Raw genomic sequence first — 144179 nt, 5'->3', positions numbered from 1 at the left:
CTTTTTATTTCGCCATTTCTTGTGTGCTTGCTGTTCCTGAGGTCTTCCGATGCCATTCTAGGCAGAAACAACCTCAGTGGCTGTTTTCTCTTCGGCAGGAATCTTGTGGTTTCCCCACCCAGGCTCCAAAGTGTCTGCAAAGGCAGGAAGCGATGGAGGAGCCCAACACTCTGCAGCCTTTGTTTTCCACCTTGCCTGAAAAGGACAAACTCCCAGTGGGGGGCTGACTGTCTTGACTGAACAGACTGACCACCCCTTTCTGTAAAATGCTGGGAGAGAGTGCAAAGGTTGTGCTGTAGTTCCTGATAAAAAAACTCCAAACCTCGAAGCTGCAGACCTATTCTGCACAGGCTAACAGCAAGTCATGGGTAGCAAGAACCAAATTGGGGACACTCATAAAATTATCCTAACAGGAATACCAAAGTGAAACCAACAGAATTACTTTTGGGAAGAGGGAACCCAATTCATAGGTCAGTAAGTTCACCTTCTATCTACTCTCCGTTAGAATGGTGAGACAGTTTCTAAGGAGAGTAAGGCTTTAAAAATACTTATTTAAGAAGGCATGCAGCTTATTCAAGGTAAGTAAATCCTATATATACTTTTCAGAATGGCAGAACAAATCTAAGGTAAGTAATCACTTTTTGTACTATTCACTCTGATAGTTTGATGTTACAGACTAACTGTTTTACAAGCAAGTACACTTTTCAACACGAGTTCAACTTTTCAAGGCAGACCCTTCACATTATCTAGCCCTTCCCAATGCTAGTACATGAGTTCTCTCAGAGGCAGAAGAGGGACCCTAGTGGTCTAGGGGCCATCTGTCATGCACTTACTGCGGGCCTTGAGGAAGGCTCCTCTTCAGCTCCCGCCACTCCATCCAGGGCCGTCTTGTCTTCTTGCCACTTTGCCCACAGGGGTCGCTGGGACACTGCAGGACTTCCGCTCGGCCTCCCTGAAGCCATGGTACTCCCTGCAGCATGTCTGGGGCTGCGCCTGCACGGCGCTTAGTACAACGTGATTGTAGGTTGCCATGGTGCCTCCTGGATGCTCGACAAGCACGACACCTTCCTGCTCATGTGACCTGCACCAAGTCAAGTGATATCCCAATCAGAAAGTAGCCCATAAAAGGCCCAACAATCTTTTCCTCAGTGCTTCTCAGCTTTCCTTTGAGTAACGTTTGGGTGTGTTTTCCTTGAATCCTGTTTGTGTGGCTTTTTTGACCTTCGCTCTGTTTTCTGGATTTGTCTATTGGATTTTCCCCTGGATTTGGCTGACCTGTGATTCTTTCTTCTGGTTTTTGACCCTGTTTTTTTCCCTTGGATTGCTACTGGATTTTCTCTTGTGCTCTACAAGAAGGTACTTTGAAGGCTACAGAAGGTACTTTGGACTTTGGTTTTCTCTTCTGGATTGCTTCCCTGGAACTTGCTATTTTGGATCCGTGACTGTGAATATTCTTCATTCTGTGCACGCACATTCCGAGGGAAGGTTTTCCTGCGCCTGGCTTTTTCCCTTCCCTCCTTCGATCGACAGCTGGTGCCCCATTAGGTAGGTTACAATACCTGTTTCAAATGCATTGTTGTTCTGCATGTTATTGTCCTAAAAGTACCCTTTCCTTTCTAGCTACCTGGGGATCCAGTGCTGCAGTTCCAGTCCACCTGTGGCCCCAATAACTGGTTAGGGAGTTGTTATATCTTCTCTGACTGGTGCTTGGGGGCAGAGGCATTAGTCCACTCGAGAGACCACGTCTTGACACCATCAGTAGGCAAGGCGAGATAGGGCTCAGTGGCAGGCAAAGTTAGAGTTCCTGACGAAGACTGGGCAAACTAGTAAGTAGTTCACTTTGAAAGTTAGTTAGGGTCCAGGGACTTCAGAGAAGACACCCTAGGAGGATTCCAGCAGTGGGTCTGGGTGAACTGGACGAGAGACTTCCCAATCACAGTAGCACCCCAAGGATACACAGGAATCACAAAACTGAAGGTAAATTAATACCCCAGCACAGAACAAGTGTTGCAGCAGGAAGACTTCAGGATATGCAGCCAAAAACCCGGTCGATGGATTCCTTTGTCTAGAAGATGAAAGAAAGGACTTTGGAAGGACCTTTGTAGTAGGGGTCATGGAGGAAGGCCCCAGGCAAAATTTTCCACACAGTTGGATGCAGCTCTGTGGATTTGGCCCCATTTTCAGGAGTACAAAAGAAGACAGAATATCACTGGTTGGATTCTTGTCTTTTGCAAGGTACAGCACTCTGATGATGGGACTTTCTGGACTCAATTCAAGTCTTTTGAGGTTCAGCAGGATGCCCACAAAGATTTAGCAAGATTCACAATTTGGAAGACTGTGCACCGCACAATGGCTCGAGGTCCAAGGGTATTTGGGTATTCCAACCCTGCATGACGTGGGATGGCTAAAAAGGCAGGTGTTCCTGAGTCTAGTTGGTCTTACTACGCTCTGGGTCAGGGTAGTCGTCTTCGGAGTCCCCAGGTTGATTGGATGGAAGGGTAACAGCAGGCTGCGGTTACACAGCAGGCTTTGTGGTCTCTGGAAATCGTCTCAGTTGCGTTTTCTTCATCATCCTCTTCGATTTTGGATCCAGTGGTTGACTTGTCACAGATAGAATATAACATCAAAAGGTTTTACTTACCTTGAGTATAGCTGTGTTATCCTAAAAAAAGTTAGAGTTATTGCTTCCCTTAGTCTGTGAACTGGAAGGCAACTGTAATTGAATATTACACCCTAAGGTCCAACTCCCATAGAATAACTGTGTTATCCTGCATCAGAGTTAAAGGTTTATACTATTCCTGGAATAAGTGTTCCACTATTCTGAAAAGTATATTGTCCAGTTGACTTACTATGTGATTTGTTGCTGAGCGTCACGGTACTACTGTTAGGGTCTACTACCCTTGTGTTACTGTAAGTAATCCATAAGTAACTATTGGTTTTGACGTCGCTAGAACTACTGTTAGGTGTTTCAAATAAGGTTATATGCTTTGGTCTGTGCACCTTCAGGCATAGTGTTGTTTGTTTTATAATTGTGGTTATATATAATGTGATAGTATTTATTCCCTCCTAGATGTATCTGGGCCTACTTGTATTTCAATAAACTATAGTGTTTCAGTGTCTCATTGCACAATTTGCATTACAATTCCTTTGTACTGATTCTACAGCCCTCTCTCCCTCCTACGATAAGCCTGGCTGCTCTGTTTAGTAGGTACAGCCTTATACTAAGAGTGGAGCCTTGTACTGGTTCAGTTGAATGGTTTTACTAAGCTCTTAGTTAGACTTCAGAAAAACTGTCCTAACCCTGTTGGCATGCACTGGGATAAATGTAGATTGCATTACATTGATTATTGAGATACTTTGTGTCCACAGGAAATCATCCAGTCACTTTGGTTTAGCAAAAGTGAAGTGTACCTATTGTATTTAACACAGGAACTAACACCATTGGGTAGGAACATGCTTCTGCTTGGTCCCTGTGGCAGCGGTGAAGGAGACAACACCCTCACAGTGTCTTTGGCCCTTCAAGATGGCAGCGACTTGCCTCGTGGCGTAGAAGTTGAAGTAGCATTTCAGCCTTTTTCAAGATGGCCGCCGGGAACGCTACGGGTTCCTGTTCAGAACATCATCATCCGGCTTAAGAATATCCCCAAAGGTAAGCGCCTTGCCTTGGGTTCCAACTTTCTTAGCAATTGACGCTATGTTTGACTTCTAATTTCTAATTTCGTGCTCTCTTGCCTCTTCATTGCCTCTATGCGTGCAAATCTCTTGTTTTCCTTCCTTGCATCCTTCAACACCCCCTTTTTGCTTACTGTTTGCCTTGGGTCTTTCTTTCATCTCTCGTGCTCCAGTTTTCCTGGAGCACACCTGCCTCTGGATACCCTGTCAGTAGTTGTTCTACCACGCAGCAGCACAGAGTTCATCAGGGATAGGGATATATTTCATTGTTTCTACTGGGTTTTTCCCCTACAGGTTTTTTTTTTTTAACTTGGGCTTGACCCATATGGTGCACACTTCTGCCCACTACCATCTGGCTAAGTCGATGCCCTTTGGGCTTGCCCTCGCTCCACCACACAGGACAGACTCTCTGGACTCCTGGACAAGTCTAAGGTTAGTCGCAAAGAAGTAAAGCCTGAAACTAAACTAAGCGATGCCCACTCCATAAACATGGATCCGATGCAACAAGTGATCGCAGCCCTGCAGGATCTTACACAGGAGGTAAAGCAATTAAAGAATGAGAATTCAACATTAAAACAGATTGTCGCGGCAACCCCTGCAAGATCAGAACTACCCCCAGCACCTCCCATGTCGGGGAAGTTTGATGGCAACCCTAAGAAACTCAAAGAGCTTTTGGAGGCCTGTGTGGTGCAATTTATCTTTAAACCCTCTCTTTTCTCTTCGGACCGTTAAAAAGTCAGCCATGTGGTCTCAAATCTGGCCAGAGGCGCCTTGGCTTGGCTAACACCCTTGGTCTTTACTTACAATCAAATCTTGGATTCATACCCCGCCTTTCCCAATAGTATTCAGGCAATGTTTAGCTGTCAAGAGCTCACAATTATGGCGCAAGAGAATCTCCTAGATATAAAACAGGGCTATTCAGATATTTTAACCTATTTTACCAACTTTAAACAGATGGCAGCTTAAACAGCCTGGCCGGATGATGCCTTAATCATGCTCTTTCGCCGTGGACTTTCAGAAGAACTTAAGGATGAAGTTTCTCCAGTGCCAAGACCTCGTAACCTAAAAGAAATGATTGCACTTGTTCCTCAAATACAGTTTAGGTTACAATAACGCCACTCTGAGAAACAACAAGATTCTCTCACCATGGCTCTCTGAAAACCTACGTGTAATCCAGAATAGGCGTCCCCAACAACATGAACCCAGGGGAAGAACAGAGCGGAGCACACCAAAAAAGGAAGGGGGTTCACGTGAATTAAACCATAGAACAGATCAATGGAATAAACTGCTCACTGTAAAGGAGCTAAATGTGGGGATAGATCAGGTCAAGGGGCATAGAAAGTTATTCAATCAATCTTTAAGAAACACATATTCAATTGCATTACACATGATAAAAACAGCATAAAACCATACAATCAATGCTGAGCATATCCGATTAAATTGCATATTATTTTAGTGGCCATCCTAAGATGTAAAAATGAATACACTGTGCATAAAGTAGTTCAAAAACACATAGCATCAGAGGACAGCTTAAATCTCAAATTGGTGCCCAATCTGTATTCAAAAAAGTTTTTTTTATAATAACCAAAATTAAGACAGAAAAAAGAGAAGGAAAATTAGAAAGGTATACAAAAGGTTTTTTTAGAAAAAAAGAGAAAGAAATATGGAGGGCACCAACCCACGCAGGACAAGGCAATCAATATTTTCTGCGGGGTAAAAGAGGTTGTCCCCTAATCAAACCAATCAATTGTTATTGTAAACAGACAAGTAGGATTGCATCAATACATACTAAAGCAGAAGCAATACTTGTCTCCAATCTGACCATAATAGTCAACGACCAGTACCTAGTACAGCTCCTAAACGTCTCATGCGTTGTACTGGTATCTAACACAGGTAGTTTTGACGACTGATTAACAATGTCTAAACTATCTGTCTCTTAACCTAGCAAGAGAGAGAAGGTTTGACAGTCGTCTTCCTCAGGACAGGACAGATTAGATAATCAATTAGATAATCATTTATAAAATATAGACAGGCTTACTTCACGTCAACTCTCTGATGAGGAGCCCATGCAAATTGGGATTGCCCCAGGACCATAATCAGTGGAAGAACGGAACTGTCTCCGAACACTTGGAATCAGCATGTATTGTGGATCAAACATTTGTTGAAGGAGTGTCCAATAGCTCCTCCACGCCAGACGGGAACAGCTAAACCCAGTCCGTAGTGGGAACCACAGATGGGGGAGAAGCTATGTGTTCCCATGCTCTAAAACCTCAAGATACCCTGCCGATGGTTCTTAAAGTGGATCTACAATTGCAGGACACCATTTTACGGGAGGTTCCAGCCCTTATCGACTGTGGTGCTGCTGGTAACTTCCGCAACGACCAGTGGGCTAAGGAACATCATATCAATCGGGTATCAACCCCTATTCCTATCCCAGTGGAAGGGGTTGATGGTTCACCTTTATCTTCTGGTCCCATTTTGGAGCAAACCTCTGACCTGTTGATGCGACTATCTTTGCACCTCAGAAATCATTAGGTTTGACCTGATAAAAGCAGCCTTTTACCCTATTATATTAGGCCTTCCTTGGTTTAGACTGCACAACCTCTTTGTGAACTGGTCTACTGGCACAATGTATATGGGCTCTGAATACTGCATCTCGCATTGCTTTCACAATGGGGCCATCGGTTTTCATACTTCCCTGCAGTTAAGTTGGCATACATTTTCTATGTTGTTTTCTATAATGCTAAATAAAGAGTTAAAAAAAAATAAAAAATAAATAAATTAGCATAAATCCATTTCACATTTACTAAAGTTGCGCAGGGAGTATCAGGATTATCAGCGCACCTTCACTGAAGACTAATTCAAGGGACTACCTCCTCATAGACTGGAAGATTGCTCAATAGAGCTCTTACCTGACACACAAGTACCTTTTGTAGAATGTATACTTTTTCTGTACCTGAAAAGGTGGCTTTACATTCCTATCTACAGACCAATCTTCTAAACGTTTTGATTACCGAATCAAAGTCACCCGCTGGTGCCTCAATGTTCTTTATACCCAAAAAGGACACCTCAGAATTACGGCCTAAATAAGATCACTGTGAAGAATAAATACCCCCTTCCCCTGATTCTGGACATTCTGGAGGCTGTCCAAAGGGCATCTATCTTCAATAAAATGGACCTTAGAGGGGCATACCATCTCCTCCAGATTCGTAGTGTCGATGAATGGAAAACATCATTTCACACACCCTTTGGCCATTAGGAATACCGTATCATTCCCTTTGGATTGGCCTATGCCCCCACCATTTTCCAACAGTTTTTGGATCACCTTTTTGCTGACCTTATCATACATTCGGTAGTCGTGTACTTGGATGACATATTGATTTTCTCCAACAACCTTCAAGAACATCGAGCCCATGTGACAGAAGACTTGGCAAGACTCTTAAACAACAACTTGTATGCCAAACTGGATAAATGTCATTTTCATCAATCCTCCATTGCCTATTTGTGCTTTATTCTCTCTTCGCAGGCGGCATCTATGGATCTCTCTAAGGTCCAGGCTATCTTACAATGGAAAGAGCGCAAATCGCCTAAGGACCGAAGAGGTTTATAGGTTTTGGGAATTTTTATAGGAAGTTTATCCCAAACTTCTCATTGTTGATATTGCCTCTAACGGCGCTATTGAAGAAGGGTGTACGTTTTCTTTGGACCATTTGTCTCCCAGATTAAGGCAGGCCCTTCATCTTGGAAACAGATGCATCAAATGCAGCAATAAGAGCTGTCTTAAAACAGTTATTCAAAGACAATTGTGAGCATCTCATTGCCTACCTATCCAAAACTTTAACCTCTTCGGAACAGAATTATACTGTTCTGGAAAAATAAGTTCTTAATGGAATGGCAACACTTGATTCTAGGTTCAAAGCATCAGGTTATGGTGAGAACAGACCATTGTAATCTAATGGTGTTACAACAACATGAGTGCCATAATAGCAGGCAGGCCCACTGGGCTTATTTCTTTTCCATTTATGACCTTCTGGTCACAATTCTGCCAGGGATAGATAATCAAATGGCGAATGCTCTCTCCCGCACAGATTCCGGGAACGAAATTCAAGTCCCTAAAGAGAGATTACTACCCAAAGCTGCCTTTCCCTTTGTGGTTTCTTCCTTTCTGCAATGAGTAAGACAAGCTACTAACCCTTTTGATCCGAAGACGGTTGCAACCATAAAAAGATACGCATTGCTTGAGGAACAAGGTCTGCTGTTTTCTGATCAAGCCCTCTATACACCCACCACTGGCTTGCAAAAAGAAGTACTTTGTGTAAGCCATAATAGCAAGATCGCAGGACATAGAGGAATTAGGGTTACCCTGGAAAACATCAACAGGCTTTCTTGGTGGCCTAAACTCCTTAATGATGTTTGAGATTACGTTTCTGCTTGTGCCCGAGCAGCCAATATTTGTAGGTGCTGAAGCCGTTGGATCAGTCCTTTAGGCTGCGAAAGATATAGCGAATTGCAGTAATCCACCCGGCTGACCACCAGGGCGGCAACAACCGGTGGGTGAAGAGTAGTCGGCAGGAATGGAAGAACCCTCTTCACTGTCTTAAGATGGAAGTGACCCACTTTGCATACAGTGGAGACTTGATCACTCATAGAAAGGGAAGCCGAGAGTGTCACACCGATATTCTTCACCTTCCTCACTGGGAGAGGTAGAGGACCCAGGAAAGAGGGCCAGAAAGAAGACACCCACAGTGAAGGATCAGGGGGAGCACCTACCACCAACACTTCTGTCTTGTCCCCATTCAACTTCAACCAATTTTGACCTATCCACTCACCTACCGCAGCCAGGCACTGACGGAAGCACAACGCCACCTCAGCAGGATCCAGATCAAGGCGGATCAAACACTGGGTGTCGTTGGCATAAGAGTAGCACCTGACGCCAAAGGGAGTGGATGAGGCAAAATAAGGGCCAGATGTATTTGTTGAAGGGAATGGGGGACAAGGCAGAACCCTGCGGAACACCACAGGTGAGGTGGGAGGAGTGTGAAAAGAAAGAGGTTAGAGAGAGCACCTGAGTGCGATCAGCCAGGAATGGCTCATTTTATAGCCCTTCCTCAAGTCCAAACTGCCCAACACATGGCAGATGTCTTTCTCCAGACAATTCTTCATCTCCACGGCTTACCTACCACCATTTTATCCGATCAGAGAGCTCAGTATACCACCACCTACTGGAAGTTACTATGCAAGAAACTTGGCATAAAAATAGCACTAACATACTACCATCCACAATCAAATGGTCAGACATAAAGATTGAATTAGTCACTCGAACAGTACCTGCAGTGTTTTTCATCAGCCTCACATGATAACTGGTCGGCTCTACTTCCATTTGCTGAATACGTCTATTACAACTCAGTCCATACCACCACTGGTCTCAGTCCCTACTTCTGTACTTACGGATTTCATCCTACCTTTGTGCCCATGATCATTCCATCTGACACTTAATTACCATCTTTAAACAAACTTGCTGACAACATCAAGGCAGGCCATTCCACTGCCCTGCAGGCCTTATCAGACTCTAGAGCATTCAGCAAAAGAGACGCTGATCGCAAACGCTTACAGTCACCTACTTTGGCTGCCAGTGATCTTGTTTGGCTGTCTTCCCACTATCTGCCAAGACACCTGGTTCCTTCTAAGTTAGCTCCACGCTTTTTTGTACCCTTCAAAATCATCCAACTCATAGGTCCAATTTGCTTAAAATTCAAATTACCTGTTTCCGGGGCTCGCATCCATTCAGTTTTTCCCGTATCCCAGCTGAAACCTCATGTACAGTACGAATTTCATAGAGGATGCTGCAAACCACCTACACCGGGTACCACCACTTCTTATCCTGAATTCGAAGTACAATCCATATGTGATTCTAGGTTCTGCAGAACTTCAATATTTATTGGATTGGAATGGATACGGTCCCTCGGATCGTTCTTGGGAGCCCACTTCTGCTCTGAATTCACCCTGTCTTCTATGAAGCTTCCACAGACTTCATCCCTGGATGCCCAATCCATTGCCACCTCAGAGGGGGCATACTGTTAGGAACATCACTTCTGCTTTGTTCCTGTGGGAGCGGTGGAGCAGACAACACCCTCACAGTGTCTTTGGCCCTTCAAGATGGCAGCGACTTGCCTCGCGTCTTAGAAGCTGAAGTAGCCTTTCAGCCTTTTTCAAGATGGCCGCCGGAAATGCTACGGATTCCTGCTCAGAACATCATCATCCGGCTTAAGTAGATCCCGAAAGGTGAGTGCCTAGCGTCGCTTCAAACTTTCTTAGCAATTGATGCTGTGTTTTCTTGTTCTCTCTCTCGCCTCTTCGCTGCCTCCATGCGTGCAAATCTCTTGTTTTCCTTCCTTGCATTCTTCAAACCTCCCCTTTTTGATTACCGTTTGTCTGGAGGCTTTCTGTCATCCCACGTGCTCCCGTTTTCCTGGAGCACTCCTGCCTCTGCATACCCTGTTAATATTTGTTCTATCATGCTGCAGCACACAGTTCATCTGGGATATATTTAATCTTTTGTACTGGGTTTTTTCCCTACAGGTCTTTTTCCCTTGGGCTTGACCCATAAGGTGCACACCTCTGCCCAGTACCATCAGGCTAAGTGGATGCCTTGTGGGCTTGGCTTCACTCCACTACGCAGGACCGACTCTCTGGACTCCTGGACAAGTCTAAGGTTAGTCGCAAAGAAGTAAAGTCTCATACCATGGCCTGCTTTAGGCCTGAGGACTACTCTTATGTTGCAATGGACAGATTTATACCAATGTGTAAAGAGGAGGGCCTCAACTGTGAAGGGAGTAAGAATGATTTTGTACAAAGGTTGTGGGACCATAAGAATGGCTCCCCAGACCCTATGTCTCTTTTTAACTATATTGCTGAAAGTTAGAATGGTGAGGGTTCAGACAACTGTCCAAACTCCTCTGAGGAGGAATATGAGGGTCCTAATGAGGAGGATGTTAGTTCACCCCCTCTCCTTCTGCCTTTACCTTACCCTCCAACATGACTTCTGCAATTTCTATGGAAGTTTATAAAAGACAACTCCTGTGGAAACACAAATTAAAGATCTGGCAAAGTGAGAAAAAGTGTAACCAATCTGTAGGACACAGGTTTCTCAACACTTCTTTTTCTGCGTCTGAAGCTTCCAGTATTCCAGGATTGGTGAGTCAGTATGACAGGAAGGATGACATTGTTGTATCGCTGAAAACCTTTGACCTCTGTAGGTGCCTTTCCCCGGCTTACTACGTGTAAGAGAAAATATAATAACCAACACAACCCCTGTCGGGGAAGGAGGCACTGAGACCCGGCTGCAAGAGTTCAAAGGATGGTTTATTTCTCCAGCTAGGAAATAACCCAAAAAACCTTCCCAACAACATTTACATCATCACTCATATATATATATGAATTAGAGTAACTCTAACAAAAAATACTAAATAGACCCGATTGGCCAGGCGGTGTGGTGCTGTAGGTGTGGGTGGCATCTCTTCCTTCTGGTTGGCTGAGTGGCTGACAGGATGATGAACGTCAGATATCTTGTGCTCCACGCAGGTCAGGGCCCGGTCACTGTGGTCACTACCTAAGCTAATATGTTGCACTCGAAAAAAACTAAATAACAAATTATCTAAACATTGTATACTTCTTTTCATATTTCTACACAAATCACACATAGTATTTATTGTCAGTACAATTGGGTCATTCGTGGCTTTAATTGGAGGCCTTGACCATTATTGAGCATGTAAAAAGAGTCAAGCTGTGTTTCACATATCTCCTAAGGTTTAGACCTATTAGTATAAGTAAAAACATATATTGTGGCAAAGTTCTTAAGGTTAGTAGCGGGTGTGTTGGGTGGGTTTCGCAGTGCAGGCAAGGGTCTGGCACTTGAAAGAAATACCTTACAGTGAGCGCACGGTCAGGATGGCAGTAAATTACTCTAAAATGGGGGTGGGTGGCTTGCACATTTATGGGAACGAACAAACAAAAAGTGCTTAGCTCATCCTGGTTCACATGCTGGTTCTCATGCTGGCAGTGATCTCAGAAGAAGAAAACTGTATCATATTGGTTGTTGCAACTTTCTCCAGCTTCAGCGTGAGAATGGGAGCACAGAGCTTTCCTTCGCAGGGGGAGTGCAAGGGTGGGGGCCAGCCAGCTGCCTGCGCACCTTGTGTGTGTCTCTGTCCTTGGCTGTTGCGGTGGAAGGGGGAGCTGAGCCTTGCTGTACTATCGCAGTGAGGCCTATTTACCCAAGATGGAGTCGAAAAGGGGCACAAAAGATGGATGCCCCATGTCCTGCTCAGTAGTCCCATCTATGTAGCGGTCAACCGTGGTTAACTTTACATAAGGGCAAGGGGCAAACCGACTACCGGAGGCACGTGGTCCAAGTCTTGTACTGAGGAGTGTACGGTGCGAGGGGGCCTGGGGTCCCCTCACTCCGATACATTCCCCACTTTCGTCACATCTAAAGTAACAAACTACTTATCTCGTTCTTTCCGTTCTCCCTTCGGTAGCGCTCAGCTTCAGCCACAGCCTCATCCCAAGCAGGTGAACCCTTTATTGGCATCCATGCTTTGCACACACTTCTTAAGCTGTTACCCCTTCTTGCGTATTCTTCTGGGGTGACCATTAAGTATATCCCACCATCCCCATCCAAATCTATCCAAACCTTGCTATACCACAGCAAGTCCTTTGGTTCTTTAATGGTAGTGTGATGTAGATTATCAACCACGTCCCCATGCTGCCTATAGATGGCAGTCATTCTATACTGCGGTGTGGTGTATTCTCCAGTTTGTACTTGGGCATCTATCAGAGTAGCCACCGTTGTCTGTCGGCCCACTGTTACCATCATCATCGCTGAATTAGGCATATTATTCTCACAGCATCTTAGTCCCAGTTGGCACACACAAAATATTAGGAGAGAAAGACAATAATGGGAATGACTATCTTTGCTGCTATGTTCACCCATGTGCTGTTGTCTGCTCCACCTTCCGTTCTCATTCTTTCTCCTAAATTATGCACTGCTGTTATCACGTGTGACAGTGTCCCGTTATCAGCATCTGAAGTTGGCACGAACGTGCAGCACGCCCCCCAATTTGTTTGCAAACACTGCCCTCCATCGCCGTGATAAGATCTAAGACATATCTGTTTTGCATCGTCATCAGGCGCAGTGCACGGAGCTCTATTTTTATGATGTTGAATCCTTCTTCAGTGTCGTTAGCCAGCTGGATGAGCTCCCAGCATGTTATCTGCAGCCATTTCGCGTTTGTGCTGGCTTGAACGCCTGGTGCTAGAAATGATGCAAAAAATGTCTCTGCAGATGAGAAAAGCTTGTACTGCTGCGGGATTTCAGCAAGGAGTTCTGACGATTTGGACAAAATATAATTGTATCTTTTGCTGCGTGACAACTTGGTTCTCAATGTTTCTTCTGACAATAGTTCGTATGCTGGGGGCTCGGTGATTGTCTCATCGGGCGCTGTCGATGGTTCAGCCGATTGTCCTGCTGCCGATATGTCAGCCGATTGGCCTGCTGTCGAACTGTCAGCCGAAGGCCTTGCTGTAAACTGAACGTGGCTCTCTGATATCACCATTAGTGCTGAGTGAAGTGTGGCTAGGGCAAAAGTGCCCCTCCAGGATGCTGGGAGATGCAGGTAAGCTTGTTTGCCACAGATCCAGTATATGTCCATTAATGCGGCAGTGCCTTTTTCATATCTGGTATTATTAAAGTCTTATTGCACTGCTGTGCATTTCCCATATTCCCCTTCCCTTCTCCATGGAAGCAAAGTTCGTGCGGTATTTCCCTTTGAATCTTTATGGGTCTCTCCAATGGTGTGACCCATGTCAGCTTGGTGATATGCTGTGACCAGATGGGGATTCACGTTTCTTCTACCCACTCGTATGTTTCGTCTGGCAGCCCTCGAAGCCCCTCAGCTTTGCATTCAATCGTTTCATCATGCCACTTGTCGTCTGCATACCTTGTCCCTTTTATGATGAAAAATGGCACTTGGAGGCAAATTACTCCTTGTCGTCTGCTGGTGCATGTTTGTTAGTTTTCCAATTTTTCCATGGTGACTGTGTGTGCCTGAAATGTCTTTTTTATTCTACTGAGCATCAGATGAATCAAACATTGGGCCTCAGACAAGGGTACTTTCTGTGGAATTAACATTTTTGGGGTTCCAGTTGCATGAGGATTAAGTGAGCACACGTAGCACTTTCATTACTTGCTTGCTTTGCTGCGGTGCTCATGTCTGAATACCATTTATTTGATTGGGCAGGGTGTCGGGGGTCTTCTATTTCATGTAACCCCAGGTTGTGATAAATGTCATATCTGTTTTTTCACGCCCCCCTTTTTCTCCTTCCTCTTTTGTTTTTTAATTGTGTATCAACTCGTTTATATTGCAGCGGGAATATTCTGGACCATACATCATCAATGTTGTTCATAGTGACATGTGTGTATTCAGTAGTGGTTTCTGGTGCCGTGTGTATGTGCATGCTTGTATTCCTGGAGTTAGTCAACCAATAGTAATCGTCATTTACATCCCATCCAGGCTATATTTCCTTGGCCATAGTATTACTCAACAATGGGATAGCAGTTTTGTTTACATGCAATTGTTCATAGGGTGTCATTGTATTTATACTGTTCGATTCAACGTTATAAGTGTCCTTCCAAATGGTTGTTACTCCAGTCCATATTAGTTTAGACCCTGGTTTTATCATGTTAGCCCCGCTCCCCCCTTTGTTCATTTCATTTGCCACAAATAAAACGACGTTATACCAAATAAAATAAAACATCATTATTGCAAAAAGTGTGGCAGCATATTTTATAACGCATTCCACATTGCTTAATCTACTGGCCCTAGTGGCATCCCTATTTCTATCTAACATTTCTGCTTGCTCAGCCGTTTCATCGCATTGGCTCATGTTGAGCCTATGTGGGCGAGACAAATTCGTTAAGTCATCATGAAAAGAAACATATTTGCAATTGTTCATTCTTTTTCATCTTTTTGCTCAGTTAGGCATTAACAATTTCTTTTCATTTATCATAAAAACAATGAAGAAAAATAGGAAAAATAACACAATTCATATGAGAGTAAGAGAGAAAAAAGAGAGAGAGAGAGAGAGAGAGAGAGAGAGACAGAATATAAAAAAGACATTTTGCTTTTCTACTATACTTTTCCTCTCTTAGTTGCAGTTTTCGTCATGTCAGACTGTGTTAGTAATGCCATCCACACAGTCCGTTTCATTTTGGGGGAGTGCGAGGCTGCGCGCCCTTCTCAAGTCCGAGAGGTGCACCCAGTATTTCAGTCCCTTCACCTTAACTGCAGTTGGTGTGCTGTATACCACTGTGTATGAACAATGAAATATTGGTGAATTTCACCTTCTTACAAAGCTTCTAACATAGATGTGTTCCCCTGACGTTAATGGCCCCTCCGAGCTATCTGCTGCTGGCATGGAGGTGTCTGTTGCTACATCTTCAGTAAATGGCAGAGCAATTTGTTTTGCTATGCTGCGTACTGCGCGCGTTAGCTGTGCTAGGTATTCCTTAAACTCTTCCCCCAGCACTGTGGCAGCCCTGTGTGCATCAGACGCCCTCCTAACAGGAGAGAGCGGCGTGTGCATTCTTCTACCCATCACGATTTCGTGGGGGCTCAAATGGTGATCCTTGCATGCTTGATTTCTGAGTTGGAACATTGCTAGGGGCAGACATTATATCCCATTTTATTTCAACGTGCTGCATAATTACGATAAATTGCTTTTGAGCAGCCCGTTGATCCTCTCCACAACTCCATTGGCCATTGGATGATAAATAGAACATAATTTATGTTTCACCCCCAGAAGGGAGGTTACTTCTTTGAAAAGATCATTCACAAAGTGCGTGCCGTTGTCTGAACGGATCACGTCACAGATTCCCCACCGCGAGAATACTTCTTGCACAAGGAATTTGGCAGCACATTTTGCATCCGGATGGGGGTAGGGGCCCACTTCCACCCACCGTGAAAAAGGGCATACCACCACAATCAAGTATCTCGCTCCATTACATCTTTCTCCCATATTGGCGTAGTCGATATGTAGTTCTCTGAATGGACCTGTAGGGCGTGGCAAAGTGCCACGCAGAGTTCGTAATGTCATTCCTGAATTGTAAGTTTGGCATGTAGTACATTCAATCACAAATTTAGACAAGTATTCGTGCAGATTGGGAACAAACCAATCCTCCTGAATGTCTGAGGCGATGTGTTGTTTTGCAACGTGAGCTGGGAAGTGCAGTTGTTGGAACGCTACTTCTAATAATTCTACAGGCATCACTACCTTGCCTGTCGTTTCCTGTCTCCAAATGAGATCTGTGGCTGATTGTTTACACCCTCGTTTGCCCCACAACTCCTGCTCTTCCGGTGGGGCCCTTCTCTGGAGTTCTATCAATTGTGCTATGGGCGTGTTACTGTATGCTTCTGCTGGTTGTTCTGCTGTGGCTGTTTTTACAACGTACTTTCATGTTGGTGTCTCATTGAAGTACGAGGCCTCCTTCGCTGCTGTGTCGGCTGCCGCGCTCCCCAATGAGACAGCGTCTGTTTTATTGGTATGGGCTTGGCATTTAACCACTGCCACTACCGATGGCTCTGCTAAAGCTTCTATTAGTTCATTTAGCAAAGTGGCATGTTGTACGGGGGACCCGTCTGCTCTTCTGAACCCTCTCCTTCGCCAACGTGATAGCCCTGAGTGAACTGTGGTGGTGGCGTAAACTGAGTCTGAATATATTGTTACTGCACAATCTTTGGCTGTGTGTAACGCGCTGATTAGTGCAGTTAGTTCAGCTGCTTGTGCAGAGTACTGTGAGGGGAGGCGCTTTTGAACAATCACTTCGTATGTGTCTTCTTCCATGCGCACTACTGCCATCCCCACATGTTTCTCTCCTGTCTCTGAGTTTATGGATGCTGACCCGTCTATGAAATAGATTTCTCCTTCTGTAAGGGCATTTTCTCTTGCTTTGGGAATGCCATCGCCTTCTCCCTCATACGTGCTACAATCGTGTTCCTGTAAATCTTCAGTTGTACATGGCTCTGTAATGAATGTGGCTGGGTTCACTGGCTTGCATCTGACCACGTGTACATTTGGACTGGATATTATTATTTCATAAGCAGATGCTCTCTGTGTTGTGAGAGTAGATTTTGATCTTTCCAGGATAGCAAATAATGAGTGTTCCGCATATAGCATCACTGAACATCCCATTACGATCGTGGCACTTTTCTCAATGGCGAAGGCCGCTGCAGCGAGGGCTTGTTCGCAAGCGAAATGTCCCTGCATTACTGGGTCTAATATTCCACTGTAGTACGCTAAAGGTTTGTGGCCTAGCGATGTCTTTTGTGTCAATACTGCTGTCATCAATGTTCCATTGCTGTGTGAAAACAGAAAAAATTCCCTTTCATAATCTGGATTTGCAAGGACTGGGGCGTCTGCAATAAGGTCTTTTAATCGGGAGAATTGGGCAATTGTCTCATGTGTCCATTTTATTGGGGCCCTGTTCTTCTGTGCTTCGTTCAGTGCTTGTAGCATTGGCCGTGTGTATGCTGCATAGTCGAGGATCCATGCTCGGCAATAGTTACATATGCCACGAAATTTCTGCATGTCCTTCACTGTTTTTGGTATGATAATGTGTCGAATGGCAGCTGCTCTGTCTGGTAGTATTCTTTTTCCATCTTTAGATATTTGCTGGCCGAGATATACAACGTCTGCAAGGCAGTATTGTAACTTTCCTTTGTCCACCTTGTATCCCTTGGCAGCCAATACTTTAAGCAGTGTTATCGAGTCTTCTCTACACTCTTCTTCTGTTTTGCTGCAGATGAGTAAATTGTCTACGTACTGTATAATGGTGCTCCCTACATCTATGTTGCCGATGTCTTCTCGTAGTACTCTGTTAAAAATGCTTGGGCTCTCTCGATACCCCTGTGGGAGTCTGCGGTGTTCATACCTGTTGTTTCCTAATGTAAAGGCTGTAAGGTACTGTGACTCTGGTGCGAGTGGCACAGAGAAAAAAGCATTTTTCAAATCAATGACAGTGAAGCAAGTTGCCTCTTTTGGTATACTGCACAATATTGATGCCGGGTTAGGCACTAATGGGAACTCTTTTTGGATGACGTCATTAAGTGGCAGAGATCCTGGACCATTCTCCACGCCCCTCCTTTCGCTTTTTTGATCGGAAAAATCGCTGTGTTGCATGGGGAAGTTGATGGCACTAAGATACCTTGGCTTAGGAGTGCATTCACTGTTTCTCTAATACCTTCCTCTGCTTCTTTGGATATTGGGTATTGTTTCACTCTGGGTGGGAGGGCACCTGGTTTCAGTTTTATCTTTATGGGAGTCACCTCATGCAACAATCCCACATCGTGTGGCCCTGTAGTACAAATTTCAGGTGCTACCCTGGCCATGTCTTCCTCAAATATTGTCAGTGGGGCCTTTATGTTAGCCATGAGTGGGTTGTGTATTTCTCTGTATTGGATCATAATGTCACATGGTATGCTTATTTCCATTATTATTTCTCCATCCCTCTTGTAATCGGTAAACAATTCTTCATCAGTTATATCTTTTAGCATTATGTTCGGCTCTATGCATAGCACACTTCTCCACTCGCGTCCCTGCGTGTCCAGGCCTATGACCACAATGCGTCTGTTGGAAACTTGAACTGCATCAATGTCTATAGATATAATTGTGCCTGGCACTACATCTGTTGGTGTGATTGGGCGGAATATGAAGTCTGATGGTATTCTCCACTCTTTTTGTGTTATTGCAGGCACTACTCGGGCTAATACCTGTATTCCATAGACAAACATGTCCATGTCAATGGGGATCCCTCTTACTGCAACTTCCTTTGTAATCATGCTTATTATTAGGAGTGCTCGTACTGGGCATACCCCTGGCATCGAGCACACTATCCCTCTTTCAGTAAAAGCTATGGTCATGTTTAACTTACTGAGCAAGTCTCGTCCCATCAAATTGATTGGTTCGTCTTCATAATACAATAAGGGTGCGCGCACTGTTTTTCCCCCTACTGTTACATCAAGATATTTTGTGTAAGGAACTTTTAAAATAGCCCCAGAGAGCCCCCTGTGTCTCCAAATTTCTTCCCGAGAGCTGAAACCGCCCTTCTGTGAGACATGATTTTTCTGCTCCAGAGTCTACCATAAAGATAAACTGCTTGTTTCCTATCTCTGCCGCCACTAGTGGTTCCTCATTTGCACTTTGTGTGGTGGATAGGACTGGACATGCAAGTACTCCCTGTGGGCTGTCCTAGTCATGGTATCTTTGCTGGCCTGGCACTGATAAAACGTTGTCACCTACGACCGTTACGCCACGGAATGGTGCAAGGGCACCATTTGCAGCCGCTGCAAAAGGGTTATTGTTTATGTTCCCTACTGAGTTTTGTCTTGCCATGGGCTGTAGTGCGTTTTGATCTTGTGGCTGCTGCTGTTGTGGGACTGGCTGTCTTTGTTGCATTTGGGGGTCACAGCAGTACTGATCTTGTTGTCCCCCCTCCCCATTGGAGCTCCACAAGGGCTACCGGGGTGTGGGCAGCCCCACCCCTGTTCATTGGTCATGGGCTGCTGCTGCCCCTGAAAATACCCTGATGGTTGCATCCTACAATCTCGTGAATAATGTCCCCACCTTCCACAATTCCAACATGACCCCTGTTGTCCTCCTCTTGGTCCTTGCCCACCATGCCCTCTGTTTCCCATTCCTCCATATCCTCCCCTCTGCCCACGGTACCCACCTCTTCCTTGGGCCGGCCTGTTCTGCCACTATGATCCTTGGCATGGCTGTTCCTCTCCGTTCCACTGTCCTTGGTCCTCTCCAACCCACTGTGCTGCTATCCCAACGGGCCTTCCTCCCGTGTTTTCCCCTCCTTCGTTTTCTCTGTCTGCGGTTACACTGGCAGTAATGGCGGCGACCTTCACTAATTTTGTCTGCACTAGTTTTGCTTCGTCGGCCAGCCTCTTTTCCTTCTCTTTGATCCTCCTCTAATGGTGTACAATTATGCTCTGAATTTCAGGCCACCCTTTGGCTTCGATCACAGCTATTTTGTCCAAGGCCTTCTGCACCTCTTTTGGCAACCCCTTTTTAATGATAAAATAAAATAAGGCTGTTGATTGATTCCATGCCGTACCAGTTTCACTTCTCCATAAGTCTTGCACTCGCAAAATGAATTGCGCAGGATCCTCGCTCTCCTCCATCGTGCACTGCATCACTGCATGTAAATCTGGAACGTCTAGAAATGCACGCCACAATGCATCCCACACTTGTGCTCGAACATTGTTGAATGGTGATCCATCGTGGCGATCACAGCTCATTGTTACTCCCGGGAACCCTGCCCTTTCCCAGATTGTGTCTGCTTGGTCCCCGATTGCTGATACTAATAGGCTTTTCACATCACCTATAGCTAACGGCACGCTTGCCGTGTTCTTCTCAAATACATGTATCCACTAGCCTTCTCCTCCTGTCAGTGGGGGGAGTAGTTTTAACACGTTGTTTTTGTCCATTTGGACCCACGGGATATAGTTTGGCCTACCTGCTCCTTTATGTATAAGTGGCATTTGTAGTTTCTGTTTCTTTCCTGTTTTGCTCATTCTCCCTTTTTTCGTTTTACTTACCATTATGTTACCTGTCCTCCCTGTTCGTTGTCTTAATCTACCCTGCCATAATGGTGGTGATAGTGTGTCTGGGTAATGGCAGTTTGGCAGTGGGGAACCCTCTGCGGCAGCTGCCTCTTCGTATTCATCTAAATCATCCCATACTTCTTCTATTTCTGACTCTGACTCGTTATTATCCTCCCAGTTTTCCTTGGGTTCACATCTTTGTCTTTCACCCTGATCTCCACTTTGTTGACTCTCTGTTGTTTCTGGGTGTATAATTCTCACTGGCTTGTTATTCAATTGGAACAGGAACTGTCCTGACTACCACTCTTGTTCTTGTCTTTGCTGTGATGACGTCCCTTGTGATGCTATAGATTGTCCTGATACTGAGACTGCTGGGGTTGCATTGCTTGCTGCCCCTATCGGAGGTGTGAGATCTGCCAGTGACAGCGGGGGTACCTCCCCTCCCCCTGGCAGCATTTTCCCCTTGTCGCATAGAGCTCTTAACCGTGTTATTTCCATTTGTGCGTGTGCTAGCTGGCGATTTAAATTACCTGTTAAACGTGCCAGGTTTATAGGAGGCGCACTTGTGGGGCCGTACAGGCCTCCTTTGTCATATGGTGGGGGTTCATGGGCTGTTGCCCCGCACGGAGCAGTGGGGCTGGGTGGTATATACATGGGCTCACTAAACCTTACTGCTGGCCTGGTCATTAAGGGATAGATTTTTGTTACTTCGTTCTCGGTTGTAGTTGTTGAGCACTCCCCTTTTGGTGTCCCGCTTACCTCTTCAGGTATTTTCTGCTTTTCTATCATTCGGCTTGTACCTACCTCTGCCGTGGGGGTAACTTCCTCGAACATTCGCCATAAATCTAACACTTCTCTCCGGTTCTGTAACTGTTTCCCTTTGTATTGTGCTAGCAAATGTGTTGATACTAGGTCCAACACTCTTTTGTCGAATGACCCTCCTTCTGGCCAAATTGGTATAACCCCATCTCCTTTTATCTCAGTGATCCACTGATCGCGATACTTCTGTATCCTGTCGCTATATAGTGGAAGGTGCTGGAAAATATGTGCTAGTGGCGTTACTCCCCCCATGGCAATGCTTCTTTTCCTTTCTTGTGTGTTCTGGTACCCTTGAGTCCCTTCCCACCTCTCACTTGGTATGCCAGTTACAATATGTGAAAATATGTTCTTTATCAATGCTCGCAATTATGGTAGATCACATTAGTTGTTCTTTCTGAGAGGTGCTACCTGGTCACCTCTCACAATTTATTTCTTTGCCTATTATTCATTAATCAACAAGTTACTTGTACTGAAATACTTTGACGTGTTCAACAGGACATATACACAAAGCAGACCAACAAACATATAATCATGCAACATGCACATGCACTGCCTGCGCGCGTTTGTTCTTTCCCTATTCCCATTACTGTCCCTGGTTTTTCTTCTTCCCTATTCTACCTACTATTTCGCATTCACTCCGCACCTCTTTCACCTTTATTATCTCTCAAGATTTCTTACCTTCACGGAAAAAGAATATTCTAAAACTACTCCGAGTCTACTCAATATACGAGACCCCTACTATTTTCTCTTTATCTCTATTCTGCACTTGGTCGGGACAAATGCTATGCAGCGCCGCCTTCTACCCCGTACGGGCTAGGATACCACTTCTCTTCTTCTCACTTCTTACAACACCTAATGGCCATATAAAGGATAGATCAGAAAAGCCTCGCCGTCACTCACACAGACCCTATTCTTAACTACCTTCCCTTTGTTTGCCAATTCCCTTCTTCCCGTATTTCCCCTTACCTTCCTTTGGGGTCTTTGCAACCGGGACTCCACGTGTTCAGTCAGGTACTCCGAGGGTCGCCACTCACGGCGGGACCTCGCTCAGGTCCGTCCCCCAAACAAGCCGTGGCCTGCCTTGGCAAGCAGCCTTTTCGATCGGGTATTCGTCAACCGGGAACCCTTGACCCTTTCTTTTTGGTGTGCACAGTCTGGTCAACCGCGGAGGCGATGGTCTTGCTGGGGGCGTCCTGGATCTCGCTGCCGGGCAGTGCAGGCCTCGAGGCACCTCTCTAAATCACGTTGCGGGGGTCACCAAAAATGTAGGTGCCTTTCCCCGGCTTACTACGTGTAAGAGAAAATATAATAACCAACACAACCCCTGTCGGGGAAGGAGGCACTGAGACCCGGCTGCAAGAGTTCAAAGGATGGTTTATTTCTCCAGCTAGGATATAACCCAAAGAACCCTCCCAACAACATTTACATCATCACTCATATATATATATATTCAGTAAAAAAACTTTGTTAAAGGGATGTTATGGTTAAGTTGCGCTACTAAAAACCTATGAAATTCAGTGAAAAAACTTTGTTAAAGGGACGTTATGGTTCCAAGTAAAACCGAAAAACCCTTGAAATTCGCCAGTTATGGTAAGCTAAGCAACCATAACTCGCACCACCACCGTGCACTGCTAAGACTAACACCCAGGACATCAAAGATGACATCACAAATGTCTTAGCAGTGCACGGTGGTGGCGCTAGTTATGGTTGCTTAGCTTACCATAACTGGCGAATTTCAAGGGTTTTTCGGTTTTACTTGGAACCATAACGTCCCTTTAACAAAGTTTTTTCACTGAATTTCATAGGTTTTTAGTAGCGCAACTTAACCATAACGTCCCTTCAACAAAGTTTTTTTACTGAATTTCATAGGTTTTTAGTAGCACAACTTAACCATAACGTCCCTTTAACAAAGTTTTTTTACTGAATTTCATAGGTTTTTATTAGCGCAACTTAACCATAACGTCCCTTTAACAAAGTTTTTTTACTGAATTTCATAGTTTTTTAGTAGCACAACTTAACAATAATAACTTTGACTTTATGTACATATAATATGGAACATACTGAACCCTTTCTACTGAATTTGACTGTCCGCAAACATGTTTGGACAACAGTACCACCACCTAAAAACTCTGGGGAGGTATGTGTAATAGTTATATCATAACATAGAAACATTTAACAAATTCACAAAGCAGCACACATACAAAGTATATGTAGTAATACTTAAAAAATGTTACCCATATATGTAACACACTAACCATTCATGTAAATACAATATGTTTTAAAATGGAATATACCAAAAGAAGATAAAGTGGCTTCCACCATAATTACCTCACAGACGCTCCACAACCAACAGCAAGACCAGACGTATAAACTACTGATTACATATCTCACCAGACATAGTAAGTGCACTTCTTTTTACTCATATATTTATAAACTTTCTATATTAGAAAAAAAAAACATTACTTTTTTGTTTTCTCACAGAAATGTGTAGTACTCTCGACTGGCTAGAGGAGCATTTCCCACGAGAGGAAATGTTAGAAAATAGTCCACCTAATGGTACACACTTTACTATATAAACCAATTAATAAATATTATTTTGTATACATTTAACATATACATTTTTTTTAATTACAGACCATACAAAAATTCCAAGCATCTCACTACAACAATCAGAGGATATCACTCTACAGCAGATTAATCAAAAAATGGAAGACCTTATGCAAAATTTTATGGATTTGAAAAACTTTGTGGAAAATGTTGTGAAACCCCCAACAGCACACCATTGTCCAACCTGCACTTGTCCCCCCTCACCCTATCCCACGCAGTTAACCCCAAACCCTGTCTATGGACCAAAGCGTTTCGATGAGATTTCCTTCCCTTCTTCACCTGATCCCAGTTATCTAGAAATCCCTAATTCTCCTGTTTTTGTTTCCGTTTCTGCCCCACCTTCCCAGTCATAATTGTATATATATATGAAATAAAGTTACTTTTCTTATATTGTGTTGTAATTACTTTCAGTTCCTTGTGATAAAACCAATTTAGGTGTCCACGGACACCGCGGTTGTTCGGAAATGTTCGTAAAGAAACGAAAATGTAACTGTCCTGAGGACACTACATCTGTCCGTAATGTTCTCATGCAAGTTCAAAATGTTCTAAGAACACTCGTAGTGTCCTGAAATATTCGTAAAGAAACAAAAATTAAAGTGTTCTAAAGAACACTATATCTGTCCGTAATGTTCGCTATCAACTTAAAACTGTCCTAAGAACACAATTGGTGTCCTGAAATGTTCGTAAATAAACGAAAATGATGTGTCCTGAACAACAGTACAACTGTTCATAGTGTTCGCTACCCAATTGAAAGTGTTCTAAGAACACAATGGGTGTCCTGAAATGTTGGTAGATAAACTAAATTACACGTGTCCTGAAGAACACTATATCTGTCCTTACTGTCCGCTACCAAGTTTAAACTGTTCTGAAATGTTTGTGTCACGTGTGACGCACTTTTAATTACTTCAGAACCCGAACAGTGTCCGTAGGACATCAATGCGCATGCGCTAACCAATCTCTGTGCACTTGGTGTCCTGCGGACAGGCGCTTCCTTCGCAGACTAGTTCGCAAACAGATCATATGACCGCGCCCACGCTCATCGTGTGTCCTGAAATGCAGTCACTGTTCGTGTCCCCGAACAATTTAAAAGTACATTTTCAGTTAATCCATAATATTTTTCAATAAAATCTCACCATGCCACAAGTCCCACATAGCAATCTTGAGTTTCTATATACCTTTTGAAACTTTCCGATCCTTTTTTTGTGTTCGATCTGTCCGCGCACAGTGCGCATGTCCGCGGACCACGCACAAGCACCCCTATAAAAGACCACGCCCAAGAGCTTATTCCCATTGTGTTTCTGGCTATTCTTCAGAACACAGTGATTTTTGCTGCCACCTGCAGACTACACCATCATCGACATGGCATCCTTGGCTGCTGAACTGCCACTTGGTGCTGCACCTGCTTCAGCACCACCACCACCCCCTCCACCACCACCACCTCCCCAAGGGCCTGAAGAGGGGAACAGGACTGAGGATGCGGAGGAGGAAGAAGAGGATGATGAAAATGAGGTAGAGGAAATCCCTACTACCCGCACTAGGCGTGAGTCTTGGGTGTGGCGGTTATTTACCATTCATGGGAATGGTCCTAAGGCTCGTGCGAACCATGTTACCTGCAATGAGTGCAAAATGATACTCAGTCGCGGGAAGCACGGTAACTACAGCTTTGGGACCACTACTATGAAGCGACACCTGAGGTCATTTCACTCTGGGGCTATTCGCAGGGTTTTACCTTGCGAAGAACGTAGCAGGTTGATTTCCCCTACTTCATCCTCTGTTTCTGATCCTGTCACCACAAGTACCACCTCTGTGGGACAGCGTCTTTCTCAAGCTGCCTCACAGGCCATAAAGAATGCTGATGACCCTTACCTTTCGAGGGTCACAGTTGTATGTATGTACTGTGACATAGTACTCTGCAGGGGGGAGCGACTTCGGAGTGCTTTTGAGACTATCGTCTCAGAGCACGAGAAGACCTGCTCACTACCCAAATAAAACCCACTCTACATCTACCTCTCTCTGCTCGCCCTTTCTTATCCCTGTGGTTGGTGTCCCCCCCTTTACCCTCCTCTCCTAGTGTGTCGTGTCTGAAAAACCAAAAAAAATACAAAATTACAAAAATCAAAAAAAAATAAGGCTCTTTTCAGAGCCGCCTTTCCCAGTTAAAAAATAGAAGTGAAAATAAATGAAGCAGGGCTCTTTGTATTTTTTAGAAGTCCGCGGACAGTTCGCGAACATTAAAAAAATTGGGTTGCTACTCCATCACAAACATTGTAATTTTCTCTGGAAAGAAGTGGTGGCTCTGAAAAGAGCCTTTGGGTGGTGTTTGTAAGTCAAAAATTGTAAATGCTTAACATCTACTTCAAAATCGTTGTTGTAATTCCAAAAAAGGTCGCAATGCATTTTGTACATTTCTCAGAAAAATCTGATTGCCAGCATAAGTAAGATGGACTCCATCTCTGCGAAAAATGTATGTACTACAAAACATAATATTTTCATTGTGAAAAGAAGACATGCCAAAATCTCTTAGAAAGCCACAAACAGCCTTATTAACATTGCGCCTTGCTTTTTCCATTTGTGGACCAAATGAAGAAGAACGAAGCCACATTTGTCTCTGCGCAATCCGTGAAAATATCACTTGAGAATTAGGAAACATGTCCATAACCTTCCTCAGTCCTTCTTTCATAGCAAATTGCAAAAACATTCCAGTCACATGTCCTAAACTGTTCCCTCCACAATGAATTACAATTATATCTGGATGTTGCTCTGTCTCCAAAGTAGCACAGAGAGGTAGCAAGTCCAACCACTTCATTCCACGTACTCCATGCCAGTGTACTTCCACATGTGGGAATCCAAGATCTACAGCTACTCCACAGCTTTCTGCATGCACCTTCAACCAATGTATCCACGAATCTCCTAAAATCCAAACAATCTGTTTTCTGAAACACACAGCCATAGCTATCTTTTGTTCTCTCAGCAAAAAGAGTATCTGAGAAAATCTCTCCTGGCACAACACACCCACCAAACTTTCCTGACCAATCCCTTTCAGTGCTTATTCTCATTTGCATGACTTCTGAACCCAAAAATCCCCGGATGTAACTCCCGATGTCCGGGAACTACTGCCATGTCCGCAGACATATCATAACATGAACAGCCCTTCTACCATTTCCACTACACTCTCTCTGCCATTCCCTCATTGGATGTACCTCAAAAATCACATGACCATGCACCAATCACATTCAAGACCTCTACATCTAACTGCATCATCATAGATCAGCACTGCAAATGTACTCTGAATCTCTCTGAGTACAAGTGTCATATCATTGGCAAGCAGCATCTACCAGAAATACTGTACAAGTCTTCAAGATTTCTACTTGCAGCTCCATGCATATCCATATGCATGAACACAAACTTCAGGTATGCATATTTTCTGTATAGTAGATGACATAGCTCTCAACCATTTTTGTTTTACAGGCGGGTGAAATCACCCAATTTTGTTTTTGGCGGGTGAGACGCCCATTGGAATGAATGGGCGTGCAGGAGGCTTGGCGGGTGAGTCTGCCCTTTACAAGGCGTGTGACACCCGCCAAAAGCATGTGAGTTGAGAGCTATGGTAGATGAACACATTTTCAAACAGACTTTTACCTTGTAAAATCTGTAAAATGAATTTACTGTACTTTTTTCAATTTCCTAAAATCAACTATCACTTATACACCTTTATACTTTTTACTTTCTTTATACACACTCACTCAAATCATGTTAAACTAACATTTTTTAAATGAAATATATAGACTACATATATTCAAACAAAATTGCATGCAAACACAATCTATGTTTAAACCTTTATAAAAATACTTATACAATTTCATATTTTTTGTTTTTATTTATTTATTTACTTAATAACTTTAAATTAGACATGACATTGAGGCGCTATTACCTACAACAGTTTACTTACAGAAATAGTGGTATTCACTAATATATTATAAATTTCACAAGACATAGTAAAGATATTTTATTTTTGCTACAGTTAGTCATTCAATACAATTTGTTCATTAAGAACATATCATATGTACTGAACTGATGCAATGTATCTTATGTAAATAAATGAGTTTAATGGTTTTACAGAAGGCACTGAGGATTTCAATTAAAAAAATCAATATCTAAATTAAAAACAGTGCTATATACAAACAAAGTTACTAATTTGAAGCTTTTACAGTTGCAGTGAAGACCAGTTTCCTGAAAAGAAGCTGCCAAATTCGAAGAAGAAAGAAAAACTAAGAAGTTACCTGTTAATTAAAAAAAAAAGTAAGTAAAATATCACCATAATATTTATATTATTAATCAAATAAACTATAACATTAATACGAGCTATTTTGGTTTCTTAAAATAGAGATTTTGTACCATTTTGTCCAAAAATGTCCATGTCTTAAACAGCGATTTACAACCAGAATGGCCCACAAATTTCTATTTTTGGACACACAAATTAGCCAACTGAACCACTACAATTTTCATATTATAGAACAAACAACTGTTTTAATTGTATACATTAGATTTACTATTTGTACTTTTCCACACCGCTAGCTTACTTTTTTTTTGTCATCTGAACCCCAGTTTAGTAACACATAAATTCAAGAATACCTATCCCTACTAGTTTTAGTTCCCAATGCACAATCACACACCATTACATACATCTTTATCATCTTACCCAAACACTCATGCACACAGCACACATACATTCCAGAACACCCCAACCCATATCTTCTTTATTTTTTTCAACAGACCCTAAAGAATGCCTACCAAAAGACAACTCTGTAGAAAGCAACGCAAAATTAGAGCAAATGAAAATAAAGGTGTCCAACATAAGCATCCATCTCTAGCAGAATTTGTAAAAAAAAGTTGAAACAAAACAGCTAATACAATCATTTAGTGAAACACAAGAACTTTCAAGTACAACAACTTCGCTTCCTCTATCAAAATGTAAAACAAACCAAAAAACAATCAACAGAAAATCAGCTATCAGTACAGATAAAACTACTTCTTCAAATTTTAATATAGTGCAAAGTAAGCATACCAAGAAAAGTATTTTAGCCAAAATATACCGTCACAAAGTCCTTCAAAATCTTATAAAAACAGGAGAGAAATCAGGTTCAAAGCTTAAAACCTATCGTAGGAAATTAATCTTAGAAGCATTGATGGACAGTGCAATTCTTCTCAAAAGAAATGTATTTATTTTACTGTTAAACAAAATGAAACCACTAACAAAACTAATAACTAAATTACAAAAAAGACTTCTCAATAAGCCAAATGTCAACAGAAAGAACTTCTTAAGTATCTGCGGAGGTGAATGGAATCACACTACGAGCACAGAACCATATTTTAATGAAGAAGCGTACAAACAAAAGCAAACAAATACAATTGCCATAAATAGCAGTGATCGAGGTTATGAAAAAGTGAATAATACCATAATGGAACAAGAAGTACTCCTTACAAAAATATGCCCTGAAAACTTAGAATTACCCCTCCATTCAACTGAATCAGAACGTCTAGTGTACAAATGGCCATGCACAATGTGTAACATTCCCAAACAATGTTTCAAATCTTTACACCAATTCCTCAATAAATATGTAAAAAGCAAATACAAAATCAAAATAAAATTACTGCAAAATATAGATACCTGTCCATTGCGCAAGTACACAGGACTACAAGGACATTCATTGGCCTGCATTACAGGACCTACTTGTAAAACCACTTTCCATGATATCAAAAGGATATCAACACATCATTCAACTATAAGAAATCTAGTCTATAAACTGTACTATGCTAAAAGTCCTGCTTAGCACTAGCAAAGTTAAATAACATCCTTCTACATGGTACAGCAAAAGACCTACTTGAAGAAATTCACTATATCCAGAAAAGATATTTTGGAAGTGAAAGCCATTTACAGAATGAAATAGCTTTAAACCAATTGAGCAACAATTCTACACATGGCAACCTTTTGCTAAACACATAGAAAAAAGAAATACTAAAATTTAAAAGTACATCAGCTGAAGTACCAAACCATGTATGTGTATGTTGCCGTAGAATTTCTTATAAAAGTAACACAAAAACTGTGGACCTATCATACAAAAAAGAAGACAATGAAGATTCTAAATGGTTTGAATTAGCTCTCTACCTTCTAGCAGAAAACGAATATGAAATAACTGAACCCTTAATACTTTGCAGTTATTGCACTACAAAACTTGACAACAACCAAACTCCTTCACGTTCTATCACAAATAATTTGGAATTATACCCAGTACCAAAACCTCTACAACAACTTAATTTATATGAGAGCATCATAATTCAAACAGTACACCCATTTCAAGCAATAATACGCCTTCAACCAAAAACAGCAAAATTACCTCCCTCTGAATTGGTAAAAGGCATTCGTGGAAAAGTAGTTTATTTACCATTAAATCTAAAAGAAAATGTGCATTCTCTAGGAGTGCAACGTCCAATGCAGCAATCTTTAATTATATTAGTAAATGGAGTACCTACAAAAGACAAAAAAATATGGCAACAGCTGATAGATTTATATAAAGTTAGACAAGCCTTCCAATATCTTAAAGAGAATAATGAATATTACAAAGAAGTTGATATTGAAGAAAACTTGAAAGATACAACTGAAATAATTCAAGAAACACAAGAAGCTGGTCAATTTGAGCTACTAGATCCTGCTACAATATCAAATACTTTACACCATTATACAATTCATCCTTTGCACTGTAATGACACCGTACAAGATGTACTAGAAACTTACCAAATGCGTCAAACAAAAGGATCGCCAATCAGTATATGGGAAAAAAGTATAGAAGCACGTGCTTTTCCTCTACTCTTTCCTACTGGCAAAGGAGGACGGTATGATGATAGACCTATTCAAATATCAGCTTCAGAATACCGCTCATTACAGATGTATTCTGAAGATCCCAGATTTAGACAAAATGTGGAATACATATTCCACCTACTCTTTGAAAGTGAACTAGCAACTTTATGTTACGGAGTTGCACACATATTAAAATCAGGATCACACTTTCAAAATATGACAGCTACACAATTATTAGAGAAAGTGCAAAAAAAGGATGAGGTTTTACAATCAAATATTACAAATCTATTAGCAAATATGCGTGGTACTAAAGAGTACTGGTTTCGACATCATGGAGATGTACGTTGTATGATCAGAAACCTTGGCCCACCCACTTGGTTTGTTACATTAAGTTGTGCAGAATATGCATGGGAAGATTTACATGATTTCCTACGCATATCAAATAAAAACAAAACAAACATAGATATTCTAACACCTGGAGAACTTGGTTCTTTGGATCCTGTTAATGTTTCAAGATATTTTCACCATCGCTTCATTGCTATGCTACATTTTATTTGTAATAAAACTGTTCCTCCCCTTGGAGAAATGCAACACTTCTTTTGGAGAAAAGAATACCAAGCCAGAGGAGCACCACATATCCACATGCTTTTATGGATTAAAGATGCTCCTAAATTTGGTCAAGACAGTGATGCCACTGTTTTACAGTTTATTGAAAAATATGTCACTTGTGAAATTCCATCAGAAGCCACAAATAGTGATCTTCGTGCACAAATTTTACAATTTCAAAGACACAAATGTGGAAAATATTGTCGTCGCAAATACAAAAACAAAGGCAAATACTACACCAAATGCGGATTTGGTTTCCCTAGACCAGTTACAAATACAGGTCAAGTAAACAACCTCATGTCTTCAGTTAGACATAGTGTTAAAGGTAAGTCACCTAAAAATACATATTACATAAAAAGAAAAGAAGAAGAAAAATATATCAATGATTATAATGCAATCATTGCCCACTTATGGAATGCAAACATAGATGTGCAGTACATTGCAGACAATTCTACTGCAGTTGCACGATATGTCACAGCATACTTAACTAAAGCAGAAAAGACAGAGCTCCAAGACCTCTGGAATGACCTGTTATCAGATAAAACAGTATCTCAGAAATTATACAGCTTGGGCATAAAACTGCTCACCCATAGAGAATGTGGATCTTATGAAGCAGCTGATCGTTTAACTGGTACTTCATTGTATGGTAAATCTGAAAATATAGTATGGCTAAGTCTTGGTCCAGCTAAATCTAGAAAAAGAGTTCTAAAATCATATGAAGATATATAAACAATAGCCAAACATGATCCCAACAGCCAAGACATTTTATTGGACACATACTACCCAAACAGAAGTAATACTTTGGAAAAAATGTGTCTATACCAAATAGCCCAAAACTACACATACAAAAATAATACGAAACCTGATGAAAAAAAAGGTAAATATAGAGTGACAGACTGTGAAGGCAGCTTAGTTGAACTCACTAAACCAAATTTAATTAATCATATCAAATTGTCATTGAAGACTCCTCAACATAAAGAAGTATATTACATGTCCCTGCTACAACTCTTCAAACCATGGAGAAAAGAAGAACAATTACTAGATAACTATGACTCATATGAGGATGCTTTCAAAGCAAATGAAAGCACTATAACTGGTGTAAACTTTAAACAGTACAAAACAATGTTGCACAATGAACAGCAACATGAAGAAGAACTCCAAGCCCAACTAGATAAGGATACTCCTGACAGTAGTCAACCTTCTGTAACAGGAAGCCAAGAACCACTGGGAGAACCACTAATAACAAATGAGGCAGAATTAGCTATGATAGAAGTAGAAAACACCATGTGTCAGTATTAAGATAAGGAAGACTTAACTATACTACAATCAAAACTAAACAATGAGCAAAGTAGCATTTTTCAAGAAGTAACAAAACAAATTGCACATGGTGTAAAACATGAAAATAAAGAATGTTCCTGCCATAATGATAAACCTATACTACTGTACGTCAGTGGTGAAGCTGGTTCTGGCAAAACATTCCTAATCAAAATCTTTAGTAAGTTCCTTCAACAATTGACAAACAACAAACTGTCAGCTGTTGTCACTGCCCCCACAGGTATAGCTGCCTACAACATAGGTGGTGTTACATTACACCGATTCCTACTATTACCAGTAGAACACCAGAACAAATTAGACTATTACAAATTTTCTGCAGAAGCTGCAATGGAATTACGCAGAGTATTGAAACAAATGAAAATGCTACTAATAGATGAAGTGAGCATGGTCTCCAACCTGATGTTAGCTTTGATTCACCTCAGATTACAAGAAGTACTCAAAACAGACTATGAAGAGCTCTTTGCAGGAAAACACATTATTGTTTTTGGAGATCTGCTTCAATTAACACGAGTAAAAGGTGAACCTAGTTTTAAAACATTAGGGCACAAACTCTGCCGTAAAACTGTTGGCAGCATTGGAAATGTCAACCTTTGGCAACATTTCCAATACAGAGAATTAACAGAAAACATGCGCCAATCTGCAGATCTAACTTATGCCAACATTTTAAAAAGTTTGAGATTTGGTATACTTTCTAAAGAAGCAGAAGCAACATTGAAAACCCGGCACATTAATGCACTTTATGGCGATAATGCATGTGCTACAGATGTTATGGAACAATTAGCCCACAAAAATGTCAATTGTATGGCCTTAATGCCAACTCTTGCAAGCTGTTTCAAATTCAATGAAATCATGCTAAGTAAAGAAATGCAACCAATAATGGAAATTAGCGCCACAGACAAACTAGATGTACATGGTATGACACTACCCATGTGTGACCAAGCCACAACAAGACTAAATAATTTAGAAAAATCAATCTCAAACACAGCAGGCTTAGAAAAGATGTTAAAATTATCCTTAAATTGCAGAGTAATGCTTAAACGTAAGCTTGACGTGGACCAAGGACTAATTAATGGAGCACTGGGTACAGTTGTTGGCTTTCAAACATACCCACGTGACAACAAAATTCAGTTTGTCAATATACTCGTTGACAAACTTTCAGAAGTAAAACGGATAGGACGCTCACAGCTAGATTCCTTCTCTTCAAAGATATGTATGTACGCAGAGAACAATTTTCTCTAACTCTTGCATACGCACTCACGATTCATAAATCACAAGGTCTTACCCTAGACAAAGCAATGATAGATATTGGTAACACAGTCTTTAAAGAAGGCATGAGCTACGTAGCACTATCACGCTTACGTACACTTGACGGTCTATTGCTAATCAACTTTGATGCAAGTAAAGTAAACGCTGATATTCCTTGCATTTTAGAATATAATAGACTTCGCTCACTATACACTCCACATCTAAACACATATTCTGGTCCACAAAAACTAAAACGTTGTAAAAGAAAACTAAATCAAACAAAATGCAACATGACGTCACTGCAAATCCTCCAAACAGAGTAAAAGAAACTAATACTTCATCAAGTACCACAAACAAAAAAGAATCAATTAGAGAAAGTAAACCAGGTACTTCTTTAAAGAAGGAAGACAAACTCCAAAAAAAGCAGTTAGATAGAGAACTACCTGGACCATTTAAATTCTCAAATATAGTTGGTGTAAGTTGCTATGCAAATGTAGCAATGAATATTCTATTTCAATTACCACCAATTGTTGACAACATTTACTCACACAGTACAGACCCATTGTGTTTGCAAATGTTAGTACTTCACAGAAATGCAGCAAACAATCCTGACAACACATAGTGTTTTTGGAATAAGACGACAATTGGACTACTGTGCTGGAATGGTGAAATTCACTATAAACTCACAGGAAGATCCACAAGAATTTCTAATGTACTTACTACAAGTACTGGAAAACAAAAACATACCTATAAATGAAATCTTTCAGATTTCATACATGTGGAAACATACATGCACTCTCTGCAACAATGTGACACAAGAAGAAATCCCCAATGAACGCTTCATATATATATCATTACCAAATTGTGAATCCATTCCATTTCAGCAACTTGTACAAAATGCAAACCATGGTAGATTATGCTCTACCTGCAATTCAGATAATCGCTGCACGTTAGTAATACAAACACATAGTAAATACGTAATACTAATGCTTCTACGTTACAATGCAGATGGTACCAAAAACAACTGCAAGCTGACTGGATTCACACATGGTCAAATATCACTTGGTAAGAAAACCTTCACAACAATAGGTATAATCTACCACGCAGGAGCCACAACCAATTCAGGGCACTACACTGCATATATAAAAAAGAAATGTGGATGGTTTGAATGTAATGATAGTACCATTACTCTAAAGCAGATATTACCAGAAAATCTTACAAATGCTTATTTGATGTTCTTAAAACCAAAATGTGATAAATAAACTGTATTTAAACCTTTAAGTAAATTTGTGTTACAAAAATATAAACTGTTAGAATACTCCAAAAGCTATCTAACTGCTCAAAGATTCTACAGCTACTAATCAGATAAATGAATACCACTAAATTAGGCCAAAAAATACACAGTTAGAATACGCCAATTGGTATCTAACTGTCCCAAAATTTAACAATATCCAAATAGATAAATCAAAACCACTAAAATATATTAAAAAAACAGACAGTTAGAATACGCCAATTGGTATCTAACTGCTCCAAAATTTTATAATATCAAAACAAATGAAGAATCTGTTACTGCTTCAAAAAAATACAACAAAGCAAAGTATAAAGCATTAGCCAGAAACAACAAGTGAACACTGAAAACAAACAAACAAATAAACTGTAGCATAACAGAAAAAGGTTTTTTTTTTAATCCAACATGGATTTTGTTTTCTCCCACAGACCCAATGATTTTAGCAACAAATACAGAAACTGAGCAAATTGCACAGTACTCTGATTTGTACTCTACTAAATATGAGGGTCGAAAAAAAATAAAAGTATATTGCTTATACAATGTAATAAGTCATTACAAAATACTAATACTAACATGCTATTTTCTTTTATCACAGAAATGAAGAAGAAAAACATGGACTCCCATTACTAGACCAAACAGTAAGTATACAATAATAAGGACAACCATAGCAGCATATCACATCCATAGTATCTAATACCTTTGTTCCTTATACATTTGTTTTTCACCCAAAGTTATAAGCAAATATGAATGTGATATGCTGCGGTGGTTGTTGCCAGGGCATACAATCTTGGGTGCATGGCCAAATGGCCATGCACCCAAGACTCTATGCCCTGGCAACAACCACCACAGCATATCACATCCATAGAGTCAAACATTTCAACTATGATCTATGGGAAACTTTTAATGTCCGCGAACAATGTGAGTGTTCTTAGAACACTTTGAACTTGCCAGCGAACAATACGGACACCGTTTTCAGGACACCCCCTACGAACATTTCAGAACAACGCGATAGTTCTTAGAACACTTTCAACTTAACAACGAACAATACGGACAGCGTCCACAGGACACCCCCTACGAACATTCCAGGACATCGCGAGTGTTCTTAGAAGCCTCTTCAGAACACCACCATCTTGTTTATTTGAGAACATTTCAGGACACCGCGAGTGTTCTTAGGACACATTCAACTTGACAGAGAACAATACGGACAGCGTCCTCAGGACACCCCCTACAAACACTCCCCGGACACCGCGAGTGTTCTTAGAAGCGTCTTCAGAACACCCCCATTTTGTTTATTTGCGAACATTTCAGGACATCGCGAGTGTTCTTAGGACACATTCAACTTGACAGAGAACAATACGGACAGCGTCCTCAGAACACCCCCTACGAACACTCCCCGGACACCGCGAGTGTTCTTAGAAGCGTCTTCAGAACACCCCCATTTTGTTAATTTGCGAACATTTCAGGACACCGCGAGTGTTCTTAGAACACATTCGACTTGACAGAGAACTATACGGACAGCGTCCTCAGAACACCCCCTACAAACATTTCAGGACACCGGGAGTGTTCTCAAAAACGTCTTCAGAACACCCCCATTTTGTTTATTTGTGAACATTTCAGGACACCGCGTGTGTTCTTAGAACACATTCAACTTGACAGAGAACAATACGGACAGCGTCCTCAGGACACCACCTACAAACACTCCCCGGACACCGCGAGTGTTCTTAGAACAGTTTCACTTTGCTTGCGAACAAAACAGACAAATATTGACTCCTTAGAACATCCCCTAGTCAGTTTATTTAGAACATTTCAGAACACCCGTGATGGCCGCAAACAAATCGAACACAAAAAGAACGTCTAACACATAAAAAACACAACTTTCATCCTATCTCATACACTCCCACCCTCCCCAAACACTCCTACACACCAACACACTCTACAAAATACACATTTTGAACAAAGTTTCACCGCACTGTCCGGGGACGTCCGCGAATCCAAGATGGTGGGCGCTACCAAAAAATCTGACGCGCTTCAGGCTCCACGCCGTCCAATCAGCGAACACTTTGCATGTCTGCGAACATCACGCAAGACGATTGGCCAATCAGGACACTTTCCGCGGAGCGAACAGGGAAGTGTATTCGCAAACCGAACACAGATATCACTAATTTTTTTTTACCTACTTTTTGGTCATTTTAAAAAAAACTACTGGATGGATTTTCACCAAATTTGCAAAAGCACGCTTTCGGGACCAAGCCACTGCTCCTGGTCCAAATTTGGTGGAAATCCGTCCAGCGGTTTCGGCTGTAGATGCGAGCACATTTTTTTTCCCATTCACTCTATGGAGAGTGAGTATAATGTACACAAATATGAGCATATAGAGGGAAAGTAGAGTAATAAAAATAAAACTATGAGAAAGTGCTGATAACCATAATGATTATCTTCATGCACAGAAAGGATTGCTCTCTTTCAAGCCTGTATCTTCCGCTATGTATATGTTTCATATGATGTGACTGGACCCTAAGTCTACAAATATAGTACCTTTTAAATTTTTACTTCCTGACTGTTACTGAAGAAAACTATGTGGCTTCGATATGTCAGTAAAGGATAAAAAGGGAGAGCCAGCCATGTGATGTCATCAGTGATGTCATCAATGACATTTGTGATGTCATCTTTGATGTCCTGGGTGTTAGTGTTAGCAGTGCACGGTGGCGCGAGTTATGGTTGCTTATGTTACCATAACTGCCGAATTTCAGGGGTTTTTCGGTTTTACTTTGAGCCATAACGTCCGCGGACACATCGAAAATCTGAGCGTGATGAATGTAAATTTAAATAGTGTGCCCCATTTCCCCTTTGAAGTTGGCTCTGAAAAGAGCCATGTTTTTTTTTTTTACAGATGCTTGACAGACACCTGTTATTTTGTATTTTTTTTCTTGTTTTTTTTTCTTACTTTACTCCTAAAATCTTCACATAACCTTCTCCAAAGCAACCCTTACATTCCAAAATAGAAAGGCATTTCCCGTAAAAGATAAAGAAATGCCATCTTCTTTAAAATTAACAGCATTACTGGCATCAATATTCTCATTGTTACAGAAGAACATACCAGCTCTAAGCATGAAGGCACACATGCCTCGGTTGATGACACACCTAGCAATATTTTGCTGAGGACAAAAAAACTGAACTATTGTCCCATATTGCCCTAGGTAGTAATCCAGAAAAAATTACTTTTGCATTTGGAAGGATCTTCATTACTGCTTGAACGAAGCGCTCCAAATCAGCCAACAAAGTAGGGGCACTGACGTTGCCCAAATGGAAAGCACCATAGTGCAAAACTACCACATGCGGACTGTTCATCGTGGCCATATCCTCCCAAACTTGTACAATTCCCTGTACATTGCAATCAGGCACACTGCTCCAGACCACCTCCACTCCTTTCACATCAAAGTTCTTTGCAACATGCCTGCATTCAGCGTACTGCTGTAAACCATGCACAAACATATCTCCGAGCACCAACATCCTGACTTTCTCCACTTCTGCCATCTTCACCACACACAGTCTCTTTCAACACAAATCCACAACCTCGACATCTGATTGGCTGATCCGTACAGTCTTCTTTCCATGTTGGATTTCCTGGAAAAACCCGGATGTAGCACGCCCTGTCCACGAACAGCCGCGGTGTCCGCGGACGGCGTCCACTTTACTCTCTGTGCCATTCCCTCATTGCATACAGCTAAGCAATCACACAATACGAATAACGTCCTCAGAACAACCCCATTTTGTGATTTTTCGAACATTTCAGGACAATTATTATTTCATTATTCAACATATTAACATTACACATATTATACTTTCATCTTGTACTCTGCACACAATGCTATGTTTCTCCATTAGTAGCTCAGTATACTAGATAGAATCCCATTTTATATCAATGCATCGTTCAAAGCACTAATAACGGTATGATATTTATTGCAATATCCTTGACACTTTTTTTGAAACATTATAATAAAAATCCCTAGTACACAAATTCCATGAAAAGTACATACACACGTGATGTCATCAGTGATTTCATCAATGACATTTGTGATGTCATCTTTGATGTCCTGGGTGTTAGTCTTAGCAGTGCACGGTGGTGGCGCCAGTTATTTTTCAAAGCTTACCATAACTTGCGATTTTCAGGGGTCTTTCGGCTGTACTTAGAACCATAACGTCCTTTAAACAAACTTTTTTTAATATCACGCAAACAATATACAAACATGGCGTGCAAAAACCAACTTCTACAGATGGCTTTACACAGAATGTTGCAAAGTAAGAATTTATGCTCGTTCACAGTGAAGGTCAGCTGCTTCCAGTTTTTTCTCGGGCCCCGGAGAGGCTCACGAAGCGGACTATAAGGTTGTATTGTGTTTTGACCTTGACAGACAGAGATTGTGATGAAAGACTTCTCTTGAAGGAGTGTTGCTAAAACGTAAGAGAAGATAAAGATGAAATTTCTGAAACGAAACCACTTTTATATATTATATCACTATGCGAAAGATCGTTATATATATTTTGGGACTGCACCACTCGTAGACAATGGAAATTGCAATTGTACTGTAAGTAACCCTTTAGATTACTTTATACCAAATATAATTACAATAGCGTAGCATTAAAGACCGCTCAAGTTGAACTTGTTCGTTGAAAGTAGCATAATGTTTTCTACCGCGCACTATCACCGCCAAATTGATCCCCTGTCGTTTAGAGGGCTCTGAAAAAGGCAGACGACACAGGGTGGGTTAATAGAAATAATTTAACCGGTCTATAGGCGGTCAAGCGCTCTACTCGCTGTGCCACTTCACTGTAGCCTGTCAAGTGGCACAGCCAGTACAGCGCTCGCTTTGACATCCGTGCACAGCTTGCTAACGCAAGTTTGAATCCCGGCAAGGCCAAACTCAGCCTTTCATCCTTCTGTGGTCGATAAATGAGCACCACACACCGTGGTTAATAATAAGCACCGCTTAGACACCTCACCTCACCTTAGCGCTATATGAATGGGAAAATATTATTATTTTATTATTAACCTACTCTGTTGCACTATCTTCGATAGCAAATATTTTCACGCCCTAATAAATAAAATGATGATTTTTAATGAAGATCGGCTGGTGAGACTAATTTATGTTTTTTAAAACAGGTATGTGGCTCCATTTTGCCTATGTCACGATTTACAGACTCCAGCGGATGGGGTCTTCAACTGCCAGGTGCAGGTCCAAATATGCAACTTCATGACCCTCACCCCAATATGCCCTTACGCAGTACTAGCGGCTACAAACAACATACCAACCAATAGGGTGGTCTAATGGCTCGTTGTTGGAGCAACCTTCCGATTATCAGAGCGACCATTTACTGCTTTTATCATAAACCAACAGCCTATCTACCGCAAAGGAACAACGCGTGGCTCCAAATAAACTTTTGCTGATCGACAACAGAGACAATAGCAAATCACTGAATATTCACTAAACATTTCATGTGAAATAAATGTACTTTACCAAATGTACAATCCTGCTGTTTACTTTTAAACCAGTTTCATATTCCGAATTGTGGCGCAGTGAGTTGTAAGCTGATCTAACACTCTCTGTACCGCAAAGGAACATCGCGTGTCTCAACATGAACTTTTGCGGATCGACAACAAAGACAAATGCAAATTGCTGAATATTCTCTAAACATTTGATGTCAAATAAATGTACTTTATAACATTTACAATCTTGCTCTTTGCTTTTAAATCACAGTTTCATATTCCGAATTGTGGCGCGCTGTGTTGTGACATAATGTGTGTTGTCTTCCGGGTTCTGTGTAAAGTCGCGTAGTACTGGAGACGACTGGGCGCGTTTCATTACGCACCCTGTAACGTCACGGAGAGAGGCGGGGAATATGAATGCTTTGATAATATCAGGCTTAGGGGCGGGAGATATGATTTAGTGTCGCAAAAGCAAGTCAGCCAGGTCAATAGCGCCAGTCATAGGATTATCACATAATGTCGGCGCACACCAGCCGGATTTATCGTTTCTTTAGTGGACAAAAAGTCGGTTGACGCCCCTAGGAAATTGTACTATTAGCGAACAAAAGGAGTGCTCTTAAAACACTTTCACCCTGACAACGAACAATACAAACAACGTTCTCAGAACACCCCCATTGTGTGTAATTGCAACCATTTCGGGACACTGCGAGTGTTCTTAGAACACATTCAACTAGACAGATTACAATACGGACAGCGTCCTGAGGACAGCCCAGTTTATGTATTTACGAACAATTAAGTACACCTCGAGTGTTCATAGCTCATTTTTACCTTCCTTGCGAACAAAAATGACACACACTCCGTCCTCTAAACACCCCACCATTTAGTTTATTTACAAAATGTCAGAACAGCCGTGTTCTCCGCGGGCAAATCGAACGCAACAAAAACGTCTAGCACATAAAAAAACAAAACATTGAACCTATCTCGTACTCCCCCACCCTCCCCAAACACTCTTACACACCAACACACGGCACTAAATACAATTTTTTATCCACGTTTCACTGCGTTGTACGCGGTCGACTGCGAATACAAGATGGCGGGCACCACAGAAAATCTGACGCGCTCCACGCCCCTCGCCGTCCAATCAGCGAACACGTCGCATGTCTGCGGACATGACGCAAGGCCATGGGCCAATCGGGGTGCTGTCCGCGGAGCGAACAGGGGAGTCCGTCCGCGAAGCGAACGCAGATATCACTAATTTTTTTGCCTTACATTTTGGTCATTTTTAAAAAAACTACTGGACAGATTTACACCAAATTTACGAAAGCACGCTTTTGGGACCAGGCCACCGCTCCTGCCATAAATTTGGTGTAAATCCGTCCAGCGGTTCGGGCTGTAGCCGTGCGCAAAGTTTTTTCCCATTCAGTCTATGGGAAAAAAAAAGTTTTGGGACCCCCCCTATAACTTTTCCCCCCCTGGACGAATCCTCACCAAACTTTGCAAATAAATTCAGAGTGACCCACCTACTTATTTTGCAAAGTTTGGTGAGGATCCGTCCAGGGAGAGCGAAGTTATAAGCCGCCCAAAAAGTGCTCTTCCTATGGAAACAGCAACTTAACCATAACTACATGGCCACTACCGTGGCCATGTAATATCAATTAGAGTAACTCTAACAAAAAATACTAAATGGACCCGATTGGCTAGGCGGTGTGGTGCTGTAGGTGTGGGTGGCATCTCCTCCTTCTGGTTGGCTGAGTGGCTGACCGGATGATGAACGTCAGATATCTTGTGCTCCACGTAGGTCAGGGTCCGGTCACTGTGGTCACTACCTAAGCTAATATGTTGCACTCGAAAAACACTAAATAACAAATTATCTAAGCATTGTATACTTCTTTTCATATTTCTACACAAATCACACATAGTATGTATTGTCAGTACAATTGGGTCATTCGTGGCTTTAATTGAAGGCCTTGACCTTTATTGTGCATGTAAAAAGAGTCAAGCTGTGTTTCACATACCTCCTAAGGTTTAGACCTATTAGTATAAGTAAAAACATATATTGTGGCAAAGTGCTTAAGGTTAGTAGCGGGTGTGTTGGGTGGGTTTCGCAGCGCAGGCGAGGGTCTGGCACTTAAAAGAAATACCTTACAGGGAGCGCAGGGTAAGGATGGCAGTAAATTACTCTAAAATGGGGGTGGGTGGCTTGCACGTTTATGCGAACGAACGAACGAACGAACGAACAAAAAGTGCTTAGCTCATCCTGGTTCACATGCTGGTTCTCATGCTGGCAGTGATCTCAGAGGAAGAAAACTGTATCATATTGGTTGTTGCAACTTTCTCCAGCTTCAGCGTGAGAATGGGAGCACAGAGCTTTCCTTCGCAGGGGGAGTGCAAGGGTGGGGGCCAGCCAGCTACTGCGCACCTTGTGTGTGTCTCTGTCCTTGGCTTTTGCAGTGGAAGGGGGAGCTGAGCCTTGCTGTACTATCGCAGTGAGGCCTGTTTACCCAAGATGGAGTCGAAAAGGGGCACAAAAGATGGATGCCCCGTGTCCTGCCCAGTAGTCCCATCTATGTAGCGGTCAACCGTGGTTAACTTTACATAAGGGCAAGGGGCAACCCCACTACCGGAGGCACGTGGTCCAAGTCTCGTACTGAGGAGTGTACGGTGCGAGGGGGCCCCTCACTCCCATACACCTCACTTGTAAAAAGTTTGGTCTGTGTGAGAGTGATAGAACACCCTGGGTTCTCTTTAGGCTTCCGAAGAGAGACTACCAAGTAATCTTTTATTTAAATGTAGCTAAAAGAAGTAACTGGAATAGGGTAAAACATACTTTCATAACTAGATATAAGAAGAAAGCTTCACAATATCTAAACCCATTAAGGGACCCTCAGAATAAAGATATGTCTAAAAGTACTGTCTCCTCATCCCTTAAGGAATCTGTTCACACTGAGTCTAGCAGAAAAGCTGAGGTTTTAGACTCAACTGAGCCACCTTGTAAAAAGATTGAGGCGCCTAAGCTTGAAGTAAGAGAAATCCCCTTAGGAGACCCCTCCACAGAGATAGAAAGGCAGTAACTGCCACTCTTAAGGGCACTTCGGTATAGCACCCATAACTTCAAGTAGGTACCAAGCTCCTAGGCCCACAAAGCTAAAGGTCACTAGCGTGACCCCACCTTTAGTTAACACTGAGGTGGAAGAACCTCTTGAAAACCCACCTAGAGTGGAAGTGGTTCACCCTGTTGACAGGAAATTAAATGTTCCTAGTAAAGATATATCACTCTGTAAAAATGTTGTTCCAATAAATGATGTGACTCTACCTTCAGCTGGGGATGATATTCTGTCTTTTTCTGTGCTTTTGAAAAAGGCACCAAATCCACAGAGCCGCATCCAGCCACAAGAGAAACATTGCCTGGAGCCTTCTTCCGTGATCCCTGCTGCAAAAGTCCTTACAATATCCTGGCTTCCATCTTCTAGACAAAGGAATCCATCGACCGGGTTTTTGGCGGCATATCCTGAAGTCTTCTTGCTGCAACACTTCTTCTGTGCTGAGGTACTGTGTTGGCTGGGGAATTTACTTACCTTCAGTCTTTTGTGATTCTTGTGTATCCTTGGAATGCTACTGTGATTCGGGGGTCTCTCGTCCAGTTCACCCAGGCCCACTGCTGGAATCCTCCTAGGGTGAACTACTTTGCCTGCAACTGACCCCTATCTCACCCTGCCTACTGCTGGCTCCTAGACCATTAGAGAGAGCCCATGTGATAGAATTTGGAAGAGCTAGATAATTTGCTAGATAATTTGAAGGGTCTGCCTTGAAAAGTAGAACAAGTGTTGAAAAGTGTACTTACTTGTAAAAAAAATGTGTTGGTAACTTTAAATTCTCAGAGTGAATAGTTACAAAAAGTTCATACTTACCTTAGTTATGTTCTGCCATTCTGAAAAGTATATATAGGATTTTATTACCTTGAATAAGCTGCATGCCTTCTTAAATAAGTATTCTCAAAGTCTTACTTTCCTAGAAACTGTCTCGCAATTCTAACATGGATAGAAGGTTTACTTATTCACCTGTGAATTGGGTTCCTCTCTTCCCAAAAGTAAGGCTGCTGGTTTCACTTTGTTATTCTTGTTAGGATAATTGTATTAGTGTCCCAAATTGGGTCTTGCTTCCCCTGACTTGCTGTTAGCCTGTCCAGAATAAATCGCATACTTACCTTTTAGGTTACTGGTTGCTGCTTACAAAAGTATATAGAGGTTTTACTTACCTTGCATAGCTGTGTGCCATCTAAAAATAAGTTAACAAGCTATTCCTTCCCTCAGTCTGTGAACAGAAAAACAACTGTAATTGAATATTAAATCCAAAGGGGTTACTTACCTTCAGTATAACTGTGTTATCCTAAAATAAGTTATAGAGTTATTGCTTCCCTTAGTCTGCAATTGAATATTACACCCCAAGGTGTTCCGAATAAGGTTATATGCTTTGATCTGTGCACCTTCAAGCATAGTGTTGAGTTTTTATAATTGTGGTTATATATAATTTGATAGTGATAGTACTTATTCCCCCCAAGATTTATCTGGGCCTACTTGTATTTAAATTAACAGTTTATTTTTTACAATACATTCTGTTTCAGTGTTTCTTTGGACAATTTGTATTACAATTCCTTTGTACTGATTCTACAGCCCTTTCTCCCTCCTAAAATAAGCCTGGCTGCTCTGTCTACGCTACCCTGAACTCAAATGTTACAGCCTTATACCAAGAGTGGGAGGCTTGTAATGCCTCAGTTGAATGGTTTTACTAAGCCCTTAGTTGGACTTAAGAAAAACTGTCCCAACAGATGGTACTCTTGCTCAGAGGAGAATTGCCTAGCATTTCGGTGCTGGATTGCACAGGTGGGTGGGACCATACTGATATGCAAATGGATATTTCTGATCCGTGAAAGGTGCAGTGAGCTAAAATGGGGGTGTAGACCCTCCTGAGTGGAAAAAATTCCATAGAACATGGTATTTGACTTATGTTCGTTCTCATTAGAGGGGCTCCCACGCCCTTGCTTATTTCCTGGTAGGTGTTATAAGTGCAATATAGGTAAGATTAAACAGTTTTGGGACATTTTCAACTGAGATTTCAAACCTCTGATTGATAGATTGGTCTGCCCTAGGTCAACCCTGCAGAGAAATTGGCAAAGTTATAGTCCTTAAAGTGCAGTTGGCAGCCGTGGAGGCAGCCTTTGGACATTGGGAGTTCGTGGTTATCCACAAAGAGCTTCAGGTGCAAATCCCTTTTCTTAAAAAATTCTGCAACAGTGCAAAGCACATCACGGATTGCTCAGAGTGCAGTTGGCAGCAGCAGAGGCAGACCTGGGAAATGGGCAGTGTGTGCTTCTGCACAGACTGCATCATGTGCAACACCCATAACCAAGTGCGTCACAGCGTACTCAGAGTGCAATTGGCAGCAGATAGTAGTAAAAGCAGTGCTAAGAGGAAAGCAATTGGTATTAATTAGCATTGGAGGAGAAAGAACTGCTTAATAATTAAAATCTCTTCTTAACTCATGTTTCACACTATTGTGGTTAAATGTATGACCTGCGAAGCAAGAATGCATAGGGTGGGGCACTTCGGTCCCCCCAAGCCCATAAACCCCAGGAATCCGACTATCTGCTTACACAGCCTGTAACCTCTGCTCCTCAACCGTATGGCTGCTCGGACTCTAATCCCAACTTGTCACTCTTGAGCGAGACAAGAAATTCTCTTGTTGCCTCTAAAACTTGGTCTGACCATACTAAACCACCTAAGCAAACTCTCATTAAATCATCCGAAAGACTAATTTTGGATGGTAGTGCATCAGCAAAAATAGCAACTAAATCCCATAAAGAAGCGCACAATTACTTTAGTAGCAAAAATGTAAGTGGCACAGATCATGTATTGACATCTGCAGCAACTGGTCCATCGGAATCACCAGTAGACATTTCCCCAACTTAAGCCACAAATGGCTATTGGTGAATAAATGGAGGGGCAAGAGGATGCTGGGGCACGGGAGGGACATATTTAACAAAAGATCTTGAAACATCCCTTATCCCTGGGATCCCTTTCCCCTATAATCTTTGCAGATCAATCTTCAGTCTTCTCGATTGACTCCTCCTGCATGTCCTCCCCTTCATTTGCCACTCAACCTGCGAGCAGTGTTGGCAACCCCAGAGAAATTACCGCATATAGCATAGGGACAGAGGTAAAACAGCATATGCTGCTCCTCAATACTATCAATCAACTTCTTAATTCTTTGGGCCCCCAACTTGCCTCTGAATCTTTGGTAGAAACCTTATCTGACTCTCCAAATACAAGTACACATGAGCCTTATGAGCAGGGGGTCCCTGTCAATGCGAATTGTGGAGATACATGAGAAAGAGAACACCAGCTACTGTCAGCCTATCAAGGAGATCTCTTTTTGTAAGATAGAGGAAAGATCACAAAGCCCTCAAAATCATACAAACACAAAGTCTAAAAAACAGAAAAAACCTGAAATAAACCAGAGATCTTCTCGAAAACTTCTATGGCCCCTGTATCTGCTTGGACAAAATTAGGAGGCCGCTTCCAGCAAAGCAATGATCCAGATGAAAATCATTGACTGTAGTAAACCTAAAGGTAAAAAAAGTAGACCAGTGTAGTCGGTCTGTGAAGAGGTGATTCCTTCAGACACAATCAGGGATACTCTTAATAAACTACCAAGTGACTTGGACAGTGCGACCTGGACTGCTTTATGAGGGAGGTAGGCACTCAAATAACTTTGGCTTCCACACTATTTGGAGAGAATTCAATAAAACGGGCCACAAAAAAAGAACTCCAGTTCATCCATAAGAAAAGACAATAAAACTCTCTGATACAGTTCACAGTGAGGGTTTCCCCAAATATAACAAGCAGGGAAAAAGGACAATCTACCTTCAAGAATCATACTGGAATTTATATTGTCAGATAGAAGCAGACCCCTATGTAACAGATCAAATGTACTAGTGTTAATCTATGATATTCCAAAACTCAGATTGATTTCTTTGAGTGACATAAATCTGGTTGATTTTGAGGATGATACCAGAACAAATTTGCTTGCAATAGACATATCATCAAGAGTCATTCAGGAAATTATATTATCTAAACAGGTAACTTCAGACAGATGGGTTATGATATAGCTATTGAGCTTGAGAGTAATTTATACAAGATGTGGTCCCCTTGTACGGGAAGTCAAAATATTGATTGTCCAATTGAAGACCTCAAGATAACTTGCCACACTAATATAGATAGCTTAAACACCTGGAGGTCTGTTAAAAGAAAATATCCTGTGTGGGGAGCCCCCTATGTTGGTCCTGGCTAATGGGTGCATTACATAAAAACCCATCTCATCTATGGGCTACCGCACAGCATCTTTAGTGAAGGTCAGCAACTGTGGGTCTTATCTTGGAACACAAGAGGCAATTGACATAAGTAATGTTCAGCTCTTCACAAAATTAAGGCAATATTCTATTTCCATTTGGCAGGAAACATGGTTAACATCTCCTATCTATCTGGATGTGTACCACATTAACCAACAATTGGCAAACCAAGGTGCGCAAGGACGCCTCCCTCGCGGTATTCTGATTGCAATCAAGGATTCTTTGGACTGGTCGCTCATTATCTTGGATTCCAGTATTTACAGTCGCTTGATAAATAGGTACCATATTGTAGAGAAAACCGTTAAAATAGACCTTTTTTGATTGTGAACATCTACTAGAATCCAGCTAAGAGGCTTATCGTTCCATTTCTCAACAAATTGATGAAAGTTCCTGAAGACTGTTTTTGGGAATTTGAGGGGGTCAAATTGTCCTACTAGAGATGAGGAAAACCAAGAGTCAATTATATTGCATGCAGCCAGCTTTAAGGAAAAAATATATTTATGGTCTACTTTTTTTACCAGTAATGTGAATTGCACAGTTTAAATGGTAATGTAGAGGGTGATCTTGAAAAAAGAAATACACGGTACAGTGGTTCTTATTCATCGCAAATTGATTACATTTTTGTAAATAAGAGTCTATTTTCCAGAAGTGATCAATTTAACATTGTACGGTGATCACATTATGCCTTCAGCACATTTTTCTCGCCTCTGTACATCTCCTGCGATAGGTGCTACAATTAATGTGACAGTCAACACGGCAGGCAACAAAAGAGACATGAGGAGGGAGCTTAGAAATATTAAAAGGAGCCAAAACCCTCTAGAAATTAAAATGTAGTCTTGTCAGTCTGTACGTCAAAGATTTTAAAATTGGATGAAGCAGCATTAATATCTCATGGTGCAAAAAAGGTGGAAACTATGCTAAAAATAGTATTGTCTAAACAAGATGGAAACTTTTGGACCTTAATTGGACCTTAAACGCCCATAAGGGGACGTACATACTAATCCTATTCTGGAATCTGCCTGGGTACATAATTTCCAGTTGTTATTTGCGCCTATTGTTAACACCTTTAGTCCCGGAGTTACAATGGTAGAAGTCAAATGGGTGCTTCATTTTGATTATGAGGACATTTTATTTTCTATTAATAAGGCCAATAATTAAAGCTCTTTGAAATGGCTTGTCCAACGTAATTCTGAAAAGAGCAGCGGAACGATGGACCTCTGTCTTTTATGCCCTTTTTACTAGTATCATTCTCCTTAGGAAGATGCCGATTTCCTGGAAATATTTGCATGTTCACTCTGTTCATAAAAAGGGAAATCGTGAAATTGTGAAGATCCACTTAATTAGCACCCATTTATGCTTTCAGATGTTGACAGTAAGAGTTTAGCAACTTTAATATCAGGCAAACTATTTTGAATCTTCAACAAGGCAAGTGTGATGAATTTAGGGACTTCGTCCCTTCTCCCCAAGTGGGAGCCGCCCTGTGTGGCTAGGAAGACAAGCCCATTCCGCAACACCCTCCTTAGGGGTCGAGGCAAGTGGGACCAACCGGGAGAGACTCCCCCTGTGGCGACAAGGACTCCCCTTACCTCTGAGGAACTCACAGATTCTGTTATGACCTACTTGGGAATATCAGACAACTTGAAGGACATACAATATAGAGACTGGGAAAAAAGAAGATGCTTAAGTAATAATTCCCATTTAACTTGGACAAAGAAGCTGAAGTGGAGCAAGTGGAGGCAGAGAGACACATATATCGGCCGGTGAAGCCTCAGGCCGACATAACACCTGAGTAAAGCTGAGGCTGCAGACGGTGAAGTCTGCAAGCTTGTAAACTGCAGGGAAGCCAAGAGCAGGGCACGGGACGCCGAACGTGCAGCAGGAACGAAGAAGAGAGAAGGCAATAGTAGTGGCGTGGCCACGCTGATCTGTGGTGGACCGACAGTCCCTCGAAGTACGGCATGACCACTAGGCACCCTGACCGCCTAGCATTCAGTTACCCGTGGAGCTGTCAATCCGTAACAAGGGCGACTACAGAGTTTGGGATGCTGGAGAGAAGCAAGAGGCAGAGAAAATGAGGAAAGCAGCAAATCCCGACATACGAAGGCCCTGGTGACGCAAGCCAGGTAAAGGGGAAAACTGGAGACCCAGGAGACCTAAGTGGAATCATCATGGGACTGTTCATCCTCATCCCAGAGATATATATATGAGAGAGTAAGGCAATGCAATGATGGTGACAAGATAAAACTTAATTTATCATTATTTATTTATTTGTTTTGGTTTAAAAAAAAATCTTTACAAAATGCAATTGAACAACAACCTGATAAACAAATAAGACAATTAAACAATTCATTGTAAAGAAATAAACATGTTAAAACAATTAATTACAACCTTCAATTAAAACATCAATTGTATTATTAAAAAAGTTTACCGATATTGGTTAAAAATCGAATTACTTCTAAATTCATAGGAACAGGTTTACCATGCAACATAGTCCACCATAGAAATTCCAAATGAACCCAATCAGGACCGAGTACAAGTTTGCTGAAATATTCAATTCACTGAGGTTTCAAAGCAGGCACTGTATTAATACATGTGACAGTGTTTCTTTTTCAGAAATACATTTACAGAATCGACAAAAAGCTGTACTATCCGGTAGACCATCTCTAATACATAAGATTTAATTTGTAAGTAATACATTAATTCTAAAACGCATGAAGTTGTTTCGCAAGCTCTTATTAGGAAAAAGACTTAAATAAACTGCAACGTTTCCCAGGTCTCTCTGAGGTGATATTATTTGCCTATAAAGACGACACTTCATCAAATCATCAATAGTGAGAGCCCATTCATTCAGCTGAATTTTTATCTTTGATTTATTTGGATTCCTCAATAGGGTTTCTACCGATAGACCCAAATTAGCTAGTTTCTGCGCACAGTCCTGATGAAATTCAAAAATGAGTCCTTAATATAATCAACCTTAAAAGTGACACTGAATTTAAGAAACAAACAACTGAGGAGAAAAGCAGAGTGTTTAATCAGAGAAATATAAATGCAATAGGAAGTTTAAGACACACTAAGAGGGAGAGAGCCAGGCCTGAGCAGAAGGGAAAACTGGAATATCTGTTAAAAGACAGAGAAGCTAAAGAGAAAGAATACAGTACCCTAAGGAAATGAGAAGAGAATATAAAGAGAGAGAAATACAGAGACTGGGTACCACTACCCTGGGAAAGGGGGAAAGCAACCCTATGTGAGCAAAGTAGTTGTTCAAGGTTCAATAAGCCAACCTTTGAGAAAGGGAATGAGTGTAACAAGGTCTTGAATGAGTTATATGATCTGATTAAAGGAGTCACAAGAGACTACTTGAAAATATCGTATTCACAAGAACTGAGAAGAAACCTACAAGAAGTAAGCTGAGGGAGAAGGGAGCCAGTCTCCTATCTTTATTTGTTAGAATAATGGTAGGGTCAGTTAGGCTTAGTTTGAACTGTGAACACTTTTCTTTTAGACATTCACAGATGACCGACAAGCACCTTTGTTAGTTTAATAGGTAGGGTACACCTTAAATAGATAGGGACATCTAGGCATTAAATATATTCTTTAATAAAAACATCATTGAAATGTCCTCAAAGAATCGGTGTCCTTCTTAAGATCACTGAATTTAAGAAACAAACACCTGACGAGAAAAGCAGAGTGTTTAATTAAACAATAAGCCCCGAAACTGGCCCCGGCAGCATTACCATATGCAGTACCTGACCACGAATGCCTGTAACAAAGGCCCTGTCTACTCCCTGTCCACTACCGGACCACGGACGAAACTAGCGCCTTACTTTGCTGCTTATTTGATTCATGTAATTGTTTGTGCTGCCTCCCTGCAACTTGGGGCAGGTGCCATGCCGATAAGCCACCTATTTGACACTGCATTGTATGCTGATGCCACCCTTCAAGATGGGGCTGCGCATCATGTCTGTGCCACAAATATTGACTCTCTGTATTGTATGCTGATGCCACCCTTCAAGACGGAGCTGTGCATCATGTCTGTGCCACATACAACTTATAGTGCAAAATCTTGAAGTGTGGCCTCCCGATCGGACTGCTAAATATATAAATTGTTGTATCACTTGCTATTTCTTTATGTATGTAACCATCAAAGCTACGTGTAATGCGCCTAAATACCCTAGGGTGCAGTGCGTTTTATAAATCAATAAAACAAACAAACAATCCATGTTCACTCGAATACCGGAATCAAGGTGAGATTGGACCACAAGGGGAATTTATCTAAGAACATCGACACTGTGAGGGGTCCTACAGGGCTGTATATAAGCTCCCTGTCCATTTAACATATATGTTTCGGATTTAGGTGAATGCCTGGAGGGCTGCTCAGTAGTATCTCCACATATAGGTTTTCAGCCCTTGAATTAGCTTGCATACTCTGACAATGTCCTAGTAATGGACCATACCCAAATTGGCCTACAGCGACTAATAGAGGGGCTAAATGCATATGCAGCAGCAAATGACTTAAATGAAATAAAAACATAACAAAGATATTGAGATTATCATACACAACAAAAACAATGAGCTACCGCTGTCGTCTTGATAAAATACCCCTTGAAGTCACGGATCAGTGTATATATCTTGCTACACCGATCTTCAATTGCCCAAAGAAAACCCCCCATCGCTGTGAAATAATTGAATCTAAGATGCGGAAAGTAATGGACACGTATGGAAGATTATCATTTTAACCCATTATTAAATATTATAGTGCAAAAGCAATTCCAAAAATAATCTAGGGTCTGGAGAAGATATTCGGGGTGGATTGGAAAGAGATGGATGCCTTTGAAGCCCCTTTGTGACGAGGAGTGTTACACATCGCCCAGTATGGCGATTACAAGATAAAAGTTGGACCTAGTATCATAAAGAGCTAGATTAACTTGGAGTGCTTTACTACTATTTAGGAAAATAGTATCCCCCAATGTGATTCTTTATTTGTTGAACTAAAAGCTTTACATATGCGTTAAGGTAATGCATGTTTTAACAATTGGTGTTTTAAGTGCAAGGAGTTTTAAAAATGATAGCGTGCAATCATGAATCTGTAGTTCATACTCCAAACTTGGTTAAAAAAATTAACCTGGGAGGCTGATTAAATCATTATTGATGAGTCATTAACTAAATATAAACTGCATCAGGATCTGTGCCTGGAACACAAAAGGTGGGGGATCTTAACATAATACCTGAGAAATTTCCTTATATTAATTGAAGGCAACAGTTTAGGCATCTCAGGTTTAACTTGGTATTAATACGTGAAATTCTAGACATTAGAAATAAGAGTGATCCTCCAGGTTCTTGGTGCCGGTTCTGCAAAAAATTGGCACCTTTGGAATCCTTAAAACATATCTTTGTTTACTGTCCAGAGCTTGTTGAACGGCGCCAATTATATTTTGCAAAATGTATGTGTAATTTTAGGCTTCACAATTATGATTTGTTTTGGCAAGAGATCTTCTCAGGCTCTTTGATATCACTGACAATTGCTGTGCTGAGAATTTGTAAACCATCTTAATCCTATTAAGTTGTACATGTGGGTATATTCAACACTTTAAATTCTTAGTTTATAAAATCATATGGGTAATCTTTTAAATTTAAGAAATAATGTATCACTGTTTGTTATCGATGTCTATTTTTTAGGAAATGGATTTTAAGAATGTTCTGTATGTGTATGTAATAAATAAATGAAACTTATTTCCTTTTTTGTTTTCTTATGAATGTTTAAAATGTTTAATGTAGATATTGGACATGAAATAGTATGGTTTTATTTCTGTTCCTTTTTGTAAAAGGTTTCATTTAAACTATGACACAATAAAAAAAGGAAAATGGCAACGTTTTCCACCTGTTAGCCTGTTTGTCATTTTGCTCTCCACTCAATCTTGCCTCCTAAGTGATGCCTTAACATTATCGTAAGAGGGTTCCCATTTTAACACCTTCCCTGTAAGTACCTTTGTAATATTTGACTCCCAGTGCTAGTCATTGCTGAGAAAAGCAGGAATCACTGATGAATACTTATTTGGAATAATTATATGCAGCCTAGTTTCATGTCCCTGTTTAGCACTTCAAAACCCACCACTTTGCCTTCGAACACAAAGCCTTGGCTTTTAACTCCCCATCACTTAAAGTCACCTCAGACCTGGGATGTATATGGTCTACTATGCCTGCTTACTAGAATATTGAAGTAGGTACGGAGCCGGAGGATCATTAAGTACTTATCTATGTTGATCACTGTTTAACTATATATATATGTATGTAGGATGCTGCGAGCCCCACTCTTCCTGTTGCTCCAAACCATCTGTTCCTCTCCTCATGCGTCGCCTTCCCACACGCTGGATCCTTGCATGGCGTCATAGGTTCTATCCCCTTTCTTTCACAAGGATGACTGCAGTGCTTTGTTAAGTCAGGGTATATTCCTTGACAAAGTAACCAGAATCCTGACTTCAAGTTTTGAACTCGTCGTGTAGTGGACGAGTTCTTTTTGTCGATGTACCCAACAGAGAGGTAGAAAAAACTCTCTGTACGGTCAATCGACCTAAAGATGAGGGGACGTCACAGGAACCGGTCAACCTGCAAAGAAACCGTACATTAGTGACAGAAGACAACCTGAATAGCAATGAACAGATAGCCAAACTCTAGTACCTGAAAATCGACTGTAGTTCACTAAATGGCAATTCCAGAATAGTAAGATTGGCGTCAGAATTCTAAGATAATGAAAATAAACAGTAATTTACCGGAACCAAAAACAAGGACAAAAACTCGAATTAGAAATATAGGAACAGTCTTACCAGTTGAGAGTTTCCAAGGAAGTATAATGGCCAGAAGATGAAATGAAGAATAGGAGCGTTCCGCAAAAGCAGGAGCGTTGATCCACATACCCACCGCCGGCACGAGGACGCCTAAACCAAGAATCCAGTAAGCAACAATGTCCACCTGAAAACCGACGGCACGCGGACGCCTAGTACACAAGAGAGTCTCAAGTTCCAATGGGACAATGAGGAAGTCTTTATCCACAGGTCTGTAGAAAGTTCCAGTTGCAGCAGAGTGGAGATGAAGAAAACCGGAGTAAAGAGCAGAACCCAAAGCTTACCAAGTACGTAAATAGCACCACAAGCCGAATGGGAAAGACAAGAGGAAATCCGTGAACAGTTCTAAGAATCGAAAATCAAGCGGGCGAAATCAAGCAGACATCCGTGATCCGTAACAGTTCCAAAGAGGGGTTCCGTAAGTCGAGGCAATCCAACAAGAGGCACAAAACAAGGGAAAACCAGCAGGAGTCCAGTAAACGATCCGGGTCAAACACTAATCCAACAGAAGCAAAGCAAGGTCTGTAGCGGCAAGAGAAATAACAATTTCAGAAGCAGCGAGTAGCGGGGAGGCGGGGCATAAGAACGAAAAACCAAAAGTCACGTGAGAGTCTAACAACGTGCAAAGACACGTGACCTCAGGTACGCAGAGTGACTGCGTTTCCATGGTAAAGCCCAGCGCTGCTTTAATGACACAGAACGAACTGGCTGAGCAAACTTCCGTGTCCTGAACCAGCGTCTCCGTGACAAAAGCGGAGGAAAACCAGGCGAGGAAGGTAAGTGAGCAGGACCAGAAAGACTGCCAGTATGCTTCCCTGAATTACGAATCCTGACAGCATCCTTCCCCAATGAAGCGTTACCCCCACGAGAGGCCATGAATCGTGACATGAGATCAGGTGCATGGATATTGGAAGCCGGTTCCCAGGTCCTGTCTTCCGGACCATAACCTTTCCAGTCCACTAAAAACAACTGCTTACCCCTGACCGTTTTAACATCCAGAATGGCCTGTACCTCATATTCCTCAGTACCCTGGACCATAACAGGTGGTGGACGAGGAGGGGAACCAATCGGTGAGAGGCAAGGTTTGAGTAATGAGACATGAAAAACTGGATGTATTTTCCAGGATGAAGGGAGATCCAATTTCACAGCAAACGGATTAACCAGAGAAAGCACAGGAAAAGGACCCACAAAACGAGGCAAAAGACATCTGCGACCTGGTATACAGAGATTCTTGCTGGACAACCACACTTTGTTCCCTGGCGTATACTGAGGGGCTGGTTCCCTATGACGGTCCGCATATTGTTTGGCATGATCCTTTGCTAATTTTAATTGGCGAAGTACAGCTTCATGAACGGCTGTAACATCTCGTAGACAACCCTGTACTGCCGGATTAGCAATGTCTATGGCCTAATCCAGTGGAAGGGTTCGGGGTGTTGGCCATACATAGCAAAAAATGGCGTGGTGCCGGTGGAAGTATGAATTGAGTTGTTATATGCGAACTCAGCATGGATCAGCACCGAAAACCATGATTCCTGGAACTGCAATGTCAGACAGCGCAAATATTGCTCAAGGGTGGCATTGAGTCTTTTGGTCTGACCGTCAGTTTGTGGGTGGTAAGCACTAGAAAAGCGGTCTTCGATGCCCAATAAATTAGTAAGATGCCTCCAGAACCTGGAGGTGAATTGAGAACCCCTGTCGGATATAATGATATCCGGGAGACCAAAATCGCGAAAAACATGACGCAAAAATAGATCCGCAGAACAGGAGCAGTAGGCAAACCTTGACAGGGAACAAAACGAGCAAGTTTGGTGAAATAGTCCACAATAACCCAAACAGTATCAAAACCCTGCACCGTTGGGAGCTCAACAATAAAATCCATGGATATCATTGACCATGGACGATCAGGGACGGGTAAGGGTTGCATAAGTCCCATAGGTTTAGTGGTGGATCCCTTGCACTGGGCACAAACAGAACATTGGAGACATAAACAGAAACGTCTTGCTGTAAAGACAGCCACCAACACCACCGACGTAACAATTCTTGTGTCTTGCGTCTCCCTGGATGGGCCACCAGCAAGGAATCATGGCACCATTGCATTGCTGTGTGCCGCGTAGCCAGATCAGGTAAATATAATCGACCTTGAACATATGGCAAAGAGTTGACGATGTCCATATTAAATTCTTTTAACTCACTTGGTTCTGAGACCACCCAGTCCCGGATGGACGAGACTAGAGAGGGTTGTAAGGTACAGGCGCAAACTACCTGGTGACCCTGAAGAATAGTACCCCCCAAGAACACGGTGCGTTTCCATGCAATCTTGACAAAGCATCAGATTTGGAGTTCAAGGGTCCAGGACAATATGTGAGAGTAAAGTTATACATGGAGAAGAACTCATGCCATCTAGAATGACGGGCCGTAGTACATTGTAAGGATTGTAAGGCCAGAAGATTTCTGTGATCGGTGTACACTTGCACAGGCAAGACTGCCCCCAGTAAGTGATGTCTCCAAACAATGAAGGCATCCCTTACGGCCAAGAGCTCCAATTCCGAAACAGTATAGTTCTGTTCATAAGGGGTGAGCTTGCGTGAATGATAAGCCACCGGGTGCAGCAAACCAGTGTCTTTACACATTTGTGACAAAACTGCACCGACCGCGACTTCAGACGCGTCTGCTTCCACAAAAAATGTTTGAGTCGAATCCGGATGCTGAAGCACCGGTGCAGTAGTAAAGGCTTGTTTCAACGCATCAAATGCCTGTTGTGCCTCAGTATTCCAAACAAATGGTTGTTTACTACTGGTCAATGCTGTGAGTGGAGCTACTGTTTCAGAGAATGAACGAATAAAGCGACGATAGAAATTAGCAAAGCCAAGGAAAGACTGTAATGCTTTGATAGTAGAAAGAGTCGGCCAGTCCAACACTGCTTGAACCTTGACATTGCTCATCTTTATGCCCGTGTTTGTTATATCATAACCAAGGAACTCTACCTCCGTAACATGAAACAAACACTTTTCCAATTTGGCATATAAGTGGTTTTCCCGAAGACGTTGCAAAACTGCAGATACGTGATTGACATGTTCTTCATAGGACGAGGAGTATACCAACATGTCGTCAAGATAGACAACGACGTGACGGTGCAACATGTCACTGAACACGTCATTAATAAACCTTTGGAAAGTTGCCAGAGCATTGCAAAGACCAAAGGGCATAAACAAATATTCGAATAACCCATATTTGATTTTGAACGCTGTCTTCCACTCATCTCCTTTCCTCATTCTGACCAAATTGTAGGCTCCACGTAAATTAAGTTTAGTGAAAAATTCTGAAGAACCCAGCTGGTCTAAGAGAACAGAAATCAGCAGAATGGGGTATTGGTTTCTGATGGTAACAGCATTCAATTTGCGATAGTCTTTGCATGGCCTCAGATCTCCCTCTTTCTTTGGCACAAAAAAGAGAGGAGATGCGGCAGGGGAACGTGAAGGACGGATAAAACCATTGGCTAAGGCTTTATCCAAATACTCCTTCAAAACGACGTTTTCCTTTTGAGTAAGGGAATATATGCGTCCTGAAGGTATTTTAGCGCCTTCCAGTAGGTCTATGGGGCAATCGTAAGGACGATGAGGCGGAAGGGTCTCGGCCCCTATCTTGTCAAAAACATCCTTGAACTCCTCATATACCTTTGGCAAGGCTGAAGAAACGCCACCAATCACAGCAGCCGTATCCAACAAGGAGATGCACGGGCCACAAGACTTCGTAGGTACCGACAGACAGTGTTTCTTACAATGGTCCGAAGAGAACGTAATACAACCAGACTGCCAATTGACCAACAGGTTGTGGCACACTAACCATGGTAACTCCAAGATGACCTTATATTGAGGTGCGGAAATGACATAAAAACTTAGTGATTCCTTATGGCCAGATTCTAATGTCATAGTGAGCTCAATGGTACGCTCCATGACTAGACCTGACAATAGGGAGGTGCCGTCAACAGCGTTGACCACCTCTGGAAATTCCTTTGGTTCAACAGGGATCTTCCATTCCTGTAAATACTGTCCGTCTATGTAATTTCCCGTAGCACCTGAATCCAAGACAGCATGGACAGTCCATGGATTAACAGACTGAAAGACTAAAGTAGCTGGAACAAAAAAAAGGACAGAGTGTCTGGAGTCCTGACCTAGTTTGCTCGGCAATGGGACTCCATCTATTGCCGGGCCCTGGAGTTTCCCTGTTTCTTGGGTTTTTTAGGGCACTGTCTCAAAAAATGTTCGGCTGAACCGCAATAAAAGCACAAATTACTTTTCTTGCAATGTTCTCTCTCCTCCGTGGTTAAGGGACCCCGTACTGCTCCTATCTGCATAGGTTCCTCACTGCCTGGCACAGGGGCATTTATGGAAGCGGGAGCTGGAACGGGGCCTCGCTTTTCACCCTTCCGTTCTGCCCGACGGGCGTCTATCTGAAGGACTAGAGCCAACAGTTACGGAAACGTGGAGGGTACTACCGGGACTGTGGCCAATATATCTTTCAGGGATTCAGAGAGACCCTGGTAAAAAAGGGCTGCCTTTTTCTCATCCGGCCAACCGGCTTCTGCTACCAACTGGTTAAACCTAGCCAGATAATTCAATAACGTAGTGTCACCTTGTTGCAAAGAAATAAGTTCCAGATCGGTGGCCTGGGTTTTAGACCTGGTATCAAAAACCCGTGACAAGGCCTTAATTAATGCATCACAATCGTAGAGTAGGTGACTACCCTGCCCCAAAAGGGGATTCGCCCAAACTGCCGCTGTGCCACCTAGATAAGATAGTACGAATGCTGCCTTGGTAGTGGAATCAGGAAATGAAGTAGGGCGGCACAAAAAATGCAACCAACACTGATTAATAAAGGTCCGAAAAGTTTTTGGATCCCCATGAAACCGGTCCGGCGGAGCCAGAGGGAATTGGGCAGCAAGAACCACGGGAGCGCTCTCTGGTCTATTTGGAGCAGACCCCGAACTGGCACCATAACCAGAGGAGAAACCAGACGTGCCAGCCCCAGCAGATTGAATGCCCAGTCGCAACTCATGGATGTTGCGTTGTGTGTCCTCATGGGCTGCTGTCATGTCAGCCCGTAAATCAGCCACAAGTTGTGCCAATGCGGTTAACGGGTCACCTGTGACGTCCATAATGCGGCTTCTGAATATGTTAAGTCAGGGTATATTCCTTGACAAAGTAACCAGAATCCTGACTTCAATTTCTGAACTCGTCGTGTAGTGGACGAGTTCTTTTTGTCGATGTACCCGACAGAGAGGTAGAAAAAACTCTCTGTACGGTCAATCGACCTAAAGATGAGGGGACGTCACAGGAACCGGTCAACCTGCAAAGGAACCGTACATTAGTGACAGAAGACAACCTGAATAGCAATGAACAGATAGCCAAACTCTAGTACCTGAAAATCGACTGTAGTTGACTAAATGGCAATTCCAGAATAGTAAGATTGGCGTCAGAATTCTAAGATAATGAAAATAAACAGTAATTCACCGGACCCAAAAACAAGGACAAAAACTCGAATTAGAAATATAGGAACAGTCTTACCAGTTGAGAGTTTCCAAGGAAGTATAATGTCCAGAAGATGAAATGAAGAGCAGGAGCGATCCGCAAAAGCAGGAGCGTTGATCCATCTACCCACCGCCGGCACGAGGACGCCTAAACCAAGAATCCAGTAAGCAACAATGTCCACCTGAAAACCGACGGCATGCGGACGCCTAGTACACAAGAGAGTCTCAAGTTCCAATGGGACAATGAGGAAGTCTGTATCCACAGGTCTGTAGAAAGTTCCAGTTACAGCAGAGTGGAGAGGAAGAAAACCGGAGTAAAGAGCAGAACCCAAAGCTTACCAAGTACGGAAATAGCACCGCAAGCCAAATGGGAAAGACAAGAGGAAATCCGTGAACAGTTCCAAGAATCGAAAACCAAGTGGGCGAAATCAAGCAGACATCCGTGATCCGTAACAGTTCCAAAGAGGGGTTCCGTAAGTCGAGGCAATCCAACAAGAGGCACAAAACAAGGGAAAAGCAGCAGGAGTCCAGTAAACAATCCGGGTCAAACACTAATCCAACAGAAGCAAAGCAAGGTCCGTAGCGGCAAGAGAAATAACAATTTCAGAAGCAGCGAGTAGCGGGGAGGCGGGGCATAAGAACGAAAAGCAAAAGTCACGTGAGAGTCTAACATTGTGCAAAGACACGTGACCTCAGGTATGCAGAGTGACTGCGTTTCCATGGTAAAGCCCAGCGCTGCTTTAATGACACAGAACGAACTGGCTGAGCAAACCTCTGTGTCCTGAACCAGCGTCTCCGTGACAAAAGCGGAGGAAAACCAGGCGAGGAAGGTAAGTGAGCAGGACCAGAAAGACTGCCAGTATGCTTCCCTGAATTACAAATCCTGACATGCTTCTACAGTGCTTCCACTACTCTGCATAACTGTCCAGGTAACGTGGTCTTCTATAACTCATTCCCCATTTCGAAGTGGGTGGTTATATATCTGGTGTATCTGACAAGGAAAATGCTCCACCTCTCTCAGAATCACTCCTCACACTGACCTTGCTACCGACCTCGCTGCCCACATCTAAACTCCTTCTCCAAATCTCTTCAAGCTGCCTTGATCCCATAACCATCACCCTTTCCATATTCCACACCCTGCCATCTTTTGTCCTCAGAGCATACTTAAACACCTCAACCATTTCAATAAGCTTAGACCAGTGACATTGTAATGCACAGGGCAATTTGATCCTGACCTAACTGCCCACCTGGGGAACACTGCATCTCCTGAATAGTATTTTGTCCTGGGCTGCCTTATTCTTCAATTGACTCCTTCTAATTATTTATTCTACACCAATAAACTTCACCTCCATTCCGACACATCACTCATCCAGCCAGGAAAGGATCTTGTATTACCCTTTCTTCCTCTACTATGTTCAAATGGAGAAATACCCGTAGTGCAGTGCGGGTATACCTACGGGAAACAATCATCCTCCTTACCACTTCCTTCCATTCCTTACCATTGGACCATGCCCATCTGATGGCTTCCTTGATTATTCTGTTATACCTTTCCACAATTCCATTAGTTTGTGGATGATAGATAGAACTTACTTAATGGACAATGGCTCTCCTTTCGAAATACATCTCTATCACTTTTGACTTAACAGTGAACCATTATCAGTGAGAACCACACCTGGTTAACCCTCATGCTCACAAACCTCTTCCAAAAACTCAGGTATACTCTTTGTGGTGACATGAGATGTCATCCTAAGCTTCGCCCACCTTGTCAAAACATCCACAACCACTATACAGTATGTCTGATATCCATCACTCCATATAGGCCCCAGCACATCAATCGCCAATTTCTCCCACGATTTTTCTGGAATGTCAGTTAAAACCATGGGATACTTTTCACTCACACACATGTCACTATTACCACAAAGGATACGATCCCTAACTTTCTTCTCAACCTGGGCATCACACGCCGGCCACCAATAACTGTTTCTTATCACATGCTTAGTCTTTACAATCCCTTGATGACTTTCAAGTTGTATTATTTTCTCCTTTAAACTCTCTGGAGGGACAGTTTGTCACCCCTCATGAGAATGCCATTGCACACATGTAGTTCATTTCTTAATTTTCATAACCCTTCAACACCTGCTTCTCTTGCTGTGCTTTTGCTCAATTGTCCTTCAAACAAATCTTTGATTATAATCTGCATTTTATCGTCTTTTTCCATTTCACCATTCCACTCCTGTTTTGAAATTGCAGGCTCACAAATTGCATCCTGCTCCTCCTTTTCATCTCCAGTTGTCACACTATTAGTCATACATGACAGTCAATCAGCAGCATAGTTCCTCCCTCCAGGAATAGGTAGAATTGTAAAGTCAAACTCCTGTAGTCTAGACACCCACCTTCTTCTTCTGCCTGAAACTTTATCAAGAATATTAGTAGAAAAAATCTCAACCAACGTTTTGTGGTCCCCATACAAAACTTCTGAACTTGTCAGTGGCCCACTTAACAGCTAAAGTTTCTTTCTCATGGGCTTTTTCTGGCCCTTTTAACAGGCATGATGCAAACGCTATCACATACTCCTTCTTGTCTTCAATTTGCGAGAGCACAGCACCTAACCCCACATTACTGGCATCTGTGGAAATCACAATTTGTCACTCCCTTTTATAGTTATGCAATGCAGGTCCTGCTGCTAAACCCCTATAATGTTTTGGAACCCCTCCTCACAGTTCACATTCCATGAAAATTGCACGCTTGATCTTAATACACTTCTAAAGGTGTTTGTATGATCAGCAAAACTCCTGATAAACTTGGAATAATATTCAGCCATCCCTAAAAATGTTCTCACCTGATGTTTGCAATTGGGAGTGGTCATTTGCTCAATTGTGCCACCCAAAGTCTTTTCTTGCTGCAAGTCATTCCTACTTTATCCAGTTTTTTTAGCACTCTCTCTATTCTTCTATCATGCTCCTCTTTGTCTTTGGCATTAATCAGGATATCGTCTTGGAAATAAATCACACCTTCTTCATCGAATATCCTATGCATGACTTTTTGAAAAACTGAAGAGGCTGAAATTAAATTAAACGGCATCCTGTGATATTGAAACTATCCTTCCGGCATAATGAATGCTGTAAAATGACGAGATTCTTTGTGTAATTTAATCTGATGGTGTGCCCAAGTACGGTCAAGTGTCGAAAAGAACTTTGCAGGGCCCATTGTGGGGATTAACTCTTTAATGTTAGGCAACAGGTGTCTCTCAGGTACAACACATTCGTTCAGTTGCCTGAGGTGTACGCAGACTCTGACTTTGCCTGAAGGCTTCCTCACTACCACCAAGGGTGACACCCATTCTGAGGCATCAATACTCATTATAATACCTTGTTTTTCTAGTTTCCTTAATTCACTTTTCACCTTTTCTCTCATGGACAGCGGTATGGCATGTAGTTTTTGTGCAACTGGTTTGCACCCATCTTTCAGTAGAATGTAATGTGTCAATTCCTACAGGCATCCAATCCCTTCTTCAAACACCTCACTTTCAATTACATTCTTGTGCTCTTTCAGGACCTCAACTGCAAATACCACTTAATCAGCATTTGGATCAAGTCGTACCTTCAGGAGCCTTTGGTGTGTCTAATTTAGGAGATAGCAGACTCTCTTCTTTGACACGTAGAAATGTTCTTCAGCACATCTTCCTTTAAAATGTAACGTTTCTTTGAACCAGCCAATCAAATCAATCTTTGCACATCCATAATCTCTGGGGTTAATGTCTACCTCATGCATATACTTGGGACCAACCTTTTTCCATTCTACCTCTAGGATGAGAGTGTATTTAGCTCCGGAGTCAGCCATCATACTAATCGGAGGGCCATTAACTTGAACCATCGTCATTGGGCTATCCGTCACTTCTTCCTCATTCCCACAAGCAGAGATACATTCCTTTCTCACCTTCCTCACTCTCTTCATCCCCAATCCAATTAGTGGAGTCCTTCTTCCTACAGCATTTCACGATATGTCCTCTCCTCCTGCAGATTTTGCATCTTTTTCAACATCACTCCTCACACCGACCTCACCGCCCCTCATCTCCACTTCTTCTCCCAATCTCTTAAAGCAGCCTCAATCCCATCCTCGTCTTCACTTGAAGTAGGCATGGAGCCGGAGGATCATTAAGTACTTTTGTAATTTGTGTTCATAACTGTATAACTATATATATATATATGCCTTTGATATGCTACAACATGGCCGCTTAGCATCCAATATTTTGTATTGACTTGTGCACAGAGACGTTCTATGTACTGCTACCATAGAGTTTGTTTAACATTTTAACGTCCTTTGTCTGTGTTTCCCCTACCTAAGTAAACAAGCGGTCAGAGCACCGCGAAACGCGTCGTTCAGTTACGTTAAGTTTTCCGTTTCTTATGCACTTTGGATTAATAAAGAAGATTTTGTGCTGCCTGATTCTGCTGTCAAGCCTTTCATTTTTGCTGAGATTGGATTTCCTTTACTCAGCTGCTCTCGGGAGTGCAGCCTGCTGGTTTTGCCCTGTTCTGGGGCACAATTTTTCATTTGAAAATATTTGCGCGTCGTGGGATCTACGACGCTGGATTTTGCACCCATCCATTGATGTGAAGTTCACAAGGAGTTTCCCTCACGGATCTCTTGAAGGGCTCACCGCTGCGCTCCGGTTTATCCACCTCGACTACGAGTGGCGAGGCTATAGTTTGGCGAAGTTCCATTAAGCCCTGCCTGTGACACGGATTGGATTTTTTTCTGCATCGGAGGACGCGAGAAATTTCCATCTGCTCAGGTAGGCTCACGTGGTTTCTCTGCTTCTGTTTGTTCTCATCAGTGTCTGCGCCCATTAGATAAGCCGTAAGGATATAAAGCACTGACACCGCATTTCTGTTCGTGCTAGAGAGCTAACACTGTTTAATGCTGTAACGGCTTGATGTGCATCTAGACATCACAGTGCACCTACATAATAGCATCACAACAAGAAAGGGAGAACCTGAGAAAAACTCAAGCGGCTTCACTTTTTTGTGAAAAACAACCTGTTAATAAACCTACACCTCAGGTGCCTACCGTGGACCCACAATCTAATACTGAAATTAGATTGCTTAGAGAATTAGAAAAATTAAGGCGTTGTGAGATCAGCAAGTGGTGGGAGGAACACTCCTTACAAAATTACATAGACGTTGGACGTATTCCGAGAGGTCTGCAAATACTCACCACACCCTCCTTCGAAGAACAAGTCCAGTCATGCTGCAGGAATGGGGTTAACCCATTAATACCTGCTCAGTAACATTTCTCAATATTCTGATCAAATATGCCCGCATGGATCGTCATAAGATATTGGCTAAGATTCAGGATATAGAGGAGGAACTGGAAAAATTTGACCAGAGTGAAGAAGGGAAGAACCTTCGCATCAGGATTGAAAATGGTTATAAAACATATGAGGAGGGAATTAAATTACGTAAACAAAGGAAATTCATCAGGGATAAACAAGATTATGAACAGGGAAGAGTATTGACTTTTGCAAAACGTTTTGACAATTTACGTAAAAACCTTCCCAAACCAACGTCTAATGCTACTGATGATGTTCCTATTGACATATCCTCCTCTGATGTTGATACTACTGAGAGTGAGGGTGAACAACCCTCTAGAAAGCTTAATTTTTTAGAGGAGATGAGACTGTTGGGGATGGAGGGCAGGCTAAACAGCGGATAGAAAGCCAGAGGCCGAGGAAGAGGAAAATCCTCGGGCCAAAGAGGCCGAAAAAAAACAAGGAGGGGAAGGCGCAGCATCCACATCAAATGCAGACAAGCCGGAGCGATTAACACGCTCTGGAGCAAAGAAATAATCCACACTGATACGAATACATCGGACATGTCTATCATCAATTTGTCCACTCATCCCCTCAACGTTGAAGAAACCAACGCACTACAAATGGGCCTCAACTTTTGCCCTTCGTCAGGATACCATTATGCTGAAACCAGGATTGACTTTGATAAATACATGCGCAAAGTTAGATTGAAAAAATTCTTCGCCATGTATCCTCCAAAACCTAAACCTAAATCTAATCTCCAGGGTGGTACTGATGTCTCTATACACGATACATTCACCTTAACGGACTTGGAACATTTAGACACTGAATGTGATCTCGTCACTGATGTTTGGGACCAAGAATCTGCATCCATGTATGTCGACACTGGCTGGCCAGGGAAGACTCCACTTAAAGCCAAGTCACGCTTCAACCCAGTATTCAACCCAGGGGGACATGGTGAGGCCTTTCAGGACTTGGTTGTCCACGATCTAAAGAAAATCAGGAAACAACGAGTGCCTTATAAATCTAACCTCACTGTATCACAACAAGGCACCATTGAACGCTTGAGCACGATGACTGATTTCATTATTAAACCATCAGATAAAGGCATGAACATTGTCTTTATGAACCGTGGGGACTACATTAAAGAGGTTTACAGACATTTGCTGAACAAGGACTGTTATGCTAAATTGACAGAAGATCCATCAAAAATCATGAGCGATAAATTGGGCAATATTTTGCAGACTTGGAAGGAGAAAGACTTGTTGGATGAGGACATTTGTTCGTATCTACATCCCAAGTTCCCTGTGACACCGACAATCTATTTTCTGCCTAAAGTACACAATAGTCTTATTAGACCTCCGGGCAGATCAATTGTCACACTATGCAGGGCCTTGTTAGAAAACACCTCAAGATTTATAGATGAAACCTTGGTGTCATTTGTTACCACTTTGCCTTCTTATTTAAGGGACACCAAAGACTTTCTCAGCCGCATAGATGGGCTACAATGGGAATCCACTTTTTTACTAACAACACTTGATGTGGTTTCTCTCTACACGTCAATAAAACACATTGATGGCCTTAAAGCTTGTGACCATTTCTTGCATACACGATCCTTGAATTATCTCCAACACTCTCAGCTGATTCTTGAGATGATTTCACTTTGTCTAACAAACAATTGTTTTCTTTTTGACAAGCAGTTCTACATGCAGCTACAGGGGACTGCCATGGGTTCTACATTTTCCCCCCCTTATGCGAATTTGCTGATGGGTTGGTGGGAGAAATTTGTGGTATGGCATCCTCGAAACAGTCATCATACATCCAAAATTGCCCTTTGGCTAAGATACATTGATGACTTGTTCATCATTTGGGAAGGTACTAGTGCAGATTGGTTGGATTTTGTTACTACTCTTAACATTAATGATCTGAATCTACAATTCACTGAGAGCCACAGCAAGACTGCTATCACATACTTGGATATTCTTGTTACTGTGGCTCAAGGAGAATTGACTACCAGTCTATACAGAAAGCCCACTAGTTCGAACATCCCACTCCATGCCAAGAACAACCACCCCACTGCCCTGAAATGGAGTATCCCCTATGGGGAGTTCATTCGCATACGAAGAAATTGCTCTAAGATTGGAACCTTCGATTGCGAATGCGCCCTCATGGCTAACAAATTTAAACAACAGGGTTACCCTAAGCAAGTTTTGGAGAGAGCTTTTCTGAAAGCTAGAAACATGAATCGCTCGTAGCTACTGTTAGCGGACACTGCGGAACATATCACCACTAATATCAGTGAAACACGGCTAATTTTGACATATGGAGCTAAAGCCCATAACATTCGACAATTCATGCAGCGACATTGGCATATCCTGAAATCTGATGAACATTTAAACACCATTCTGGGTGATCACATTAATATCACTGTTTGGCGGTCTACCTCGTTTAAGGATACACTAGTTCCCAGTTTTATGAGGCCTATCAATAATGCATTGACCAATGGCTGGTTAAACACCAAACCTTGTGGCTTCCAGAAATGCTCCAAATGCAAAGCATGCACATATGCTGTTAACAAGACTTGCTACACACACCCTATTTTGGGTAGCAATATTAAGATCGTTTCCAAAATAACTTGTGACACGGATCATGTGGTTTATGTTCTGAACTGTCCATGCATCATATGGTATGTGGGTAGTCCCAAGGGCAAATTGAAGTTGAGAATACTTCAACACATCCGCGCCATTAGAAACATTGACTCTAATTATCCCATGGCTCTGCACTTCCAGTCCCATCATGACAGCAAACTGGAGGGTTTCTCCTTCTTTGGTATTCGGACTGTGCCTAAGTCACGTAGAGGTGGTAATCGGGAGCTATTGTTGAGGCAATTGGAGACTAAGGCCCTCATTACGACCCTGGCGGAAATCGAAAAACGATGGCGGAAATGCAATACCGCCATCAAATAGCGCTCGGTGCGATTACGACCCGTCACCGTAAAGTACGATGCCATTAGCGACACCGTAGCGAACGCCAACGCTAACTGCACCAAGTACGCGCACGCGCGCCATGCCAAACCGTAATTACCACCATGGCGCAACGGTACGCGAATTCCGACCCTAGCGGACATGTACCTAACGCCATCAAGCATGGCGGAAAGTACCATTCCGCCATGGTGAGAAGTAAGGCATCGCGAATCAACCGTAAACGGCCCTACTGAGTGCCTGTACACCACACCCTGGCCACATTGCACAACTCCTCGTAGGTGCAATGAAGTCACACTATGCAACCAGTGAAATGAACAAGTCACCCATGCATGCCAACAAACAAATGAATCCAGGGGCTCCAAGTGCCTTGTGAGTGGGCATCCATATCTGCCATGGCACCATTGCCGCACTGATGCAGCACAGGCATTTGAAGGTCCAAGTACAGCAACATGACCAGAAAAATGAGACAAACAAAAACAGAATAGACATTTAATGCACCACAAAACCACCAAGGGCCATACAGCCATTAGGTCATGAACTCCTGAATACATTCCAGTATTGTGGGCTGCATCCGCAAGAAATGACCAGCTTCTGCTTGTGTGACGCCCTGTTCCATCATGGTACACAGGGGCTACACTCACGTCCAAAAAGGCAACACGGAAGCGCCTAGAACCGCAGGGCCGTCCCATCAGGTAGGCACTAGTCCAGCAGAAAGGACGATATGTTGCTCCTAGCCACTAGCACTGCGTAAGGGCATGTGGCCCATTGGCGATCGTCCCATAAGATCGTAATGGTGCTCCACTGATTGACACGAAGCAGCAGGTGTCGGGAGTAAAAGCCATCTGCAGGAGTGGCGTACAGATGGCAGCGGCAAAAGGGGAGGAGATACCTGTCACCCAAATGAAATGAAAAAGAATAGTATGGGCATCAGAACTACAATTGTATAACTCACTTCAATGATCACACTAAATCTACAGCCATATGCATGCTAGCCCACTCAAAAGGAATATACCCACCCAAAAATCACTTGCGAATCACAACCATAAAAATCGAGGTGAAAACAGCATTACAAACGAGTGTTTGTGTGCATGCGTCTGTGAAGACAGAATCCATCAGATGGGATTAGTAACGTGCATAGACACAAGTGCCTGAAGGCGCGTCGAGACAGGGAGGGTTCAACAAGGGCAGAAAGACGATGGTCCCACTATGGCAGCTCTGCATGACATAGCGCAGGGGAGGTGGATAGATTCCAAAAAGCCCCGTACATGGCAAACTCTCCATCAAATCATCTGTCCATGCATCCATACATCATTCCCTCATCCCGGTATGAAAACGCCTGATTATTTACTCACATCACATTTGAAACTTCCATTGAGTCTGTGCGTAATGCAGTCTGCAAAATCCACTGTTCTCCAGCCAGGAATTCTAGTGTTGTGAAGTAACATGTATTTGGGAACGTCCTGCCTTTTTGTCCACTACGCTATTGCGCATCCCATACTATTCATATCAATCATAGCATACTCGCCATGGCCCCTGTCCCAAGGACATTAAACAATAGAACGTTATACTTGCAGTCAGACCTGTGGGCGTCTCCTCGCCGCTAGCTGAAAACCGAAAGCGCTGTCCTTCGAATTCCTCATTTGCAACATCACGTCGAAAAGGCATCTGTGACCGCATGAAATCACAAATCCATCCATGTAGTGCGGCAGTGTGTGTAAATGGCAACTGGCTTCACTCACAAATGGGACGCCCCGCCCGTCGGTGAACCTCGGTACGGTGCTCGCCCAAAGGGGATTGCAGCTGGCACAGGTGGAATGAATCACCACAGGTGGAGGCTATACAGCCTGAAAACACATAAATTGCACACCCAACCCCCTCCCACAACCACACCCGCTCCAAAATGCTACCGGCAGGACTAGCGATGTTGGCCCTGGGGGACCTGATAGCACTGCAAGTACTCCAACTTCAAGAAGAAGACGAACACCAACTACTACAATAACCGGCCGCACAGAGGAGACGCAGGAGGAGGAGGAGGGCAAGGCAGGGCCAGCAAGGCCCACCAGCACAGCCACTACCACCACGCAGGCAGCCCGCAATCCCACGCCTCCGAGCTCATCCGTTCAACCTCACTGCTGAGCAGATCCACACCCTCTACCGTTTGGACCGGGACACCATAACCGCCATTGTGGACATGACACAGGCTGACCTTGTCAGCATGATAGAAAGCCCAACCGCCATCCCACCCCTACTGAAGGTGGTGTCTGTACTCCACTTCCTGGCCACAGGCACCTACCAGCACACAGTCGGACAGTTGCATGGCATTTCACAGCCACTGTTCTCACGGACACTATTGCAAGTGCTCGATGCCCTCCTGAAGCACGCAGACGACTACATCTCTCTACCACGCTCGGAGCAGGAAATTACGAACACAAAAGTGGGATTCCATGCACTTGGCGGCATACCGGGTTGCATTGGTGCCATCGACTGCACCCATGTGGAATTGGTCGTCCCACATGCCATGGAGGCCCAGTACCGCAACCGAAAACAATTTCATTCTCTTAATGTACAAATGGTGTCTGACTCCAACAGGATCATTACACATTGTTGTGCCCGATTTCCTGGATCAACCCATGATTCTATGGTCTTGAGGAACTCTACAATACCACGCTACATGGAGCGACACGCAGGGAACAGATCCTGGCTACTCGGTGAGTCTCATTTCATGCATGATAATGTGGGGTATGTGATGCGGCAATGACCTGGCAGGAAGGGGGGGGGTGCGTACGTAGCAATGTCATTCCACAAACGTCCTTTATTGTCCACATACAGGTGATGCCGGGTATCCACTGAAGAGATGGCTCCTTACACCACTCCGGAACCCACAGAACCAGCCTGAGGAGGACTACAACCATGCCCACTCACGTACCCGTGTAGTCATAGAACAGGCATTCGGCCTACTGAAGACTCGTTTCCGCTGCCTCAGCAGGTCTGGCGGGGCACTCCTGTACCGCCATGAGAAGGTTGCAAAGATGGTCATGGCATGTGTCATGCTACACAACATGTGCGTACGTAGAAATGTGCCCATGCCCCCTGACGCAGAACTGCAAGCACCTGAAGATGGTCATGATGAGGGTGGGGATGTGGCAGCACCTCAAGGAGTCCGCGAGGCACAGGAGGGCCGTGAAATTCGTCAGAGTATCATAGATTCATGCTTCTAGCACTCACGCCTGGTGGCTGATACATGGACACGGGACTTGTGGCACTGTGTGTGTCTGGAACATGCACAATATGGACTGTACGCCTATAAAGGCCTCGTACACAAAGATCAATGTCCACACATCTCATTGGATGAATGTGAAATGTTTATAGCATATGTGAAATTATGTTACACACCCCATCGACCCGCCACCCAAGTAAGCCCAACACACCCCCTCCACCCTCCTACCTCCCCCCGAACACCAGTGTCCGCAGATGCTCATTGTCAGTGGGCAGACGCTATTGCAAGCCCCCTCTGCGGGTATCAGGGGCACCCCTGCCTGTGGAGCGCAGGTTCCTCCCAGATCTACGTTGGGGGCTGCCCTGGACGGAACTTGCAACGGATGATGTCTCTGCCTGCTCACGTCCATGCATGTCCCTAAGGGTTTGTGAGAGCTCAGTGAGCACACGGCGCACAGCGGCAAGTTCAGCACATACGTCTTTGGACGTCGCATGCAGTTCCCCCCTCAGGCTCTCGGTGCTTCTCTCCATTTGTACTCTCAGGCTCTCGGTGCTTCTCTCCATTTCTGCCCTAAGCATCTCAGTTGATGTTTCTGTGGCTGCCTTAGTACCCCCACATTCATCAGCATGGTCCTTGAGGAGCGTGGCCAGTTGCTGCTGTTGCACGATCACCTGGTCGAGGGACTGTTGCCTCTGCTGTGCCATGGCCATTTGCGGTGGTGTCACAGAGGGGCTGGTCACCTCATGTTGCCTTGCAACAGGGCTTGTGGGGGATGGCCAGTCGTCGTCTTGTGGGTGCCCCTGCGTGGTATCCTCATGGTGTACGGGATGAAACAAACAGGGGGATTGAGACAGGTCATGGATGGATCTTACTTCGACATCCCCGTCTTCTGTGTCGGAGCATGCTGCCATTAATGGGGTGTCACCTATGGTGCTGCTGCCACCAGAGGCAGTGCCTTCTGTGGCATCCATTGGGGGGACCTGTGGTGGTGCTGTTGTGGGCATGCTGGCTGCTGGGGTGCCTGTTGATGTTCCCTCCTGTGTGCTGCCACTTGATTTGTGCTGCTGCCGTGTCTTGATGCATGCAGCTGAGGTGGAGGGTCTTTGGCCGTTGGTCTTGGCCCTCTTTGCAGGTGTGCTGGTAGGGGTGTCCTGAAGCTCGTCGTTTGAATCGGACCCTGTGGTGGAGTAAAGGAGGGCGAGCGTTATTTATGGGTCTGTGGAAATTGGAATGGCAATGTATCACATGCATTGGGGTGGTACCTGAGGGTGATTTGGGTCGGGGCCTTGGAGGTGGTTTTTATTTTTGTGTGGATTGAGGATGCAGTTGTTTTGCAGCCTGCAGTTAGGGTGTGCCTGCTGCACGTGTAGAGGGTGTTTTTAGGGTTTTTAATTATTTATGTATTTAATGTGAGTTTTAAAGTGCGCTGTCAGGCCAATGTATGTGGACGTTCTCCTGGACATGTGTTACTGTTGCACTATGTGGACACATGGTACTTCACATGATTGGACATTGTGGATTTGGCATAGTATTAGTTGGCCCACCTACCGGATTCTTCGGATGTCTGCACTCCTTTCTCCATCCCTCCGACTCCCTCTATACTCTCCATTCCAATGGTGGAGGCACAGATTTCTTCCCAGGGGGTCAACTTGATGGGTGATTCCGATCCTCCCCCGGTAGCTGTGGCAATGTTGCGATTGGCGGATAGTATGCTCCGTACGCGTATCCGCAGGTCGTCCCATCGCTTTCTGCATTGCACTGGGTTGCGGGGTGCGGTCCCCACCGCACTTACCCGCTGTGCCACCAGGGCCCATATGGCCTTCTTGTTCACAAGTGCCGTCCTGGTCATTTGCGTGGAGAAGACGACGGCAGCATTCTCCTGGAGGGTCTCTGTAAGCACGGTGAGTTCCTCACGGGAGAAGTGGACCTGCCGCTTGCGGTCGCACGCTTTTTTCGCTACTTTTCCCATTTCTATTGCTTTCACTGGGGTGGATGACGGGTTGGGATGTGTCTCAGGGTAGTATTTTTAATGGTTGTTTGGGAATTATTATTTTATAGGTGTACGGCGTGCTGTTTCCCGTTCCGGGCCCATGTTTTTACTTCCGTTTCCGTATGTTTACGGTCACCGTACTTTCCGGTTGCCGCTCATTACGGTGACCGCTAAGATGGGTGGCGGAATTGCACCTAGGGCGCCGTACGACGCCGGTGAGGCGCGTTTTGGGGACATTTCCGCCATCGCGGACTTTGCACTTCCGCCATGGCGTAGTGCTCGTGCCCGATGGGTCGGAATTGGCCGCACTTTGCTCCGTCGTGCGATGGCGGAAACGCTATTTACGCTATGGCGGTCAGGTCAGTCACTTTCCGCCAGGGTCGTAATGAGGGCCTAAGTCCATTTTGGACCTCGAGACCAAGAAACCTGGGGGTCATAATCTTGATGAAGAATTATATACATTGTTAGGAACCTAATAATATATTGTTGTTTTTTATCTTTGATGAATTACTTTTGTTTGTCAGCTACCTTGTATGTTTTTGTATGACCCTTTTAATATCGACAAATGTCTAACAGTATTTTCTTCTGATTTTTACCACCATGTATATTCCCTTATGTCCTGACGTATCTTTCAGGTTGTTTTTTCACGATATTGTGTAGCCTAACTTGCACTATTTTGTTTTTAACATATTGAGTAGTAGGCAGAGCTTTTTAACATTGATCACTGTGTTGGATATTTTTACACAGTATGTCTGTTGGATTCCTTATCCGTTTTTTCTCTGCCCTTCATTTTGTCTCGCCTTTTACTTCTCTTTTTGCATTACAGGAGGTTATTTTATATCACTTGTGATGTAGATATGTACATTGCAAGGGTTACTTTGGTATGATATATTTTTTATTAGGTCTATTATGACTATATATTTTAACAGGGACGATCTAGCTCATGTGTACCACCTTTTTGCAGTAGAAGGTTTATGAGGAAGTTAGTTTTCCTTTAATATTGGGTATTTTATGGTCAAAGCACTTTGCACTTTATCAAGGATGTATTTGGTGACTACTCTCCAGCTGTCCATGTATGCACGGTTTTTGTGCCATGTATTTTGTTCATAGAGTGCAGGGTTATTTTTAAATATTTTGAGATACTATGTCATTTTAAACACCCATGATAATATATTTTTTTTATTTATCTCTGTTAACTATGTGCATGGCTTTATGTTTTATATTACCAGTACATCAAGGTATACATCAGTGCATCCATGGACGTAGAGCACTGTGCACAGTATTATTGCTGTAGAGATTTCAACGTTGATCCCTTTTACTATTTCCCATTCCCATTCTTTTCCTTTTCTTTGCTGCTATGCACTTTGCACCCTTTTTGGATGCTAATGCACTATGCACTTTATATTGCTCACACACTGCAACATTTGCTTGATTTGTCCCATTTCTACCCTTGTATATGCACGATGACAATGATGTGTTAAAATACTTTGAGACTATAGATTATCATGGGGCATGCATACACGTCATACAATTAATGCCACGTATGAAACTCAGATCGTGGGACTGATTTGAAGAGATGGCTATGTAACGGGGTGCGTGCAGACTTTTAGCGCAGATTTCTCATTCGTCTGTATGACGGGCATTTTCAGACCACGCCTCGTTTATTATCTATATTTGATAGTTTACATTGTTTAGAGGCATGTTCTGGTCCGTTTTACCCTGTACATTGCACCCACAGTGGGAGCACTTTATTTGACATTCCCTGTCTTTCTCACTCTGCGGTGATTTTACCGTTAAAATTTCCTCCCATAGCTATTTCTTCGCGCGTTATACGCCGTCTCTTCTGCAGTTCCCACTTTCATGATTTTTGTGGCACGGGCGGGAGCATTTTCAATTTAAGCCGTCACTTAGTGCTCAAATGATCAAGGTGTGTACCTTATTTCATTGTACAGAAAAGAATGCGTTGCCATTGATATGCTACAACATGGCCGCCTAGTGTCCAATATATTGGCCCTCATTACGACCCTTCACTGCGCATACAGGAGTCACATGAGGGTAAAATACATCAATACACCACTACACTGACACAGATGCCCAACTACATTGCATGACACCATTTGTTGTGCGTAGTGATAGCATCATGAGGCTGACATCACCATTGCCAGGATGAAAGCATACAAATTAGTGGACATCTGCAAGATCACAGAAATAACCGTCGTGGACTAACACAGTGCATGTGCACTCACAAGTAACTGGACCCCCCAGCACACACTAGTCGATGGCATGCAAAACAGTCCATATGAGGAATACACACATAGCACTCACATCGTGTGACTCCATCCATGCATGGAAATGGGCTTGAGATGAAGAAACAAATGCATGCCATGGTATCACTCAATAAGGTTAAACATGATGAGTTAACTTACACATACATTGTTGCCCACATGCAGGTGATGCAGGCTATCCTTTGAAGCGGTGTCTCCTTACCCCAGTCCGAAACCCACAGAACAGGCTAGAGGAGGACTATAATCGTGGCCATACACGAACCTGTGTGGTGTTTGAGCAGAAATTTGCCCTCTGGAAGGCACGGTTTCGCAGCCTCAGCAGGTCTGGTGGGTCCCTCCTGTACCGCCATGAGAAGGCGGAAAAGATTGTTATGGCATGTGTGATGCTAAACAATATGTTCATCAGATGGAATGTGCCCCTGCCCCCTGACGCAGAACAGCAACCACCTGACGAAGAAGATGAGGAGGGTGGGGATGGTGCAGCACCCCAGGAAGTACGCAATGCACAGGAGGGACGTGACATGCGTCGGACTCTGATCAAAATAATCTACTAGCACACAAGTATGGGGGTGTCACATGGAGATGGCACTTGGGGCACTGGTTGTGTCTGGGACATGCACACTATATACTATACACCAATTAAACACACATACAATGAGGAATGCCCACACAAGTGATTCGTGCATAACCAAAATGTGTATTGAAATAGTAAATATAAGTGAACACACGCACTCCCCCCTCCCCCCTCAACTCCCCAACACACCCACTCCCCCCTGCCCCCTCAAATCCCCAGCACACCCACTCCCCCCCTCAACTCCCCATAACATGGTGTGGATGTCTGTGCTCAAGTGCATCATGTGGCATCGGTCCACGTGGCCGCCTCTATTGGCACCCCCCTCTCCCGGCACCCGGTGCACCCCTGTCTGTACGCCGCAGGTTCCTGCCCGATCTGCGGACGGGGCTGGTTCGGGTAGAACTGGCATCCGAGGAGGAACTGGGCTGCTCACAGGGACGCATGTCCCTCATTGTCTGGACAAGCTCAGAAAGTACCTGCCGCACCGCGGCCAGTTCAGCACAAATGTCCTTAGAGGTGGACTCTATGGCAGCCTTTACAGTTTCTGCACATTCGCGCATTTCCCCCCTTGCGCTGGCGCATTCTTTGACATGCTGTGTCAAGAGGGAGCTTAGCTGTTGTTGCCGCGTGATAATTTCATGCATCGACTTCTGGGTTTTGTGGCCTTTTGATGATGGCTCTGGCGTGTCCATTGTGCTGCTCCCCTCCTACACATCTGCCGCTGGGCATGGAGTGGCCGGCCAGAAATTTTCAGGAGATTGCTCCTGTATGCCATTGTCATACTGCCTGCACGGGGACAGGTAGAGGGAATGCAGGGGGCCAGTGGGGGGAGCCACAACAACATCGATATCCCCTTCATCATTGTCTGAGCTAGCTGCGGTGGCGGCAGTCTCACCAATGGTGCCGCTTCCTGCGGACCCAGTGCCTTCAGTAGACACCACTGGGCAGATGCTTGTAGTCAGCGGTGCCGTAGTGCTTGACTTGCTGCACATCAGTGCCGCGGCCTGTGATGTGCTGTGGGATTTTGGCTGCTGTGGGGGTTTGCTTTTGGCACCAGAGGTGGAGGGACAGTGTTTTGGGTCTTCAGGCCTGGGCTTCTTGGCAGGTGTAGTGCCTGTGTCCTCATCGGCACTGTCCAAATGAGAGCCTGTGTGTCATGATCACTGCTTCCAAGGAGCCAGGACCAGCCCAACGTCCTTGGAAGCAGGCCCCTAACCCTAATCCTAAGCACCAGCCGGTCCCCACTGGGACCTTTTGGACCTTGTCCTGGCGCCGGTGGCACCAGGCTCATCAAAACCATTGGTCCCGGCACTGGAAGCGCCGGGCTCATAATAGGTGTGAAGATGCTTGGGTGGACTTACCTGCAGCAGACCATGCTGCTTACTTACCAGCCACTTAGAAGCCATCTGAGAACAGGGACTACTTTCTTACCTGGGTGGGGCAGCTCCACTCCCTGGATACAGCACTGGAACTCTTCTGGAAACTGGAACTCTTTTCTTACCTAGGCGGGGCCGTGGAAGAAGACGCCTCATCACTCCAAGGCTATTTAAACCACACCCGATAGATGAAGCGTGCTTTGCGTTATTCTGCATCTGCAGCAGAACGCTCACCGAGTCTGCTCCGGCCTTTCTTCTTCTGATCCTGGACCTGCAAGAATCCTACTTACCATTTCAGTATCCAGACATCATCAGCACCTGCAAAGAACAGAAACAACAGGTTAGCAAGGCGAACTTTACACGCAGCTTACCTGATCAATCGGCTGCGGCCGTTTCTTCACGCCGCATCTCCACCTGCAAGAACAAAAGCATTGCCATACTTACCGGCACGCTGTGAATTCCAGATTTCTTCGTTCTGCATCGCCGCCTGTGAAGACAAAGTATCGTTAACAACTTACTGGCATTCCGCGGACTCCGGCCCTGCAACCCAACATCTGAAAGGCAAAAGAAAAGACATTAAGCAGGTATTTACTTACGTCCATCACGCTCGTCGCAATAAAACGCCTGCAAATTCTCCGGCGTCTCTTTAACACGAACTAAGCTGCAAGGAAAGAGACAGTTAGAGCGCTTGCCATACTTACGAACTTCCAAGCGCTTCACTTCATCTTTCATCTCAAGAGCCCTGCAATACATAAGGGAAAGGCATTATACAGAGTCTGCATATAAACGTGCCACGCATGTAAAGACTATAAAGACAAAAGGTGTCCAGAAACTCACCGCTCGTGCAGATAACGACGGTAACCATCCTCTGAATTCAAGAGGCCTGTGTTTCACCAGTGAAGGAACTGGCAACGGCACCCTGCACCAGACGCAGATGGAGAGCCCAGCATTCACCTATATAAGGTGAGCACGTTGACCTGGGGGCTCTACGAAAAAGCTGGGAAGAGAGAGAGAGAGAGAGGGACATTCAACAACCCAGACCATTAACCCCCATATTCTTTCACCTGCAGAAACCTCACTCTTCGAGTCCGACACACAGTGCGAAGAGGTTCGACCCCAGAAGCCAATCGAGTCCTGCACATCACTTTTCGAGTCACAGACAGCTTCCTGCCAAGACCCGCGCCTCTGTGGGAATCAGGTGAGCGTTACAGAACGCGAAGCCCACCACAAAACTCCTACCCAGGCGCAATGGAAACCTCAGACACTGATCAACTAGCCCAGTTGCTCGGGGAATTAAGAGCAGAAGTACATGCAGCTCGTCAGGAAACAAACTCTCTAAGAAGAGAATTGATACTTTTCAAGGAGCGAACAGAGGACCTTGCTAGGCAGTTGTTACAAACGCAGGCAGGACAGACACCTTTGCCTGTTCCAGGAGGAAGTTATCCTTCTGCATCATCTTTAAATCCAGTGCAAATCAATCTGCCCGGTAATGTCCCCTTGGCTCCGCCCGAACGCTTTTCTGGTGATCCAAAGAAATTTGCAGTGTTCATCAATCAGTGCCGCCTACATTTCTTATGTCGACCAGCTGCATTCCCAACAGACCAGACCAAGGTGGCTTTCGTGCTTTCTTATCTCAGTGGCAGCGCTGCAGATTGGTCGATCCCTTTAGTCACCCAGGATGATCCGGTTTTACATGATTTTCAGGCCTTCCAGTCCAGCATGGAGAAACTGTTCGCAAGACATGCACAAGGGCAGGCCTTGGACAATGAGCTTCTCTCATTACGACAGGGTAATCAAGACCTCTTGACTTATATAGCCTCCTTCAATAGACTCATAGTGGAAACACAATGGCCCGAGGACAAGAGAATAACGCTTTTCTACAGAGGCCTGCGTGGAGAGCTCAAAGATGTGTTAGCGCAAGTTGTGAATCCTCCACAAGAATGTTCTGACTATATTGAATTAGTTGTCCAATTGGACCATAGACTACAGAACAGGAAGGCAGATCGTTCCAGATTTGATACCCGAGTGTTTTCTAAACCACAGACCTCGAATAAGGGAGCTGACACTGTGGAACCTATGCAAATAGGGGGCATGAAAGGACCTTTAACCCAGAAAGAGCGGGAAAGAAGACGGCAGCTGCAATTATGCCTCTATTGCGGAAGCTCAGGACACTTTCTTCGGGACTGTCCAGTGAAACCAGCTAAGAAGACTGTAGGAGCCGCGGATACCTGTACCACAAATTCTGAGCAGGCAAACAACCTTGCCCGACAAGAGTAGAGGTCCTCTTGCCGAGCGTTAAGATCTGTCCCGTGACCTCGCATTTCGTGATACCCATGGTCCTCATTAGTCCTGAACGTCCGGATCGTTTGCATGCAATTGAAGCTTACATTGACAGCGGAGCAATCAGTAACTATGTGGACCGTGAAATGGTATCAAGGATGAATCTACCCCTTGTCCCTAAGGCAGTGAAAGACGTCATCACTACTGTGGATGGCACGGAGATAGCCTCCGGACCAGTAACGCATGCCACCCAAGAAGTGACGCTAGTGAGTCAAGATGGACACCGGGAGAGAATCATGTTCGATGTAATCAAGGCCCCTCAGTTCCAGATCATTCTGGGAATCCCTTGGTTAGAGAAGCACAATCCTCAGATTGATTGGCGAGCAAAGACGGTTCAGTTTCCAGAGTGTTTTACCACTTGTTATCCTCGGCCTGATGTTTCACTGGCGGCAATCTCTTCTGAGGAGGTGCCCAAATTACCTCCCGAATACCAGGAATTCCAAGACGTCTTCCGGAAGGATCAAGCCAACACCCTGCCTCCTCATAGGTCTTACGACTGTCAAATAGATCTGATACCTGGAACAACTCCTCCTTGCAGCAGGATTTATGCCCTCACCGAGCCAGAGAACCTTCACCTCAGACAATACCTAGACCAATACCTAGCTAACGGGTTTATCCGTCCTTCAAAATCTCCAGCTTCATCGGCTTTGTTCTTCGTTCCGAAAAAGGAAGGAGACCTTAGGACTTGCATAGATTACCGCGCCCTGAATCAGATCACCGTTAAAAACAGATACCCGTTACCTTTGATCCCTGAACTCCTGGATCAAGTCAGAGATGCATGTATATACACAAAGTTGGATCTCAGAGGAGCCTACCACTTGGTACGGATAAAAGAGGGCGATGAATGGAAAACGGCCTTCCGCACCAAGTACGGGCTATTCGAGTATCAAGTGATGCCCTTTGGACTGTGTAATGCTCCTGCTGCTTTCCAGTATTTTATGAACGATGTCCTTAGATAACTCATAGACGTGTGTGTTGTTGTCTACATTGATGACATCCTCGTCTATTCATCATCTGAAGAGGAACATCAGAGACACGTTAAGAAGGTTCTCGAGAGATTGCGTCAACATAATCTTTTTGCTAAGCTTGAGAAATGCGTTTTCAACGTAACGGAAGTCGAGTTCCTGGGATTCATATTGTCACCTAACGGAGTCCATATGGATTCAAAGAAAGTTGATGCAATCATCAAGTGGCCATCACCAACCTCGGTAAAAGGAGTTCAAAGCATGTTAGGGTTCGCTAACTTTTACCGCAGATTCATTCCTGAATTTTCTCGGATAGTCCAGCCCATCACCGCTCTGTTGAAGAAGAACAAACGTTTTGAGTGGTCTTCTGAAGCAGAACAAGCTTTTCAGGACTTAAAAGCTAAATTCATTTCTGCACCTGTTTTAAAACATCCTCGCCCAGAACTCCCCTACATCGTGGAAACGGATGCTTCTAGTCTTGCTATGGGGGCAGTTTTATCACAAAGAGATCCGGTCACACACCAACTACATCCTGTTGCCTTTTGGTCCCGCAAGTTTTCGCCTCCCGAGATCAACTATTCAATTACAGACAAGGAACTTTTGGCCATCAGATCGGCCTTTAAAGCCTGGCGGCATTATCTTCTAGGAGCCAGACACACAGTCACCGTAATGACTGATCACCGCAATTTACAATATCTAAAGACAGCCAAAGCTCAGTCTTCCAGACAGCTTCGCTGGGCTCTGTTTCTAGCAGAATTTGACTTTATAATTACTTATCGACCAGGCAGTAAGAACGGAAAAGCAGATGCTCTCTCCCGGATGGGAGTAGATGAACATTTGACCAATCCAGAACCAATACCCATAATCCCAGAACAAAGAATTTTGGGTTTGGTCAGCGCTCAATCTTTTGAAGACATCAAGACCATGGTTAAATCACTCCTAACTCCGGGCGCTTTGCAAGATTGGCAATTAAAGGGGAAAGAATTCTCAGTGGATCAAGACCTACCATACTTCCGAGGACGATTGCATTTACCCTGTGAGAAAATATAAAAACAAGTAATCTCCTGTTATCACGACTCTCTAATGGAGGGTCACCCTGGCATTACCAAAACCATGGAAAAGATTAAAAGACATTTCTGGTGGCCGTCATGGAAAAAAGATATTAGAGACTTTGTAATCTCCTGTGGTGTATGTGCCCAGAATAAAAGTCAGAAGGAGAAACCAGCCGGCCTATTACAGCCACTAGACATCCCTCCCTGTCCATGGCATACCCTGTCCATGGATTTCATCACTGACTTACCTCCATGCTCGGGGTATACTACCATTTTAGTAGTCGTGGATCTATTCTCCAAGATGGCTCACTTCATTCCCCTGAAGGGTCTACCATCAGCCTCAGTATTGGCCCGAGAATTCTTAGAAAACATTGTTCGGCTACACGGTTTTCCCTCGGTTTTAGTCTCCGATAGGGGAAGTCAATTCATCTCTCACTTCTGGCGCAGTTGCTGTCGTCTAGCCCAAATTGATGTAAGACTTTCAACTAGTCACCATCCCCAAACTGACGGACAAACCGAAAGGACAAATCAAACTCTAGAGCAATATCTACGTTGCATGCTTCAACAAACTGAAAACCCCTGGAAGGATATTCTTTGGATCGCTGAATACGCTTACAATAATTCGATTCATTCTGGAACAGGGAAGACTCCATTCTTCCTACTATACGGACACCATCCTAGAACCTCTAACCTGGATCCTCCCCAAGAATTCGAAGCACCTGCTGTGGATCACTTGCACTCGGAGATCACCCGTGCTTTTAAGGAAGCCTGGGCCCATCTGCAAAGAGCTAAAGCTCAATTCAAAAGAGGAGCAGATCGACACCGTAAAGAGGCTCCTCACTACGCTGTAGGAGATCAGGTCTGGCTATCCACTAAGCACCTGCCTCTAAAGGGACCCCGCACCTTCATCCCGAGATACCTTGGACCCTATCTCATATCTGCCATAATTAATCCGGTGGCTGTCAAATTGGAGTTACCTACGCATATGAAAATACACCCAGTATTCCATGTCTCCTTATTAAAACCAGTACAACCAGAAACCCGATTGACTGAATTCCCAGAACCGGTTTTAGTAGATGGAGAACTTGAATTCGAAGTTAAGAACATCCTAGACTCCAAGATCTCCAAATCTAAGTTATATTATCTGGTTGATTGGAAAGGTTACGGCCCCCAGGAAAGGTCTTGGGAACCTTCAGAATATGTCCATGCACCTCGTCTGGTCAAGAAATTCCATCTGAATCACCCCGACAAGCCAAAACCCCCGGAGAAGACACGCTTAGGAGGGGCCTTGAGGGGGGGTACTGTCATGATCACTGCTTCCAAGGAGCCAGGACCAGCCCAACGTCCTTGGAAGCAGGCCCCTAACCCTAATCCTAAGCACCAGCCGGTCCCCACTGGGACCTTTTGGACCTTGTCCTGGCGCCGGTGGCACCAGGCTCATCAAAACCATTGGTCCCGGCACTGGAAGCGCCGGGCTCATAATAGGTGTGAAGATGCTTGGGTGGACTTACCTGCAGCAGACCATGCTGCTTACTTACCAGCCACTTAGAAGCCATCTGAGAACAGGGACTACTTTCTTACCTGGGTGGGGCAGCTCCACTCCCTGGATACAGCACTGGAACTCTTCTGGAAACTGGAACTCTTTTCTTACCTAGGCGGGGCCGTGGAAGAAGACGCCTCATCACTCCAAGGCTATTTAAACCACACCCGATAGATGAAGCGTGCTTCGCGTTATTCTGCATCTGTAGCAGAACGCTCACCGAGTCTGCTCCGGCCTTTCTTCTTCCGATCCTGGACCTGCAAGAATCCTACTTACCATTTCAGTATCCAGACATCATCAGCAACTGCAAAGAACAGAAACAACAGGTTAGTAAGGCGAACTTTACACGCAGTGCTTACTTACCTGATCAATCGGCTGCGGCCGTTTCTTCACGCCGCATCTCCACCTGCAAGAACAAAAGCATTGCCATACTTACCGGCACGCTGTGAATTCCGGATTTCTTCGTTCTGCATCGCCGCCTGTGAAGACAAAGTATCGTTAACAACTTACTGGCATTCTGCGGACTCCGGCCCTGCAACCCAACATCTGAAAGGCAAAAGAAAAGACATTAAGCAGGTATTTACTTACGTCCATCACGCTCGTCGCAATAAAACGCCTGCGAATTCTCCGGCGTCTCTTTAACACGAACTAAGCTGCAAGGAAAGAGACAGTTAGAGCGCTTGCCATACTTACGAACTTCCAAGCGCTTCACTTCATCTTTCATCTCAAGAGCCCTGCAATACATAAGGGAAAGGCATTATACAGAGTCTGCATATAAACGTGCCACGCACGTAAAGACTATAAAGACAAAAGGTGTCCAGAAACTCACCGCTCGTGCAGATAACGACGGTAACCATCCTCTGAATTCAAGAGGCCTGTGTTTCACCAGTGAAGGAACTGGCAACGGCACCCTGCACCAGACGCAGATGGAGAGCCCAGCATTCACCTATATAAGGTGAGCACGTTGACCTGGGGGCTCTACAAAAAAGCTGGGAAGAGAGAGAGAGAGAGAGGGACATTCAACAACCCAGACCATTAACCCCCATATTCTTTCACCTGCAGAAACCTCACTCTTCGAGTCCGACACACAGTGCGAAGAGGTTCGACCCCAGAAGCCAATCGAGTCCTGCACATCACTTTTCGAGTCACAGACAGCTTCCTGCCAAGACCCCCGCCTCCGTGGGAATCAGGTGAGCGTTACACTGTAGTGGACCAAAGGAGGGAAAGGGTTAGTGATGGGTCTGCGGACATTGAGCAGGAATTGTGATGGCTGCATTCATTTTGATTACTAGATGGTGCACATTGGAGGCAGTGACATACAGGTTGTCTCCCTCTTAGGTGGTAGAAGCATGGAGGCATGTGGGTGGCTACGGAAAGGGTGTGCATAATGCGTGTGTGCAAGTTGGAGGTCAGCACTGCCTGTAGGCAGTCTTGTGCTAATGTGTCGTGTGGACTCTGTTAGGCATCATTGCACTTCACAAACATCTGGACTTCATTGTGTTGAGTTTTGCATAGCTGGATTTAAGGCACCTACCTGCGTCGCCTGATGTCGGGGCTCCTCTCTCCATATCTCCGACCCCCTCTATGCTCTCTGTGCCTATAGTTGCGGCACATATCTCCTCCCACGGCTGCAGTTTGATGGGCGACTCAGCTCCTGCGCCAGTCGCCAGGCCCAGATTCCTATTGGCCGCCAGTATACTCCTGATGCGGAGACGTAGATTGTCCCACCTTTTTCTGCATTGTCTGGCATTGCGGGGTGTTGTGCCGACTGCACAGACCCTCTGGGCTACCATGGCCCATATGGCCTTCTTTCTCATCAGAGCTGGTCTGGTCATCTCCGTTGAAAGGACTACATCGGCATGCTCTTGTAGGGTTTCAGCCAACATATTTAACTCCTCCCTAGAAAAGCGCTCCTTAGGCATTATGATGTGGAAGGGGTGTTGGAGAAGGTTTGTAGAGGTTGTGGGGGTCGGGTGTCCACTGGTTGAAGAGGATGGCAATGGATTGTGTTTTTAAAGATGGCCGCCGTGCTCTTTCCCGTTCCTGTGCGGTGATGCAACTTCCGGATCCGCTTATTTGCGGTCGCCGCTAATAGCTGACCGGTAATATCGATGGCTACGGTGGCGGAGGTGCTATTTGCACGGCATACGATGCCGGTAAGTGGGGTTTTACGGCCTTTAGTGGCATGGCAGTGATTACATTACCGGCATGGCGCAATGCTCGTGCCCGAGAAGTCGTAATGTGCCACTTTTAGCGGTCTCTGGCCAGCACGGACACGTTGATTACGCCCTGCCGGTAATGGCCGTTCCTTACCGCCAGGGTCGTAATGAGGCCCATTGTATTGACTTGTGCACAGAGACGTTCTATGTACTGCTACCATAGAGTTTGTATAACGTTTTAAGGAGTCCTTTGTCTGTGTTTCCCCTACCTACGTGAACAAGCGGTCGGAGCACCGCGAAACGCATCGTTCTGTTACTTCAGGTTTTCCCTTTCTTATGCACTTTGGATTAATAAAGAAGATTTTGTGCTGCCTGATTCTGCTGTCAAGCCTTTCATTTTTGCTGAGATTGGATTTCCTTTACTGAGCTGCTCTCGGGAGTGCAGCCCGCTGGTTTTGCCCTGTTCTGGGGCACAATTTTTCGTTTGAAAATATATATATGTATATATAGGTATGTGGGATGCTGTGCGACCCCCCTCTTCCTGCTGCTCCAACCGTCTGCTCCTCTCTTCACATATCGCCTTAACATGAGCAGGATCCTTGCACCGCGTCATAGGTTCTATGACACGATGCATCACAGCACTACAAATATGTAATATTGTTCCAGGCTGTAACAGAATGCCATATGAGGTGAGGGTGGAATAAAATTGATTTTTATTAAATACAAAGATGTGGTTAATCCTGTTTCTGAAAGGGAGGTCTGCTAATAAGACCCTATTGGTAAATGCTCCATGACAAAATTATGGTGCACAACCTTTGCTGAGACAGACTCCTGGTGCCATCAGCACATGCCCTTCAGTGACACAGAGGCGGTTTAAAGGCCACATGTGAATTCCTGACAGCTGCTGGAACACAAACATCCTGCAAACAGAGGTGTCTTTTCTGCACCTCTGATCTAATTTATAGTAATTGAATGTCTTAGTCTAGTGGCATGCAAATCTTTACATGTAAGCTATGTTCTTGTGACATGTGACTGCTAAGCGCACACAATTATACAGCCACAGAAATGTGAAATCAGACCAGTGTCAACTCTGTGAACAGGGCCCAGTTATGACAGGACCAATGATGTGATAGGTAATTTATAACGCCCTTATTACCCAGAGGTTTATAAGCGCGGACCCGAGGATCGAACCTGTGTTGCTCTGTGTCGTCTTGCTTCCAAGGTGAGCACGTTGCCCCTGAGCTATCCTCCCGGTACTCATAAGTGTGCAGATAAGTGTGTGCCCAGACCATCTCCACAGCTGCAATGTGGAACAATATCCAGGATGCTGCCTCTTTAATTCTCCTGCAGGAAGAGTAATATCTTTCCCCAGGCCATAGGAACTTCCCTAGGAGCTGGTGCTTCAAAAGCAGCACCGACTTAACAAATCCACCCACACACAGGTGCTGACCACTGGAGTCTCTCTGAAGTCAGCAGGTATGGGAAGTTAGAGTAGCCAAGAGGAGTGGTGGGCTGAGAGAAGGGTCTCACCATCTTGGTTTCTGTTGGGGCTTTCTTCCGTTTCCTGTCCCCTCCATGCAGACAAGGTACTCTAGGTATGGTGTCATAAGGCACAGGACACTTGTTACAATAATCTGGATTCTCTATGCTATTTTTCCTTTATAGGGAGAGCAGCACCCCCTTATTCTCTGATTCATATTTGGAACATAAGGAGAAGAAGATGGATGCACTTTTGAACTTCTGTTGGGAGTACATTACATGCCAAAGACCTCTACTATGGAGATGAAGACAGAAGGGATCCAAGGCAGAACAGAGGTCTGTCCCTAACAATCAGGAGGAAACAGTGGGAGTGACTGCTACAGGTCCAAGTCCTCAGTGCAGCCACCAGAGGTGAAGGATACCCTGTAGGTGCCAGCCAAGCTCCTTGAAGTGGAGGTGCAGAACAGAAGGACTCACCTTTTACTGAATCATGTTTCACAGCCTTGAGATATCTTTGATCCGGATCGACCATGCTTGATGTCTTCAAGCCGCCACATGACCTGCAAGGCTGCTTTTGGCAGTCTAAGCACATTTCAAACCTCTTGCTGTATCTCGAACCACCACAGACACCGACTCTACCCGATTGCACGGACCATCTCGAGCAACCTGATCTCAGGATCAACCTTCATGGGAGCAACTCCTTTGTGCGCTGATGCGACCTCCATTTGAACTTGCCATGGCAAATGCAGACTCAACCCAGCAGAAGCCATTGTCTTGCCGCCGACTCAATCACAGCTCCAACCATTGGAAGACAATGTGGGACCGCATCGACTCGGACCCTCAGCTCGGCTGCAGATTATGTGCCAAGAAGCCAGGCTCGATGCAGTTGAGCCCCCAAAGACAAGAATAAGGCAGTTTGAAGAGGTTTTGTCCCCTGGTTGACTTTATGGACCTCAGTGACTTTTAAGTCTTCCTTCTCTATTTTCTTCCAAGAATATTGAACAATGATATTGTTTCCCAATATGATTGCCTGAACACACCTGCTCATGTACCCAGATGGGAAATCTTTCAAAAGTCTGCATTCAGTGTGTTTTCTTTTCCTAGCTAGTTGATTGCCTTCTTATTGTTTAATTAAAAGTCTATGATTGGGCATTCTTTTATTTTGGAATCATTGCCCTTATTTGGGTTTCTACTATCATCAGCTCACACCTGTCCTGCAAATATATCCTGCCTCTGGCCCACCTTACTAAAAGAGGTAAAGGAGGTGTTCCGTTCGGGCTGTGCTTGTTTCACCTTAATAATTGGGATCACTCCTGGTTTAGTAGTAGTTTTGGGCTGAGCAGGCGGTTTAGCAACTACTCCTTCCAGTACTCCTGCAGAGCAGTGCTCATGTTATAAACATAAATAGGGTAGCCCCTTGGTGTGAGTGTGGTTTCGGGGCAATAAACAACCTTAAACAGAAAGAAAAAAGTGAAACCACATCAAATAGACAGAACAGTTATCGTCATTATTCAACTATTCAACATTATTCAATAGTTTTCAACATATTCATATGTTATTAAACCACATCAAATAGACAGAACAGTTATCGTCATTATTCAACTATTCAACATTATTCAATAGTTTTCAATAGATTCATATTCAACATTATTCAACTTGTGAAGGAATGTTTTATGCTGAAGTAGAGTCATAAGTAAGAAACAACGTACAGGGTATCTAAAGTTTGTCAATATTTAATACTCAAAATATAATAGATAGATGACAGTGACTGTATTTGACAATTTTCAGAAACAGTTAAATTAGGGAAAAAGAAAGAAAATGAACGCGTACTGAATGATAAACAATTACATATATATACTGTAGTATAAAACAACAAATAATCTAAATGTCACATAATTTGTTTCAAAGAACAGAAAACATAAAGGGAATTTCAATTAAACAAAAAACATTAACATCCCTAGGTTAGTGAAATTTCTAACTTTTTGTTATTTTTGTTAGTCTTAAGAACCTTGTTTTTGCAACTAATTTAGATGTCTATTAGGTTTCATGATCAATGCATGATCATGCTTCTGATCTGCCAACGTGTACGTTTTGAAATCTAAATATTCATGGTTAGTGCTCATTGATACTTATTCAGGGTGGGCACTAGAGTATATGTTTCGGCTGGCAAATTGTTTGACGGCATCTATGTGGAGCCTTCCTCAGGGCGAATGGACCTCATAGTCCCTGTGCCTTTGAAAGGGGTATCATATACGCATGGTTTCGTTTTTTGGAAACGGGAGATCCTGTGGAGCAAGTGGACTCGGCGTTGTCATCACTTAAAACTTGGTAACTGAATATGAAAAACAGTCACTTTGTGAGTTGCATCCAAAGGATATGCTGGCAGGGCTTCGGAGGAATATCTTCTGTCAGTTAGTTTTCAGGAGTGCCTCTGTGCATCAAAGGTGTCAGTTGGTTCTCGGTCAGGGATCCCTTTGGTTGGCACTCAAGGTTGTTTGTGTTCTGTGTCGTGGCAACTGGTAGATTGCCACGTCTCAGGATCTGGCGATCTCACGGTGTGCATGTGGGGTGTCAGGTCTCTATATCCCGAGCTACTAGCACTTGAATAACGTTGTGACTCACGTCCAGAAGCTGGGCTGCTGAAGGGTGAACTTGCGCGTGTCTGGTGGATGCAGTACTCATGTTGTCATAGTTGCAATGTCTCCTTATGTGTCTGGAACAATTTTGGGATCACTTTAGCAAAACTGGCCTTGGCTCCGTGCACACTTTTGAGCATAAAACTATGCAAAAATAAATACTGTGTTTACTTGTGGTTTTACTCCAGTTTTAATTATTTAAACAAAGTTTTTTTTATGGTAACTAGTGTACCCCATTCGTTTTCTAATTTATTCAATGTTCAAAACATAAATTATTACACACTTTTAGCATTACTTCATGCTTGACAGTATATCAAAGTAAAGGATGCTTGAAACATTTCCCTATAAGTCACAATTCAAACAACAAAGTGTAACATTTTCTCCCTCCGTGGGTACATTTCCTATTGTTTTAAGAGAAACTTTAGTCCATATATCAAACTTGTAACTGGCTAGCGAGCCAATATTCCTTTTCTTTGAGGGTTTCTCTAATGCACTACGCGTTTCGGGCTCTGAATGCCCTTCATCAGGTGAGGATCAGTACCTTGTTTCAATGATTTTAGATTCTGAAAATTAAAAATAACATATATTTCTGTTCAGTTCCTTAATCATTGTTTGTTCAGCAAATATTATCATCATGGTTACTATTGTCATTTTTTATCAGTATAGATTTTGAACCTCAAATACCTTTGATTCTGAAGATTTTATTTTCTTAAAAACATCTTAAACGTGTCAGTGTTGCTTTTTTGCAGTTGAATCTGGCTCTACGATTGTTCTTCCTTAAAGCACCGGTGGATGTTTTGGTCTGTGAAAAAAACGAAAAAGGGTTTTTTTGGACTGTCTGTGGCTTTATTGTGTGTGGGTTTTGTGCTGGGAATAATTGCTAGATTATAGCGCTGTGTCCCCGTCACAAAACCCTAGTTAACTGATTCTGGAATATGTTGCATTTTACTGTGTCCATGCGGTTAGCCCTGCTCACATCTGTCTAGTCGTCTCCCGTGGAGGCTTGGTTTTCTTTCACCAATCTGTCTGTCATCCTTGCCTCCAGTCTGATGATGTTTTTCTCACTCCTTATTATGTTCGTCCTTTCGTGGCAGCTCCTGGCAGCAGAGGATGGATTCTTCGTATCGCCCGGGTTTGCAAATCGCATTCCCGTGGTTTGTTGGTTGGATGGCAACCGTGTTCTAATTAGTCCTTTCTCTCTTTCCATGTGGACACAAATATCTATTTCTGTGGATTTTGCTGTGCACCATCTTGTGGAGACTACTGATGACGAGTTACTGTGTTGAATGACACTGATTCTTACTCCTAGTGCATTTCTATAACAGCTTTACTGATATTTTCCAGGGCTCTGACTCATGATATTTGTCAAGTTATTTATGAAATTGACCACTTCATTCATCTGTTGATGTGTTTGCGGGATTTCAAAAACCAACTATTTCGAGTGGCGCTCATAATTCAATTGACTTGTGCTTGCTCGTGGTCTATATTAGCCGTACATGCCCATCTTAAAGCGCTCACGCTGTGGTTAGTGAAGTGTGCATTTCAACAGTCATAAGCCGTATTGCAGTAATTTTGTTCAAACTTCTTTATATGTTATAAAAAACAACTTAGGACCCAATCAGCGTTCATACCATTTGGCTGCATGGAATTCAGGTTGTCAATCCAGTATGTTTCTTTTTGTAGCAGCATCTTGTTATCTTTTCCCCCTCTCCTTGGTACTTTTATTTGTTCATAAATAATAAACCTTATTTGGGCAATGTTGTGTCTCTCTTTTTTGAAGTGTTGTGTTACTGGAGATTTGATGGCGCCTGTTCTTATATTGGACGTATGTTCTGACCATCTTGTTTTCACTTTCCTTGTTGTCATTCCCACATAATATAGACCGCAGGGGCATTTTATGCCATATAATATATTCTTGGAGTCACATGTAGACGAGTGATGGAGATTTATCTTGTACCCTTTGTGAGGATGAGTGATGGTGTTGCCTGTAGTTAGGTTATTGCAGTTATTGCAATTATGACAATGTGTTGTTCCTTTCCAGTTTACTTTCAGCTGAGAAATCTGCCTTGACCAAATGTTCTCTGATTGATTCACTTTTATTGTAAGCAAAAAGTGGGGGTTCTGGAAAGAGTCTTTTCATCACAGGATCAAGTGTGAGAGTTGTCCAGTTCTTCTTGATGATTTTCTTTCTTTTGGGACTCTGTTGGGAGTAAGTGGTAACATATACCAGTTTCTCCACTTCTGTTTTTTCTTTTGATTTCAATGCTCCTTCTATGCTGCTCCTGCTTACTTTATCAGCACTTATGTTGATGTTCATTGGCTGATAACCTCTTTTTTCAAATTTACTTTTAAGGCCTTTAATCTTGTTTTTGTATTCATCTTCTTCTGAGATAATCCTCAGAAGCAGATGAATACAGAAACAAGATTGAAGGCCTTAAAAAGTAAAAATAACCTAATTACAGGCAACACCATCACTCATCCTCACAAAGGGTACAAGTAATGCCATTAGCGTCCCACAGAGCTATAAAATGTATACAAATCTAAATGAAATTACGTAAAACAGAGATTTCTGAGTCACGTTCTGAAGCGCAAGGAAAGGGAACATATATTCCGAACACAGGCTATGTGTTACCCATGACCACCATATGTCACTGGTGTCAAATAAAGATTGCGTGCAATATATAAATGTTAAGCAATCTTAAATTATAAATATACTGCCTCAGCCCCACGAGACGGTCCATGTGTGCCGGCAGGCAAGCTATGCCTGCAGAACACTGAGACCTGCATCTTCGTTAAAGTGGAGCAGGTTGACAAAGAAATTTAGAACATAAGCAGCATTCTAGGGCACGATCCACCCTAGTTAGAATATAGATTTTAAACAAAACGCTATAATAGCCAATGTAAAATATATAAGCAGCAATGTATCTAGATAAATAAGCAACTATGGAGTAACTGCTGTCATACTAGATGGATGATGTTGACCAAGGGAAATAAATGCCCTCCCTCTTTCCATTTACAGGAAATAAGCTTGTGGAGAAGTAACCAATGTGATACATTCAGTGATATGCGGCTCCTCGCCGATTCCACAAGGTATGTGAAAACGCCCTTAATTAATCCAGCAGATACCATGACAAATTCTAACTCTCCCACCACTCTATTTATAGAGGTAGTGTATCTATACTATAACTAAAGAGATACTCAGTATGTGTTTTTTCCAACAGTTTAAAACTTTGGCCCCATTAAATGAGAACGAAATAAGAATACTGTCCCTGTTCCCATATACCAAAGAAGGTCAGTAGACCAGATCAACCAGTAACTAACAGTATCGTTTAATCACATCTACCTGCTAAACTGACCCACTGTCCTGTCTGTTTTAATATTTCTAGAACACTTCAAATAAAGGGTTAGAAGACTCAAGCTCTATAAAAGAAACCATAATCTGTCCTGACGGTGGCCTCTCACTAACACTGGTAAACCCTATTTAAAGATGGGGGTTATCTTACTATAATAGGCTGAAACGCAGTGTGTCGACACATCATTTCAAAAACATCCAATCTGAATTAAGAAAAGTATAGAAGTAACAGTCATTTAGTACTTGAGAGTGACGTAGAATAGCAATGAAGAGACAGGGTTACAAGATAACTACACATGCAATTTTTCTCTTGAAAAAATAGATAAACTGTGTGCCAAATGGCAAGAGTCTATCAATGTCCATAGTCCTGTTATAGTAAGAAATTACACTGTGTCAGTATCCGACTGTTCTCAAGAGTTTTTCAACTACTCTTTATAAAGGTGTTTAATAACAAAGTCCCATTTCTGCTGCAGAATTCACGACCAGATGGTACAATGAGAAAGCCAGTCTGTGTTTCGAATGCTAACCCATGAAGAATGTTTTGTATCTGTAATAATTATGTTGTGAATTATGTTTTTAGATATTATAATTTGTCAACTATTTTGTGAAATAAATCAACCAACAGTTTCCTCTACATAATCAAAAAGGCTTTGAGTCGTGTGGATACCTGATGACACAGGTCATCTGTGAGTTACTGTTTGCGGTCTGAATACTGGTAAAATACAGGAGAAGGAGGTAGTCTGTGTTTCATATGTGCTTCACGTAGGTATGCAGGGGACAGAGATACTGGGCATCCAACACCTTGGCAATGACAGCTGGCTCTAATGGGACACTGAGGGCAGAACCCTCAGGGAACATTGCAGCAGCCAGGTACCCAAGGTTCCATGCACCCAGGGTGGACAGGACATAGCAATTAGTCTGTATATCCACAGTGACTGTGATGTCTCCAAGCAGGTGCCCCAGTATGCCTTTGCCTGGCTCACAACTGCTCCACACTTGGGCCTTCCGGGCGGATCTGTTCACCCGTTCCTCCTCTTTCCGTACACTCTCTAGACCCAATCTGATTTACTGAACTCTCTCCTTCAGTCTCTCCTCACAAAAGTGCTCTGATGTGGTTGAAAAGTGCAATGAAAATCTACAAATAAAGACATAAAGTAGCATTTCAATTGAATGCAGATTGCTGACACGCTACTGTCCATTAATGTATTCTAAAACCAATGTTGAAATATAACTATATTATAGAGGTGGCAAGAGCCTCTGTGGTTATGCTAATGCCTTTGATTCTGTATAAGCAATCTGCTGGGCAGTTCCAAAAAAGCCACCGCCTAAGATTTAATCGTGGCAGATTTGTGTACATTGGTCTAAGGGAGGGCAGAAGTTAGAGCTGGACAAAATTGTGCATTTACTATTTGAATTCTCAGAGGGACTTTAGAACAGTGATAGTGTTCACTCATTTATCTGGAGTATCCCTTTCTGTACCTTTAATAAGTGCTAATATACAGGATGCCTCCCCTTCACTGAAGGCTAAAGTAGTTGCATGTTTCATCGTGCAGGCTTAGAGATAACAGGCCATACTAGCATGTGCACCTAGGTCACACATTTAACGAAAAGGAGGGTGGACGCAACTTAGACTTTATTCAACAAACATCAGAAGCCTTTCCGATTACACAGATGTGAGAACGTTGATATTGATATGTCCGTGGTGATGTCATGACATTTCGAACATCATACCCCTATGAAGTACTTAAATAGCAGCCATAGGTGAGTCAGTGGCGCCCCGATGCGGGCAAAGTGGCAAAGTGGCATTCATTGAGTGGGGAGTCCAGCGTTTTTATAAGGGTGGCTGTGGCCCAACTTGGCCACCTTTGCCCCTGAGGGGAGTTTCCTCAAACAGTGAATACCGTTCGTTTTTTTGTGCGCACACAACATGATCAGCATAGATTATACCTGAATTTCTTTTCATTATGGGTTCCAGAATCTCAGGCAGGTGTTCTTACCATGCCAGACATATTCCTCACGTGAAGTAACCCGACTGCACATTTCAAGTGGTTTTGAGAGTCGTCGTCTTATTGGTATGCATCCATTATACATTTCAATTCAGACATTAGCAAATCAACAGCAGATAGATGAGTGATTTACACTGGAAGGATCACAGATAGTCTTCTTGTGGTATTCTATCATCAGGTGATGAGAACCTTGGAGATGACTGATGAATCAATGACGTTACGATAAGAGAAGACGACTCACACGCATTGGTGCTCATGACGTCAGCCAGGTGATTGAGACTAGAGTACTCAATGATATGATCGTAGATGCTTTATAATGATAGAAACTAAGATTGACTATCTATTGATTTACACGTTGTTTACTTCCACTTATTCTTTAGATGTTTCATGAAGTGTGAAGAATTTTAAGTCACTGCAGAGATATTTGCTCCTGACCAAGGGTTGATCCCGAAATGCGTAGAGCTCGCAACAATACTAGTATTCATGTGTTTTGTTTATTGAAGTCATGATGAAACAAATAGACAGATTTCTTGTATATTGTAATGCATTTCAGAAATGTACTGAAGAAGAAATAACACATTGTATTGACTTTGCAAATTAACTATTGACTGGCGCATTTCAGTCTAGATGGTGTGCAGGGGACGCAAAAGAGACTTTTATTTGTTTTTGTTCTAGTAGCAGATTTTTGTGACAGAGATGTAATTTATCTGCCCCACACCACCCGGAATTACTCTTAAATACTCGACAATACCTTGAACAGTTCATAACTCTTTTATTGCCCCCCATCTCTCCTGAAACTGGGCATTGCTGTGTGGTTTCATTTGACCTCACCTTCCCCTTTACTATACCCTTTCACTTCTGTGGACAAAGGTCTTTCCTCTGTGTACTGTGAGCAAAGGTACAGTGCTCGGGTGCGGTTGTAGGCCATGCCCCCAGTGCAGTACTCACAAGGCATGACCACTGACCCCTATCCTGTGTTTGCTCTGAGCAAGCTACTGCACTCTTAACTGTAGGCATAGCTATGGCATTTTGGGCATGGCTTCCGGTAATATTTCATGCATAGTAGGCATGGCTGGGTACTGTGGGTACTTTGATATGGGTACTGCAAGGCTAGATTGCACACCATTCCCGGTGGTTACTGAGGGCAGTGGTAGGTAGTAAAGGTCTTGGCAGCAGAAGATGGTCTATGGGTGGTACAGAATGGGGAACTGTCCAAAAAAGGTTATGTCATACATATTTGCAAAATAAATATCTCTTTGAATGCACAACACGAATGAGGACCAGTAAACTGAAGCCTCTACCTGATTTTCTTTTTAAATGAAGTCTACCAAGAGTCACCTGTGACCGTAACTCAAACAAGGCTAAAGACAGAAACGTCTGATTTTCATCTGTACGCCCTAGCTTGACTGTATAGTATAGGTATCTGCAAATTGTGGCACGCAACATATTTAGGACTACTAATCCCATGGACCGTCACCATTGACTATGCTGCCTAGGGCTGATGGGAGATTTAGTCCAGAACATCTTGCAAGACAACGGTAACAGACATAATAGCGTATGTAATTGTTTTCTCCGGTAAGCAACCCCCAGCAATCTTTTCCATTTGCTGCCTTACACAGTGTGCACAGGTGTGTCTGTGGGTCTTCTGAAGAGGCGTTTGAATTCTTGCAGACGTATTTAGGGCGTGTCTAAATGAATGGTATTTATCTGGCTAAAGATGACTAAAACAATACATTCAGTATACACCTGAAATGACACTTCACCCTGGGTGGTCCTGTCTGCCACCACGGTTGTGTGCCACCCAGCTATGTGTTATCCTTTCATTCCACCACATTTCTTAAGAACAACATTCCTATGCACTGAGGATGTGCCAGAGGTTCATAATTACTAAATTGGTTGGTGTTTAATTTAATAATACAAACAAGATACTCACTGCAGGAGTTTGCAAAAGTAGGGCATGTGTCAATAGGTTTTACTACAGAATGCACTCAAAGGCTATTTTGGGGTTCCAAGCTTCTCTGATACCCACATATGTGCATTTGGACTGATTTTAGAGTAGAAAGCTAGAATCTAAAACCTCTTGCAGTAATGACATGTTTGAAGGGTATATATTGCTAGTTGCATCCAGAGGGGGGCAGGGCCGGTCTTAGACCAGACTGCACCCCAGGCAGGAAGAATCCTTGGCGCCCCCCCCCTGACAGGTCTCCAAAATGCTCTATAACGAAAAGGGTGTGTTCTAATAGACTAATTACTTGTACACGGGATGTGCATTTGTTCTTAAAGAAGCCGGTTAGTGGCTGTTTATTTACAACTCAGAACAAAAAGCATACTCACTTCAGCTTTTACCAAACGTAATGGTCAGCAAGGGGTTATTTTCCCTCCTTTAGCATTGTATTTATTCAATGTCGTTTCATTTCTTTTTCTCTATGACTGTTGTGCGACCTCGGTTATTACATATACACAGTCATGAGAAACCGGTTGGAGACGAATGAGACTCTTACTATATACAGTGCACATAAGGCAGAATTTGGAAAATAAGACATTTCATCTGTGCATACAACATAAATAAATCAGTGAAGCATCACAAAAAGGTATTGGTATGTGATGTCATCCGTTTGTCCAAGCTGGAAGTCTGTTTGAACCTGTCTTCCTAGTTTTAGTCTGGAACAGGAATAGATAATGGGTCAGGGCGGCCGGATATTTGTACTACACAGTTGCTATATGGGTCTCCAAAATTACCACAAAAAATGTATTGTGTAATTATTGTAAATATACCTTGACACACAGTGGGAATCATTCGGAGTTTAGTGGTATTTCACAGTAAATCTGCCAAAATACCGCCAGAATGAGTTACCATAACCACCACTTGGTCCTGTGGGTTTGCCACAGGGATTACAATACAAGTGGTGGTAGGGCAGTGGTAGTCCCCTTTTATGGAGTTGGTCATTTTTGCTGAATTACTCAGTGGTAATTCCACTGACCTTTGGAGGAAGCGTGGAGGATTTACCCCCAGCATCATGCAAGTAGAAACTCACTGTATTTCACCTTCTCAGTTCAAAATCTGAAGAAAATGCAAGTCAATCTGTGTTGTATAAATCTTCAATTCTTCTAGGATCATAAATATAGGTTGTTGGTACACTGTTTATAATTCTAAAGACATGGATGATACCCCTATTTCTGTAAGGACCTGCATCTGTGACCAGCTTATCACACAAATTAATGTAGATACAGCTTGTGCATTACCCTATTGGGATACAACACCTCTAAGCATAGCCACAGTTCGGGTGTATGGCGCAGCAACCAGCATAGAAAGACACTAATGAAGATCTGTATTTTTCAACAAGCTAGAGAAAGTGACACGTTTTTGTTTGTAAAATTCACAATAAAATATGCCATTAATAAACAAGAGGGAGACTTGGTTCCCTGACTACATAGATGCACACTAAATCCTTAAATGTGCAGCTGTAGAAAGAGGCCCTTCCCTGTATTTGCTGGTGAAGATGTCCTGGGGAAGAGGGGTGTGTAGTGGTGGTAAAGATAGTTGAATTGTAAATAGAGAGAAAGTGGTGAAAAGTAACGCATTTATCATTTCCGTGGGGAGGTCTGGGCAGTAGGGTCTGAGGGGGCGGAGTGTATGCTCATGAAACATTAAGATCCATGATATGGCTATAGATTGTGTTATGGTGTGCTTTGATCACAAAGGTCAGAGCAGGCCCACAGCTCATGCAATACTTAATTATCCTTACAATAATGTGCAATTAATACTTTACAGGAAGTATTTTCACGTCAGTTTCTAAGTGTGGATCCAGGATTCAAACCTCTGTTGCTCTCCGTGGTCTTGCTTCCAAGACCCTCGCGTTGCCCCTGTGCTATCGAATTATACAATCCACTCTCAAAAGGTGAGAACTGACTGCAGTGGATGTTACAAGTGCATTGGCTTGCTTTTCATAAAATGAAAGGATTTATGGTTTGGAAATGGGGCGCAAACAATATTTTTTTCAGAAATGCAATGCACATTACCTCTTCTCACCCTAGACGTGTTAGTCCTTTACTGCAAAGGGCACACCAGCGCAGAGCCTTCGACCATCCATTAATTGCAAATACTTTAATGATTACTTTCTATCAAAACAACTTCATCTAAATGGCATGGTCACAGAGCATACAATGGCTGTTCTGTAAAACCTGTCTGATAGCCGGATGGCTGTTAACAGGGAGGGGATGACAAGTACAAATGAGAGGGAATCTGTTATCATCTAGTGCTGTCTGGAGTATAAAGAAGGCAGCCACCTTGTATTAGCAATATCTTGTGTATCAGGCCCCTTTAAGGTCATGACCTATTCTTCGATTTAAATAGTTTGTTAGGAACAGTTTATAAGCACTTGATACAAAATGCCTTGAAACCTTTTTGCATTACAGAGGTGAACCTACTATTTACCAGAGACCATACTTTACTAAAGCTCATAATTACTGAAATAATTTATTTGTCTGCTTCCAAGTAATACGGTCGGATGTAGCGTGCTGGCATGATCACAGTAGATACAGGCACAGAGCACATTACTGTTTATTCCATCTCACAGCATTCCTTGTTTAATCAGTGTGACGACCCCTTACGAACAAATCTTTGTGGAGAAAACTACCATTTTCACTGTGAGATGCTGGACAATACCTGACTTTTTTGCTTGTGCACTAAGAGTTTCTTGCTTAGCCCGTAAACGTGAAATTTTACATTCCTCATGCAATTATTTTGTTAACATCTAGCGGGCCAGCAGTTGCTGTGCTTGATAAGAATCTTAGCAAATTCCAGGTCCTACAACATCGGGTGAGAAAGGGGGAAAAGCAGACGGGGATGGAGCAGGTCAGCTGGTGAGCTCCAGAGCTCCAGCGGCCTCTCCTGCACTATGGAGTCAGTGGTCTAATGACATGCACAGCATGTGCAACCATATGCTGCCACAGACCTTCATGAGCACTACCCCCACATTACCTGTGCCCACAAAGCCCAGAAAGGGGGCAGTGCACATGTGCAAGGCACAAGAAGAAGGTTAATGTAAAACGCAATCAGATACAAAAAACAAGAAATTGCTCGGGTCCACAGTTGTTGTAAATACACAGAAAAGGCCCAACATTTAAAATCTACCACATCAGGCCTCCCATCGTCGATCACAATATCTCTCCATGGCAAAATATCCAGCAACCACCATACATTATTTGTATCTTTTTGCATCTAAAATGAAAGCGAACTTACCATGTGTTGGGTTCATTATTCAGAGTTAAATGCTGGTTAGCAGAAAATCCCATTGGTTCCACATCCGCTGAAATGTGTACGAAAAACCATTCACTCCAGTGATTCGCCAGTTGTCTTTCCAAATCAGCACGTGCTGCACTTCTATTGCTGTCTAATGTGCGATCGGCTGAATAGAAGGTGTCAACTCACGTTGTGAAGAGGTGGCCCTGCTTGGTGCAAAATGCAATGTTCAGCCTCAGAAATAGTTCCCCGTAACACTGGTAATCTGGCAAATGTATGGGCCTAACAATGACAGGCTGGCACAGTCAGAGGGAGAAAAGCAAAGCTGCATCAGTCACAAAGCCTTTCACACCAAAGTCAAAAATGCCCGGCATGATGGCAGTTTGCCGAGTTCTGCTGCTTGCATAGCGTAAAACTCCACATACTGTCCCTTCATGGTTATCCCAGAGAGCATGGCTGAACTATGCATGACATTGGAAGTGCCACCATGGTTGGACTGCAGATACAGCTGCTGGGATCTGTAGGGATGCAGAGACGGAGTCCGAGGGCGGTATGCAGGACCTGCTGTGCTCATGTGCTGCTGCATGTCTGATGAAGCACTGGTGACAGAAGAAACACCTGGCTCGTTGCTGTAGTATTGATCAGAGTAAAAGCGCTGTACTTGCCCCCTCTCACCTGAGAACAACATGGGCCCTTCCTCTGTGTTGGTGTGAACATTGTGTGTATAGGCAACAGACATGCTGGTTGAAGTAGGTGGTTTCACCTCTGAGGTTTTACTAGGTGCAGGTTCACTTGGAGTCAGATGAGTCCGCTGCTCTGTTTATCAGACCCCATCTTTCATTTACAATTCACCTTATTGCAGCACGCAGATTGCAAATGACCAGCAGATTCTTCAGGTTAGGCAGGAAATGACACCACCTTCCGATTTCTACTCTCCGCCACTTCAGCAAACCACCCAAAATAACTACATGTCAGCCACTGGACCAACCCAACAGCCGCCATCCTTAATGCCTATTGGGCATGCCATGCAGCAGATGCAGACCCAGAACATGTCTATGCGTCCCACCAACCAGGTTCGCACACAGCTGCATCCAGTGGAGATGAAACCCTTTCAGGAATACAGGAAAATTAGCAGCTTGGGAGGATTGGGTGGACGAGCCCCAGCTTCAAACAGGCTGAAGTCTCCAGGCTCCAACTACGGTGGTGTGATCACAGCTGAACGTTCAATATATATCAGCGTGCCCCTCAAGCGGATGTGGTGCACTGGGCTATGAAACCCTGGGACAGGCCCTACCAGGCTCACAACAACAGTAACCTTTGCCCTGCGAGGCAGCCAGAGCTGGAGAATCGGCCACACAGCACAGTGGAAAAGCAGGAATCAAGAGGGACCAGCAGTCGCTAGGAGGAGGGAGCACATCAGACCTCCTGCAGTACTGTTGGTGCGAATGCCCATCCACCAGGAACCGGCAAACCTTGGAATCCCCATTTTTTCTAACAGGAGTTGGGACTGTTGAGAGAGACAAAACATGAGTATTTCTATGACAACCAGAGAAACGATCCCTTTTTAAATATTCTACTACCATCCCCGACAGAGGAAACCCACCTCTTCACGCTGCAAGAGCTTCTCATGAAATCCCTTGATCCTCTCAGCTCCTTTCTCATCCCCTCTTCCAACCCTTTGGAAAAGTGAGGAGTATCATAGTTGTTGCCTACATTCTTGCAAATAAAGTGGTGTTTTAAGTCAACCATTTGCTGAAGTCCAAGTATTATGGAAGGAACAGCATTAATGCCAGTTCTGATAGTAATACCGCCTGCATCAAGGAGTTGATCTCTCAAACACACAGAAAAATAAATCTATTTGAGACACTAATGTTTTGACTCTAATGCAGTCTTTAGAAGCTACCATTTCTTTTTTATCGCTAAAGCATTCGGAGTTAGAAATGTAGACCACTGTAACATATAACTGGAGTCTGGGAGGTTGGCAGGATTTGGGCAGAAAAGGCTTTTGAAAGAAAAAAAAAATCACTGGCATGCTGCATTAGCACTGAAGGAGCTGTTTTTCATTGGCTGCATCAACGCAGCATGTACAGTTACGCACTGCTGCAGCCAATCTGAGTGAAAGCATGATTTTTAATTGTACAGCTTATCATTATATTGTTCTTCTGATTAAAATACCCTTGTTTTAGACAAACTGGGTACACAGATTTCATGTTATATGAAATTAATTCTTTGATATGTTATACAAAATAATGTGTGATTTTTCTTTAAGAATAACTCACTGCCTTTCTGGTGGATTTAGATAGTGTGCAAGGGACGGGAGGATTCTCACCATGCATATCAACCCATCAAGTGACGTACACAGACGACACGCACATGTAAACCAGAACTCCCTATTGACTATGGGATCAATGGACAGGCCCAATCCACATGTCATGCCATGTGTACCTGCAGACCCTACCTCGTGAAAGAAAGTCCTCTTTTCAAAAGACTAAATAAGGGAACAGTATTTTGCTCTCCCTAGTTTTGGGCACAAAATTAAAAAAGGACTTGATTGATAATTTCTAGCAATATAATTTGGTTCTTTAATTGGTTATCAATCTTCCATATGAACTACGTCACAGTGAATAAACCATCAGTAGAGTCATTTGTTCCTGATGCAATATTATCTTTTGAATGTATTTTCAAAATGTTTGTCCTTTGAGCTTGTTCAGTTTACATGTACTACTCTTAGTTTAATAATTTCTATTAATTTAGGAATTTTGGGTCACATTTTCAGACTTTGTGTCACTAAATGTATGCATTTGACCTGCTTTCCTAAAATCAACCTCAATTCTTACCACACAAGATGTGTACATGGTCATAATCTGTTAAATTGACTATCAATCTCTTCACATCTGCATTTGATTCATTTATTTTTCAACACCAACTCTAAAATAAAATGTATACACACGTCTGCATTTGTTTGACCTCTCAACATGAATTCAAACTTTTACACATAAGATGATGTAATGATCACAATCTGTTCAATTACTTCATGGGTTTTTTCTATGTCCAAATTTATGTATTTCAACATTTGTGTCTATTTTTCGACAATACATATAAGCAAAATATGGTAATCTCGTTTGATCTATGTGTGTTTTTCTGGCATTAAAATAAGTGTAACTAATTACTTTTGATTTTCAAACAAATGAATGGCTGGACCAAGGAGTTTCTCAAAATAATATAACCCTTGTGCATCCAACCACATGTAGCAGTACCCTTCCTATTGTTAAGTCATTTTTACGTGCCCCATACTGCTACCCGTCCACAAGGGCAAACCGAACCCACCGTTCGGTGGTTTTTTTCTTTGGCTTAAGCTATTGATATTGGACTTTTGGAATGTGTTTTGCTTATTGTTGTATTGTTCTTCTGATTAAAATACCCTTCTTTTAGACAAACTGAGTACACAGACTTCTTATTGAAATTTTATCTGAAATTAATTCTTTGATATGTTATACAAAATAATGTGTGATTTTTCTTCATGAATAATTACTGCCTTTCTGGTGGATTTAGATAGTGTGCAAGGGACGGGGGGATTCTCACCATGCATATCAACCCATAAAGTGATGTACACAGACGACACGCACGTGTAAACCAGAACTCCCTATTGACCATGGGATCAATGCAGAGGCCCAATCAACATATCATGCTATGTGTACCTGACCTGATCTGTGAGGCACCACCCATGGCTTCTACAACTGTTGGGTGTGTGCAGGATGTGCCATGCCTGCTCCATCCAAACCCCTGTGTAGTACACTCCACATGAAAAGGACATAATTTGAATAGGCGTAGTGGGCTGACACATGTGATACTGGTGTAATTATGAACCCATCCACAATACCCACTGACATACTCCAATGTCTATCCCCCTGGCAGGTGACTCCGGATATCCACAGCTTCCGTGGTTGATGACTCTTTGGAATCTTCAGACACCACAGGTGGTGGCATATAACCGGGCCCACACCAGGACCAGGGGGGCAATTTAGCATACCTTCAGCCTGTGAAAGACACGCTTACGATGCCTACACCAGACGGGGGCTGCGCTCATGTACAGGCCGAACAAGGTGGGCAAGATAGTGCTAGCATGTGCCACACAACATTTGCATCCAGCAGCAGATACCTCTACCCCTGGAAGTGGACATGCCACACCAAGGAGAGGATAAAGCTATGCTTGCGGGTGGCACACATGTACACACTGAGTGTGTAGAGGCCAGGTTTGGGTGACTGGCTTGCCAGAAACTCATTGAGAACTTCTTCTGATGTGGACACCCAGTATCAATATCCATGCATCTTTTCGTAGTTACTGCAGACAAACATATGAAACGAATGATGAATATCCACTCAATGCTGCAAGTGAAAAGTATTTATCTGACTGGTGCAACTTGTACAGTACATGAACTAAACACCACACCATGCGTCAGGAGCATCCCTGCATGCAGTCACGTATTGCCCGCATTTCTGCAAGCTGTTGGCCTGTGAGTGTGTGTATGTCCGCTTGCTGCCTCTCAATGTTGTCCAGCCTTGCCCGAATTGCCCGCAGGTTGGACTCTGCTAGAGGAGGTGGATTTTGCAGACTTGGGGGTGGGGCTGGGCTGAAGTCATGTGTTGTGTTTCCCTCATACTCCTCCTTCTCCCCTTTACCTTCAGTGAAAGGCACATGGGCCCTGCCAAACTGTGCCATGGGACGTTGTGCATGGGATTGGGATGACAGTGTGCTGGTGTGGAGGGGCACTGTACACAGGCATGGGTGTAGTGTCACCATCAAGGCTGGTCTGGGTCTCCACAACGGCGGCTGTTGGCAGAGGTGGCTGGGCTGCTGCAGGTGCTAGGGCTGGGGGCTGGGCTGCTGCAAGTGTTGGCAGAGGAGGCTGGGCTGCTACAGGTGTAGGTGGAGAAGGCTGGGCTGCTTCAGGTGCTAGGACCGGTGGCTGTGCTGGGCCGTAGCACTGCCCTGATTCTTGCTCCTGCTTATGTATGGTTTGCCCTGTGAAGGGTGAGGCTGTTGTGGTAGCTACGTTTGAGGGTCCAGCCTCTTCACTGTCCATGGACAGTGTACATGTAGGAGAAGTGAAATAGGTTGTTAGCAATTTGGCACACATATCTGGGATCATGCTTTCAACCCATGCCACGATGTGTGTCTCCCAGGGTTATTGGTTTTATATGGTTCACATGGGTGGTATTGCTCAGATGGGTGATCATGCAGGGGGGGGTTGCATGCTGAGTGTGTACACTATGCATGCATATGCATTGTTTTGAGGAACCACATCCATTGATGTATGTGCGTGAACCGCCCTTTTGAAGTGTGTGACAGACATGTTTCTGGCCGACATGTCAATAGATCTGTGCTATGCTGGTGGATGCATGCAATTCAGAGGGGGAGTACATGCACATCTACATGCATTTGTACTTACTACCATCTCCTTGGGTCTCTGCTCTGGCCTCAGCATCTCTGATGCCCTCTAATCCTTGCATGTGGAGGATACTGCTGGCTCACTCCTCCCATGGTATGAGATGAAGGGGGTCCACTGTGCCTCCTCCGGTGGCTGCACACTCCCTCCTGTGCTTGGCTTTGAGGTCATCCCACCTCTTATGGCAGCCCCTGTTGGTTCAGGGGACAGTTCCCACGGCCATCACACTTGCTACTACTTCGCTCCATATGGCTGTCTTGCTCTGTGTACTGGTTTTCCTCAGCCTGCTCCTGAAAAGTCATTGGCCTGCTGTACTACAGTGTCCACTAATGCGGTCAGCTCAGTGTCTGAAAACTTTGGTTTTCTGAGCCGAGATTCTTTGCCTGGGGTCCTATGGTCCTGTGACATGCTCCTGCCTTCATTCTGGGGCTGGATGGCTGAAGGAACAGGGAGATTCAGTTGGATTCTGTTTTTATTAATGGTTGCGGCAGGCCTTCGGCAGCAAATCTGTATCCAGCACCAGTATTACCGGCACTGTGTTATTGTGCCAGTGTTAACAGCGATTCCGGCACATGCCCTGCCGGAAACAGTAATAACCGCATGCCAGTATTGGCACCGCTTAAGGGGAAGACTCGGAATGAGGCCCTTTGTCTCACAAATGATAGGAAGATGGGCACTGTCGGAATAGTGATGTACCAATGGGAAGAAACAGGTAAACAAAAACATGGGTCAGGTTTACTAACATTAATGCCAGTTTCCAGCAAACCCACTTTGTACATCATAATACTGTTTACATCATGCCAAGTTATCAAATCAACTTACATACACGTACATGGCGTAGTTCTCAGCACACACACACACACACACACACACACACACACACACACACACACACACACACACACACACACACACACACACTCTCTCTCTCTCTCTCTCTCTCTCTCTCTCTCTCTCTCTCTCTCTCTCTCTCTCTCACAGCAACACACACACTCTCATATTCAGACTCTCATTTACCAGATCACTCACTGTTACACTATGGTACTCACGCTCATACTTACTATAACATTAACACTCTAACACATGATATGATATGTTATTGTATGATATGCACTATCATGTTCACTTTCTCACTCACACTCCAACTCTGGAATGCACTCTTACACACTCACTATCAAATTCACACCTTCTACCAAATTCACACTATCTCACTAACTTACGACTACTCTTACACTCACTATCACACTTACACTCACTCACGTGAACACTCATCTTCACATGCACTTTCACACAAACCCACTATCAGTTACTCATTATGTTATTGTATTTATTTTTACATTTATTAAGCGCACTAAACCCTTAGGCACCCAGGCACTGGTTACATAGGAAATCATGGCAAAGAATACAAGAAGACATGAGCAATAGACTTCACAGCAAGGTCAGATAAGGGGAAGGTTCACAGAAAAGAGAAGAGTCCTCCGATTTTTCCTAAATGCCTGGTAGGATTGTTCAGATCTCAGTGACAGCAGTAGGGTGTTCATTTGGCTGAATCTTGGGATGGCGAGGTGGTGAGAGTACTGGGAGCGGATAGGTCTGGAGGACTGTACTTTGGTAAATATTTTAGAAAGATACCTCAAAGCTGTGTTGGAGAGGCATTTGTGCATGATGGCCAGTGACTTAAAGATGTTACACTCACGGACTGGAAGCCCGTGGGCATTTCTTCTAGCAGCTGATATATGTTCACGCTTTGGAATGTTGAGTGCCGCCCCGAGGGCATTGTTTTGGATAATTTGGAGTTTGTTATTGTGACGCATGGCGGTTCCTGCAAAAGGTGCACTGCAATCTAATCTAGAGCCGATAAGGGCTGAAGCGATGGTGAAGCAGCATTCCATTTTTAAAAAGGGTCTGCTCGCATGAATGAGCTTGAAGATGTGCGCTACCGAGGAGGCTATTGTGTTCACTTGCCTTGATAGGGACAAGATGGCATCAAGGTAGAGACCCAAGGTCTTGTTGTTACTGGAGAGCTTGATGGTGATGCTGTCAATGATGAAAGATTGGTATGAGTGATTGTGTTTACTTAGAGACGTAGGGGAGCCCACCAGAAGAAGTTTGGTCTTTTCATCGTTGAGGCATAAAAGATGTGAGGCCACCCAAGCCTGGATGGTGTGGTAAACTGAGTGCAAATTAACAGTGCCAGTTGCATAGTTTCCTGTGCGAGGTAGAAGGTTATGTGTGTCATCCGCATAGTTTGCGTAGGAGATTCCTTTGTCGTCCAGCAGGTCAAGTAGGGCTTTAGTGAATATTTTGTATAGTGTGAGAGAGATGCATGGGCCTTGCGGAACTCCACAGGTGATGGGTGTTGGCGTGGCTGCGGCATTAGCGGAGAGTACTATCATAGATCTCTCCGATAGGAAGGAAGAGATCCAAGCAATGGCACCTGGTTTAAAGTTGGCCGAGGATTGAAGATGTTGACACAGGATTTGGTGGTCGACCAAGTCAAAGGCAGACAACAAGTCTAGCAGCAGGAGGAGGGCTGAATTGCTGGCATTTTTGATCTCGTCCAGTTAGTTCTTGAGATCCAGCAAAGCAGATTCAGTACCATAGCCTGGTCGGAAACCAGACTGGCGCAAGCTCAGTAAGTTGTTGGATTCTATGCATTGCTGAATCTTAAGGTAAGCTGCCCGATCCAGGTTCTTCAGAAAGAAGGGGACGGTAGTGATAGGGTGGCAGTTTGGGGGATGTTAGGTTCCAAAGTGTTTTTTTAAATAGAGGCAGCACCCAAGCGTCTTTAAGGCTGGAGGGTACTGAGCGGAGGTAAATGAGGCATTGATAAAGGCATCAATGAGATGGGCAAGTGGTTCGGTGTAGTCCTTGATGACTGCTGCTGGGCAGATGTCTCCCTTGCATTGGGATGGTTGAGACCATTGATGATTTGAATGGTTTTGTGTTCTGACATAGGTTTGAAGCTAAAGGCAGGAGGATTGTGTGCGGTGGTTGGGGGCCCAGTAGAGGGGGCCGTTAGTGCCTCCATGGCAGGGAGGTTTTTTGCTAATGATTTTTTTTTGAGGGAGTCAATTTTGGATAGTAGGGCATTTTGGATTTTAGCACCCACCAGGTACTATCCTGCGTGCAGTTATCAGGCAGGGGCGTGGGTGAGTCGAGCTCTCGCATGATAGTGAAGAGATCTCGAGTGCTGGAATTCTCTTTTTCGATTCTGATGTTATTAGTTGTTCTTTTTTCCAGGAGAATTTCCTGTTTGTACACTTTTGCCGGCTGCATAAAGTTGGGTTTGTTAAGGTCAGTGGGGTGCGTTTCCACTTGGATTCTGCCTGGCGTTTGAGAAGTCGGAGCTCTTGGAGGTCTGGTGAGAACCACGCATTGTTGTGTGTGATAGCTTTGGCTTAAGGCATGGTAAGAGGTGCCACAATGTTTATGGCCTGGATAAGAGTTTGGCTGTATTGGTTGACCAGGAGCTGGGTTGTTGCTGATTGTACGTGAGTGGAGAAGCTCGGTCAGCAGTGGAATGATGAGAGTTTTAGAGATGTTTCTGGTGCTTCTAGTGGCAGTAGGGGAGGAAGGGTGGGGACACTGTAGGAGAAGGGTTGATCACTGGTAGTGAAAAAGAGATGATGTGATCTGTCGAAGGTCATTTCTGATTGGAGGTGATGGCATTGTTGCAATTCAGGTCCGCCAGCCAATCAAGGATTTCGGTCTTGGCATGTGTAGGATTGGAGATGCTTTGTGTAAAGCCTAATGAGATGAGGGAGCTGGCTAAGGACAGTGCATTTAGGTTGGTTAGGTCATCAAACCCTAAATTGAAGTTAGATTTTGAAGAAGATTTGTAGTCAGATAAGATGTGTGAGATGTCCTCTTGGAATGTGAGGATGGGGCAGGGAGCACAGTAGACTTATGTGTAGGGGTTCCTTGAAAGTGTGCAAGAGATTAAGTTTCATAGCCAGTGATTCTGGGGTAGGGAAGGTCATGTTATCGATTACTCAAAGCGTTAGAGAGGTTTTTGGAATGAGGGCAACACCACCATCTCTATAGTCTGCTCTGTCTTTATGAAGGATAGTGTAGTGCACAGGTGTTGCTAAGGACAAGGTTGGACCAGAAGCAGCATGGAGCCATGTCTCAGAAATCTCTAGGGCACATTTTAGAGGAGGTGCTGTAGGAATGCTAATGGGCTTGTAAGCATTGGTTTGTGTATGGAAGCGTGCAGTGCTAGGATGGCAAATCTGGTTCAAAAGTGGGACGAAGTTAGGGTAGTATTGGCAGAGCTCGGATGGGGCAATATTAGGGATGGATATGACGCTTGATTGGAGTGCAATCCACAAAGTCAGGGAAGTACTGTTGCAGTGGGATTCCAACTTTATGGTGCAGGCACTGTGATGCTTAGGCGATTTGGAGGGTGGGTAGATGGCTGGGCAGGGTGGCAGGATGGATTTGCTGAGGTCATTGTCTGGTAGAGGGGCTTGTGTGCGTGAGGGTGTAGAATGATGAGACAAGTGATTAGTGAGTACAGATGTGTGTCTTGCAGGGTAGTGTTAGTTAGTAGTTATGAACTCGGTAAGTGCTGCTGGAGAAAAAGATTGCTGGGCCTGCAGGTACAATGTGGTGAGTGGTATGGAGTTGTCATGGAGGGGCGAAGGTGAGTCCTTCAGAGGTTCTTTCAGTATGCTCAATGGAAGGGCATCAGAATGTGCATACCAAGGGGAGGTGCAAGCTGAGTGGTGCCTCTGTCTTTCACAAACTCGGCACAGTCGCAGAGTAGATGGTTGAGAGCTGCAGGCAGTCAGTTTCAATGTAGAGCTGCAGGTGTACTGATTCAGGGGGTTGAGAAGAAGGGGAGAGGGTGAGCCCTTCAGGGGTTCTTTCAGTGTGCTCAATGGAGGGGCACCAGAGTGTGCATACCAATGGGAGGTGCGTGCCGAGAGGTGCCTCCATATGTCGCGACCTAGGCAAGTTCTGGATGGCTGAGAGCTGCAGGCGGACGGATCTAGTATGGGCAGACATGGGTAGCGCTGAGAGATACAGTTGCGTGTCATTACATGGGTGCACCATGAAACAATAGGGCCGAGCATCAGGGTGTATCGCGGGGCTCGAGTAGGTTGATGCTACCGTAGTGTGGACAGAGGAGGAGTTGGGGTGGTGACTGCTGCATGTGTCGCTGTCTAGTGGTTAGGGGACCTAGTGAAGCTCATGTGTAAGTGCTGCCAGGGAAGGGATTTGTTAGAGGATCTCATGGGTTGAAGTTGGGAGGCTGGTGCGGGCTGGGGAGTGTGCGAGGGGAGCATAAGGATGAGCATAGAAAGACGGTGGAAAAAAGGAAGGCTTTATTGATTCATTAGGCGACAAAATGCATGTGTTAGTGAGGTTGACATAACAAAGTGCAGGGCATACAATAAAGTACATTAGTGGTGTTGTGGTTGGATGGCCTGCGGAGGCCAGACAGGGCCAGACATGGATCTCTTGGGTAGGCCTTAAAAGCAGGTCTTTAAAGGGGGGCGGCATCAGCCGCTGGCTCCCATGAGGCTCACTGTTTTCTGTCTGCCTCAGGCAATAAGCATCCATGGAAGGCGGGCAAAACGGGTGTCCAGTCTCAGGTAGGCATTGAAGGGGAAATGGGTCTGCCATTTTAAAGTGGATAATAACTGCCGTGTTGTAAAGCCCAGCAAGGCTTACCTGGATCGAAGGGCCATCTCTGCTGGACTCAGGAGGGAACTCCCATGATGTTGCAGGGCCAGGCGCTGTCTCACACTCAGTCTCACAACCACTCTAATTCCCACACCCATCCTCACTTCCACAAAGGCTCAGTCTCTCAAATCCATTCGTCCTCATGCTCACTCTCAAAATGGATTTAGACACTCACATTTTCACTCACTCACATGTGCACACTCTCACATTGACTCCTAGTCACTCTAAAACACACAGTTAAACTCAAACTCATCCTCCAATTCTCACACTCACTCTTACACTGAGTTTTGCACTAACTGTTACTATCCCACTCACTATCACAATTCCCACCCCCTCTTGCAATCATACCCACTTTCAAGCTCACAACCATTCAACCCTACACACACGCGCACACACACACCCCGACACGCACACTTGTACTCACCATCACACATTAACAAATGCTCAAACTAACTCATGTGCACACTCATACTCACTCTTGACTCCCTTTCAAACTCAAACGCACTCTCTCCGCCTAACCCGCACTCAATATCACACCTTAACTCACATGTTCACTCTTACATAGCAACCCATTCTCTCACTCAGTCTAACACTCATACTCATTCTCACACTGCCTCTCAGCCTCACATTCATCCTCAAACACATGCACACATTTACAATCTCACACAATAATATTCTCTGATGCTCCCTCTCCCCATCACACTCATTACCACTCACTCACAATCGTACTTGTTTTCAGTATTGTGCTCAGACCAATTCATTCTTACATGCACAATCCCTCTCAAACACACACACATACCCACCTGAGAGTGAGGGAATCTGAGTGTGAGTGCGCTATTATGCACTTTCACTCCACATTCACAGACTCTAATCTCACATTCACACTTCAACATACCCACCTGAGAGTGAGGGAATCTGAGTGCGAGTGCGCTATTATGCACTTTCACTCCACCTTCACAGACTCTAATCTCACATTCACACTTCAACATTCACTCTCATAAAATGCAGAGACTATTTTTTTTTAGGGGACTGGAGATATATACATGCTTACAGAAAAAAACTATACGGAGTAGCATAAAGTGATCTGATATGGAAAGGAACGTGCATTTGCAAGAAAATTGCATAACACCAGGACAATTCCAGCTGTTAACCAGCCTGTGTATTGTGCTTGAGAGTCTTCACACGGTCTAAATCCAGCCTCTGTGACAGAGTGACAAGTATGGCACCAAGAAACCTTTATGAGAAATGAATGAGCACTGTATTGCATCCAATTCTGTATTCACCCAACAGTTCGTTGGCAGTGTCTTGAGTGATAAGCCATCAGTGAATTTTCCAAGGACAAGTTTAGCAAAACCTTATCCTTCTACGAAAATCCAAAATGAAAATAAATAGTTGCATCTCCCTTTACCCAAACAACCATCAACAACAACAATTTACAAGAGATTTGGAGAGAGATCATTATCCTCAGCAGGGGCCTCCCTCTGGAATAGCCTCCCTGCCGCCCTCGGTCTTGAGCCTGAGACTCCTTAAGTTCCGGAAACTCCTTAAGACATTCCTTTTCTCCTCTTCCTTCTCTCTCCCTCTCCCCCTCCTTTTCCACACAGCTTGCTGACTGGCCGCCTGGTGTACCTCAGAGTCTCACAGGTCCCCAGCACCCTCGCCAGTCCTCTCGCACTTGCCTCGGGTCTGCACTTGCCTCATCACTACGGCATTCGGTCAATGACCCATGAGAGTGACATCTTTCAGCACTTACCCCAGTTTCTGACCGACTGGGGGTGCATTTGGACTACACCCTGCACTTGTTCTCCCCCAAACTCCACCCCCTCCCTCTCCTGTACCGTCTGTGCACTTGCATGATCTGAACGTACCCTGCCTCTGAAGATCGTCTATTTTCGCTGTATACCCTCCTTGCAGGGTGGCGCCTAAATGCACTTGGAAAAACTGTAGAATCGTCGTCAGACCTATTTGCTGTTATCTAAACTGTTAACTGTACTATATTCACTTACTCTGCCTGTGCAGACTTGCATCGTTCAGAAATTCAAGGGCTCTGAATGACTGTTGTTTTTCCCCTTGTTGCATCCCTCCTTGAGCGCTTTGAAACACTTGCCTTGTGTATAGGCGCTCTCTAAATAAACATTACCATACCATACCATACAACAAAAAGAACTTCAGAATATTCCTTTGATTGAAGATACCTGGTTGGGTTTTAAGTTCTACTGTTGTAAAAGTCACTTGACTTCCCCAGCAACAGTACGTTGCTGGTACCTGTTTCCTGGAGTCTGACAGACACGGGTAGACACTTGATACTGTGGACAACTAAAAGAAAGTAAGACAGCCATCCCTCTGCACCGTACCTCTGCTAATCCATTTAGGACACAATGGATTCAGTAAGAGCATGAGATTGTTTTTTTCGTGGCCAACTTGATGCTGGAATTTGGAGAAGAGAAGGTGGTGTGTTTTTAATGTTATTTTCTTCAGCTTATCCGGGAATGGTTAAAGTAACGCCTAAAGATCAATCAGGTATTGAGTGTGTTTGGTGATACTCCTGTCAATAAGCCTCGCTTTAGGAACACACTCCCACTTACCTGCCATTGGCGCGCCCCATGCAAAGAGGTTGGTGATCTAGGTAAAAAGCACATATTGATTGCTGGATGCAAAGTTAAAAAGCGTGGTGTGCTTCATTTTCAGAAGAGAAACGCTTTGTTTGGGAAACATTTGTCTGCCAGCTGATTGCAAAGGAGCCCTCGCAGTACAACACTCTCTTCCTGGAGGAGGCAGAGCTTGGGCAAGATCACATGTCTCATCACGTGACATCTCTCCACCTCAAAGGGGAGCGCAAAACACCCTTGCAGCGTTAAGCCCGGCGGGGTAAAGGGCGCTGGCTGTTGTGCGGCTGTTTGGTGCTGTGGCGCATAAGAACGGCTTCAAGTCCTTGTTTACCCGAGGAAGCCGACAAGTCGTGCGCAGAGTCAGTCTGTCCAGTCCGTGACTGGCAGTGCTGTACCCTGAGCCATGACTGCTCAATCAGGTCAGGGGGGCCCTCAAACCAGGCGGAAGACGATTCAACAACGACGGATGCAGAATCCGTGGACAGCCGTGAAGGCAGACGCGGTCACACAGCTGACCATTGCTCACATTAACCCCATCAACCCCATCGACCTTGTGCAGCTTGCATCACCAGTTCAAACTGCCGATAAACAATCTGTCGACGTGGGAGAACACATCACGCTTGATTCTACCTCTGAGGGGTCTGTGCCTGTGTCCGTGCCTAAGGAGACATCCTTCCTTTAATTGTTAACATGCCGCACATAACTTCTGAGTCTTCTCAGCTCCAACAAGTCAAGGAACATGTGACGCTACGTAATACCCAGTCTCTTCATGGCTATATGAACTCTAATGGTAATCAGCGACACATAGTCCACCAACACAGTCGCAATTATGACGACCATGTGGAACATCCACAAGGATTCGGTGGAAACATTGGCCGTGCTTCGATGGGGAAAAGTAGCAAAATCTGTCCGCAATTACGTGACAAAACGAAATCTTGGTGGCACAGCAGATGGTACTATGAGCACAACCAACATCAAGACTAGAGTACAAACTCTCAACATGGATCCATCTAGTACACCAAGAAATGCGAATTCACGATCTAAAACATCACAACCCCTACAAGACATCCTTGCGACCACGGTTGTGAACTTGTTGTCGGCAAGTGATCCACAATTGGAGAATACAAATAGCTCGCATTCATGCTTGGCTGATAAAACCAGCTCAGAGTCAAAACCAAGTCTTTCCTCTGCAGCTGCAATGCAGATCTACAACAACGTTCTGGCAGCTTCATCTGCAGCACTTCTTCCGTTTCTGAAGATGTATGAGTCACTGCACGAGGCCTACAAAGACCAGACATCACTTCTAACAACTTTAAAAGAAAAAATGGACAAATTTGACTCTGTGACAAACTTCTTGCAAGCACAATTGACACAAGAAGCTGAGCAAATGATGCGATGGCAAGAGCGATTAAGTGATCTTGCCGCGCGTCACCATTGTCAGAATGACACTTTATCTGACGGTTTGCTTAATGCCGTAAAATGGATGAGACATTCTTCAGCTATGATGAGCTTAAGCATCGAACCTACAAACCTTCAAGCATCTTTACGACCGACTAAAGACCTCAACATATTGCAAGAACGAACACAAAATACAAATGTTAACGCTCTACCTTTGAAGATTACAGAAGCAACAACAGTATCTTCTGTCCCGGCTGTTCAAGCTGAAACTAGAGACCAGGTCATGCATCCTTCTGAGTCTGCCCCAGTGTCATTGTTGAACAAACGAGTAAATTGTCTAAATCCAAGGTTGACTTCCGAAATATCTTTGGCCTCCTTTGGAATCTTCGAAGGCCCGGCAAAATCAATAAAGGCCTCCACGAGGTTAGATCAAAAAATTCTGCAACCAAAAGGTAGGCGATCAGTGCCTGAGAAAGAATTACCCGATCTTAAAAAATGTGCCCAGCAAACAAAGTCGCAGAAATTCATCAGAAATGTTACTTCTGACTTCAGGACCGGCTTATTCTGCAGAACAGAATTGCCAAAACCTGATGACCAAAAAACTGTTCACGTAGACAACAACCTCAGTGGCATTGACCATTTTGTCGCACCAGCAAGTAAGAGACAAAGAGTCGAATCAGACCGCGAAAGTCTTACGAGTAAGTCATCGGGATCAGTTATCGACATGTGTAACTTCTCCACATACTCCGACGAAGTTTCAAATGACCATCCTATCATCTCCTCTAATGTGGCTCCTGAGGATGTTCAGCGCGAACCTTCACATAGGGCAAACCTTAGAGTGAGGCAGGAGACGAATCATGACAACAGGCCGAAGAATTTTGAGGACAGTCTCAAACTTCCCTCACGGTTAAACCCCAAAAACACCCGATTTCAAGACAAGAAGCAGGCTCGTCACTCCTCACATGCCTCCTCTTCATCGAGACCTGGTGCAAGTTCTCTGAATTGTAAATTGAGATTACAATATCTACATCGGGAAGACCGTGACTTGAACCTGAATCTCAAAAATGTTCTGAAATTATTTTCTTGCATTCCATCTCTTCGAACGATTTTGTCTGAAGACATAGGAATAGTAGAGTACGCGACTGAAAAGTGTTGTGACCAGGTTCTGCTACATATCATCTCAGTATCAGTCCGAAACACAATTCTGAATGCATCCGAGGAATTGCCAATGTTTGGGGTCGACAAATCGGTTGAACCGATGAGTTTCAGGTCTGACACGTCGGACACAAACACCTTTCAAGGAACGCAAGAGTATCGACGTGCTGAGCTACGTAGAGCAATGGCAATTAAAGAGACCTCAAGTATAAATTTCAACCATTCTGTGAAAAATGGCATTCATAATGAGACCACTGGTCGGCGCTAGCCACCACTAAACAGTAACAAGTTTACTCGCGAATTTATCTCTTGGAATACCAGAGGTTTCATCCATTTATTCAACAAATTCGAAGCAGGTCTAGAAAAGGTTTCCGTCATTTGTCTACAGGAGACATGGTTGTGCGAGCCACCATCAAGGGACGGATTTCTGACACTCCTAAATCCTGCAATTAAAAATGCAAAGGGGCGACCTTCTTCTGGACTAGTAATCATGATTAAAATAAACACCAGTTGGCGCCTTGCTGATTCTTCCTGCCCCAATCCTTTTGTGCAAAGTGCACTGCTCCAGAATACCGATGGAAACCCGAAATTAAGGAAACATTTGCTTATTTTAAACGGATATTGGAACCCGACCAAAATCAGCACCAAAAACTTCATAGACTCAATAACCTCTTGTATTGATCAGACATTAATAGACAACAAGAATCTATCAATAATTTGTGCAGGTGACTTAAACTGCTCATGGTTCAAACACGATCATGCCACTCAGCAGTTTCAATTGTTAACAAATGACGAAGTAACATGTCGGGAGCTTAAGTGGAGTCAGGCACTACGCAATCATAATTGCAATATGGTAAATGGACAAGCACTGGGCGATCAACTACCCCAGAAAACGTGGTCATCCCCAAAAGCTCAGTCAATAATTGACTACTTTTGGGTATCACAAAATCTATTTGAGAGCGACTTGACATTGTCAATAAGCTCGATGCCAAGTAGCGACCACAACCTTCTTCGGTTGGCCTGTACGGTGGAATGGACAAGTGAGCAAAGAAAATACGACCTGGCAATTTCCGTAAACAGCGGCGGAAACCGTTTTAGGATTGATAGTCCTGGGATTGAGAAACTAACCTAGAAATGGTGTCTGAACACAGATTTGTCCGTAAATTACGCACCTTTGCTTTCTGACTTCATCACAGTTAAAGCCTCTGATCGTGCAATGGGCTCCAAACATAAACACCTTTCATCTATAATCTTGACCCAGGCCAAGCAGGCGATGAGACGTGATGTAAGAACCCTAAAGAAGTCTTGCAATTCAGCTAGCGATGCAAATGCAACCAAAGACGCAATTCATACGCGTCGTCAAGAAATCGTAATTGGTTGAAATCGCAAAAAGCAATAATTGAGCAAGACAAAGCCAAATATCTAATGAAGCATCTAGTCCAAAAGAACTCACAGGAAATCTGGGCAATCCTTAACGCAGGTAACTCGAAGCACCACTTAACACCATCTAATGAGATTGATGCTGATACATGGGAACAACACTTCTCCAATATTTTCTGCAAAGCATCTAACGAGAACACGAGTGAACCCGCATACGAGTTGACATCTTGGAAACTTCAAATAACAGTGGAAGACATTAGAGTTGCCATACGGACCTTGAAAAGTTCTCATGCAGCAGGCCCAGATTTAATATCAAATATGATGCTGAAAAAGAACGAGGAGCAATGGGCTACCTTTATTAAACTACTGTTCGCACGTTTGTCTACATCAGCAACGATTCCCGAATCCTGGCGTGACGCCATCATCGTGCCAATCTACAAAAAGGGCAATCGAGCTGATCCGACCAACTATCGCCCGATTGCCCTGCTTGATACTATAGGAAAAATCTTCACCTCCTTTTTACGACAAAGGCTACCTGTATGGTCAACGTCAGAACAAATTTTGGACATCCTGCAAACAGGTTTTACAAAAGGTGTGGGGGCGGAGGTAAACCTGTTGCTACTAAGCATTCTTAAACTCGAAAGCCTAAAGGCAAAGACGAGACTATATCTAGCTTTCATCGATCTGAGGGGAGCCTTTGATAGCGTTAATCGTAGTAAACTGTGGCAAAAATTGACAAATTGGAATTGTCCCAGAAATCTGGTTGAGCCAATCAGAGCACTACATACAGAAACCACCATCAGCATAAGATTAAACAATCAAGGCACCCTATCCAAGCAGATACAAACAAGCTTGGGCGTGAAACAGGGTTGCCCTTTATCTACCGAACTTTTCAAATAGTTTATCTCTGACATCCCTGCTCATCGCAAAAATGTGCGATGTTTTCCACCAAAATTAAACAATAATGAAATAGGATGCATAATATATGCTGATGACGTGGGCCTACTGGACAAGACCCAGATAGGTCTACAACGTCAACTAACAAATCTTCATGATTACTTGAAAAAAAATGACCTGGAGTTAAACATCCAAAAAACTAAGATCATCATCATTGGCCAATTGACGACAACCGTCTTGATGTAGTCCTGGGAATCCCCTTTAACAACTCAGTGCATGAACATCACTGGAAGGTCGACATGGTCAACCGAATGACTCAATTCAGCATTCAGGGACAACTGCTGAATAGAAGGTTCGGCAAGTTTACTTAAGCACTGGTCTTGATCTTTTATACCCAAAAGGTGGTACCAGCAATAATTTTTGGTTCAGAAGCTGGCTGGAACATAGATGTTTCGTTCTGGCAAAAGCTGGAAGGAATTTTTTGGTGGCGTGTTCTGAAGCTTCCTACTTACATCTCGATGATCCAAATTAGATATGAACTCTCATTAAATTCTCTACACGCCCATGTGATGTGGAAGTCTCTAACAGCAATGTGCAAGATGAACTTGACTCCAACAGCTCCTGCATTTCAAATTTGTTCCGCAATAAGTGACACAGGGAAATCAAAACTTTTAGAGGAGTGGAAACAAATCATGCTGTCAATTCTGGCCACTGCTGATCTCAACTTGAATGATTTGTTGATGAGACCACAATCTGCCCAAAAAAAGTTTGAACAATGGTGCTGGATTTTGAACAACTATCAACGTCTCTTGATGCCGACCACCTTAGACGCTGGAATCGGGACACTTAAGCTAAATGTTACAAGCAACTATCTAAAAAACTGTCCGTCTCGACACCATCGTGAGCAGTTGCTACGGTTCCGTTTAAACGCAGTTAAAACAAAAGAAATGGTGTGGAGACGTCACTTTAAAGAAGTAAAGGATAATCTATGTCACTTTTGTCACTGTGAAATCGAAACTTCCGAACATCTCCTTACCAGATGTAAGGAAATCACAAAACGGATGCAGCATATGGGAGACTATACTCAGGTGGATTGCAATAGTGGAGATTGGTGGTCATATGCGGCAGCCGGACATTGTATCAAACTAAGCTGTGCTGTAGTCAATTACATGGACTCTTTATGACTTTAAATGAATTTCTAATTGAAACAAGATTTCTTTATTTTGGACCATCTAAGGTGGATCCACGAAATAGTTATTGTTTTAGAGAATTTTGGAATTTTTTGTATATATGGCTAGATTGTAATATAAGTCTGATGCCAAAAATACTTGAATTGAGGCATATCAGGCTGGTGTTTCAATAAAAAAAAAAAAAAAAAAAAAAAGCCAAGACAGAATCTGATGAACCTGTGATGGTGGGAGAAAGTACACGTTGTTCTATCTTGGGAGGATAACTCAGGTGCAACGTGCTCGCCTTGGAAACAGGACGACACAAAGCAACATGGTTCGATCCCCGGTTCCGCGCTTAGAACCTCTGGGTATTAAGCACGTTATAAATATCATATCATATCCATTAACTGGAACATTGTATGTGGTTACATTTATTGCTATTTTATGACTGTTTGCCATGTTGTTTGAGCCTTTTTCTTTGCCTATTAGTTTGTTTGTTGAATGCTGAGTTTTCATTTATCATTTGTCTTACTCCTACCTACTATGGTTGTCTTTTTGTAGATGTGTTAATTGTTCTCAATATCACATTATTTTCCCGTAATATATGTGTGTATTTTATCGGCTCCGGTTGTGGTGTTATTTTGTCCTGGTGACTGATGGTCATTTATTTGCAAAGTGATGATGAAAAAGTCTAAATAAACAATTGATCATCTAAAGCTTTCTTTGGAGAATACGTTTTCCTTTAAGCAGCAGATGCAAAGATAAGACATACATGTTTCAAAGCGCTGTCGATAAAACCATGATATGTCTTCATCTGGACCAGACCAACGGTGGTCTTCAGTGCAATAGTAGCGTTTCGAAACTATCATTTTTGTGAAAATCAGCAAGAAAAGCAAGCAGATTGAATGAAGGTGTAGGAGGATAGAACAAAGAGAAATGGGATATATGCAGGAAATATACCTCATTGCATGCAAAATAATATCCAGAAATAATACTATTGCACTGATGTAAAGACCACAGTTGGTCTTTTCACTGATCAAATGACGTGGAACCCTAAAAAGTAAACTAATTCACCAGAAATGATGCTAAAGGTGTCCCAGGCATGGGCCACTGCTGTCACTGACCAGAAAAATGACCAATGTGGAATCTATTGATGGAATGATGCTGAGTCCAGTTTCCCATGGACTTTGTGTAAAGTTCATATTTATTCTCTTTTTTTCCATTTTATTTTTCTTGAGAAGGTTTAAAATCCTTGTTATCCAATGTATTCGTGTAGCAAGGCATGCACTCTGGTCACAGAGCGTTGCAGACCTATTAACACCACACATGCACTGTTTCTCATCAGTTTCTACCCCGATAAAGATAATCAAATAAAAAAAAAAATCAGACAGAAATACAACAGACATATTGCAATCAAATTTTTAAGGTGCATTTTAGCTGAACTCAATTCTGTGATTTTTGTGAAATCACTTTATCTCCTGTGTATACAAATTCTAACACATTATTAAAATATATAATCATACATTGTGTAGTGTGATTTCTAGTATTGTCCCAATTTCATGGTCCCATCTCCCCTTCCCAGCACAACCTCGTTTCTGTAATCTGGTCCGGTTTACCCCAAAATTTCGAAAAAAAGGTCGAATGCACGTCCAAAATCCCGAAAACTCGAATTACAAAATGCGAAGGAGTGGTGTTAGTGATTTTGCAATTCGAGTTTTTGGGATTCGGTTTTATAACGTAGATCCATCTGGTCTCACAAAGCAAAGTACGATTCTAGGTATAAAACGTCATGCTTGACATGCCCATTCCATAATAAAAAGCCAAATTCCGTGTAAAGTGCACTGTTTGCTGTTTTTGTTGCACACCCACACTACAGCTTAATGTTGGTTGTTGATGTCGTGAGGTAGTCATTTCGGGACATGTGTTGGGAATTCACTTTTAATAGTATGCTAAGTCTGAAGTAAAAGTGTATAGGTTTAGCATTACAACTCTATAATTATCCGATTTTTCTAAATCTGCTGGAACCTTGGAATCTGTGCATCGGTCTGCCTTTCTTTTCACCAGCACTGGTCAATATAGGAGATAATAGGATGGGTTATGTTGGATTATAGTAACCCTTTAAGGGCCATAGGTCATTTAAATATGTCGTAATTTACATAGGAAATCATTGCTGTTATCGCACACAGGGAGGACAGTTCATTCTCTCCATTTCCTGACAAACTCTTTGACCTCCATCCTCAGCCATTTGGGTACTCACTGAAGTTCTCTTGAACATATAGATCAGGCGAGGAGGCACACTGGCTTTCCCTGTTGATGTACCATATGTGTAGATTATGGGGTTGTTCATGTTGCTTCAGATTATGGAACATCTTGTAGGGTTAATTCTTCTTATGCGTGCTTCATTGTTTTACTGTCCCTTCAGGCTGTAAGCAGTGAGAGGTGAAACCATCATTTTGGGTTCTTCTTATTACCGTTGGCAATGAATGGAGAGAGACTCGATAAACCACAGAAGCTAAGAAGCCATCTTGTAATTTGCAAGTCATGCCCCAACACTGGGAAGACTATTCTCTTTGCAACAGTGAATGGCATATCACCTTGCATTCTTACATTCTATAGACAGCCGTGAGAGTGCAAGTCCATGACCCTTACTTATTTTGACTTTCTTTTAACCTGGCATTTACCTCATTGAAGCCTGCCCCTTCTTCCGCTAGACTACAGGTTGGGACTAACCCCTGCCAGCCAGCAAGTGTAGGTAGATTTGCAGATAGGTCTCCTCTTTTGTGGCATGCCTTGTCTGTCCAAACTAGTAATGTTAGGATGCATGTTTTCCAAGTCCCGAGACATTTTGGAAACATTCTATAACATCTTAGAGCTTCATTTTGAGTCCTGGAATATGGTTAAAAAGAAACCGACTGCACCTCTGCTAGATTCTGGTCCACCAGATTTAAGTGATTTTCTGAATGGAGTGGAATCAGGCACAGGACCCTGTTCTGTTTTCACTCCATGCCAAAAATCCTCATTGATATTCACTGTGTACACATGCAAGGATTGTGGTGATGAGTAATTGTGAGTGCCATCCAAATTATAGCAGGTTTCATTGCCATTGATTTTAACAGACTCTGGATGCTGTTTAGCAGGTCCAAAAACAGCCGACAAAGTCTATCAGAACCATGCTGGGCAGATCTGAATACTGATCCCTCAAAGATGCACACCAATTCCCTGCATTCTTGTTATAGGCTACACAGTGACAATCCTCTAAGTTTCAGAGGACATAAGGAAGATGTGCTTAATATCCCAGTACACCACAACTATGAGATAATTAATTTCCCTTCTTTGCATCTATAATAATAATGTATACAGTGTCAATAAAAATGTAAGTCATTTTGAGCTTAGCCCTTTTATATATATTTCAATGTTGAATATAGAGGAATAAATTGCCTTTAGTGGATATTATGTAGATTATGATTACTCCTGAAGACACGTAGAATCTCAAGCATATCTTCTCTACAAACTCTGCAACACTGAGTACATTTTGGAATAGGCACTTTTGGAATCCTAACACTAAGAAAGTGGATTCACAGTTTTTCTCCTTGAGGAATGTCGTTAATAACATGTTGGTGCTAGATGATACATGTGATATAACACATGTAGACATTGTATCGGTCAGTTGTATACAATTGTCAAGTCATTACTCAGATTGAGTGCTGAGGATGGATCACCACTTCTCTTAATTTTTCGATTCATTTCCATATGTTTTATTATTCTGGTGTCTCATGCAGTATCAAAATCACAAATTAAATATAGATCTGAGGTTTTCAAAACGTACAGGATCCATTTTTAATAACTTTGTTGTTTACGACTATTTAGGTGATATTATATGGGATTACTTGTACATAAGGGAAGGTTGTCTTTTATTCCTAATAACTACACCTGTTGGATTAAATGGTGTATAATAACGAGGACTATTTTCTTTTCCGAATTGTCTTCAAAAACATTTTTGTACCACTGTCCATGTACAAAATAACACTAAAAATAGGACTAAATGTTCAGACCCTATTCAGACTGCAAATACCCCATAACTCAGGTTCTAATATTGTACTTCGTATTGCTATCAAAGGCTGATTGCCTTTTAAAAGGAACCATAAATCCCTCTGCATCCATCTCAGGAACCTTCGCTTTATTTTGTTATAACTGAGGATAAATCTATAAGATTCCTATTTCTCATAGAAATTCCTGCCTGAGTAGCGCATTCAATATATATCAAAAGGGGATGTGTAACTTGGCTGCCATGCACTGCTTCTACTATACAATAATGAGCTCTGTGGTTCTTCCATTTCATGCTGTGCCTTAACCAATCTCAGGCTCTGTTCAAAGGCGCCTCTTGTGTACTGGTACTGGTACAGGTCAACATCTACCGTTTTCTATATTGTATGTGTTTGAGTGCTTCCAAATTCAAAGCTGTGTGATCCTATATTTCAAATTTTAATTGGGACGAAATATGAATTGTCTGCTTGACAAGGTAGCCATCTTGCTCTAGGTGCTATGCTCTTCTTCCCTTAGTGTCCTATTTCTACTTGTTTTATTTCTAAAGGGTACTGAAAAGATATGACCAGATGTTAAGGCTATTATATCTGCACACTGTTTTTGTTTCTTAGTTAGTTCTATTACTTGGAAACCCCAAAATACTATAGAAGAGTGCTAACACAATATAGTGACTGGGCAGTGCATCTGGTTAAGCTGCTGCAAAAGCACAAGACCAAAGTGATTGGTGGGGCAAAAAGTGCAAGAAATGCTTTGATGCTCTGTAACCATATTAACTCTTTTGCACAAGTACAAGTTAAATTAGTGCTAGGGAATGAATTGCCCTAATGCAAAAAGAAATAATTTCAATGTTTGCCTTAGTCCTTTGTCCTAGTGCAAAAAAGCATTGAAGGAACTTTTTTGCCCCCCAGTACATGTTTGCCTTTGTGCTTATTGCACTTGCCCAGTGAAAGGTTTATCCAATAGTGCGGTTGGTATTTTAGCAGTACTGAGAATCCCAGATCCCTAATGTTCCTTCATAGTCAAACGTTGTCGAAGGATTTGGGTTCATTATCCACTCTTGAGAGGCTGTCCTTCAAAATGAAAGATGAGAACACGTTCAACAAGATACAGTGTTACCTTTTGGCCTTACATAGTGAGTGATCAGTTCTGGCAGATCTCTAGCTGCTCCTGAGTGAGCGGTACTGGCATGCAGAAAAATACTACATATGTCATCCTCCACCTACTGTCTCTTACACCATGCTGCTTGTACTTTCCCAGAATCTCTCTGCAAACATGCACCACTTTTATTTGCCACTCTTCCTTTCCTCCCCTCTCGCCTCAGCGTCTCTTCCCATCCTGCTGTGGCCCTCCGTTTTCAGCCCTCGCCGCTCTAAATATACACACCCACCTGCCCCTCTGTATTCTATCCTTCAAGGTTTGTGATGGGTTTGCGCGAAGGCTGGTGTTGCCGGGCCCGAGGGAATAATAAGAAGACACTTGGTGTAATTGCTGGGACGAGAAGCCCCTTTCGACCTTTATTTATATCTTCTCACTCAGTACAGCATGACAATTCTTGTCATGCTGTTCTCTTGGTCACATGACCCCATCACATGCCTCCCAAAATTAGATATTAACAAAACATCAGTTCAGGAATGCTAGTCAACTCGTTCTAGACTTTCAGTCACCGGGCTCATCGGTCTGCCGATAAATCCTGTGCAGCACGAATCCTCTGAGCAGGGTGGATGGTGCCGGCTGCCTCCGGAGTGAGTAGCAATGGCCGCTCTCCCTTCTCGGGGTGGCACTGGGAGCTGGCTGGCTCCTCGTTTTCTTCAGGCTGCGGGCATGGGGTGTTTTTCTGAGCTGGCTCTGCGGTTTCTTGTGGCGGTTCTGGCTCTGGCGGGATCTGGTCACTACGTTTTGTGTTGGTTCTGGAGGTTTCCTTACACATGGCCGTCGCTACCTTTCAGAAGTGGGAGGCATTCCAGGTCACAGTTTCATTTCCCCAGGAGGCCGTCACCATGCCATGATTTCTCTCTGTTATTGGCCATGGCTGTGACTCATGGGTGAGGGTCAGCTTCCTTGGTGGAGCCCTGTTTTTCAATGACGCAGTGTCTCCTACCTGGAGGGTGCTTGGGCTGGCACCCCGAGCCTGACTCTCATTTGTATTATGCGCCTGGTGGTTTTGTTCCACTCTCTCCGCGTCAATCGGTGGTGGACTCCAAGTGTGGTGTAGTGCTAGTATTTCTTGGATGGGAACTTCAAACATGAGCGGTGCTGGTTTACTTGTTTTGAGGAGTGTGGTCTGGTGGTATGACCTCAGGACTTGGTACAGCTCTGGGAGCCATGGTCTGTTCTTGTCTTTGGTGATGCGCACCACCTTGTTGATGGATGCAATGAACCTCTCTGCATCTCCATTAGCTTGGGGCCAGTATGGTGTGATACGATGGTGTAGAATATTTAGGCTATCAAGGAAGGTTTGGAACTCTCTGCTTCTGAAAGGTGGTCTGTTATAGCTCTTGATTGTGGTTGGGATGCAATGGATGGCGAACATCTCATCCAAGGCCGTTATTATTGATATGGCATTGGTGGAGCAGGCTGGTTCCACTTCTGGGTATTTAGTAAATTCATCTACTGCTACTAGAAGATGGGTCTCATTGGCAATGGTGCAGAAGTTCACGCTGACTGTGCCCCATCTCTGTTGGTGCCAGGAGGGCTAGTAATCGGTTATGGGCATCTCTGACGACGGGCCGCTTGTCATGATGCACACGTTTCTACCAGCTCTATCACTTTCTGTTGTATCTGTGGCATCTATAGCCTGCAATTTAGGAATGCTTATGTTTTTACCACTCCTTCGTGTCCTTCGTCGTCCCGGCAAAGTGCTCTTTCTTTCCAGACTCATGGGTACTACAATTCAGTGCTCCTTTACCACTAGTCCCTCCCAGGACACTGACAGTTAATGTCTGATGCCGAATACGCTTTGCAGCATCTCTTGTGCTTGCGTGTTGAGAAGGGTGATGGCTGTCAGGTAGTTAGTTCTTCCACTGCCTTGTTACAATCGCTTCTTTTGTGAGTTGGAGGCAGAAATCGCTGGCGGTTTCCTCTACCATCTCGTGCAGCTGCATTGCCTTTGGCCTGGCACATGCTATGATGTGGCAGGTGTGTTCCTCTGTTACTCAAACTTCCTCGCACTCTCTTGTGGTCGCTGGCCTTGGGTGTCGTGACAGAAAGTCAGTGGGGTTATCGTCTCCTGCCCGGTATTAGACTTCCACGTCGAATTGTTGTAGCTGTAGAATTCAGCGCTCTATTCACGTTCGGCGGTGAGGGGCAGATCCTTTGAATATCAACACTAGTGGCTTGTGATCAGTGAGGGTTTTCACAGGGTTGCCGACAATGTACACATGGAAGTGCATGCATCCCCACTGGATCACCAGCACTTCTTTCTCAATGTGTGCATAGTTTTTCTCGGTGGGTGACAGGACTCTGCTGGCAAAAGCTATGGGGTATACTGTCCCTTCTTGATCTTTCTCTGTCAGATGGCACTGAGTCCTACTGAGCTGGCATTGAACAGTAGCTCCATTTCATGGGCTGCGTCAAAAAATGTCATGATTGCGTCCCCTTACAGAGAGTTCTTTATTTGTTGGAATGCCGCTTTCTGGTTGTTTCCCCACTCCCAGTTGGCATTGGTTTTGGTGAGCACTCATAGCGTTGTTGCCGTGGTTGCTAAGTCAAGGATGATTATTCTGCAGTAGGTAGCCATCCCACGTAAGCTGCGGATTTCAGTCGCATTTGTGGGTGCTTTTGCATTCTTGAAATCCGCCACTGAGCTTGGGTCTGGGGATACCTCTTTCTCGTTGAATACATAGCCAAGGAAGCTGAGCGTATTCCTCCCAAACTCACACTTTTCTGCATTTAGTTTCAGTCCAGAGTCTTCCAGTCGCTGGACTACGGCTGTTAGTCGGGAGTCGTGTTCTTTGTCCATTTTCCCATTGACCAGGATGTCATCACTGATATTGGTCACTCCGGGGAGGTCTTGTAGCACCTTCCTGATTTCGTATTAATACCTCGGCTGCGAAGGAGATCCTAAAGTTGAGCCGCAGATATTTCTGCAGCCCTAGGTTCGATGAAAATTTCGGGATATATCTGGATTCTTTTATCTGGTGATATCCGGAGCGTAGTTCTAGTTTGCTGAATGTGGTTGCCTGCTCATCGATGGTCGGTGTTATGTGCCTTTCTAGTCCAATGGCCACATTTGGCAGTCGCATGTCGATGCAGATTTGCACCACTTTGGGCTGCTTGCGCTTTGCAGTGACAACCATGGGTCGGTTCAGTTGATTTTTCAATGATGTGGAGATCTTCAAGTTCCTTGAATTTTGCTTCCACTGTGGCTCTCATGTGGCATGGGACTCACCTGTGTCTGACTGCCATTGGCTCTATAGTGGGGTCTAAATGTAGTTTCGCTGTGTGTTTTTTTAGGGAGCCAATGCCCTGGAACAGCTTGGTGTGTTTCCCCAGCAGGCGATCAATGCCCTTCACAGTTAAGGGTTTCTTACACCTGTAGTCAAACAGCTGGACAGATATGCGGTGCAGCATTGGTTTCGTGTATCTGCTGATCGGCTTTACAGTGGCTCCATTATTGATCATCATTCTCGTCGAGGTGCCGGCAGTTAGGATCATGCAGGTGGGATGTGTGAATGTCCCCCGTGTTCCTCTGCTTTAGTGCGGTTTGACAGCCGAAATCGGTCGTACCCTCTTGTTCCTTGGACTCCTGTGTTGGGACAGCCAGTCCGGGGAAGATTCTGTTCCTGAATGTGACTCCTCACCACTGTCGCTGTCGTCCTTGTCCCTGCCTAGGGCACATGCTCATCCACTGTTTCTTTGCTGGTGTTGGCTTGTGGGTTGTCTCCCGCTGCATCTGCTTTCTTGCTTGTTCTTTCAGCGGGTGTCATTTCGCCAGCGTTCTGGTGGTTCAGAGTTTCGGTGGTCTTTGGAGTTGCGGGAGCATAGGCATACTGTCGCAAAATTGTTTATTTGTCCGCACTTGTGGCATGTTACTCCTAGGGCAAGGCATGGTTACTTTTTGTGACAGGCCCCTCTGCACCACAGGCAGGTTTCTGGTAATTGGGGCTTTTGTCCAGGCTTGTCTCCTTATCGGAGTGTGTTTATGTCTGCCATGCTGTTCTCCTGGTTTTCTGTGCCCAGAGGCATCCGACAGATCATGGACTCCATCTCTGCGATATGGGTGTCTGTTTGTTCTTGCTGACACCACATGGTGAGGATCTGCTCTAGTGACAGGTTTGTTTGTGATAGGATTGTCCTGCCGAGTTTGTCTGATGAGAGGTCATATATGACTTGCTGCCGGACTGCAAACTCTTTGACTTGGAAGTCACACCCGATGGCCATCTCCCGGATCTGGCTGTGAAAGCCATTGATATTTTAGGTTAAGTATTAGAAGCATTCATCTCTCTTCGGGGTCCATGACCTTGCCTGACTTCAAGTCCAGCTCAAATTGCTGTATCCAAAACTCCAATCCGAGTGCCTCCCATGGTCCGTACGGTTCAAAGGGCTTCATGAAAGTCCCTTGTGTTGTGTCTAGCCATGTGCTGTTGTCACGGTGTTGTCCTTTGCCTCCTGCCCTTGGGTTTTGGTGCTCCTATCTGCAATGTGTTTTGTCTTGGCTCTTCCAGGCACTGTTTTGAGGTCCCCTGTTGCCACCAGGGTAGGCCAGAGTATTTGCTGGGCTGGGCTGTGTTATGTTCTTCTGATGTGCGGTGGATGTCCCCATGTCCTCTGCAGAGTCTGGATGTACCTTTGTAATTGTGTACCTTTGTCTTCTGCAGAGTCTGTGTGATTTTTTTTCTTTTCAATGAGGGTCTGGTGTGGGAAGCGTGTGCTCTTCCATGTGTGTTCCTCTGTTGCTTGGTGCTGTTCCTGCCACCACTCACCTCATTAACACAAATTATGCCAGATGCCTTGGGGGAAGCATGCACCTCTTTTGTTTCTGAGCAGCACACTGCAAATTATGCCTGATGCTGTGGGGGGTAGCATGCATCTCCCCACATCGCCCTGTTGCAGACACAGGAGTGTCTTGTTGGCGGGGTCCATGACCACCTTCGTCGCCAGTGTTATTGGTTTGTGCGAAGGCCCAGGGTTGTCGGGCCCTGAGGGAATAATATGCAGACACTCGGTGCACTGGCTGCGACGAGAAGCCCCTCTCGCGGGCTTTCACCCTTTATTTATATTTTCTCACTCTGTACGGCATGACTCTCCTTATCATGCCATTCTCTTGGTGACATGACCACATCACATCTTGTATCTGCCTTCTTAAACTTAAAGATATAATAAAACAAGAGAACATTCTGACATGGCTATGGATCATTATAGCCAAACTGGGAAAGAGCGACTGAATGTGGATATGCACGTATATTAAGAATGTGGAATCACGTGACTCTGTAGTACCAATGTTTTCTGTGCACTGATGATTTCTCCCAAGCTGGGCCGGAGGAAGGTGAGCGGGGGCCCATTTCAAAGGTGCTTGGGGCACCACCTGCCAAGGATCAACCATGCCCACGTGGTACACATGGCAGGGTCGGCAGAAGATCTGTCAGGGCTGATGGGGGCCCATTTTAACAAGATGTTTGGTGGTGCCTTGCCTTAGATCTGCAAAAATCAGTCTGTAAAAACAAAGCAGCGAGGTGCCTAATCGCAGCAGATTATCGCGGGACAGTCTGCCAGCAGGGAGCTAAAACACCAAATATCGGCTGAAAAGCTACTAAATGCTGTTTGTCAGCATGGTGCTAATATAATACAAAGAAGGGGGGACTGTTACATGGAGAGGTAAGTCACTAGATTTATGCATGGTGCTAATGACAGGGACTCCCAAGTAAAATGGCAAGGAGGTGATAAAATCATTGCTATATTCTCTGACTGGTAGGTGACTGCCTGAGGAAGTCAGTAAAGGCAGCCTCTAACGTGTACGTTTAATGTCCGGAATTACATGACTATGTTTCAGTGTCATGAGACTGCCAACATGGGGCAGCTCCTCGGGCCCCATAGAGCCCTGGGGCCAATTTCAATTGACAAAGGCCCTTAACCTGTCCCTGCTCCCAAGTCTGAAAAACATTATTTTTTATTACCTCAAGCTGGGTCTCCCACAGTTAATTCTGAGTTATTTCTCCACTTTCCCACGTTTTAATCTCTTTTTATTGAAAAAATGACAGTGTCGCTTGAATGTGTCTTTCTCTGGAAAGGAGGTGCTGTGCCTTCATTTCACTGGGAACGTGTTTCTCCTAGCAGGCCTGGGGATTTCCACCCGTTTCCGAGTTGCTTGGAGCTGGAACAAAAGAAGTATTTGTTTTGGCCTAAATAAGTGATTCCATGGGTCTTTGTGATGAGTCATTTAAGAACCAGGGAAAGTGTGTGGGACAAGCAGCGGAAGTTGAACATGTGTTTTTTTACAGCCCTTTAGCAAGTGTGGAAAAACATTCTTATATGAATGTGACTGTATTTTCACCCACCTGCATTTTACCATTAATCCGGTCATTTTAAATGATGCGGTTCATAAAACGCATGTGTAAAAAGCATGAGTAAATCCTTTACGCATCATTTTCGAGAATCGGCTCACTTTAGTTCATTTTTATGGTTTTTATGGTTTTGCAGGGGCACAGAATGTAATTTTTGGTTTCAACCCCTTCACATTTGCAGTCCATTTACGCAATGTGTACACACTTAAAAAATAAGGTCCTGAATGTTGTACATTTATGTGTGTTTGCCCATATTCCATGTCAGGTTTCCTCCGGGATGGCTGCCTTTATGTGTCCTTTTGCTTTATACTTGGAAGGCTTCCAACTTGTCTTTGGATCTCTTCATGGGCCCCAAGATGCATGGAGGTAGCAGCAGAGACAGAATGAAGGCATCATGACACTTCTGGCTAGAGGAGCCCACCCTAGGTGCATACATTTTGTGTGAAAGCCCCAATGGGACTTTATTTGGTTGCCGCAGGCCCGCTTCTGCCCCTGCTGGGAAACAAAGTCCATTCCCCTGTCTCGGGTAGAGGCTGAGACTTACTAGGCCACCTTCACCAGCCTATTTTAGCGCGCATATCAGCTCGTTTGTACAGTGCGATTTTGTGTCACTGCACTGATTTAACCCCGTGAGGAGGTTGAATGTTTTTCACTTATGGCGGGAGAGTGGGGTACTCTGGGGGCAAAGATGAACCATCCACTTTGTGATGTTACTCCTGGAGATGATGTATGGGGGATCTCCCAGAGCTCTCACAATCTTCCCTTCAGATCCCAGAGTACAGACACCATCACAAACAGTAAAGAGACCCCACATCACCCAGTGGAAATATGTCTTCTGACTGAGTGGGCTGGGGGAATGAGGCCCCATCATTGAGTTTCAAGGCCAGCTTCACTACAGATAAGAGAAAACCCAAACAAATCAGCCCCAAGACAACTTTACCACATGTGCAGGGCCAGCAGGTGCTTTGTCAGGCCGTTCAGCTCCAGTCGCAGTTCAATGCACGCAATGCGCTTGAACAGATAACACACACCAGGTGCACAAGCCTCTGCATAGATCACGACACTCAGCTGAAGGGACCCTCTCCGGCAGTTAGGGACAGACATACGCAGTGAGCGATTGCACTCAGTGCACGACAATGAAAACAGAGAATTGAACGCAGAGAATAACAGTGGAGCTGGAAGGCACGATGAGCGGGCTGTTATGGATGCGCTGCCTGATTCCAGCATGGCGAACAGGGTCCATGTAACTTCAGCCTGGGGGGACGGGTCTTGTGCCAATTCCTTTCACTGATGAATGCACAACACGTGCAAGCAAGCAAAAGTAATGGTCACACACTTGAGATGGAATCACTAAGGAAACACCTATCATGATAAAAGTCACTAAAGGGAAAAGGGACCCATGAATTAGAAACCTTATTAGGACAATTTCTTTCTCCTAAAAATCCTGGATAAGGTTGCCTATGTACAAATTCAAAAACACCTGGAAGTACACGGCCTCTTGGGAACTAGACAATCAGGCTCTCGCCCTCAGCACGGTACAGAGACAGCTCTGATTGATCTGAAGACTCAAGTCAATGAGCTCAGAGACAGCGGTAAAGCTGCCCTACTCCTACTTCTAGACATCTCGGCCGTATTTGACTTGGTTGATCACACTATACTATGCAATCACCTTAACACAGCGCCCACTTTTCTGACAATGCTATTACATGGATTAGATCCTTCCTAAACGGTAGAACCATGAGGTTTTTCTCCCCCACAGCAGCTGCCAACCCTATACCTATCACCTGCGGTGTGCCCCAGGGTTCTTGTCTCTCGCCCACATTGTACAACATTTTCACAAAGCCCCTCTTCGATGATTTGGATAATTTCGGTATCACCTACACTAACTATGCAGATGATACCCCGATCCTCCTCCCGCTTTCTGGGGATTATGAAGCGGATTTGGCCTTGGTGAATAGAGTGTACATCATCATCCAGGCATGGATGGCCAGGCATGGTCTATGCCTGAATGATGATAAAACTGAATGTATCATCCTGGGCACTACATCCAGTCTAAACAAACTAGGACTCGCCTACTCATCCTTCACTATCAATGGCAACAGCATCAAAGTTGGACACGAGGTAAAAACATTAGGTTTCTATCTTGATTCTAACCTCACCTTCAGTAAACAAGTTAACTCGTTAGCGTTCTCCACAGCCTATACGTGTAAGCGTATCCACAATGCCAAACCATTTCTATCTAACACTAGCTGCATCATTTTAGCCAGAGCCCTGATCTTATCTTGCCAGGACTACTGCAATGCTCTTTATTTGGGGTCAACCAAAGCTACCACTAGAAAAATCCAAACTCTCCAAAACAATGCTCTTAGAGCGGCATTAGGCATCTCCAGAAGAGACCACATCTCTGAGATTAGCCGACAGAATAACTGGCTTCCAATTAGGGATAAAATCACCCTAGAAACTCTATCACTTACACACAAATCCCTTAATAATGCTGCGCCTACCTACTTGGCCGACAGATTCCACAGACATTCATCATTGAGACCGTCAAGAACAGCCTATAAAGACTGCCTATCCATCTGCAAATTCAATCGCTCTACAATTGGCAGTAATAGCTTCCCGGTGAAAGCAGCTAAACTGTGGAATTCCCGACCCCCCACTCTGAGAACTGACCTTCCCTTCCAAAACTTCAGGACTAATGCCATCCTGTGGCTGAAAGCGAAGACCCACTAACATAGTATGCAGCTAGGATTCTTTGCCAGGATTCACTGCCTGGAGTCCATCCCACCTTCATCCAGATTCATGCGTACACTCCTGTATACTTTGTTGATGCAAGTAAATGGTATGCAGTATCTGCTCTCCTGTCTTTGCTCCTGTTATCTGTAAATCTGTAAATATGTTTTACTTGTGTATACTTGTATATAATACCTGCCTGTAACATTGTTGTAACTAAGCTTCGAATATACTTGTAACTGCTGCGCCCTGTCACCTGAGGGTATGTCGCGCATTATAAATAATAAAACAAACAAACAAACAAACAAACAATCACTCTATTACCCACAAGGGATGTCATTTAGGGGTCGCCAGAGGTCACAACTGCGACCGCTGAGGGCTCCCTTGCGACCTATGTGGTCTCCCTTGCGACTTCCAAAAAAATGTTTAAAAAAAAGTTACAATTTTTATTTCTTTTTTTAATGCAAGCTCCTGGGCTGTGGCCAGCACCATGTGGCTCTTTACTTCTGGAGTGGCTGGCTTTCTTGTTGAGGCCCCTTAAAAAAAAAGAAGAAAAATAAGAACAGGAGTGCCACAAGTCTAAGGGCCTCATTACACGGACGGCGGTAAGGGTTAACGGTCACCGTTAATGGTACCGGTGACCGTTAACCCTTACCGCCTTACTGCGAGGTCCCTTTGCGGGTTGGAGACTTTAACGCCTGCTTTTTGCAGGCGTTAAAAACCAACCCACAAAGGGACCAGGGAGCTAATTACGGTACCGCAATTTGCGGTGCCGTAATTAGCACCTTCCCCATTCCCATTATGCCCTATGGGGCAAATATGGGAATGGGGAAGGGCAATGGGGGAAGGGGGAATTACCGCCCCACCAACCTTGGAATAGGGCGGTAATTCCCCTTTCCTCCAAGGCGGTGCCGGTATTTTACCGGCATGGACCAAGGTGCTAATAGCACCTTGGTCCACCGCCGTCCGTGTAATGAGGCCCTAACACTTTCAGCACTGACCCTAAATAACAAAGAATAGGAATATCAAATAATGTGTCTTTCTGGAATTCTATACAATAATTGCTAGACTCATTAAAGGTTTATTTTAGGCACACTTCAGGGGCAGAGTCACTGATTTAGGGCCTCATTACATGATAGGCGGTAACCATGGCGCAGCAAGGGGTGCGGCAGCGCAGGCCCACGTGCGTAGAAGCAGCCTGAAACACACGCGTGCCAGAGAGGGAGAGGCCCTCTATCCTCCCAGCGAGGAAAAGCGTGCAGCACATGTGCTCTGCAGGGCACGGGAAACCCTACAGCTGTGCAGCCCAGAGAGTGAAGGACACGCAAAGACCCCCAGTAGCAGAGGGCACTGAATCCCCAGGAAGGGGAAGGACAAATTGATGGTGCTCGTCCCAAATTGGCGGCCATCCCCCACTGACAAGTGGAGACATCACTCCTAGGAGGAGGAAGGAAACCGCCACGAGGGGTTTTTGAGTGGAACACCGCCAGCAACCACCACACCAGACATCATGTCAGGCCAAGACGACGGACAAGGAGTGCAACCGCAGGCAAATGCACCACCAGCTCCAGGTGTGCCAGCGCCAGACCATGTGCCATACCAGCTACCGGACACGCTGGCCGCCCAGATGCTGGGAGCATTCGACGTGACAGACACCAGCAACATGGGTCCCAGATGGACCAAATGGATTAGAGACTTTGACCTCTATATGGGAGCCACAGGACCAGTCGCCGACGCAAGACAGGTATGCTTACTCAAACTAGCTGTAGGATCTGCCACCCGAGACATAATTGATGAAATGCCCCAAGACTCTATTTACTCAATTCAAGACCTCAAAGATGCGCTTGCCGCATACTTCGCACCACATACTAATGTAGATTATGAAAGGCACCTGTTCCATAGCACCAAACAGGCTAAAGGGTAAACCATGGACGCATATGTGATGCGCCTGCACACCAATCTAAAACATTATGATTTAGCAAATTATTCAAACACAGAGGCATTAAGGTCACAGATCATCTCAGGGTGTGAATCCCAGGATTTCCGCCGGAAGCTACTGCAAAAATCGCGCACGCTGGAGGAAATCCTAGCGCTGGCAAGGGTCGAGAGAGCCATAGACTCCCAGGTGGAGAGTTTTGGAAACACTAACACTGGGGAAAATGTGAACAGGCTACAGCTAGAGAAGAGGACAGAAGAACTCTTCTGTTACAAATGTGGGTTTGGGTACCCACACGAAGGAACCTGCCCTGCGATAGGACAACGATGCACATCCTGTGGTGAAGAAGGACACTTCAAAGCAGTATGTAGGCTTTTCCGTGACCGAGGGAGAGACCGACCCAGGGATGGCACGGCTCGCCCGAGAAGCCGATACGGGGGGTCATCCAACAGCAATCCAGCCCCCAACACCTCAGCTGCCCCGAACCAACCCATGGGCGACCAGCTAGAACGTGACTCAGGAGAAGATCGGCAGAGAAGGAGGGAAAGAAGGAGGTTCGTAATGCGTGCAAAACCAGAGCACAGGTCCCGGCGCCATGTGCGATACCTGGTGGAACAATCCCCCACAGACTCTGATCCCAGCTCATCCGGGAGCGATCAAAAGAAGAAGGCCTACGTGTATGCTCTGGGCAACCCCACAGCGACAGCGCACAGCACAACGCTCATAATCAAGCTACAAGAAAGGCCGACGGAGTTCCTTATAGATACAGGAGCCACGGTCAACGTGGTGAGCGAAAAGGTTTACACAGACCTCCTGCAAAAACACAAGCTGCTCCCAGCGACGGTGGACATATACGCATATAATAATAATAATAATAATAATTTGGCATTTATATAGCGCTACGAACCCTCAGGTATCTGAGCGCTGCTTATTATTACCCACGGTGTGTGGTGCTCATTTATCGACCTCGGAAGGATGAAACGCTGAGTTTGGCGCTGCCGGGATTCGAACCTGCGTTCGCAGGCTCTGCACTGATGTCAAAGCGAGCGCTCTACTCGCTGTGCCACTTGACCGGCATATGGAGCCAAAACACCGCTCAAATGTCTGGGACAATTCAGCGGTCTGTGCCGCTACAAAGGACATGAAATGAGGATAACAATACATGTTCTGGCCACGGAAACGGACAGTGGCTGCATCCTCAGCTTCAAAGCGGCTGCCGACATGGGCCTGATTGACATTCTGTACAACATAATGGTCCACAAATACATAGATCCAGTTGAAATGATAAACAATTTATATCCCAAAATTTTCAAAGGCATTGGAAGACTTCGGAATAGACAAATAAAACTCCACGTGGACAACTCAATTCGTCCAGTAGCCCAGCCTTACCGTGGGATCCCGGTAAACATCCAAAAGAAAGTTGAAGATGAGCTTCAGAAGTTGCTAGAACAAGACATCATCGAGAAAGCCACCGGCCCCACCACGTGGGTATCTCCGATCGTCCCGGTCCCCAAAAAGGGCTCTGAGACCATCAGACTTTGTGTTGACATGCGACGCCCGAATCAGGGCATCAAAAGAGAGAGGCACCCTGCGCCACGAATCGCAGACATGATACACCTGTTGAACGGTGCAAAAGTCTTTTCGAAGCTTGACCTGCAGAAAGGCTACCACCAGCTCGTCCTACATCCCGAGAGCCGAAACATCACGACCTTCGTTACGCACATTGGTCTATTCCGGTACAAAAGACTAAGCTTCGGGGTATCCTCAGCGGCGGAGACGTTCCAAGCCGAGGTACACAACATCATAAAGCACATTCCCAATTGCCTCAACTACTCGGACGACATACTAGTGTTCGGGACTGATGTCAACAAGCACGATGCTCTACATGACGCCAACCTCACCCTCAACAGGGACAAGTGCGAGTTTCGGAAAAATACACTGAAATTGTTCGGCCATGTCTTCTCGGAGTCAGGCATGACACCAGACCCGAACAAAGTGGCAGGGCTGAACGACACCGCTGCCCCATCCAACGTATCGGAGCTCCGGTCCTTCCTGGGCCTGGCCAGCTACTGTAACCGATAAATACAGGACATCGTGTCAGTCAGCGAACCATTACGACAACTGACCCACCAGGACGTCAAGTTCGAATGGACCAGTGAATGCCAGAAATCATTCGTAGTGATCAGTGAACGAGTCACAAAGGCAGAGAACATGTCCTACTATGACCCCAACAGGAAGAGTGAGCTCACAGTTGACGCCAGTCCGGTAGGACTAGGGGCCATCCTGGCGCAGCTCGACCCGAAGGACCCATCACAGAAACACATTGTGGCGTACGCCAGTCGCAGTTTATCCACCACGGAACAAGCATACTCGCAAGCGGAAAAGGAAGGGCTTTTGGTATATGGGCGTGCAAGCACTTCCACCTGTTTCTGTATGGAAACCCTTCCAGGTTGTCATGGACCATCAGGCCCTCTTGTTCCTCTATGGCAACCCTCAGGCCAAAATGCCCCCGCGTATTGCACAATGGGGTCTGAGGCTCCAAGACTATGCATTCGAAATCATTCACAGGCCAGGGCTGACTTTCTGTCCAGGAGACCACGAGAAGAGAGTGCTCCAGAACCATCAGTAGCCAACAGGTACCTAAGGTACCTCATACATCAGTCTGCACCAGAAGGAATCAACATGCAGGCACTCGCCAGAGAAACAGAAAATGATGCAGCGTGCAGCATCATTTGTGAAGGACTGGAGTCGGGGTTGTGGCGAAGGGCAAAAGAAAGGGGGAGGGCCGCAGGGGGAACGGTGCAAGAAGAGGTGGAGAGACTACTGCAAGTAAAGGAGGAACTTGCGGTGTCGGATGATCATCTGCTCATCAAAGACTGCAAGCTCGTAATTCCCCAATCCATGAGAGCCAGAGTCATAGAATTGGCTCACGAGACTCATCGAGGCATGGTATCAACAAAACGCATGCTTCGCCAAAAGGTATGGTTCCCTCACATGGACACTTTGGTCGAAGCCGCACTGAAGACGTGCCCCACCTGCTGCCTGATCACACCAAATCGTCACCCGGAACCACTACTCATGTCGGAACTACCACAGATAATATGGGAGGCGGCGGCGGCCGACTTCTTCGGGCCCATCGAAGGGGGAAAATACGTCCTGGCCGTAATGGACGAGTACTCACGATACCCTGATGTGCGTCTGGTATCGTCAACTGCCGCCCACCATGTCATCCCCGCCCTAGACCACATGTTCTCAGCCTATGGAGTGCCGAAGGTACTGAAGACAGACAATGGGGCCCCATTCTGCGGACATCAGTTTGCACAATTTGCTAGGATTCCACCATAGGAAGGTCACTCCCCTGTGGCCTCAAGCCAATGGAATGATCGAACGATTTATGGCCAACCTAAAGTGAGCTCTACAGATAGCCAAATTAACAGGCCAGCCCTATGAAGAAGTCCTAAATCAACTGATGAGAGATTACCGAGGGACCCCTCATAGCACCACAGGGCCAACGACATCGCTCCACCACCGCTGCTGGATCAAGCAGTATGATAGCAAGATGGGGCAGCGAAAGCTCGCATGAAGGAGTATGCAGACACCCGCAGGAAGGCGCAGCCCTCCCACATAGAGGTGGGCGATCTTGTGGCAGTCCGCCAGCCTTTAACGCACAAGTACACGTCGGTATTTCGTGAAGAACCTTTACTAGTCACCCAAAAGAAGGGTTCCATGGTGACCGCTCAAGGCACAGAGGGATCTGTCACACAGAACTCCTCACACTTCAAAGAGCTTCCACCGACCGGAGCTCGGCGCCTGAGTGGACGAGTACAGACCCACCTCACCTATGAATCGGATGATCCCTATCAAGCTGATTATTGGGACTCGGAGGAATCAGGATAGGGCGAGGTGAATGCAGTGGATGAGAGTGGCCTCTCCCCAGGGCGAAGTCAAGCACGACCACAAAGGACTCGGAACAGACCTCGTCGATGGATAGAGGAAATGGACTAAAAGCCCACCAGACCGCCTCCCGTTGCGAGGAATCTGGTAACTGTTTAAAAAGGGGGAGATGTCACGTTGACGTCTCCGTGACGACAAGGGGCGGGAAGAGGAAGGGGAAAGGGAAGTGACGTGAGGGAGGAGTGATCAGGGAGTTATCTGTATGCAGGGAAATAAAGAAGACGTTTATCCATGAGCTCCGTGTCCGCCTCTGTTTGCTGCGCCACACGCAGGTCTGCTGCGCGCTAGTTTCGACAAAGACCACGACAATGAAGTGTGCTGGACCACTTACAAATCGGCTTGGCTGTGCGTGACTGGAGGACTACTGCCCTGGACAGGCATCCAGGGGAGTGAGAGTTTGAAAAGAGATTTAACCTAGCGCATTAGGTGCTTTCAGATTAAGTCCTTGTCACTGAACCTGGTGTATCCCTCATTCCTCCACTTGACTATAATTGCCTACATGTGAGATACATTTTCATCCTGTAGGCCGTCCTCACAATGCTTCCTGTTACAAGCCAAACACATGTATTGAAACCTTAACATGCGGTGTGTGTGTTTTCTGTGGACATCACCTGTGTGCTTGAGCTCAGATTGTGCTATTTAATGCCCACTAAGTAGCACAGTCTGTAGCATCAGCAGTCAACACATTTTTTGGTGTGATATTTGTACTAAATTTGTATTTGACTTCTAAATATTTAGGGAAAGTAAACAATTGTATAGAGTATAAGAACAACCTGCAGTGGGCTTGATTTGCTGGTGTTGGCTCTAACTCAAGTTTAAATAGGATATCCAAGAGACAAGTGGAGGTTATATCTATATATTGCACGGTAGCTGCCGTGTAGTTATGGTTCAGTTGCTAAACCCATAGGAAGACCACTTTTTGGGCGGCTTATAATTTCACTCCCCCTGGACCAATCCTCACCAAACTTTGCAAAAATAAGTATATGGCTCGCTCTGAATTCTTCTGGCAAGTTTGGTTAGGTTTCGCCAAGGGGGGCAAAGTTCTAGGGGGGGTCCCAAAAATCTTTTTTTCTTCCATAAACTGAATGGAGAAAAACTTTGCGCATGCATACAGCCCAAACCGCTGGACGGATTTTCAACAAATTTGCAGCAGGAGTGTCGGCTTGGTCCTGAAAGCATGCTTTTGTAAATTTGGTGAAAATGCGTCCAGAAGTTTTTAAAAAAAACAGTTAAAATGTAGGTCCCAAAAACTGAGTGATATCTGACTCCGCTCCGCGGTCCCATTTCCCTGTTCGCTCCACAGCCAGAACTCTGATTAGCCAGGGGGCGGAGTGATGTCCGCGGACATACAGCGCACCCACTGATTGGCTGGAGGGAAGCGTGATGTGCGTCATCATTTTCAGAAACGCCCACCATGTTGTATCCGAGTATAGAGCGTCGGAGAAAGGGGCTCCCAAACATACCTTTGAGGAATCTGGTGGTGGGAAGAGGGGCTGGAAAGGGTGGGGGAGTGAAAAATGGTTCATATGATGTATTTGTTTAGGTGGAAGAAGACGGTGCTGTGTGCACGGTGTCCGCGAATACTACAGCAGTTCGCGGATAGCTCCTCGGGCGAGCAGCTTATATGGTGACTGCAGGCAGCCTTCATTAGGGTAGGATAGGTCCTGAGGTGACTAGTTTATGTGGTGACTGCAGGCAGGCTTAATTAGGGAAGGGCAGTGGATTGCAGATGATATGAGGATGTTTGGATAGGGTGTATTAAGCTGTGTTGTGTGTGGTAAACCCCTAGACTAGAGGCCGTGCACCCAAGAATCTGAAAGGAGTAGCAATTGTAAACAGAACTGGTCCGAGCCTTTTAAGTAAATGCTTTCAATAATTGGTGGCAATTGGAATAGAACATTGATTGCTACATTTGTATAGCAATTTACACCAGATGTATTGGAAAATTTGAATGGACCAGATAATTCTGTGTGAGTTATTTGATGGAAGTCCATGTGGTTTGTTCGAAGAGGTAGTTCTCTTTGTTTGTACAGTTGGGTATGTATTTTCCTTTTCAGTACATTTTTCTGTGGTTTTGGTAGTTCATGGAGTATGAGCTGATTTCAATTTCTTTGGTGGTGCTGTTGGGAGATCATGTATAAGTTCTGATTGCATTCGTTTTCTTTTACAAAGTTTGTGTTTTTGGGGAACAGGGTACATTTTGAGATGGGGTGTGTAGAGTACACATAGTCTATTGTATGATGCAAGGAATGTCAGTGTTGACTTTACTTGCATCAAAATTGGCTAGAAATAGTCCTTCAAGTGTACGTAGGTGTGACAGTGCTACGTAACTCATGCCTTCTTTAAAGACTGTGCTGTCAATATAAATCAATGCTTGATCTAAGGTTAGACCTTGCAATTTATGAATAGTGACTGTGTATGCTAGCGACAGAGAAAACTGTTCTCTGCGTACAAACATGTCTTTGAAAAGAAGGAATCAGAATCTTGAGCATCCTATCCTTTTAACTTCTAAAAGTTTGTCAAAGTGGATGTTGACAAACTAAATGCTGTTGTCACGTGGGTATGTCTGGAAGCCAACAACTGTACCAAGTGCTCCATTAACTAAACCTTGCTCCACGTCAATGTTACGCTTTAGCATTACTCTACAGTTTAAACACAATGTTATCATTTTCTGGAATGCTTACTTGTGGCTACGTTACCATTTGTACGCGCTCTAGTGGTAGTTGCATTCTTTTTAGTATTTTTTTTTTATTTTTACATTTTGAAAGAGGGGTTAAAGTGTGTTTCCTGTTAGGTGCTTCCATATTCGTTAGTGGCTGTATTAGCTGTTTTATTTGAACTTTCTGTTCAAATTCTGCTAGAGGCGGATGGCTATTTTGTATACTTTTAGGTTGATCTGCTCTATTTCTGTGTTTTTTTCTATGGAGTTGCTTTTTGGTAGGCATTGTGTAGTATCTGTTGGAGAAAAAAGGAAAGCGTGTGTGTGCAGTTTGTGCAATGTATATGTGTGCACTGTGCATGAGTGTTTGAATATGAGGGTAGGCATAAACATAGAGGTGTGTGATTGTGTAATGTGTTATTACTTTAGGTTGGGAAGGCTGTATTGGTAACTTTGTGTTACTATAATGGTGGTCAGATGACAATAGGAAGTGGGCACCTGTTGAGTAAGAGGCAGAACACTATGATACTATTGCACTTACTTTGTTGGATGTTGAGTGTAGGTTTCTTCTAGGCTGTATTTTCCACTTGACATTCTAGATGTTTTCAGCAGGATAGAGGTGTTCACTGCAACTGTGAAAGGAGGAAGTAAGATCATATGTTTGTTAATGGCATAGTGATTGCATTTGGAGAATACATTATTGAAAATTGTAGGAGGATGTCTTGGCAGGAAGAGTTAGTGTGTGT

The sequence above is a fragment of the Ambystoma mexicanum genome, chromosome 1q, assembly GCF_040938575.1.
Source record: "Ambystoma mexicanum isolate Mex_15411 chromosome 1q, UKY_AmexF1_1, whole genome shotgun sequence".
NCBI classification, from domain to species: domain Eukaryota; kingdom Metazoa; phylum Chordata; class Amphibia; order Caudata; family Ambystomatidae; genus Ambystoma; species Ambystoma mexicanum.
The sequence above is the reverse complement of the archived record's forward strand: the minus strand, read 5'-3'. Positions refer to the sequence as shown.